The following is a 144,179-nucleotide window of genomic DNA, read 5'->3' as shown; positions in this document are numbered from 1 at the left end:
GCTTGAACGAAGATCCCAGTGGCATGATGGAGCATTGTCTAACAAGCGTAAAGTGGTGTAGCACCGCTGATTTGTTGATGGAACCTTGGTTGGTTTAGGATTCACGGATCCGGACACAAGAAAGGAATCCGTTTTAGTGCGGACGTTCTTTCGTTAGTTTAAAAAACAAAAAAAATAGACCTGAGTCTAATGATAAAAATTTTGTCTATGAGCTTTCACGAAAAACAAAATTGTATTTTTTAAATACGTGAGATTTCACAAAGTGGAATAAACTCTCATTTCAAAGGTGGATGCTCGTACGAGAGAATTTTTTTTGAACAGATGTGCGTCTGTTAGTAATTTTTTTTTATGAGCTTTCATGAAATTTTTTATCTCCGAGCTTTCAGAAATCTTTGAAAATATACTTTCGCTTGAAAGACAGATGCTCGCACGAGGGAGCAAATATATATATATATATATATATATATATATATGTTATTCTTCAAATTTACGTGAGTTTCACGTTAAATATATATATTTTTGTAAAACCAGTATTTTGATTTTGAACAACTGTTGAAAGTAGAAAATTATACATGGTGAAATAATGTCTGTATGTAAGTTTTCACAATTGTAGAATGGACGTCTGTCTAATTTTTGAAAAACCAGTGGATGTTAAAATTCAGGTGGGTTGTTCACGGTTTTATGAAAATCAAGTCATGATTTTTGAATAATGAATTTTGCTCGTCTTTGCTGGTTTGATGGAACGAGCAAGTTTTCAAAATTCTGACGTTATAATCACTACAGCTAGTGAAATTGTAAATAGGTAAGAGTTGGATTGTTCTTATTTTTGTTGCGTGTTTGTTATCGATATATACATGACTCCATGTCTTTCGCCTCAGATAGTGGTGACTTCTGGTTACAACCACCATTATGGATCTTCCGGAGAACGCTCCAGAAATATCTAAGTCAAAGATGAAGACTTCTGCAGATGTTCATGCCGAGGTGAATCAACCTTTCAGAGACGTTGGAAAGCTGATACTTTGTATGTCTCTCGATCATCTGGGAGTCGTCCCTTATCATTAGAAGCACCGCCGTCTTCAGCAAATGAGACTATCGGCTGAAGATGAAGTCAGGATTTGCATTGATGGTGTAGATCCTGATTCATATGTGGATGAACGAAGAATTTCGTCATAATTCGTCATCAGAAAATTCAGAAGTCGGTCTTTCAGTAAAAACGTTGTAGAATCTTCGTCCGATGTCGGATTTTCGCAGTATACCCATGTTTTTTCATCCTAAGAAAATTTCCAAGATTTAGCACAGAAGATTTTTGAGCATGTTTAGGGGCCTAAATAGGCGAAACAGTAAACTTCGAGGAGATTTCCAGAAAATTTTCAGCTGGCATGTAGTGCAATGTTTCGACCACATGTCTTTGCTCATTCATCCAATTACTATGAATTTCTGATATGTTGTAGAGGACATCCATACGAAGAGAATGGTATAAGACCCATCCCTAGATTCTTCACCAATTTCTCCCAGCTCGCTTCTTTGTGAAGGACAATGTAAAATCATCTCAGACGAGCTTGTTTTAAAACACTCTTGTTGTGTCTTTGGACCATTCGCTTGTATCTTGAACGGTTGGTGAGGATTTCAATGTCATTGATTCATTTGAGATCAGGACCCCTTGATTCATACATGAGCATGGTGCTTGTAGCCATTTTGTTTCTGTCAGTCATAGAAACATCACTTCTGGAACCCTGGTCACGAGACCATAATTGAGGTTTCTCTCAAGAGGGGTTGGTGTAATGACCATGGTTTCATGTATCGGTGGTAGCATTATTTTTATGATGAATGATTAGCACATGAGAGTCTGGTGCCACGGGTCTTGTACTGTGAAACTGATCGTCATGATCAGTGGACCATCAGTCCCCAGTATTTTGTTAAATTTCTCCTTTTAGTTTTCTCTTCTTCTGGCAAGACTTGGATAGAGGACCCAGGTACAAAAATTAATGTAAAGACCTAGGTGGTCGAAGTTGGAGGTACCTTGATGAAGTACTTAGTGGAAATACCTGGTGGACACCGATCGACTGTGGAAGTTACGAATCCCGATGCTTGACCCCAACCTTTGAAACTAAGAGACTGAGTTATCACATGAGAAAAGAATCACTCAATTTGGAGTTGTAGAGGTCATCCAACGAAGCGTGCACATTTGTAATTTGTAATCCCGTACAGATTTTTCAGATTTCGTAGACCTGACGGTAAAGGCCATATCTTTCAGATCGTATGTCCGATTGATGCTCCCTTTTGGTATGTTGTAGAAGAGATGCAGGAGAAAATATTTTGTTGAGGAAGCATTTTCCCATTACTCACCCATTGGCACGTTTTTTGTAAACCCATGGCCTGAAGTGTGTTGTATCTCACTTGTAGAGGTGATGAGAACATCTTGTAGAAGACTTTGGAATGTTCCCACCAGTCGTGCAAGCTTTGGGAAGACTTTCATGTGAACTTATTTCATGTATAAATAACTTGATATGAATCATTAGTGCTTGTATAAGTACGCTTCGTCGATCAATACTTCAGAGAATGGTTAATTTATGAAGCCCTGTCATGTGGATTTTGCTCTCGAGACCGTTGATGCTAGCTCACGATTGAAATTTCTCCAAAAAAATTTGTTCATGCTGAGACCGTGAAAGGAGCTCCTCCACATATACTTGCTGATGCCGATACTATGTTTGGAGTTGTTCCAGGGACCGAAAAAGGATAGAACCATGATTATCGGTATAGCCTTTTCTCCTTCATCCAGTGAGCCTTTCACATTCACGAACTAGTTGTTGAGTTGAGCATTCATAAGATGAAGATGTTCTAGGATTTCATCCCAAATTCTCCTGAATATGACTTTACTGTGAAGTGGCTTCGTCGGGGAATCGATGTTGTTGTGGCAGATAACAGCGGCAGTCTCCATTCTGGATGTGAGGAGAAAAAGTTCCTTGGTCGTGCAAGGCTTGTAATGTAGAGAGGTTTCGTTGATGAAGTTTGATGGAATTACATCAGATTGCAAATTCCAAAAATATCAAGTCCCCAGTGTATATTGAAGGAGTTTGTGCCATCCATGGATGAATGATGGTTCATCTGCTTCAGAAGTCTTATCATGGGATAATGAAGAATTAGCGATTGTAATTTAGTTACACTTTGATTGTGCTGGTGTTGAATCATTGTGTCATCGTCGAGATATTTGTGCTGAAGCCAGAAGCGTCATTATCGAAGGTGTACTCTTTGATTGGAAGTACAATTTGAAGGTTTCTTAGATGCTTGAGCGTTCAAGCGTACATTCCTTAAGTATCGGATGTCTTAGGGGTTTGATCATCTCGGCCCTGGAGTATCTTATGTTGATTCAGCATACCTTTCGTTGCGGTAGTGGATTCTTCACTTGTGCAGACATCAGAGCTTTCTGATTTTGTGGAACACATGGATTTGCAAAACAAACGCCCAAAGTGTTCTTTTCCATGTTTGGACATCTTTTCAATAATGAATGTTTCAGTGCTTGATTCGGAGAAATGTTAGATTCAACCACTTGGTAAAATACTAATGCGGTGATGCTACCATTCATAACGTCTTGCAGAGTTGCTAGCAGAATTGAGTCCCCATGTAGGATATCATGTGAGGAAATAAATGACATAGACATGGAATGAGACTTGCCTGAGTGAGGAACTTCTTGATGAATGTCTATGCATCTTTTGCAGGTTCTTTCTTCAACTTCGTCAAAGTTTGAAATTCCTCCAAGTACTCTGATGATGGAATGTCCGTCAAATCTTCTGGATCAGAAATTTCTTCGTTAGAGAGATGTGAAACCAAAGGCGCTTTCTCAATAGCCATCTTCTCAGCATGGATCCAAGCTCGTCTGAAGAATATGTCATATCCTGGATCTTCCTGATTATGTGAAACTTGGTTTCTTCCCAGGTTGAACTTATGTTCACTTTGAGAGTGATGTAGCCATAAGTATTTCCGAGCGTTCCTTCAAGGTCTCTGATAGAGATGGGATCATGAGTAACTTCTTGTCGAGTGATGCATGCGACTCTGAAGGTTTTCAGTGGAATGATGTTAATGGTGGCGTCAGCATCGATCAACATTCTTCTGAATTCATTTCCTTTGAGATGGACTGTGGTAAGCAGTCCCCAGTCGTGCATCTACTTGTCTGTGGATGAAGGTTTAAAGAGTATTTCTGGGATGGACAGGTGTCTGAAACAATTTAATTCAGTGTTGAACATGTCTTTCCTTTGTACCTTAGACAGATAGAGCAATTCACAGATATGCTCGATCAAAAATTGAAATGCTTCTTTGACTAGTTTTTCGGCCTGCCGGTGAGGCCAGTCCCTCAGCGCCTTTGCCAATTATTATTTTTTTATTATTATTCATCCTATTTTGCATAGGTTCATCGTTCCTTCGTGTTTTGGAATGCTCGTTTGTGCATTCAGGTGCTCGTTTGTGCATTATTGCTGAATACACTTGCACCATTTTAGTCGGGGCTTACTCGATAGCTGCTCAGATGCCCGTACGTTGAATATTTATCACTAACCCATAGAATTCTGCTGGGAAGAACCACGAATTGAAGTAACGAAATATTATTGAATATTCAGTTAATGAATTTAAGGATTAGAGATAATTAATTGATGGTTCTATACTAGCAGACATGCTGTCTAGGAGCATTAATTATCTGAGAATTGAGTAATATGAGCTTGTTGAAGTGTCATGTTTATTATGTATAGTCAGGGAAAACGTTGTTGCATCCTGAAGACGTTATCGCTCTATACTAGCAAGCAATCTGTCTAGGAGCCGTCCAATCATAATGATTCTATACACATGTCTTTTATATAGTCAGGGAAAATATTGTTACATCCTGAAGACGTTATCGCTCTATACTAGCAGGCAAGCTATCTAGGAGCCGTCCAATCGTTCGATTCTATATAAAGTAATTACTGAAATTGCTCAGTATGCATGAGATATGCCGTTGTCTCAGTTGAGAGACTGCACATCTACATATTCTCTGAGAGACAATATTCTCAGTCAGAGGTTCTTGCGGCATGAACTTTCATGCTTCGATGAGAGACACGAGCCTCAATACTCATCTGATTGCCGGATCAGGAGTATGTACAATTATAGTTTTACGATTTTAGCCTTTGTCGAAAATCCACCATCTACAAGCTTGAATCTAATCAGGTTTTCATCCAACGGTGAATATTGAATGCTTTGTTACCAAGTTAACTTAGATTGCAAAACCTGATTTGAATACTATAAAAGGGAGAACTCTAACAACTGGGAAACCTAATACCCACACCTCCTGTATGATACTAGTTGTATAAGCTAGAGTTGATTCTCCTTTAACCTTAGGTTTCTACCAAGATCCTGTAGGTTAACGACTTGAAGACTTCATTTGGATTGTAAAGCCAGGCCCAACTATTTTCTCTGTGGTTGTGTGATCTGATCTTGCTGTTTCTATCGTGATTGAGTGCAATCGTAATATTGGCTTGAGATTAATTTCTCGGATAGGCAAGATACAAAAGTAGTCACAAACATCTTCGTCTCATCGTTTGTGATTCCATAATATCTTGTTTCGCTAGTCGATTAAAATTATTGTGAGGGGATTGATATTTCTAGGTTGTTCTTCGGGAATATAAGTCCGGTATATCAATTGGTTCGTGTTCACCTTGACTTTTCTGTGGGAGACAAATTTATCTATTCCCGTAGACTTTTCTGTGTGATATATATTTGTTTATTAAAGTCTTCGACTTTGGGTTGTAGCAACTCTTAGTTGTGGGTGAGATCAGCTAAGGGAATCAAGTGCGTAGTATCCTGCTGGGATCAGAGACGTAAGGAGCGCAACTATACCTTGGATCAGTGTGAGATTGAGTGGGGTTCAACTACAGTCCAGACCGAAGTTAGTTTGTAGTAGGCTAGTGGATGTAGCGGCTTAATACAGTGTGTGTTCAATCTAGACTAGGTCCCGAGGTTTTTCTGCATTTTCGGTTTCCTCGTAGCAAAACTTCTGGTGTTTGTGTTATTTCTTTTCTATATTTTGTTATATAATTGAAATATCACAGGTAGTGTGTTGAGTAGATCAATTTATAAATCCAACCTTTGGTTGTTGATTGAAATTGATTGATCCCTGAACATTGATCTTTGGTACCGTTCAAGTTAATTTCTCTTGTATTCAATTAGACTCGCAGATTGCTATTTGCTTGAGTAAGTATTGAATCGAGAAATTGAGATATAACTTTTTGATATACTTTCCTTAAGATTGAGTCTGACTGTCTAGTTGATTCTCTTAAAAGTATATTAGAGTTAGTCCATACATATTGCTAAGCGAAATATTGGGTGAGGTTGTTGTACCCCCACTTTTTCAATTGGTATCAGAGCAGGCAAATACGTTTAAAAACCTTATAAGTCTGTGTTTGTAGCGATCTGACTCTATGGACATAAATTCTATCTCCATAAACATACCGCCAGTCTTGGACAGCTCAAACTACTTGTGGTGGAAAATTTCTATGCGTGATTTTCTTCAAGCTCTTGATTTTCAAACATGGGTACGTGTTGTTAATGGTTATACACCTCCGGTTGATACAGAAGGCGATGTGTCTAGACCTAAGGATATTGGTAGATAGACTCCAGAAGAAATCCTGCTGCAAAGCAAAATTCAGACGGCTTAAATGCTATCATACATGCCATTGCCCCAGATCTTCAGCATCACGTGACTACGTTCTTAAAGTCTAAAGATGCCTGGGATATCTTAGAAACCGTATTTGAAGGGAATACCCTTGAAAAAGAAGCTAGGCTTCAAAACCCAAATTCTTATTTGGAAAACCTTCGTATGGAAGATGAATAATCATTTGATGAGTTTAATCACAAAGTGTCTAAAATTATTAATGCATCCTTTCCATTGGTTAAGACTATTCCTGAAAAGGACATTGTGATGAAGATTCTCAGATCTCTGCCATCCAGATACGATTCTAAGAATCATGCCATCGTTCAAGGAAACAACCTTGATACTTTTTCCAGAAATACTCTAGTTGGGAAATTAAAGATCTTTGATCATGAGCATACATCCAAATCTAGAAAGGATGTTGCGTTCAAAGCACAAAAGAACACTAAATTACTTGATAAAAGTAAAAGTATTTGTATCTCTGAAGATGATCTTTCTGAGGCTGATTCATCAGATGCATATCTTGACAAGTCAGTCTCGTTGATAACAATCCAGAGATAAATCCAGGTCATCAGATAAACCCCATAACCGCGTTCCTCCTAAAAATAGGGATAATGATAAAACTGATGACGAGGATATGCCTCAGTGCTTTAAGTGTAAAGGCTTTGGTCATTTTCCAAATGAGTGTCCAAATCGAAAGAGTTACACTGGGAACAAAGGTCTTGCTGCAACTCTTGATAAAATATCTGACAACTATGATTCTAATGAAGACGAAAAATCAAGTGTTTCACTTCTTTGCGAAAATATTGATTTTGATAATTGTAGAAATACATACATCAATCTTGATATTCTTTCAGAAGATAACTCAACCAATCTGGAAGAAAAAATTGACCTTTCTGTTGGAAACTCTCTGTCTAATTTTTCAGGTTCTACTATGTGTCTAGCATCTTGCACATCTCGGATACCTGAATCATATTCCAGGTTGACATGCTTATATTGGTCGCTCAAGGGTCATGAACTATCATAGTGTTACAAGTACAAACACAAATTGAGACATGTCAACAAACTTCAACGAAGAGCAAATCGATTAGCAAACAAGCTTAAACTTGTTCAAAAGACCGCACGGGTATGTAAGATTTTATCTTCGTCAAAGAAGTTAGTTTCCAAGAGTAAGACAAGACCATTGGAAAGAAAGTTATGGTCTTAAAACTATGAGAAACAGGGTTCTATGAATTCCGATTGAAAAGGATGTGGTGAAAAGATTATTGTTCATCCCAGCACAACTTAAATTGTGTTGGTTAGTGCATCTTGTCTCGGTCAAACTCGCAAGCGTTGCTATCTCAAGATTGTTTGTCAATGTTAGTGATCAAAACTATAAGTCTTGATTTCTAGTCTACTTATAGTGATGTCTCAGACTAGGATTGATTGTGTAGTTGAGCATTAGACTTCACGACGTTCATCATTTGAAGACGAAGAACTACTAAGGAGAGATTGTGGAACTTCATCAACAAAAGGTATGTGGAGACTAAATCTCATCTATCACTTGGAAAGTCTATTTCCACTTTATCTTCTATATTGAGACAAATCTCGTATTACTATATAGTATTCGATTATGCACATTTGAGATTTCGAGCTGATTTTAACTCGCTTACATATTTCTTGAAATATGTGTTGGTAAGCTTTCTCTTCAACCAAGTTCATCTTATATTCTTGAAGAAAGTCAAAAGATGATCATGTGAAAATCGCCGAGTAATATCTGTTTTGGGGTAAAAACTGATTCTGCTGTTTTTGGTAATTTTGGGTGTGTTGATGAGAAACGAGTTCAAACCCTAAACAAATGCACTGCACGGGAATGCTTTTAGGTTCGAGAGATCAATCTGTAAGACTCTGGCCTAAACCAAGAAATGGCCGTTCCAGATTCAATTCGGTCACAAGGTGAAGGAGAAGGGTTGATCTTAGGGAGGGAAGCAGAGAAGGTGTTTGAGATCAAAGTGTTTAATTATGAAAGTGTGGTTTTTTATGATTTATGTATTAGAAAATGGTTTCTGGTTACTTGTGTTGATCACACTCGTGTTCTGTTGTCGAAATAGGTTGAAAACTTATTTATAGAAGTCATTTGAGCGCAACCTTGATCTCGTAGGAACTGGAGGAAGTTAAGTAGTGGAGTAGTGGAGACGTACAAGAGTGGTGATCATCACGTGTTGATATCTTCTTCCACTACTATCATCGTCGTTAATCGTCCATCTTTTCCTGACACGTTCTCATAATGGGCGCGTTGCACGCCGCATTGCCGTAAACCGCCAGACCAATACCCCAGTAAGTATCCCCCAATTTGTGACATGTCTGATTGTCTCGACTAGGTGGGTCAAGTTGTGGTCATGCCGCAAAGAATAACACATGGCGTTATTAGGTTAAATAATTAAGTTATTTATAAAGCCGATATAAAATATCGTATGTATTCGATGCATGTGAAGCATCGCTTTTAAGCAAGCAACTCAAAATAATCGATGTGCATGATGCATCGTTGTTTTGAGCTTGATCGAATCAGTCACGGATTGAGTGTCTTAAAAGGGTAGCGTGATCGACCTCTTTTGGGTGATCGTTCGAGTGTCCTATGGGCGAACTACCTCCTGGTCGATCACTCCCTACGAAGGAGTGATGGCCGATGGTAGTAATGCTACTCTGTTGGTTTTCTGAAAATAGATCTACACCGTCCAACTAGGCTGGCGAAGTTGGATGGTCGTGATCGATTTGCGACAGTTGTTCAATGCTGTTGACGCAATTTTTAGGGTTTAGAGGCCGATCGGCCAACCTTCTTTTGAGCGATCGATTCGAGGCGCCGCGTGTTGGTTTGAGCAGGTCGATCGACCTCGTGCAAAGACGAGTTGTTCGTGAGCGCGCTGACATCTCCTGGGCCATCTAGAATTATATCTAAGCCACTCGATTCGGCTGGCGAAGATGGAAGGTTGTGATCGATTTGCGGCAGTAGTGTGTTGCCGCAAACGTATTTTTAGGTTTTTCAAAGAAGCGCGTTTAAGCTACTTTGGGAAAACGATTTGGTATGATATGTTTTTTCCATGGAGAGGTCGATCGACCAAGGGATGATTTGGGCCGCCAATGTGCATGTTAGCGCCTCTTTGATCATTCCAGGGAAGATCTCGATCATCCAACAAGGCTGGCAAAGCTGGACGAACACGATCGATTTGCGATAGTTGTAAACTGCTGCAACCCAAATTTAGGGTTTGGAATACAACGTTCCTTCTCAAGTTTGGGTGAGCAATTGAGCACTCTATCAGCTTTCCGCAGGCAAGTCGATCGACTAGGGTACTAGTGGGCCCGCCGATGATCATGCTGGCACTTCCTTAATTATTTCTAGGAGGATCAGATCCGTTCAACCAAGCTGGCAAAGTTGGACGTTAGTGATGCTTCTAAGACCGTTTTGAAAGGTCTAGCTCGTTTGAGCTTTCTTTCGACAGTGTGATCACTCACGCTTGGGTGTGGCGTTTGACGGCGTCGGGGTATGCTAAACAGATTTCGACCGGCTAGGGCACTAGTGGGCCTACCATCGGTCGATATGATGATTGCCTAGTCCTATCAGGAATGGTCTAGGCTTGCTGAAACATGCGGCCAAATTGTGTGGTTGTGATCGTTTCTGAGACTGATATTAACAGTCTAGCTTTTTCTTTAAGAATAAATATGCGTTCGATCATGCTAACTTTAATTAAAAAGTGGGTGAACGCGTTGATCCCTTTGTGAGAGAGATGTACCCTGTATGAGTATTTTGTGCAGATCCCAATACTAGCACTTCGGGAGATTCATGGTACTCTGCTGAGAGTGAGTATTGATCGCCATGTCATGTCAGTATCGAGAGTTCAGCTGGGAAAATAGCACGGAAAAATACCAGGCGAGTCATGCATTAGTTAGTAATGCTAGCATAAAATAGAATTCACAGAATATTTGGGATTGCTACTATGCGCACATTCTGAATGAATTTCATATATATATATATATATATATATACTGAGTTGTTCAATACATGTGTAAGTAAAGAGGTTTGAGCACTCGTTACTTTCAAGTGGCCTTTATTCCTTCACAGGATCACAGCGCTAAATATAGGGTTTTACGATTTTGACCCTGAACTAAAAACCACCATCAACATTAAGTTCCCTGCTTAGCACGTAACGGTGACATTGTTGCGGGGTAAGCATTAGATGATGACAAACAAATAAATTCACAAGAGGAGTTCGATGCACATTACCAGGATAAAGGTTGGCTTGGTTCTTTGAGTAGGGCACGTTTCCTTTGTACATCGGTTATCGTACTTGATCTTTATCCCGTATATGGAGCCTTTTATACACGACAAGTAGAGACTCCTTTTCTTCCCAGGGTCTAGATGATTTGAGGAATATAAAGAAGATGCTGAGCCTTTCTCCCATCGCAGAATTGTTTTCTTCTTTGTTCCAGGTATTGCTCCATGCTCATCATACGGTTTGATTTTTGATTGGTGATGACGATTTTTTTATATAATATACACCAGCTGTTGGTATGATCATAACGTACCTTTTTGCAGTGTATGATGGAACTGCTGGTGATGATTACTCTTTTACTTCTCCAGAGAAGAGTTTTGAAGTCGACAAACCGAAGGCTAGTGCGTTCGAGGAGGTGATGGCCAAAATAGATCCTCCGTTTCGTGAAGCTGGTCGTTCCATACAGGGTATGTCTCTTCTGCATCTATGTCTCGTTCGGGAGCGTGTCCAGGATTTCTTGGCTTCATTCGGCATGGAGGAAGAGTGGAGGCGCTACGAAGCGTCTCAGCCGCCAAGTGCGAGAGCTGAAAGGTTTGCAGCTCGGCTAAAGCGACGAAGAATCGAGAATGAGCGACCTTCCGGTGAAAACAAGCTTGATTACCCTATCCGGAACGAAATCATAATTTTAGATTCTGATGTGGATGAACAGGAGCATCCTCACAAAGCTGTTGGGGCAGTTCTTGAGGAGGAGGTTGAAGTAGTTTCCGTGGAGAAACAATCCGAGGGAACACTGAAGTAGCTGCAGAGGAGATCATGGTAGTAGCATCTGGAGAAGATGTTGAAAAGGCTTCCAAAGATGATGTCAGCGCATCTCCTGGAGGGAATATTGAAGCAGCTGTTGAGGTAGGCGTTGAAACGGCATTAGGAAAGGAAGTCAATGCGGACTCCATAGAGGATGCAGTGGCTTGCGATTAAGGTGTTCAGGAAATTTCCAATGATGGCTCCGGTGAAGACACTGCTGATCTCACTGATGATTAGACTTTCCTTTCGTTATCCTCTTTTTTTTGTAGATGAACGCTCCTTCGCAGTTTGTAGGCATTTATTTTTATACTCAATGGTTCTTTTATTCATGTTATCTTGAGACACCAACTGTGACGCTCTCCAGTAGGGTGATAATAGAATCTCTCCATTTCATCTTCATGCATATAATCAATGATGCATTTTTATGTGTATTATCTTCGTGATGATTGCTCATATTCCCAAACAATGAAGGAGGATGCCATAATGGAAACCAGAGGTTAACCACGAACCTGTTTTCCAGTTGACAACTTTTTGAAATCCTGGTAATGCCGCTTCATTGCTGGAGTAGACCGTTCTCCCAAATGCTTACCCTAATAATCATGCGAATCCCTTTTTCCCTTTTCTTCCTGCACGTGGGCCTTCACTGTTTCTCGAAAGTCATAAGATGTTCCTCTTTAGGGTTTCGTTTTTTCTGGTTTGCGCTGATGGGGTAATGATGAAGGTTTAAACTCGTTCAAGACTTTGTTTCATGATTAGGGGGTAAAGGGATTTCTAAAAAAGGAAATAATATTTCGATTAATTGACAAATTGGAAACCTTAATTATGATTGTAAGCAGTGCAATCATTTTGGTGGAATTACAAAGATTGCATGAAAGGGAAAATTATTGGAAGAAATACTATGGAGAATTCTGGGGGAAAAGGTAACACATCGTTTTAGGTATGGAGAACGCTGGAGGAAATGGTAGCACAGTGTTTTAGGTATTGTAGGGCTTGAGCCATCGTGAGTGAATCGCCACGCCTTCCAGTTTGTCAGCATTGATGATCTTGCAGTAACCTCCTAAGATAACATCTTCCACCAGGTATGGCTCGTCTTCCTTTTCTACGGGAAAATTAGTTTGAGCGGTCATCTTTACCGTCATGTCTCCAACTCGAAACGTGGTTGTATTCACTACCAAATTTCCAATTTGAAATGGGTTTTGGAATTGTACATTTACTTGATTCTGAGACTCGTTTCCGTTGACCTAGGCAGCTTCTAAATTTTTGATAAAGCTTTTGAAAGGACCAGCATCCCATTCACATCTGCTAGTGGCGGCAAGGTTGTTGATCGAAGCGAGTCCCCGAGATTTAGCGGAAGAGGAAGTGACCGAACGCAAAATGGGTTGTTCGATAAGACTTACTTGGGCTCGGAACCTTCGGAGGTATGCTGACGGGCTCTCTCCAAGAAGTTGTGTCACATTTGTGAGTGCTTGATACGACAGCAAGTAGTCCTCGGGATTGGATGGCTTATTGGAGATCCTCTCAGGTATAGACACCGTAAAAGGACACACCCCTAACTTTGCTCTGTTGTTATGCACCCACGATCGCCCCAGAATCATGTCATAGCTCGGGTAATCTTTCACAATATGAAACTTACCGCGTGTTAGAGCGTCTCCTATCTTGACTTCGAGGTCGATGTACCCATAAGCGTCTCTGGACTCCCCTTCGGAATTTTTAATTATGGTCGGGAAATGAACAACTTCATGCTTCGAAATATTTGTAGCTTTTAGGGCCTTGACAATAACAATTTGAATTCAGATGCTACATCAATCAGCGCGTTGTCGAATTCGATATCTTTCAAGTGAGTGATGGTTAGGAGTCCCCAGTTACATATCGCGTTTCCTAGGAAGGATTGGGGTTCAGGAGCAACTTCCTTAACCGAAAACAGACGCTTGCCTGATACGACGTGGTTAAGAGCTCCAAACATGTCTTGACGCTGTGTCTTAGAGAAATACAAAATTTCACATAAATGTTCCATCATAGACTGTACAGTCTTGTGAACAGAGTCCCCAGAAATCATGCAGCTCCTGGCAGGAAGAGGGTCTCTGTTGACTCCTTCATTTCCTAGTTGAAGTTATCCTGCATCCACCTTTTCTTTGAAAAATGCGCTTCAACTTGTTGCAGTTACTGGTTGGGTGATTGACGAACCTGTGATAATGACAGTATTTGGGATTCACCATCTCTTCTTCAGTTGGCGGACGTTTAAGAGGAGGTAGCTTGATTGCATCATCTTGAATCCATGCTTCCAGGAGTTCAATGACTTCATCTATTGGAAATGGGAAATCTGGAGCAGCATCTCCAGCTTCAGGATTCTTAGTCGTGGTTTTCCGGGATGGAGTCGTCTGCGCTGATGCTGCGGGTTTGGGTTGTTTCTCCGTTGTTGGAGCTTTCCTTTTTCCTCCTTCACCTACCACGCTTACAGAAGGACCGGTGTTGTATTTTTTGTTGATAAGACGCCTGTTTCCTCGAGTTTCGCGCGCATCCTCACCCTTGGTCGGTCTGGATCTTTCTAGAAGTGTTGGTGCGGTCGTAGATGATCGTTTAGCATTTTCATGGAGTTCAGAGAATGTCTGGAAGCGCAGGTTTTCCAATAAAGCACGATAGATGGGAACCATACCGTTAATGCAATGTTAGAGCATTGCTCGGTCGAACTCGCATGCGTTGCTATCTCAAGCATGTTTGTCAATGTTAGTGATCAAAATTATAAGTCTTGATTTCTAGTCTACTATAGCTAAGTCTCGAACTAGGATAAAAAGTGTAGTTGAGATCAAGGACTTCATGGCGATTCATCATACAAGAAAAAGAACTACTCAAGGAACCGGTGGAACTTCTCGACAAAAAGGTATGTGAAGACTTGAACTTATCTGTCACTCAAAAGTCTAAATACTCTATCTCTTACTTCTTGAAACAAAAAGTCGTATGCTATATATATAGACTTAGATTATACACATTTGGTATTTCGAGCCGAGTATACCTCGCCTATCTATATCTCGAAATATGTGTTGGTAAGCGTTTCGCTTCGACCATGTTTATCTTTACCTGGTAACGAAAGTCATGATATGTTTCAATCACTTTGAAAATAGCTTTGACGAGAAATGGTGCAACAACTATATAACGTCCTCTAAGAATGTTTCAATGGTTGGAATGAGAGTTTAGATTATATAACCAATGATGGACATAAGTATTGTTGTGGAAACACATATTTGCATAAGTCCTATCCCTTGAACCAAAGTTTGCGAACTTTGTTGATCAAGAGAAACCGGAAGAATAGCTTGTTGCCAAGTCCGCGAACTCAGTCCGCGAACTGCCGAACTTCTCATCCCGAGAAACTCTGCTGGAGTTGACAAACTAGTTGCATGAGTACCAGTCCGCGAACCCAGTCCACGAACCGGCGGAAAGTCTTTTGCCGAGATTTTCTGCTGGAGTTTGTAAACTCTGAGTGGTTATTTAAGTCCGCGAACCTAGTGTGCGAACTTAATATGGTTATATATCTGAAGATGATTTCTGAACTTAAACTTATAAAGACTAAGGAATGCAATTTTCAAACCGTGGCTATAAAGTTCATAAACCGATTCGAGTAAATCAAATCATTTTTGCTTCAATTGTGTCTTGTGTGGCATACAATATTTCCTTGCAATTGAACAACTCTCTAACTAGTTAATTTGAAGTCATTTGAACTAGTTATGGTGAAGAAGAATATGGTTGGTATGAAATGCTCATATGACTAACCTTTTGGTTAACTATTGTTGAACCAACAATATACATGTTTGGGTACGGTTAACAAACCTAGAAGCGTGCATTTCATTTGTGTATAACAAGATAAGTTTTCGATCTGACGCTTGATAAATATAGCTTGAATCTAAATCAGGTTTTCATCTAACGGTGGATATTGTTTTCTTTGTGACCAACGCGAAACCCTGATTTGAAATACTATATAAGGGGACATCTAGCAACTCTGCAAAACTAATCCCCACACCTCACGTGTGATACTAGTTTTCGTTCTAGAGTCGTTTCTCCTTTAACCTTTGGTTTTCTTCATCTAAAACCAGGTTAACGACTTAAAGACTTCATTGGGATTGTGAAGCCAGACCGATACTACTTTTATCGTAGTTGTGTGATCTGATCTTCCATATTCTATCGTACGAGTACAATTAGATTGATTGGCTTGAGATTGATATCTCCGATAGGCAAGATATAAAAAGTAGTCACAAACATCTTCGTCTCATTATTTGTGATTCTGCAACATCTTGTTTCGCTACCATAGGATCAATATTATTGTAAGGTGATTGATTTATCTAGGCTGTTCTTCGGGAATATAAGACTGGATTATCAATTGGTTCCTGTTCACCTTGATTATTATCAAAAGACGGAACAAAAACTTTAGGATTTTTCTGTGGGATACAGATTGATCCTTTGATAGACTTGTTGATGAGTGCTAAAAAGTGCATATTTCTATATATTTTTGTTGGCATTTAACTCATCTTTTGTGCATTAATTCTACATTTTATCCCATATTCTGTATTTTCATTGTTTTCAAGAATAAATATTTTTATTAATTAATTTTGCATTTTTAGGTAATAAATAAAGTTAGATGAATTGCGGAGCGGAAAAGAGCAGAAAAGTAGTGAAAAGCCGGAAGAAATTACGCAAGGAAGCCGCAAAGAATGGAGCGCACGTCCAAAAAGCTAGGAATGGGCTCAAGAAGGAAGAATTGTTCTTAAAGAAGATATGGGCTTGGCATACCCAAGGCCCAAAACCCTTACCCAAACCCATTTTCTATATCCATACCCGCCTCCATTCTCAACCGTTAGATCGGATCCATCTCATCATCCAATGGTCGATCCTTCGTAGATCATCAAAATCTGAAGTCTCTGCAAAACACCATAGTACCTAAATTCCAAGCCTTCAGATTAGATCACATTTAGATCCTACGGTCGCTTCTTTGCCTGCGCATCAAATAGCGATACTTCCGCTAAACACTACAGCACCTAACCTCGATCTTCGCCGTAAACTTCGTTGTATCAAGACATCCGACGGTCGCTACCAGACTCTTCAGGGGTAGCCATCCGATTCACCTACCAGCTTCGCATCCAGTGACTCAGATTCGCCAACATCGAATCTTGATATCCCGGCTAACACCCAAGTATCGAACACCTATACCCTTCAGCCAAACGCACCTTACCCAAATTCTCATCTTCCTCCTTCGAGCAGTCGAGCTCTGCTCCTGCCAACTCCACCACCATCACCCTGCCACAACCACCCTGCCACCACCACTTCCACCAATGCCAACAACATCATCATCATCACTCACAAATCCCTCTAACGTGCCCATCATTTCCTATTCACTGATTTCCCCTAGTCTAGGGTTTTGAAAATTAGGGAAAAAGAATTAATGGACATGGAAGAGAAATTAGGTGAAGCTAGAGACAAACTGACACATGGGAATGGAGTAGGAGAACAAGAGGAAGGATGGGTCAGTGTGGATTGAAGAGAAATCGCATCAAAGAAGGTAAAATCCGAAACCCTAATTTCTCTGCCAAATTAGGTATTTGGGAAATTGTCCCCAATTTTCAATTGAAAAAAGCATGGAGAAGAACAGAGATGATAGAGGTATGGTTGAATTAAATGAATTAGGTGAGAAACCCTAATTATGTACTGTTTGATTTTTGGGGATTTTTGGGAAAGAACCCTAATTTTGTAATTTGGGGGAAAACCCAAATTGGGTCTGTGGGTATAAATAGAAGGGACTGGTGTGATGTAAAGGCTTATGCCTGGGTTAGCCAGTGTGTCACCCAAGAGCACTGGAATAGCCAGTGTCTCAAGGGTTAGTGTTTAATTTTCAACTATTTTTATGTTTATTCCATTACTCTTATTCAGTTTCAATTCAGTTGCTGTTTTTGTGTTTCAATTCAGTTCATGTTTTTGTTTTATGTCTTCTGTGTTTGTTTATGTTCAGTTCAATGCTCTGTTTAGTAATTGTTTTGTTGTTGTTGCTGTTATGTGAGTTCTCATGTGTATGTGTATAGCTAGGCTGAGATGATGCCTTAAGTCACTGTTAGTGGTGGAATGCTAGGTTATAATTCATGTACATTGATTTGATTGAGCAATGGGAGAAATTAGTGCTCATAGCAAGCTTATTCTCTTTCCATTCCATTTGTATGCTTAGGATCATAAGTTGACCTTAGCTGTCACTTAGTTCCATTAGGAATTCAACCTAGAATTACATTGTCTGGCTAGGTCACAAGGTGGATTCATAACCTAGTTGTGATGTTTACTGTTTTGTGTGAATGTTAGGCTAAAGCCTTTGAAGCATTGGATTGATTGAGCAGTGGGGAGAAACTAGTGCTCACTAGTGACTGTGAGCAAACTGGTTCTCTTCCCACTCTAGATGTATGCCTAGGCTCCCAACTTTGCCTTTCATTTTTTGTATCTTGTTCTTTCTTCACTCTTTGCCTTAGGCTAACTGCCTTTGTGCCTTGTTCTCCCACTGCCCTTGGCTAACAGCCTTGGTTTATTTGGTTTTGTTTCCTGTTAACTGCCACTGTTACCATTTTGTTTCATTGCTGCTCCCTTGCCTTTGGCTAACTGCCTTTGTGCCTCATTGCCACTGATTTTTGCTTCTTTCCCATGATCATTGTTAGTTTGTTTCACTACCATCTCTTCATTGTCATTGTAAATGCCATCCTTGGCCCTGTGTGATTTTGTTTCCTGTCTGCCTTTGCTTCTGCTGCCTTGTTCTCCCCCTTATGCTGCTGCTGAAGCCACTGCTGCTGCTGCAACTGAGCTTGCCTCAGCTAAGACCACAGTTCAGGTTAAGGCCTAAGGCCCAGTTCATTGTTACCAAGCCCAGTACACATCAAAAGAACCCAAGCCCAAATTCAAAACCAAAGCCTAGTTCACTACCAAGCCCAGTTCACAAGTGAACTGTTAAGCCCAGTCCACAGTTCTCTCCAAAAGCCTAGTGTACTGATAGGCTAAAGCTAAAGCCCAGTTCATTCCCAAAGAACTCAAAGGCCCAAAGCACAATCATAACCCATTGGTTACCAAAATCCATTGGTACCCAAAGCCCAACAATAGCAACTAGAACCCAAAATAGCTAAACACTACAAAACACCCCCAGTCTCTGTGGATCGACCCGTACTTGCACGAGCTACAACTGACGACCGTGCACTTGCGGTATTACTGTAGGCCCGTTTCATTTCGCTTAAATTTTATACGCTTTCCCGGGCACACCAAGTTTTTGGCGCCGCTGCCGGGGATTGGTGGTGTGTTTTTCTTGTAGTTTTATTAGCTATTTTTGCATTTCACTGCATAGCATTTGCATCTGCATCTGCTTCACTTCATTTGCTGTTGGACCTGCTGTTCTGAACCAGTTTTTCCTCTGCTGGGACGCCACCAAGGAAAAGAACCAAAGCCCAACTGGGTTTTTGCAACAATATCAGAGCAGCTGGGCTGTGCTTAAAAGGTAACCCATTTAAGAGAACCCGAATTGTGGGCTTCCAATTTTTAATTGTGGGCTTGTAATATTAAAGCCAATTTTTGGGCTTTTTATTTTCTGTTGGGTTTGTAATAATTTATTTGTGGGCTTGTTTAAATTGGACTTGTATCTTGTATTCTGGGTTTTTAAACCCAGCTGAGCTTGTGACCAATCACGCTAGGTTAACTCGTTAGTGGGCCGAGTACCCAAATTCTAGGCCGAGATTTTGGACTCAGTTTCACCAAACGTTTTCAAACCAGCTGAGCCAAAGCAAACATAAAACCAACAGTGGGCTTGCTCCCATTCAAAAACCAAATTTTATTTTCTTTTTTAAAAAAAAAAAAAAAAAACCAAAATTTTTCTTTTTCCCATCAAAACCAAATGTCTCCCGACAAAACCAAATTTTTCCCAAAAAGTCCAATCCCATTAAAAACCTAATTTTCTTGTAGATAATGTGTTAGTTAAATTTCCTTTTGTATATATTTTGTGCTCATCCATTGGACTCCGAATATGTTGGAGTTTTGCCTTGAATAACGGAGTTCTAATATTGCTTTCGCCGAAATCGGGTATTCTCTTTCCTTTTTCTCTACTCAACATGATCCTCTTCATATATTGTTTTATAATTCTTTCCATATTTTGAAACATTGAGGACAATGTTTAGTTTAGGTTTGGGGGTATAGAGTAGATACCACGATAATATGCTATAATTGAAAACGAACTCCTTCTTCTTTTGAAAAAATCGAAAAAATTATAAAAAAATTAAAAAATTGAAAAAAACATAAAAATGGAGCTCATTTACCTTGAAATGTTGACTCTTGTGCAAATATGTTTATTAGGAGTCTTAGTCTAGATATTTAGGCACCCTGATTCTAGCACAATTCACATAGTGATAAGAAATTTGCACGCGCACGATCTACCAATACATGTATGGCCTCGATCTTCAAGGTGTTTGATAGGAAGTTACGATTGCCAATCACTTTAGAATACTGAACGAAACTTGACTAGCTTGTTCTTTGGTTGGTTGGGATAGAAGGTGGAGGTTACATTAAGAAAGACAACCATCGAATTTAACTGGGTGCATCAAAAAGGGCTACCTCTTGCAAAGTGTCATGTAATCTTTTGTTTACTTTTGTATATGTATCAAAAGTGTTTCTGTCCAAATCAAAAAATCAATGTTAAAAAAAAAAAAAAAAAAAAAAAAAAAAAAAAAAAAATCAAAAAAATAAAAAAAAAATCAAGTATTTATCAATTCCATCATCTTGTTCCAAAAATAAAAGAGATAGTCAATGTAAATAAGAGTCATGTAAAGAGTCATTTGTTGTTTTATTGTAATAAGCAAGGAGGGTGTATGCCATTGATGTACAACGCGAGTAATTGTGAAATACCTCCAACTCATTCACAATTCTCGTAAAGTCCGGACAGCTAGCTAGATTTCGACCTTGGTTCTTAGCCTGAGAAACTATCTCTTGGTGATTAGTAGTCATAACTTCAGATCTTTCTTTACACATGTGTAGATACACTTTACACTCTTATCACATGTCTTTTTTTTATCAGTGCTAGGATTGTGCCTTTGATAGCTAGATTGACATCTCCATTTTGCTGTGAGCTTAAACTGACTTGCACATGTCACATTTTATGGAATCTGAGCTTATATTTTGACCTAGAACTTTGTAGGTACGTTCTAAGCAAACCTTCACGAGACTTCAACTCGTCCACTAGGGACACTTAGTGGTTTAAAAGGCTTAGTGCATACGCTAAATGCATTCGAGAGACCAGCGACAGTGGTATAGGTAGGATTTCCTTAGTTTTGTTTTACTTGAGGACAAGTAAAATTCAGGTTTGGGGGTATTTGATGAGTGCTAAAAAGTGCATATTTCTATATATTTTTGTTGGCATTTAACTCATCTTTTGTGCATTAATTCTACATTTTATCCCATATTCTGTATTTTTATTGTTTTCAAGAATAAATATTTTTATTAATTAATTTTGCATTTTTTGGTAATAAATAAAGTTAGATGAATTGCGGAGCGGAAAAGAGCAGAAAAGTAGTGAAAAGCCGGAAGAAATTACGCAAGGAAGCCGCAAAGAATGGAGCGCACGTCCAAAAAGCTAGGAATGGGCTCAAGAAGGAAGAATTGTTCTTAAAGAAGATATGGGCTTGGCATACCCAAGGCCCAAAACCCTTACCCAAACCCATTTTCTATATCCATACCCGCCTCCATTCTCAACCGTTAGATCGGATCCATCTCATCATCCAATGGTCGATCCTTCGTAGATCATCAAAATCTGAAGTCTCTGCAAAACACCATAGTACCTAAATTCCAAGCCTTCAGATTAGATCACATTTAGATCCTACGGTCGCTTCTTTGCCTGCGCATCAAATAGCGATACTTCCGCTAAACACTACAGCACCTAACCTCGATCTTCGCCGTAAACTTCGTTGTATCAAGACATCCGACGGTCGCTACCAGACTCTTCAGGGGTAGCCATCCGATTCACCTACCAGCTTCGCATCCAGTGACTCAGATTCGCCAACATCGAATCTTGATATCCCGGCTAACACCCAAGTATCGAACACCTATACCCTTCAGCCAAACGCACCTTACCCAAATTCTCATCTTCCTCCTTCGAGCAGTCGAGCTCTGCTCCTGCCAACTCCACCACCATCACCCTGCCACAACCACCACTTCCACCAACTGCCAACAAACATCATCATCATCACTCACAAATCCCTCTAACGTGCCCATCATTTCCTATTCACTGATTTCCCCTAGTCTAGGGTTTTGAAAATTAGGGAAAAAGAATTAATGGACATGGAAGAGAAATTAGGTGAAGCTAGAGACAAACTGACACATGGGAATGGAGTAGGAGAACAAGAGGAAGGATGGGTCAGTGTGGATTGAAGAGAAATCGCATCAAAGAAGGTAAAATCCGAAACCCTAATTTCTCTGCCAAATTAGGTATTTGGGAAATTGTCCCCAATTTTCAATTGAAAAAAGCATGGAGAAGAACAGAGATGATAGGGGTATGGTTGAATTAAATGAATTAGGTGAGAAACCCTAATTATGTACTGTTTGATTTTGGGGATTTTTGGGAAAGAACCCTAATTTTGTAATTTGGGGGAAAACCCAAATTGGGTCTGTGGGTATAAATAGAAGGGACTGGTGTGATGTAAAGGCTTATGCCTGGGTTAGCCAGTGTGTCACCCAAGAGCACTGGAATAGCCAGTGTCTCAAGGGTTAGTGTTTAATTTTCAACTATTTTTATGTTTATTCCATTACTCTTATTCAGTTTCAATTCAGTTGTTGTTTTTGTGTTTCAATTCAGTTCATGTTTTTGTTTTATGTCTTCTGTGTTTGTTTATGTTCAGTTCAATGCTCTGTTTAGTAATTGTTTTGTTGTTGTTGCTGTTATGTGAGTTCTCATGTGTATGTGTATAGCTAGGCTGAGATGATGCCTTAAGTCACTGTTAGTGGTGGAATGCTAGGTTATAATTCATGTACATTGTTTTGATTGAGCAATGGGAGAAATTAGTGCTCATAGCAAGCTTATTCTCTTTCCATTCCATTTGTATGCTTAGGATCATAAGTTGACCTTAGCTGTCACTTAGTTCCATTAGGAATTCAACCTAGAATTACATTGTCTGGCTAGGTCACAAGGTGGATTCATAACCTAGTTGTGATGTTTACTGTTTTGTGTGAATGTTAGGCTAAAGCCTTTGAAGCATTGGATTGATTGAGCAGTGGGGAGAAACTAGTGCTCACTAGTGACTGTGAGCAAACTGGTTCTCTTCCCACTCTAGATGTATGCCTAGCCTCCCAACTTTGCCTTTCATTTTTTGTATCTTGTTCTTTCTTCACTCTTTGCCTTAGGCTAACTGCCTTTGTGCCTTGTTCTCCCACTGCCCTTGGCTAACAACCTTGGTTTATTTGGTTTTGTTTCCTGTTAACTGCCACTGTTACCATTTTGTTTCATTGCTGCTCCCTTGCCTTAGGCTAACTGCCTTTGTGCCTCATTGCCACTGATTTTTGCTTCTTTCCCATGATCATTGTTAGTTTGTTTCACTACCATCTTCATTGTCATTGTAAATGCCATCCTTGGCCCTGTGTGATTTTGTTTCCTGTCTGCCTTTGCTTCTGCTGCCTTGTTCTCCCCCTTATGCTGCTGCTGAAGCCACTGCTGCTGCTGCAACTGAGCTTGCCTCAGCTAAGACCACAGTTCAGGTTAAGGCCTAAGGCCCAGTTCATTGTTACCAAGCCCAGTACACATCAAAAGAACCCAAGCCCAAATTCAAAACCAAAGCCTAGTTCACTACCAAGCCCAGTTCACAAGTGAACTGTTAAGCCCAGTCCACAGTTCTCTCCAAAAGCCTAGTGTACTGATAGGCTAAAGCTAAGGCCCAGTTCATTCCCAAAGAACTCAAAGGCCCAAAGAACAATCATAACCCATTGGTTACCAAAATCCATTGGTACCCAAAGCCCAACAATAGCAACTAGAACCCAAAATAGCTAAACACTACAAAACACCCCTAGTCTCTGTGGATCGACCCGTACTTGCACGAGCTACAACTGACGACCGTGCACTTGCGGTATTACTGTAGGCCCGTTTTATTTCGCTTAAATTTTACACGCATCTTCGGGTCCACCACTTGTCTGTGTGAAACAGATTTGTTTATTGTCAAAGCTTGCGATTTTGGGTCGTAGCAATTCTTAGTTGTGGGTTGGACCAGCTAAGGGAATCAAGTGCGCAGTATCCTGCTGGGATCATAGGTGTAGGGAGTACAACTGTACCTTGGATCAGTGGAAGACTGATTGGGGTTCAACTACAGTCCAGTCCAAAGTTAGCTTGGAGTAGTCTATTGTATGTAGCGGTTTAATACAACGTGTGTTCAATCTGGACTAGGTCGCAGAGTTTTTATGCATTTGCGGTTTCCTCGTTAACAAAATTTCTGGTGTCTGTGTTATTTCTATTTCCGCATTATATTGTTTTATCTTTATAATTGAAATAACACAGGTTGTGCATTAGATCATCAATTAGAGTAATCCAACCTTTGGTTGTTGATTGTCATTGATTGATCCTTGGATATTGGTCTTTGGTATCATCCAAGTTATTCCTTGTGTTTGATTAAAGACTCGCTGATTTCTATTAGCTCGAGTAAATCAAAACAAGAGAGAGATATTAACTCCTTGAGATGCTTTTACCTAGATTGAGTCTGACTATCTAGTTGATTCTCTAGAAAGTATTTCGGAGTTAGTCCATACAGATTGCTAAGCGACATATTGGGTGGTGTTGTTAGACCCCCGTTTTTTCAATTGGTATCAGAGCAATCAAATACTGTAAACCTAATAAGTTTGTGTTTGTTCGTTCCTTATAATTTTTCCTATGGGAAATTTCTTTGGAAAACTTGCTCTTGGCATCTATAACGCACGCCAGAAATCCTTAAAGATTGTTCAAAGATTATTATGGCTAAAACCTCTGGTTTCTCATGATAATCTTACTTCATCTAAAAGGGGATATTTAGACGTTAAGAATCAATCAGAAGAAAAAAATAAAAAGAAAGAAAGATTGAGAAAACGCTCAATACGCTCAAGGATATGGAACCTCACTAGATTAACTCTTGATCTCTTTGAGGAATACTATCGTAATGGATCAATTGATAAAAATATGTTCAAAGCGTTCGAGGGCGTTTTTAAATTCTTATAAAAACTTTAATCTTTTAAGTCTAAGAATCATTCCGAAAAGGGTTATGTATGTGTTAAATCTGTTAATACTGTGCAGCCCAGAAATCGGAGGTATCCTTCTTCTAACCAGAACAAATGAAGGATAGAAAGCTCTAACTTCCCTGACTATCATCATTACTTTGATTATACTACATGGACTGTTCACACATATCAACCAGAAATGTCGCATGAGATTTCCTCTGCGCATTATGCCTCTTGGTAACAAGGCTGGCATTTCCCCATTTGTATATATCTTGGAATGAGGCAAGAAATGGTTTGAGTTGTGTATGGTTTTGTTATTCGTTATTTGAATATCAATTTTAGATTTCTATTGCATCCTTTGTTGTTCACATGTGTGTTTTCCCTGAATGCATAACCTTTAATGTGCAAATGGCTAAGAAATCCCATCTTTCTTATGTGGGTCGCGGTTCATAAACAGGTCCAAGCCCATGTGTGGTATTATAAAGAAGAAGTTCGTGCACCCTAGTCTTCTTCTTTACCCGTCCGCGTACGTGAACCTAGGGTTTTGTGTATTTCCTCCATTGAAGCCTCCTTGGAGAAACTGAAAGAAAGGGTGTTCAAATCTCACTCCAAGTAAGTAAAATCCTCTTGCTCCTTTCAATTTCTTAGACCTATGATGAATTCTAAAGGGACAAAAAGGAGTTCTAAGAACTGAAAATCATCTAGCTTGAATAATCCTTGTAACCAAAACTGTAAGGACCCTCAAGCACGTCAACGCTATTAGACTAGTCAAGAGACGATTTGGCCGCTAATAACTCGATTAGTTTAACAAGGACGTTAATTAATAGAAATTAATTTAACAACGATTTAGTTATGAAACTAGTACCGTTGTATAGATCTCGGAAAGTTATGCAGAATGGACTGCTCGAACGTGTCATCTGGATACCAAACGAAAAAGATATCATCGAAATTATGAGAAGGGAAAAATAGTCATTTGGTAGTTTCGCCGACATGGGCTCCCCATATCATTTTGTAGAGTACCTCTATCACTTGTCCTTGGCCTTATCAGAACTGATGAGAAGATAAGCTTATTCAACATTTTTATTTCTTCCTTCTCTTCTTCTCTTCTGCTTTTCTTTTCTTTCTCTCGTTCCTCTGTTCAATTTCTGTGGAAGTTAGGGTGTTGATTTCGGGAGTGAGTTAGAGAGAGTTTGATTCATGAAACTGATCTTATATTGAAAGAGATGATGTGGTTGTTAGAGCATAGCTCGGTCAACCTCGCATGCGTTCCTATATCAAGCATGTTTGTCACTGTTAATGATCAAAACTATGAGTCTTGATTTCTAGTCTATTATAGCTAAGTCTCGGACTAGGATATAAAAGTGTAGTTGAGCTCAAGGACTTCATGACGATTCATCATACAACGACGAAGATCTACTCAAGGAACCGTGGAACTTCATCAACAAAAAGGTATGTGGAGACTTGAACTTATCTATCACTCAAAAGTCTATCTATTCTATCTCATACTTCTTATGAGACGAAAGTCGTATGCTATATAGACTGGATCATACACATTTGATATTTCGAGCTGGGTATACTCTACTTATCTTTTTCTCGAAATCGTGTGTTGGTAAAGCGTTTCCCTTTGATCGAGTTTATCTTCACCTAGTGACGAAAGTCATGAAAAGTTTTAATTACTTTGGAAATTGCTCTGACGATAAAGGTCTGTGAATAACGACTGAATAACGTCCTTTGAGAATGTTTCAATGGTTGGAATGAGAGTTTAGGTCTATATAACCAATGATGGATATAAGCATTGTGTGGTAACACATATGTGCATAAGTCATATTCCTTGAACCAAAGTTTGCGAACTTTGTTGATCAAGAGAAACCGGAGGAATCGGCTTTGCCAAGTCTGCGAACCAGTTTGCAGACGCACTGTCGAGAGGTTCTCATACCGAGAATTTCTGCTGGGATTTCCTATAAATAGTTTGTGTGCTAAGTCCGTGAACTCAGTCCGCGAACCAAGTCCGCGAACTGGCGGAAGTTCTCTTACCGATAATTTCTGTTGAGTTTTGGAAAACTCTGCCGGTTATCTTAAGTCCGCGAACTTGTTTGTGTACTTAAGTGGTTATGATCTAAAGATGTGTTCTGAACATGAAACTTAAATTACTAAGGAATGCTTTATGCAAAACATGGCTAAAGTTCATGATCTGATTCATTGAATCGAATCATCTTTGTTTCAATTGTGTGTTGTGTAGTTACATAAGATATCATAGCAATTGAACAACTCTCTAACTAGTTCATCTTGAAGTCAATTGAACTAGTTATGGTGAAGAAGAACAAGGTTAATATGAAATGCTCATATGGTTAACCTTTTGGGTTACTATGTTGAACCAACATACACATACACGTTTGGGCATGGTTTCCACGAACCCAGTAAACGTATACCTCAAGTGTGTGTGACAAGCTAAGTTTTCGATCTAACTGTTGAGAAATCTTAGCTTGAATCTAAATCAGGTTTTCATCTAACGGTGAATATGGATCGCTTTGTAACTAAGGTAAAACCATGATTTTAAGACTATATAAAGGAGACATCTAGCATTGGGAAAAACTAATCCCCACACGTCTATGTGATACTAGTGCGCTCGCTAGAGTCGATTCTTCTTTAACCTTTGGTTTTCTTCTCTAAACCAGGTTAACGACTTAAAGACTTCATTTGGATTGTGAAGCCATACCGATACTAATTTTATCGTAGTTGTGTGATCTGATCTTGCATTTTCTATCATACGAGTACAATCTTTAATTGGATTGAGATCGTGAGAGTTCTCCGATAGGAAAGATAAAGAAGTCACAAACATCTTCGTCTCACTGTTTGTGATTCCTCGACAAACCGCATGTGTAGTCAGGAAGGATTGTAGAGAGGTGATTGATTAATCTAGGCTGCTCTTCGGGAATATAAGACCGGATTATTAATTGGTTCCTGTTCACCTTGATTTTCATATCTTAAGATGGAACAAAAACTAGGGTTTTTCTGTGGGAGACAAATTTATCCTTTGATAGACTTTTCTGTATGAGACAGATTTTTTTATTGTCAAAGCCTGCGATTTTGGGTCGTAGCAACTCTTAGTTGTGGGTGAGATCATCTAAGGGACTCAAGTGCATAGTATCCTTCTGGGATCAGAGGCGTAGGGAGTATGACTGTACCTTTGATCGGTGGGATACTGATTTGGGTTCAACTACAGTCCAGTCCGAAGTTATCTTGTAATAGGATAGTGTCTGTCGCGGCTTAATACAGTGTGTATTCAATATGGACTAGGTCCCGTGGTTTTTCTGCATTTGCGGTTTCCTCGTTAACAAAACTTCTGGTGTCTGTGTTATTTCTTTTCCGCATTATATTTTATATAATTGAAATAATACAGGTTGTGCGTTAAGATCATCAATTGGAAATCCAACCTTTGGTAACCTTTGGTTGTTGATTGATATCGATTGATCCTTGGACATTGGTCTTTGGTACCATCCAAGTTATTCCTTGTGTTTGATTAAAGACTCTCTATTGTTTTAGCTTGAGTAAATCAAAACAAGTGAGAGATATTAACTCCTTGAGATACTTTAATCTAGATTGAGTCTGACAGTCTAGTTGATTCTGTAGCAAAGTATTTCGGAGTTAGTCCATACAGATTGCTAATCGAATTATTGGGTGGTGTTGTTAGACCCCCGCTTTTTCAGTGGTTGTGATTCAGGAAAGAGAAAGGTTAGAGATTGTTAGGGTTTTGAAGTTAGGGTTTTCTGAAGGATGAAGTTGATGGAGATTTCGTGGAATTGATTAGCGTATTGGTTTCCTGATTGATGAAGATTGAACGGGTTGACGTTTAATTGTAGTTTTGAAGATGAGTTAGTGATGAATCAAGAGTTAGGGTTTTATAAGAAGTTCAAAGAAGAGCCAGAAGATGAAGTTGTTGGTTAGGGGATTGAATTAGAAGATGGGTTTGCTTAGTTTGAATATTGAATTGATGTTGTGTGGTTGTTTCGATGAAGCATCAATGAATTAAAGAATTGGGTGGATTCTGAATTGAGATAAGGTGTTGAATCAGATCAAGCCAAAGAAGAGGTTAATTCAATTGCTTGAGTGAAATATTCTTGAGGTAATTGTTTTCTCTAACAACTTAGTAAATCTATGAATTTCAGTTAATGATTTTATGGATTATGGATGTTGTTAAGTATGAATTGAAGCTAAAGATTATAGTTGAAGTATGTTGAAGATTGGTTATGTGTTTAGTCTCAACTGAAATTGCTGAAAGATATGAGTATGAATGTTACAGATTATAGTGATGATTGTTTTAGAATGGCTAATTGAAATGCAGAGTTACTTGGGCTGAAGTTATGTGTATCTGAGTTGAGAAATTGTGTTTAAGGAAGGTGGTGCTACTATTGTTGTTATGGTTTGTATGAATTAGTGATTTCAAGAGATGGGTATGAGTAGTTGTGGTTATTGGATTGAGTATGATCTTAATTAAAGTGGAAGTATGATTGAATTACAGGTCCGGTGGACTGGATTGTGTATGATTGAACTGGTGGTGGTTTGTTGAGTTTCAGGTGGGGTGTGCAGAGGGTCACTGGAATGAGTGCATGTAGTTTTCATTGCAAATGATTTGGTAGTTTTGAATGAGATGTTGTGACTGAAATTATAAAAGAGGATTGGATAAATGTGTTGAGTTGAATCTTTAAAGGAAAGCTTGTAGCTTATGCAATTGCAGTTAATCTATATTAACAACGATCGATTCAACGATGAACCATTAGATCATGGATCTCGAGGTAGGCGAGGCTTGTTATCTAAAGAGGTGGGAATCGATAACGAACTCTCTTGTATTCATTATTTTTTTACAAATCAATCTTTGTGTTGTGAAATTCATGCATATCTTTGTGTGCTCTGTGTGGTATGAGATGTGTGCCGACACAATATCAGTATTCTATGGCTAGGGCGATACACCGCAATATTACACGGCTAGGGCGATACACCGCAATATTATTCTTCCTATATATATATTCAGTATTCTATGGGTATAGCGATACACTGCAGTATTACCTATTCAGTGTGGAATTGGCATCAATATTACTCGTCCCTTATGTGCGGCAACACACATCTCATACATGGATGTTTACTGTTATTTATGGATGTCTATGAAGATGTTTCTACTTTGTGTTTTACTGTTTTTCCGTGTATTATCGACTTTCGATATAACCTGCATTTTTTTCGAATCATATTAATGTTTACTTGAAAGCTAGTTGTTATTCCTACGGGGCACCCCTTTTAGGGATGATGTGCTCATCCATTCCCACTTTCAGTTTCAGAGACAGATCAAGATGTGCATGTGACGATGAAAGCTTCGAAGAATTATTTACGTTAGTTAGTTAGCTTCCGCTGTGTTTATTCTGTGTTTGTATTATATTTGTAAATCAATGTATTGAATATGTATCATTTGAGAGGAGTTATTTTATATATATTTCAGAGCTGGGCTAGTTTTTGGGTTTAGTTTTTGTAGAAGATTTCTTAATTGAATGTTTAAGTAAATGACTTAGATTCGTAGTTCCTCTTTGTTTAGTTAATCTCTTGGATTAGTCAGCTGCTAGCTTTGCGGGCGCTACAGTGTTGGTATCAGAGCTCACTGTTAGATCTTATATGGGAAACGATAGGAATAGCAAGTGCCAGTTTGTGAACTAGATTAGCTTAGAACTGGGTTGGGTTGTGAGATAAATCTTAATCACTAAAAACAATCAATAACTAAAATATTTTTGTACTGAATTGATTTGATTGATTGTATAACATGTTGATTGCTTGTTCTTTGTTTTGTGTAGGTATGTTAGTTTGTAGTATATGAAGTAAAAATTGTAGGCTGAAACCAATTGTGGTATAAGTTAGAAATTTTAATAGATAACTAGAAATTAGTTAGTCTCAATTGAATGATACTTAAATAATCTAGCACTGGAGAATAATGAGGTTTGGAGTTCTGGTGTGTTTGTGTTGTCTTTGTTCGTAGGAAACCATCGCCGGGTCTTGCTAGCCTGGACATGCCAACTACAAGCATGGATTACCATTCATATTATGAAGACTTGCTTCTATTAGTGAACTGATAAATCCCAAATTTTATTTAGAAACTAATAGAGTACCTTTCTCCTAATTAGAACCATTAGTCTACTTTTATTTTAGTAGGAATGAAGTTAAGTTGTAAAAGTAGATAAGATGATAGTTCGACCATTAAAATTAGTTATAATAGATGATAATAAGATCACTAATAATCATAACGATAAAAATAATAATTTGGATCAAGTAGCTATGCAACATTATTAGTAATTATCCACGGTCAGATTTTATAGACTAATTAAAATTAGAAATACATTCTTTTGCTTTGAAACCAGATAGATAATACAGGGCTTATGATTAGACCTAAGAATGTGCGGATAGTTTGCATAAAATAGAATGACCAAATTTCTTAATAATCTTATACTTAAATTATTTTTAGCTCAATAACTGATTTAGTAAATCATTAGAAATTAAACAAATACGCATGAAGTAGTAATGATATTTGGATGTTTAGTACAACAATAGACTTGAAAGAAAATAAATTCCTATATTAATAAGATATTTTAGATTACAGACTATTAGAATACATTATAATTTTATGCAAATTCAAATTCAAATTGAAAAAAAATAATATTAAGTTACCAACGTTAATATCTAATAAGATATATATAGTATATAGACTCGATATGATTAGGTAAAATCAATTATAGTAATCTTTACGTGAATGTAAAATCATACTTAGGAAATTAAGATTTAGTGTACCAACGGGACTATAAACAAACCTATAAAGATAATAATAAATATATGGAAAATTGTAACACTGCCGATAATAGTATTTCAATAGCTATTCTAATAGCAAATGTAAAGTAGATAATATTTGGAAACTTATAGATGGTATACTAGTAATGTTAAAATATCAGATATTATGGATTTACGTGGAATCAAATTTGGAATTAGTTATATGGATAAATTACATCAAATTAATAAATTATTAAATACTAGATTGTAAATTTTAGCGCAGAGAACTTAGACATACTTATCTGTTAAAATCAATTTACCGTAGTGAACTTAGAGACAATCCTTATGAAATAGGAAAGTTAGTATTTTAAACGTAGAGCCACAAATTTTTAGTTGTAGAATGCTTTTTAGGTTTGTGCCTTGTTTTATGTTGTTTGCGCTTAGAAAAGAAATAAGATTATTCTTTAAGGTGGGGAGTTTTGAAGACTAGAAGGGTGGTTCGATTTTCGAGGAAGAAAATGTATAAGGTGGGGAGAATGTAAGGACCCTCAAGCACGTCAACGCTATTACACTAGTCAAGATACGATTTGACCGCGAATAAATCGATTAGTTTAACAAGGACGTTAATTAATATAAATTAATTTAACAACGATTTAGTTAAGAAACTAGTACCGCTGTATAGATCTCGGAAAGTTATGCAGAATGGACTGCTCGAACGTGTCATTCGGATACCGTACGAAGAAGATATCATCGAAATTATGAGAAGGGCAAAATAGTCATTTGGTAGTTTCACCGACATGGGCTCCCCATATCATTTTGAAGAGTACCTCTATAACTAGTCCTTGGCCTTATCAGAACTGATCGAGCAGATAAGCTCATTCAACATTTTTATTTCTCTTTCTTCCCTCTCTTCTTCTCTTCTGATTTTCTTTTCTTTCTCTCGTTCCTCTGTTCGATCTCTGTGGAAGTTAAGGTGTTGATTTCGGGAGAGAGTTAGAGAGAGTTTGATTCATGAAACTGATCTTATATTGAAGGAGGTGATGTGGTCGTGATTCAGGAAAGAGAAAGGTTAGAGATTGTTAGGGTTCTGAAGTTAGGGTTTTCTGAAGGATGAAGTTGATGGAGATTTCGTGGAATTGATTAGCGTATTGGGTTCCTTATTGATGAAGATTGAATGGTTTGACGTTTAATTGTAGTTTTGAAGATGATTCAGTTATGAATCAAAGAGTTATGGTTTTATAAGAAGTTCAAAGAAGATCCAGAAGATGAAGTTGTTGGTTAGGGGATTGAATTAGAAGATGGGTTTGCTTAGTTTGAAGATTGAATTGAAGTTGTGTGGTTGTTTCGATGAACAATCGGTGAATTAAAGAATTGGGTGGATTCTGAATTGATATGAGGTGTTGAATCAGATCAAGCCAAAGAAGAGGTTAATTCAATTGCTTGAGCGAAATCTTCTTGAGGTAATTGTTTTCTCTAACAACTTAGTAAATCTATGAATTTCAGTTAATGATTTTATGAATTATGGATGTTGTTAAGTATGAATTGAAGATAAAGATTATAGTTGAAGTATGTTATAGATTGGTTCTGTGTTTAGTCTCAACTGAAATTGCTGAAAGATAGGAGTATGAATGTTAAAGATTATAGTGATGATTGTTTTAGAATGGCTAATTGAAATGCAGAGTTACTTGGGCTGAAGTTATGTGTATCTGAGTTCAGGAATTGAGTTTAAGGAAGGTGGTGCTGCTATTGTTGTTATGGTTTGTATGAATTAAGGATTTCAAGAGATGGGTATGAGTAGTTTTGGTTATTGGATTGAGTATGATCTCAATTGAAGTGGCAATATGATTGAATTACAGGTCTGGTGGACTGGATTGTGTATGATTGAACTGGTGCTGGTTTGTTGAGTTTCAGGTGGGGTATGCAGAATGTTTTTATTTTGGTAGTGGTGATGCGGATCAGTTCTTGGAGTTGGAAGTGTCACTGGAATGAGTGCATGTAGTTTTCATTACAAATGATTTGGTAGTTTTGAATGAGATGTTGTGACTGAAATTATAAAGAGGATTGGATAAATATGTTGAGTTGAATCTTTAAAGGAAAGCTGGTAGCTTCTGCAATTGCAGTTAATCTATATTAACAACGATCGATTCAAGGATGAACCATTAGATCATGGATCTCGAGGTAGGCGAGGCTTGTCATCTAAAGAGGTGGGAATCGATAACAAACTCTCTTGTATTCATTATTGTTTTACAAATCAATCTTTGTGTTGTGAAATTCATGCATATCTTTGTGTGCTCTTTGTGGCATGAGATGTGTGCCGACACAATATCAGTATTCTATGGCTAGGGCGATACACCGCAATATTACACGGCTAGGGTGATACACCGCAATATTATTCTTCCTATATATATATTCAGTATTCTATGGCTATAGCGATACACTGCAGTATTACCTATTCAGTGTGGAATTGGCATCAATATTACTCGTCCCTTATGTGCGGCAACACACATCTCATAAATGGATGTTTACTGTTATTTATGGATGTCTATGAAGATGTTTCTACTTTGTGTTTTACTGTTTTTCCGTGTATTATCGACTTTCAATATAACCTGCATTGTTTTCGAATCATATTAATGTTTACTTGAAAGCTAGTTGTTATTCCTACGGGGCACCCCTTTTAGGGATGATGTGCTCATCCATTCCCACTTTCAGTTTCATAGATAGATCAAGATGTGCATGTGACGATGAAAGCTTCGAAGAATTATTTACGTTAGTTAGTTAGTTAGCTTCCGCTGTGTTTATTCTGTGTTTGTATTCTATTTGTAAATCAATGTATTGAATATGTATCATTTGAGAGGAGTTCTTGTATATATATTTGAGAGTGGGGCTTGTTTTTGGGTTTAGTATTTGTAGAAGATTTCTTAATTGAATGTTTAAGTAAATGATTTAGATTCGTAGTGCCTCTTTATTTAGTTAATCTCTTGGATTAGTCAGCTACTATATTTACGGGCGCTACAGTGTTGGTATCAGAGCTCACTATTAGATCTTATCTGGGAAACGATAGGAATAGCCAGTGCCAGTTGGTGAACTAGATTAGCTTAGAACTAGGTTGGGTTGTGAGATAAATCTTAATCCCTAAAAACAATCAATAACTAAAAGATTTTTGTACTGAATTGATTTGATTGATTGTATAACATGTTGATTGCTTGTTCTTTGTTTTGTGTATGTATGTTAGTTTGTAGTATATGAAGTAAAAATTGTAGGTTGAAACCAATTGTGGTATAAGTTAGAAATTTTAATAGATAACTAGAAATTAGTTAGTCTCAATTGAATGATACTTAAATAATCTAGCACTGGAGAATAGTGAGGTTTGGAGTTCTGGTGTGTTTGTGTTGTCTTTGTTCGTAGGAAACCATCGCCGGGTCTTGCTAGCCTGGACATGCCAACTACAAGCATGGATTACCATTCATATTAGGAAGACTTGCTTCTATTAGTGAACTGATAAATCCCAAATTTTATTTAGAAACTAATAGAGTACCTTTCTCCTAATTAGAACCATTAGTCTACTTTTATTTTAGTAGGAATGAAGTTAAGTTGTAAAAGTAGATAAGATGATAGTTCGACCATCAAAATTAGTTATAATAAATGATAATAAGATCACTAATAATCATAACGGTAAAAATAATTTGGATCAAGTAGCTACGCAAAATTATTAGTAATTATCCACGATCAGATTTTGTAGACTAATAAAAATTAGAAATACATTCTTTTGCTTTGAAACCAGATAGATAATACAGGGCTTATTATTAGACCTAAGAATGTGCGGATAGTTTGCATAAAATAGAATGACCAAATTTCTTAATAATCTTATACTTAAAATTATTTTTAGTTCAATAATTTATATAGTAAATCATTAGAAATTAAACAAATACGCATGAAGTAGTAATGATATTTGGATGTTTAGTACAACAATAGACTTGAAAGAAAATAAATTCCTATATTAATAAGATATTTTAGATTACAGACTATTAGAATACATTATAATTTTATGTAGATTCAAATTGAAAAAAAAAAATTAAGTTACCACCGTTAATATCTAATAAGATATATATAATATATAGACTCGATATGATTAGGTAAAATCAATTATATTAATCTTAACGTGAATGTAAAATCATACTTAGGAAATTAAGATTTCGTTTACCAACGGGACTATAAACAATCCTATAAAGATAATAATAAATATATGGAAAATAGTAACACTGTCGATAGTAGTATTTCAATAGCTATGCTAATAGCAAATTTAAAGTAGATAATATTTGGAAACTTATAGATTGTATATTAGTAAATTTAAAATATCAGATATTATGGATTTACGTGAAATCAAATTTAGAATTAGTTATATGGATAAATTACATCAAATTAATAAATTATTAAATACTAGATTGTAAACTTTAGCGCAGAGAACTTAGACATACTTATCTGTTAGAATAAATTTACCGTAGTGAACTTAGAGACAGTCCTTATGAAATAGGAAAGTTAGAATTTTAAACGTAGAGCCACAAATTTTTAGTTGTAGAATGCTATTTAGGTTTGTGCCTTGTTTTATGTTGTTTGTGCTTAGACAAGAAATAAGATTATTCTTTAAGGTGGGGAGTTTTGAAGACTAGAAGGGTGGTTCGATTTTCGAGGAAGAAAATGTATAAGGTGGGGAGAATGTAAGGACCCTCAAGCACGTCAACGCTATTACACTAGTCAAGAGACGATTTGACCGCTAATAACTCGATTAGTTTAACAAGGATGTTAATTAATATAAATTAATTTAACAACGATTTAGTTAAGAAACTAGTACCGCTGTATATATCTCGGAAAGTTATGCAGAATGGACTGCTCGAACGTGTCATTCGGATACCGTACGAAGAAGATATCATCGAAATTATGAGAAGGGCAAAATAATCATTTGGTAGTTTCACCGACATGGGCTCCCCATATCATTTTGAAGAGTACATATATCATTTTTCCTTGGCCTTATCAGAAATGATCGAGCAGATAAGCTCATTCAACATTTTTATTTCTCTTTCTTCCTTCTCTTCTTCTCTTCTGCTTTTCTTTTCTTTCTCTCGTTCCTCTGTTCGATCTCTGTGGAAGTTAAGGTGTTTATTTCGGGAGAGAGTTAGAGAGAGTTTGATTCATGAAACTGATCTTATATTGAAGGAGGTGATGTGGTCGTGATTCAGGAAAGAGAAAGGTTTGAGATTGTTAGGGTTCTGAAGTTAGGGTTTTCTAAAGGATGAAGTTGATGGAGATTTCGTGGAATTGATTAGCGTATTGGGTTCCTAATTGATGAATATTGAATGAGTTGACGTTTAATTGTAGTTTTGAAGATGGGTCAGTTATGAATCAAGTTCAAAGAAGATCCAGAAGATAAAGCTGTTGGTTAATGATTTTATGGATTATGGATGTTGTTAAGTATGAATTGAAGCTAAATATTATAGTTGAAGTATGTTAAAGATTGGTTCTGTGTTTAGTATCAACTGAAATTGCTGAAAGATAGGAGTATAAATGTTACAGATTATAGTGATGATTGTTTTACAATTGCTAATTGAAATGCAGAGTTACTTGGGCTGAAATTATGTGTATCTGAGTTGAGGAATTGAGTTTCAGGAAGGTGGTGATGCTATTGTTGTTATGGTTTGTATGAATTAAGGATTTCAAGAGATGGGTATGAGTAGTGTGGTTATTGGATTGAGTATGATCTCAATTGAAGTGGCAGTATGATTGAATTACAGGTCCGGTGGACTGGATTGTATATGATTGAACTGGTGGTGGTTTGTTGAGTTTCAGGTGGGGTGTGCAGAGTGTTCTTGTTTTGGTAGTGGTGATGCTGATCATTTCTTGGAGTTGGAAGTGTCACTGGAATGAGTGCATGTAGTTTTCATCGCAAATGATTTGGTAGTTTTGAATGAGATGTTGTGACTGAAATTATAAAAGAGGATTGGATATATGTGTTAAGTTGAATCTCTAAAGGAAAGCTTGTAGCTTCTGCAATTGCAGTTAATCTATATTAACAACGATCGATTCAAGGATGAACCAGTAGATCATGGATCTCGAGGTAGGCGAGGCTTGTCATCAAAAGAGGTGGGAATCGATAACGAACTCTCTTGTATTCATTATTGTTTTACAAATCAATCTTTGTGTTGTGAAATTCATGCATATCTTTGTGTGCTCTGTGTGGTATGAGATGTGTGCTGACACAATATCAGTATTCTATGGCTAGGGAGATACACCGCAATATTACACGGCTAGGGCGATACACCGCAATATTATTCTTCCTATATATATATATATTCAGTATTCTATGGCTAGAGCGATACACTGCAGTATTACCTATTCGGTATGGAATTGGCATCAATATTACTCTTCCCTTATGTACGGCAACACACATCTCATACATGGATGTTTACTGTTATTTATGGATGTCTATGAAGAAGTTTCTACTTTGTGTTTTACTGTCTTTCCGTGTATTATCGACTTTCGATATAACCTGCATTGTTTTCGAATCACATTAATGTTTACTTGAAAGCTAGTTGTTATTCCTACGGGGTACCCCTTTTAGGGATGATGTGCTCACCCATTCTCACTTTCAGTTCAGAGACAGATCAGATGTGCATGTGACGATGAAAGCTTCGAAGAATTATTTGCGTTAGTTAGTTAGCTTCTGTTGTGTTTATTCTGTGTGTGTATTCTATTTGTAAATCAATGTATTGAATATGTATCATTTGAGAGGAGTTCTTGTATATATATTTCAGAGCGGGGCTAGTTTTTGGTTTAAGTTTTTTTAGCATATTTCTTAATTGAATGTTTAAGTAAATGATTTAGATTCGTAGTGCCTCTTTATTTAGTTAATCTCTTGGATTAGTCAGCTTCTAGCTTTGGGTGCGCTACAAAAACTCTCTTAGAATTAGGTTTGTGGATGATTCTTGTGCTAGAATATTTGATAAGATTGCTTCAAAAGGGTTCATTCTAGAAAAGAGGTTGGATTTTTCTAGTGGGGATGAAGAGGATTTGGTATGCTTTACAAAATTCAAGCTTGGAAATATCTTTGATGGTCTTTGTCAAGGATTTGATTCTCTTACAAGGATTTTCTATGCCAATATTCATGATTTTGATTACAACAAGATGGAATTCAAATCCATGATTGGTAGAGAAAGGTTCCTTGTTGATAGAGATTTAATTTCAAGCATTACCAAAATCTCGTTGGGGAACGTACATCTCCCTAGACCATGTGATGAACGTCCATCTTGTGATGATATTTCGGTTGGGATTTGTGGCAAGAAGGTCGTTTGGAGTCAAGGAAAGTTCCCTACTAATGATCTTAGTATTGATGGCTTTTGGAAAACTTGGTATCCCCAATCTTTGTCCCTCCACAATTGAAAATTCTTGGTGGAGTCACGAGTTTGCATAATTGGTCTATTTCCTTGATTTGGGTATTTCAAGTATCGATATTTTTGGTTTCATTATCTTTCAAATGATTTCGATGACTTCACCCGTCAAAATGTTGGGTTACCCTTTCTTAATTAGTCAAATTTGCCGTGATCGTGGGTGTGACTCAATTGGCAACTCTCTTGGGGTCCCCAAACCGGTTCGTCCGTGTACCTTTAGGCGCATAAGGGAAAATGCTTGCAAGCGACAAAGAATTGCTTCTCTTGATTTCAGTGACCCTACTACCATAATCCTTCTTCAAAAAATTCATAAAGGTGTGTGTAAGGTTGATTTAAGAGTAAAGTGTGTTCAAGAACAATTGTCCTTGGTTGCAACAAATTTTCCCGAGCTCAAGGAAGATTTGAACGCAATTCAAGCATCTTGGAGTATCTCTGATGAGAAAGAAGATGAGTAATTCATGTTCTTATTGTTGCCTAGTATGTCTTATTTTTGGTTTAGATGGAAGAATAACTAGTGCTTGGAATAACAATGATTGTGACTACACATAGCTATCATTTTCATCTTCTTGTTCTATTTTTTAGGTTTATTGGTATTAAATTCTAAAAATATTTGGAGGATGATGTGTTTGAAGTATTTAATATTTATGATTTGTTATATTGCAATTTGTTATAGGATATTGGTGTTTACATCCGTGAACTATGTTGTCCCATATTTTTTCAAAAGTAAAGTCTTCCGTGTTTCGTATTCACGTACTGGTAAAAGAATGAATGGACTTTTGACATATACAAAAGTTAAGCCTGTATTGTCAATTCTTTGATGGAAGATAGGTTAAAATCTTTTGTGTTCAAGGATTATGTCTATTAAATATCGTTATGCAAATAGTGATGGAAGATAGAATGAATCCTTGTGTATTCCACAGTATTGATCTTCATTGATCCATATTTTATGTAATACTGTAAGGCTCCGTAATGTATCTTATGTTGAGCACGATACAACCAAGTTGATTATTTTTTGATTAGCTTTGTTGGTTGTTCCTTAAGGTACTTTATGTTGAGCATTTTTGAACTAAATTAATCATCTTGTTTGGTTATTTAGTTATTGCTTCATAAGTCTTTTTATGTCGAGCAAAACAAATGACAATTAAATTGATTACTTTTGTAATTAGTTTGGTTGTGTATTCCAATTAGATTAATTATGGGTTCTCTTGTAATTAATCTAGTTGAGTATTTTCATACTCCGTAAGATTCATCTTATGTTGAGTATATGAACGACTATCCTACTCATTTTCTAATGGTTATGTTAGTCGTATGCTCCGTAAGTTCTCTTATGTCGAGCATAATCAATTAAGTTTATCACTTTTGTGTTTAATTTGATTGTGTATTCCGATTAAATTAATCATGGGTTTACTTATGATTAAACTGACTGAGTTTTTGGATATAGAAAATCATTCACATGGTTTTTGGTGTCCAATAAAAATCCTTCTTTTCTTTTGAAATTAAGGTCGCTCTTATTGTTCCCTTGGGAATGACATCAAATGGGGGAGAGTTATTTTGAACTTGTGCTTAATGGTCATATCTTGAGGGGTATGCGGCTGTGGAATTTTATAGGGGTTATCTTGTATCTTTAAACTCCTTGATGAATGCTATTAGCTTCGGCTATATGATTGCATCTAAATTAAATGGTATGTATTCTTTTTCTTTTAGTCATGAAATGTTTCTTACGGAAATTTCATTATGATCCCATTCTTGTACCTTTTCCAATTTTATTGAAAAAAAGGGGAGAATTAATATGTAGTTCACACTACAAATACATATGGTTTTCGGATCATTGTGTAAGGGGGAGCGGTTTCCATGTGAGATGGAGTATTGACTAAGGGGGAGTGATACATATCACCATAGTATTATTGTTGAAGTTGGGATACAATTGGACTTTGACACTGTGTAATAATATTATGACGTTGTATAACAATGATCGAGACCGATGCTTTCTCATTGCTATAGCTAATGATCTTCAACAACGGTGATGCTAAACTTATAACCATTGGGATCATTGGAGTACTTTGAAGTCACAAAGATTTCGAGGAATATTGAAGATTAGACATGTGGAATATGAGCTACTAAAGTTTCTTTATCTTTTTTGTATTCCATATGTATTGATAGTTTTGTCACTAAAATTGACAAAGGGGGAGATTGTTAGAGCATTTCTCGGTCGAACTCGCATGCGTTGCTATCTCAAGCATGTTTGTCAATGTTAGAGATCAAAACTATAAGTCTTGATTTATAGTCTACTATAGCTAAGTCTCGGACTAGGATAAAGTGTAGTTGAGCTCAAGGACTTCATGGAGATTCATCATACAAGAAGAAGAACTACTCAAGGAACCGGTGGAACTTCTCGACAAAAAGGTATGTGAAGACTTGAACTTATCTGTCACTCAAAAGTCTATATACTCTATCTCCTACTTCATGAGACAAAAAGTCGTATGCTATATATATAGACTTAGATTATACACATTTGATATTTCAATCCGAGTATACCTCGCCTATCTATATATCGAAATATGTGTTGTTAAGAGTTTCGCTTCGACCATGTTTATCTTTACCTAGTGACGAAAGTCATGATATGTTTCAATCACTTTGAAAATTGCTTTGACGAGAAATGGTGTAACAACTATGTAACGTCCTCTAAGAATGTTTCAATGGTTGGAATGAGACTTTAGATTATATAACCAATGATGGATATAAGTATCGTTGTGGAAACACATATGTGCATAAGTCCTATCCCTTAAACCAAAGTTTGCGAACTTTGTTGATCAAGAGAAACCGGAAGAATGGCTTGTTTCCAAGTCCGCGAACTGCCGAACTTATCATCCCGAGAAATTCTGCTGGAGATGACAAATTAATTGCGTGAGTACCAGTCCGCGAACCGGTGGAAAGTCTTTTGCCGAGATTTTCTGTTGGAGTTTGTAAACTCTTCCCGGTTGCTTAAGTCCGCGAACCTAGTGTGCGAACTTAAGAAGGTTATATATCTGAAGATGATTTCTGAACTTAAACTTATAAAGACTAAGGAATGCAATTTTCAAACCGTGGCTATAAATTTCATGAACCAATTCGAGTGAATTAAATCATCTTTGCTTCAATTGTGTCTTGTGTAGTACATAAGATTTCCTTGCAGTTGAACAACTCTCTAACTAGTTCATTTGAAGTCATTTGAACTAGTTATGGTGAAGAAGAATATGGTTGGTATGAAATACTCATATGGCTAACCTTTTGGTTAACTATTGTTGAACCAACAACGTACACGTTTGGGTACGGTTAACAAACATAGAAGAGTGCATTTCATTTTTGTATAACAAGCTAAGTTTTCGATCTAACGGTTGAGAAATATTAATTTGAATCTAAATCAGGTTTTCATCTAACGGTGGATATTGTTTGCTTTGTGACCAAGGAGAAACCCTGATTTGAAAGACTATATAAGGGGACATCTAGCAACTCTGCAAAACTAATCCCCACACCTCACGTATGATACTAGTTTGCGAGCTAGAGTCGTTTCTCCTTTAACCTTTGGTTTTCTTCTTCTAAAACCAGGTTAACGACTTAAAGACTTCATTGGGATTGTGAAGCCAGACCGATACTACTTTTATCGTAGTTGTGTGATCTGATCTTGCATCTTCTATCGTACGAGTACGATCAGATTGATTGGCTTGATATTGATATCTCCGATAGGCAAGATATAAAAAGTAATCACCAACATCTTCGTCTTATTGTTTGCGATTCCGCAAGATCTTGTTTCGCTACCATACGATTAAGATTGTTGTGAGGTGATTGATTTCTCTAGGCTGTTCTTCGGGAATATAAGACCGGATTATCAATTGGTTCCTATTCACCTTGATTATTATCAAAAGACGGAAAAAAAACTAGGGTTTATCCGTGGGAGACAGATTTATCCTTTGATAGACTTTTCTGTGTGAGACAGATTTGTTTATTGTCAAAGCCTGCGATTTTGGGTCGTAGCAACTCTTAGTTGTTGGTGAGATCAACTAAGGGAATCAAGTGTGCAGTATCCTGCTGGGATCAGAGGCGTAGGGAGTATAACTGTACCTTGGATCAGTGGGATACTGATTGGGGTTCAACTACTGTCCAGTCCGAAGTTAGCTTGGAGTAGGCTAGTGTCTGTAGCGGCTTAATACAGTGTGTGTTCAATCTGGACTAGGTCCCAGGGTTTTTCTGCATTTGCGGTTTCCTCGTAAACAAATTTTTTGGTGTCTGTGTTATTTCTATTTCTTCATTATATTGTTTTATCTTTATAATTGAAATAATACAGGTTGTGCGTTAGATCATCAATTAGAGTAATCCAACCTTTGGTTGTTGATTGTCATTGATTGATCCTTGGATATTGGTCTCTGGTACCATCCAAGTTATTCCTTGTGTTTGATTAAAGACTCGTTGATTTATATTATCTCGGGTAAATCAAAACAAGAGAGAGATATTAACTCCTTGAGATAATTTTACCTAGATTGTGTCTGACTGTCTAGTTGATTCTCTAGAAAGTATTTCGGAGTTAGTCCATACAGATTGCTAAGCGAAATATTGGGTGGTGTTATTAGACCCCCGTTTTTTCATGCACGACTTCACCAATTACTGTTCGGTCACATTTGGGTCGTGACGGTCCAAAGCTTGAATTCTGAACCGCTTGACGTAATCGTTCGGATGCTCGTTGTTTCGCTGAAACATTCTTCCCAAGTCCGAGAAAGTGATTTGTTCGGACACGAAGAAATAATTCTTGTAAAAAGCGGTGACCATCTCACACCAGTTTGATATGTTGTTTGGTGCAATGTTGTTGTACCAGGTGTATGCTCTTCCAGTAAGCGACTTTGAGAACTCTTTCAGGTGGAGGACGTGATTGTATTCGTGTTCTCCCAAAGATTCCAGAAAACGAGAAACGTGTTCACGAGCGTTACCAGTATCATCATAAAGGGAAAAATGAGAAGAGGAATATCCTCTCGGTAGGGGAACTCTCTGCACATCGGGAGGATACGGAGGTTGGTGCTGGTGCAAGTCCACCGGGTTTTCCTTGCCTCGATTTTAGAGAAGTCGTTCCAGATCCTCACGAGTGATGAAGTTGGATGATTGGTTCCTTTCCCATGTGCGTTCAGGAGAAATACAGGCTTCTTCATCTAGATAGGCACGTCTTGCTGAAACGCTCATGCCAGGCGTGTTGAAAATACTCCTTGTTGGTTCCAGGGGCTGTCATGACTCTTGTGGCAACCGTTCTGTTAGTGTCTTGAGAATACTAAGCACCTCTTTCTGAGTTGTAGCCATTTCCGTTTGAGCCTTAGCAAGAACTTCTTTCCTCTCCATCAAATCAACAATGGTAATAGGGGTTGGCCTCCTCCGATTCCTCCAGCCCCTCGTCCTGACGGGGGAGTAGCAGCTGCTCTGGTGACGATTGGAGGTGTTACACTTAAAGTAATGTTGGGGTTTACGGTTGCTCTGTCTCTGGTGATAGGAGGTGTCACTCCACGAGATGCATTGATCGTATTGATAGGATGCATGGTAGCGCCACTGACAAGGACATCAATGCCAAGAGTGTTGTCAATGCTAGTTCCATCGGAATTGGTCGCCGATCCAGACCTAAGATCCACCATTTTTAATTTGAGAAAATTGTAATGTAATTGAAAATTTATCTTGCAACAGAGAGATTAATCTCCCACTGTGGTCACCAGTTGTTTTGGGGTAAAAACTGATTCTGCTGTTTTTGGTAATTTGGGGTGTGTTGATGAGAAACGAGTTCAAACCCTAAAAAAATGCACTGCACGGGAATGCTTTTAGGTTCGAGAGATCAATCTATAAGACCCTGGCTTAAACCAATAAATGTCCGTTCCAGATTCCATTCGGTCACAAGGTGAAGGAGAAGGGTTGATATTAGGGAGGGAAGCAAAGAAGGTGTTTGAGATCAAAGTGTTGAATTATGAAGGTATGGATGTTTATTACTTATGTATGAAAATGGTTTCCGGTTACTTGTGTTGATCACACTCGTGTTCTGTTGTCGAAATAGGTTGAAACCTATTTATACGAGTCATTTGAGCGCAACCCTGATCTCGTAGGAAGTGGAGGAAGTTAAGTAGTGGGGCCGTGTAAGAGTGTTGATCATCACGTGTTCACATCTTCGTCCACTACTCTCATCGTCGTTAACGGTCCATCTTTTCCTGACACGTTCTCATAATGGGCGCGTTGCACGCCGCACGCCGTAAACCGCCAGACCAATACCCCAGCAAGTATCCCCCAGTTTGTGACATGTTTGATTGTCTCGAGTAGGTGGGCCAAGTCGTGGGACTTGCCGCAAAGAATAACACATGGCGTTATTAGGTTAAATAACTAAGTTATTTATGAAGTCGATATAAAATATCGTATGTATTCGATGCATGTGAAGCATCGCTTTTAATCAAGCAACTCAAAATAATCGATGTGCATGATGCATCGTTGTTTTTGAGCTCGATCGAATCAGTCGCAGATTGAGTGTCTTAAAAGGGTAGCGTGATCGACCTCTTTTGGGTGATCATTCGAGTGCCCTATGGGCGAACTACCTCCTGGTCGATCACTCCCTATGAAGGAGTGATGGCCGATGGTAGTAATGCTACTCTGTTGGTTTTCTGAAAATAGATCTACACCATCTAACTAGGCTGGAGAAGTTGGATGGTCGTGATCGATTTGCAACAGTTGTTCAATGCCGTTGATACAATTTTTAGGGTCTAGAGGCCGATCGGCCAACCCTATTTTGAGCGAGCAATTCGAGGCTCTACGTGTTGGTTTGAGCAGGTCGATCGACCTCGTGCAAAGACGAGTTGTTGGTGAGCGTGCTGACATCTCCTGGGCCATCTAGAATTAGATCTAAGCCACTCGATTCGGTTGGCGAAGATGGAAGGTTATGGTCGATTTGCGGCAATAGTGTGTTGCCGCAAACGTATTTTTAGGTTTTTCAAAGCAGCGCGTTTAAGCTACTTTGGGAAAACGATTTGGTATACTCTGGTTTTTCCATGGAGAGGTCGATTGACCAAAGGAGGAGTTGGGCCGCCAATGTGCATGCTAGCGCCTCTTTGATCATTCCAGGGAAATTTTCGGTCGTCCAACAAGGATGGCAAAGTTGAACGAACACGATCTATTTGCGACAGTTGTAAACTGCCGCAACCCAAATATAGGGTTTTGAATACAGCGTGCCTGCTCAAGTTTGGGTGACCGATTGAGCACTCTATAAGCTTGCCGCAGGCAATTCGATCGACTAGGGCACTAGTGGGCCCGCCGATGATCATGCTGGCACTTTCTTAATTGTTCTTAGGAGGATCAGAGCCGTTCAACCAAGCTGGCAAATTTTGACGTTCGTGATGCTCCTAAGACCGTTTTGAACGGTCTAGCTCGTTTGAGCTTTCTTTCGTCAGCGTGATCACTCACGCTTGGGTGTGGCATTTGACGGCGCCAGGGTATGCTAAATAGATTTCGACCGACTAGGGCGTTAGTGGGCCTACCGTCGGTTGATATGATGATTGCCTAGTCCTATCAGGAATGGTATAGGCTTGCTGAAACATGCGGCCAAATTGTGTGGCTGTGATCGTTTCTGAGACTGATATTAACAGTCTATATTTTTATTTAAGAATAAATATGCGTTCGATCATGCTAACTTTAATTAAAAATTGTGTGAACGCGTTGATCCCTTTGTGTGAGAGAGATGTAGCATGTATGAGTATTTTGTGCAAATTCCAATACTAGCACTTTGGGATATTCATGCTACTATGCTGAGAGTGAGAATTGATCGTCATGTCATGTCAGTATCGAGAGTTCGGCTGGGAACATATCATGGAAAAATACCAGGCGAGTCATGCATTAGTTAGTAATGCTAGCATAAAATAGGATTCACAGAATATTTGGGATTGCTACTATGCTCACCATTCTGAATAAATTTCATTTCTATATACTGAGTTGTTCAATACATGTGTAAATAAAGAGGTTTGAGCACTCGTTACTTTCAAGTGGCCTTTATTCCTTCACAGGATCACAACGCTAAATATAGGGTTTTACGATTTTGACCCTGAACTAAAAACCACCATCAATGGCTTGTGTGATACAATCATTTGGTGTAGACTTGGAATGTTTCGTAATGATTATTTCAATAACTTGAAAATTGCTTTGATGCTAATAGTTCGTGAAAACATCTATTGTTATCCTCTAACAATGTTTCAACGATTGAAATAGAGTTTAGAAAACTTAACCATCATTGGATTATAAAAATAGTATGTGTTCTTGCATATATGTGATCCATGACCAGAACTATAGTATGCATACCCGTATGTGTACCTGTTAGTTGTGAAATTTCGGAACCCTAAGTACACATACCCGTACGCGTACTGGCGAAGGGTTTGGGTCCGTGGTTCTGTTGTGTTTGGAGGTATGCGTATCCGATCGCATATCGGAGAACCCAAACTAAGTCCAACTACTTAGGTATGCATACCCGTTTGCATACTTGAGTGGTTAAAGTTCTAAAATCGGTTTGTTCATGAACTAATACATTTATATATCAAGGAATGCATTCTATGCAAACTGTGGCTATAATGTTCATGAATTGATTCGAGTGAATCAAACCGATTTTGCTTCAATTGCGTTCTTATATACTTCAGAGAGAATATAAATATTGAACAACTCTATAATTAGTTTCATTTGAGTCATTTGAACTAGTTGTGGTTAAGATGAATAAGGTTGATATGAAAGTGTTCATATAGCTAACTTTGGTTAACTATTATTGAGCCAACCTAGTGTACACGTTTAGGTACGGTTACTCAAACCTAAATGAAGGTACATTTCATTTGTGTATAACAAGCTAAGTTCGATCTAACAATTGAAAGATATTATCTTGAATCTAATCAGGTTTTCATCTAACAATGAATATTGAATGCTTTGTTGCCAACGTAACTTAGATTGCAAACCCTGATTTGAAAACTATATAAGGGAGAACTCTAGTAACTGGGAAACCTAATCCCCACACTTCCTGTGTGATACTAGTTGTATAAGCTAGAGTCAATTATCCTTTAACCTTAGGTTTCTACCGAGATCCTGTAGGTTAACGACTTGAAGACTTCATTGGGATTGTGAAGCCAGACCCAACTATTTTCTCTGTAGTTGCATGATCTGATCTTGCTGTTTCTATCGTGATTGAGTGAAATCGTAAGATTGGCTTGAGAATAATTTCTCGGATAGGCAAGATACAAAAGTAGTCACAAACATCTTCGTCTCATCGTTTGTGATTCCATAATATCTTGGTTCGCTAGTCGATTAAGATTATTGTGAGGTGATTGATATTTCTAGGCTGTTCTTCGGGAATATAAGTAAGATCAGATTTGTTTATTAAAGTCTTTGACTTTGGGTCGTATCAACTCTTAGTAGTAGGTAAGATCAGCTAAGGGAATCAAGTGCGTAGTATCCTGCTGGAATCAGAGACGTAAGGAAAGCAACTGTACCTTGGATCAGTGTGAGATTGATTTGGGTTCAACTACAGTCCAGACCGAAGTTAGTTTGTAGTAGGATAGTGTCTGTAGCGGCTTAATACAGTGTGTGTTCAATCTGGACTAGGTCCCGGGGTTTTTCTGCATGTTTCTTCGTTAACAAAACTTCTGGTGTCTGTGTTATTTCTTTCCCGCATTATATTTTGTTATATAATTGAAATATCACAGTTTGTCTGTTAAATCGATCAAGTGGTAAATCCAACATTTGGTTGTTGATTGAAATTGATTGATCCTTGAACATTAGTACTTGGTACCGTTCAAGTTAATTTCTCTTGTATTCAATTAGACTCGCAGATTGCTATTTTCTTGAGTAAGTATTGAATCGAGAAATTGAGATGTAACTTTTCGATATACTTTTCTTAAGATTGAGTCTGACTGTCTAGTTGATTCTCTTAAAAGTATATTGGAGTTAGTCCATACATATTGCTAAGCGAAATATTGGGTGAGGTTGTTGTACCCCCACTTTTTCAATTGGTATCAGAGAAGGAAAACATGTTTAAAGACCTTATAAGTCCGTGTTTGTAGCGATCTGTCTCTATGGACATAAATTCTATCTCCATAAACGTAGTGCCAGTCTTCGATGGATCAAACTACTGGTGGTGGAAAATTTCTATGCGTGCTTTTCTTCAAGCTCGTGATTTTCAAACATGAGTACGTGTTGTTAATGTCTATACTCCTCCGGTTGATACAGAAGGCGATGTGTCTAGACCTAAGGATATTGGTAGATATACTCCAGAAGAAATCCTGCTGCAAAGCAAAATTATGACGGCTTAAATGCTGTCATACATGCCATTACCCCAGATCTTCAACATCACGTAACTATGTGCTTAAAGTCTAAAGATTCCTGGGATATCTTAGAAACCGTATTTGAAGGTAATACCTGTGAAAAAGAAGCTAGGCTTCAAAACCCAAATTCTTATTGGGAAAACCTTTGTATGGCAGATGAATAATCATTTGATGAGTTTAATCACAAAGTGTCTGAAATTGTTAATGCATCCTTTGCATTGGGTAAGACTATTCCTAAAAAGGACATTGTGATGAAGATTCTCAGATCTCTGCCATCCAGATACGATTATAAGAAGCATGCCATCGTTGAAGGAAACAACCTTGATACTCTTTCCAGAAATACTCTGGTTGGGAAATTAAAGATCTTTGATTATGAAAATACATCCAAATCTAGAAAGGATGTTGCATTCAAAGCACAAAAGAACACTAAATTACTTGATAAAATTAAAAGTGTTTGCATCTCTGGAGATGATCTTTCTGAGGCTGATTCATCAGATGAAGATCTTGACAAGTCAGTCTCGTTGATCACAAGACATTTTAGGGATCTTCTTTTGAAGAGACGTAAACGGTTCTCCAAAGATAAATCCAGGTCATCAGATAAACCCATAACCGTGTTCCTCCTAAAAATAGGGATAATGATAAAACTGATGACGAGGACATGCCTCAGTGCTTTGAGTGTAAAGGCTTTGGTGATTTTGCAAATGAGTGTCCAAATCGAAAGAATTACACTGGGAACAAAGGTCTTGCTGCAACTCTTGATGAGATGTCTGACAACTATGATTCTAATGAAGACGAAAAATCAAGTGTTGCACTTCTTTGTGAAAATATTGATTTTGGTAATTGTAGCAATACATACATCAATCTTGATATTCTTTCAGAAGAGAACTCAACCAATCTGGAAGAAAAAATTGACCTCTCTGTTGGAAACTCTCTGTCTAATTTTTCAGGTTCTACTATGTGTCTAGCAGCTTGCACATCTCGGATACCTGAATCACATTCCAGGTTGACATGCTCATATTGTTCGCTCAAGGGTCATGAACTATCAGAGTGTTACAAGTACAGACAAAAATTGAGACATGTCAACAAACTTCAAAGAAGAGCAAATCGATTAGCAAACAAGCTTAAACTTGTTCAAAAGGCCGCATATGTATGTAAGATTTTATATTCGTCAAAGAAGTTAGTTTCCAAGAATAAACAAGACCATTGGAAAGAAAGTTATGGTCTTAAAACTATGAGAAACTATGAATTCCGATCGAAAAAGATGTGGTGGACAGATTATTGTTCATCCCGGCACAACTTAAATTATGTTGGTTAGTGCATCTTGTCTCGGTCAAACTCGCAAGCGTTGCTATCTCAAGCTTGTTTATCAATGTTAATGATCAAAACTATAAGTATTGATTTCTAGACTACTGATAGTGATGTCTCAGACTAGGATAGATTGTGTAGTGGAGCATTAGACTTCACGGCGTTCATCATTTGAAGAAGAAGAACTACTAGTGAGAAGGATTAAGGAGATGGTGGTGATGATTGGAAGAACAAAATTATGGCTTTGTCGGTTGCGTTTGGGGATAAGGAAGATATAGATGCAGATGCTGCTCCAGTGGTGTTGGTTGCCAGAAAAATTATAAAGAAGACATGTTTTTGTTGCTAGAATTGATGAAAACGGAAGATGGGTTAAGTTGAGTTCGATCTCAAATAGGTTTTGAGTGGAGAAACTCGAAGTATGAGATGATGGTATTAGCAAATTGAGTTGCAGACGAGTTTGAATGAGTTTTTGTGTTTGAAGTGCTGTAAATATTACCAGAAAAGAAGACGGGTTTGCTGATTTGAATCTATTTGAAGACAAGAAGAGTGTATTGAGTTATCATGTGTAACGGATGATAAAATTTCCCTTCTAAATATGTTGAGTTTAGATCCGTCCAGCAAGGTTATCCTCCCGTTCCGCTACTCGAAATATAAAATGATACGAAAAATGCAATTTTCAATAGAGTTTAAAAAATCAGGTCTTCTAAGATAATATCTTACCTCCTCATTAGGAAGAATACACCCTCTTTTTGCCATCTTATCAGCAGCAAAATTAGCCTCTCTATAGGTGTGATCAAAACAAATAACTTCATAATTAGAAGAAACTTCCCTCCGATGTTGTCGAACAAACCAGGGAAGATTAGAAGTAGTAAAATCCTGAACAACACTCAACGAATCTGAACGAATATAAACCTTCGTGTATCCCCACTGAAACGCCCATTCCATACCAATAATAATACCAAAAATCTCCGTAATGTAATTCGTCATTACTCCCAAACCCACACTCATAACACCAAGTACATTAGCTTCATGAAAATAGAGCATCCATAGTTGAAATAAAATGATACAAATTTATATGATGCCATATGTAAATGGAGTACACATAAAAATTCAAGAGTACTGTTTGAAACTCAACTAAATATGATCTCCGAGAAAAATTTAGTTAAACACAATAGTTAAAAGCAATAGAATTAAAGAAATCAAATTTAATTCCACAAAGCAACATTTCGTAAGAAGTGATTAAACAACAAGGTGTAAAAATGTACACTAAAATTCTAGGGGGACCATTTAGTCCAAGACTCCAATCGTAGACCAATAGCATTTTTTGAGAATCAAAGGGAACCCACTTGGCCAATAATTTTGAATACCATTTGAAGTCACATCAAAGCTTGAGAAAACAAAAGAAGGACTCCTAACTTGAACAGACTACCTTGATACTAAATCAATACAGACATGTTAGATAGTGGTTCAAATTTACATAATTGCTAGGTATACAATTAAGAATGAGCCAAAGAATTTACAACATAGATGATTTAGGAGGAGTCTATTAGTTGAAAATAAATAAAATGGACCACTTAACAGTATCAGTACTACTCATTTAAAAAATGTGAACATGTAAATGTAAGGAAATGCAAATTATTAGCATGTAACATCTAGACTTCAGGGTAGTCAAAAGAGTAAAATAAGAAACATTTATGTAAAAAATTCAATATTTCTTTTGGCTATCAATGGGGTTTTAAATTCATAAGCTCATTTTTTCATTTTAACACACAGTTGGCAGGCTACTTTGGAAATTCATTAGGAGACTTGGTTATCGATGGAAATCAAACTTGATGGTTGTGTACACTTTTAAAACTTAGTAAAATAATCTGTGACATTTCGAAATTATTCACACTTTGCATGCAAAGATTTAAACCGGAAAGCATAGGGTTTAAACCAAAAAACTAGTTGTGAAAAATTCAACCAATACCAACAAAGACAATTTGAAAAAATTTTATGAACTAAAGTTAAATTTTTTCAAAAATCTCAAATACTCATTTGTTAATCCATATAAATCATTGTAAACATGGAAGCATTAATCAAGTTCGGTAATTTAAAATGAAGAAAACATCAAATGAAGTATTCGGAGAAAATCCCCTACATGTACGATACTTGAACTTGTAATATAGGTTGGGTCGAAAAATATTGAATCCGCAGTCAGAGCCCTTTCTACTTGTGTTGGTCAGAGAAAAACATTGATGGACTTTGACGAAGAGAATGTCCGAAATAACAAGGGAAAGAAGGTTTGTCTCCTTAAATCAAGTTTAAAAATAAAAAGGCTCAAAATACCCTTATCTAATCGCATGTTAGTCACATGTCATACATGCTCATAATTCCTGCTTTTACTAAACAAGCACCCTAATGTTTCTAAGGCACAACCTACTTAGTTAAAAGAAAACACTAACATTGGATTAAGGCATTCATCAGGGATATACACGCCCTATATTCGGATTGTGTGCGCACACTATGCAGTTCTAACTTTCCACTAAAATAGGTCCAGTTCAGGTTTGGATACGAACGGATATTTTAGTGGTGTTACACCATCAATCCTTAGAAAAATGAATTTCTCCCGAAATTCAAAATTAAGTTAAGAGGAATGAATATTACCTTCAACCACAGGTTTATTCGCTTTACCTTTAGTCTCGACGAAGTGGTTCAACTTCCCTTGAACAATTTCTTGTGTATTGGGTTGATGTTGTCTTGGATGGAATGGAGTAGCATTTCCTCGTGGATAATGTTGCTTCCTCCGAAAAGGCGAGGGTACCCAAATATACCTCAAGCTAAAAAATTTCCTACATATAGGTCCTTTCTCTTAAAGTGATTGTCTATGGACTGAGTCGAGACAATAAAACTAATCGGTTCACACTTCGTGTGATCATCTATGGATACGAGATCGAGACAATACAACAACGAAGTATGTTTACTTGATACAAAGGTTCGGACTTAACCAAACACAATAGGATTGCTTATCAAGTAAATAGGAATTAAAGTTTGTGTAATTTACTTTAATTATAATAAAATTATAATGCGGAAAATAAAAGTAAATGATACAACAAGATTTTCTTAACGAGAAAACCGCAAATGCAGAACAACCCCGGGACCTAGTCCAGAATTGAATACTCTCAGGATTAAGCCGCTACAAAAAATTACACCTCACTTCGTATAGTTGAGACCAAGTAACTAACCATATAGTTCACCTAGTTCTGTCTGTATTCCCACGCCTCCAACTTATAAATAAGTCACGTACTTGGAACAATTCCTTTGGTTCGTATTCCAAACAGTAAAGGAACAACAAATCTGTTTGGTATCAACTCTATTCAACCAAGTAATATGAGTCGGCCAAAGGCTTTTCTGTTTATCTTAACATAAACTCCTTCGCCAGGTCCTTAGATATATCTTATGTTCAATTACCGATGTAGTCGTTTAAGATTAAGCCAACGACATCTTTAATCCGAAGAACTGTGTTGATGCCGATCTACTCAATTAATCAATCCAATCTACCACAAGGATAAACCGATTATTAATTGGATCCTCTTTTACCGAAACAAGTATTGTGCACACCAAACATTATAAAACCCAAGTCAGATCTTCAATATCTTCTTTTTCTTCAAATCTTCTTAAATCTTCAATAAAAACCTGTACACAATCACTTGAATCTCTTGTGATCAATCATGCACAAAATGAAGTTTGTTAACAATGGATTATTACAAGATCGTCTTTAGAACTAACAACAGTCTAAAGATCCATGTTGAAACTCTGAACTAGTTTGAGTGAATCTTATGTCAGAATAGAAGATTCTAAAGAATAAACAAACTAGGTGCAATCAGATTTCAACCACCGTTAGTCAATCAAATCAATCGAAAACAAAAGATAAACCGCAATTATCTAGTTTCCCACCAACAGTACACGCTAGAGCTTCTCAATCCCAAAGAAGACTTTAAGTGAATGGTCGTAAGAGATTTCGCCTAATTAGGTTACTCTCGTCTCCAAATAGGCGGCTACACCAGTAACAACAACAAAAGAGGAAGTTTGTTGTTACGAAGGATTAGTTTGCTAGAAATGAAAACTTCAAGTATTTATATACAAGGAAGTTTGGACACTAATGAATTTCCAAAACCGAAAATATTTTCAAGATACTCATTAAAACACAGATTCGGTTTTCATAATTCCTGGAAATGCTCTGTCCAAAAATAACGATCGAAATATCTCGAAAAATCTAATTAGTAAATGCACATTACTAATTCTAGAATTTCCCTACAAAATGAAATTAATAACCTTAATTAAAAGATTCTTAACTTACTTATGTTTCGATCCTGGGATTCTCTTTCCTTAGACATTAAGGAATATCTTTTAACAATTAAATAAATAAACATTCACAGCAGGTGTTCAAAGTTTTTCCACATCTTTACTTTGTAAGTTCTCTTTCACACTTACAACCTTGAAACCGATTTTCCACACTTCCAAACAAGTTTAAAATTGGTTCATCTGATTTTCAAGAACTATGTGATTGATCAAACCAACATTCAATCACAATCATGGGTTTAACGGTTCTACCAAAACAAGTTCCGGTTCTACCTCCATGTGAGTATTGTGCATAGTCACACTAGCTTTCCAAAATTCGGTTGACTAGGTACTAGGATCGGTTCCCCACATATATATGGTATCTAACTTATATGTGTTGCACATGTCTATGGGATCGGTTCCTCTTTGCCTAAAAATGTGTTGCACATGTCCATAGGATCGGTTCCCCTTTCTACTATAAACCTTGTTGCACCCCATACAAGGATCGGTTCCCCTTGTGATGTACTGCACCCTTACAAGGATCGGTTCCCCTTTCCTTTTAATTGGTCAGACATACAAACCCGATCATACCACAGGTGATTACTTAAGATCGGTTTTACTAATAAAAGTTATACCAATACATAAGTCAGGCCTTTGTGAGTAGTTCTACCAAGAACACAAACAAGTTGTGAGCGGTTATACTCAATCACACATATTGGTTTTTCATAAGATATGCAATGAATAACAAAACCAATAACACCTGGAAATTTCCTTTTCGGTCCACAAACAATTTTATGAACTTACTTCCTTAGAACACATGTAAACATTGTTTCCTAGGATGAAATCCTCACCTCATACCCATACATAATCACAATAGCATTCAAATGATTATGGCGATGTTTTATATACAAAGTTTAATGGTTAAGCAATAAACCTCGTATTGTATTCCTTAATACTATGTCTATATAGAGTTCAAATATGCTTCGCAGTTATGTTTTCAATATGGACGACTTGAAAGATACGTTAGGGAATGAAACAGTTCAAGTCAAATATCACTAACCTCAAGTGGAAGGATGATTGTTGTCGTTGTATCTCCTTGCTTCTTCACATCTTCAAGAATTTGCAATACTTGTAATGTCTCATATCCTAATAATTTCAAGCTAACCTATACAAAGTTGACTCTAGTACATAATCAAGCGACTCTTAACATGAGTTTTGATTCACTAAAATATGACAACCAAACTTGACATACCAACGCTTGGTGGGTTCAACCGAGCTATGCTCTAACAATCTCCCCCTTTGTCAATTTTAGTGACAAAACTCTTACATCATATGGATAAACAAACTACAAGAATTCATTACACATCCGGTTGATTCCCGATTCAACAACACATTAAAACTGTTTACATTCAATCCTTGAAAATGTCGTTTTTGACATTATAATAACAAAGCTAATACTCCCCCTAAGGAAGATAGGTAGATATTCAATCCGCACATCTTTATCATACCACTTCATATGACATGTTACTCCCTCTTAGTCTGTGCTTTCACTCTTTCGTTATATAAACATTCAAGCGCCAATGTTCTTTTCTCTAGCGATGCCAATCAATATAAAATCAATGCCAACATCACCTGTTTACTCCATATATTTCTTCCCCATTTTGTCACAAAAATCACAAAGAAGCGAAAGAAATAAAGGACAACACGAAAAGAATCTTACAAATCTTAGAATAGACTTGCAAACTTGTAGAGTTAGGAACGAGGGTTCCACACATCATGTTCTGATAACCAATATTAAAACCGAAACTACAAGTAATTTTATTTTGATATGTTACCAAGGAAACAATTGTCCGAAACAATTTTTCCAATTTAGTTTAGAAAACCAAAAACAATTAAACACTTTAGTCTCTTTGCTAAACCGATTGTTTAAAAACAACCGCTTAATTCGATAAGACCAAAATAAAGATAAACTTTATTTTTCTCATCAGGTTCTAATTATCCATAAACTTAGAACTTTCAATTTTAAACAAGACAAGTACTAGGTTGGTTAACTAGCATTTCTTATTAAGGCATTCGATTAGACTTGAATAACTGAAACCTCACTTCGATAAGTCTAACTAAGATCAGAATTAACTTAGTTTCTCTTATCCGGAATCGAATTGGGCTAAACAACTCATCCCGTACACAATTTATTTCGTTAAGCCATAAATAATTCATACAAAACAAAATAAATCAACTTGCATAATTATTCACCTCAACCGGAAGCAATTGAAACAACATAGACATTAAAAGCACCGCAATTGCACCGAAATTTTGTAAGCCTAAACAATTGATACCATACAAAACCAAGATAACAATAGTTTTTCTTAACCGGAACCAACTGAATCACACATCCACACACACATCATGGAATAAACATCAATTGTACCGAAATTTTGTTAAGCAAGAGCAATAAATATATATAATATAAACTCAGGCTTTTCTTAAACAGGAAAACAATTAACTAACAAGATTGTTACCTCAAATTAGAAGTCATGGTTTTGTGGGTACACCTCTGGTAAACCCTCCCGAGATTATATCTCGGTCACTAGGGACACCTAGTGAGTTAGGCTTTTATTTTTATTAGTTTTGCTCGAGGACTAGCAAATAATAGGTTTGGGGGTATTTGATAGACACATTTTTGTGTCTGAATTATCCTCAGTGTCTCTATTGCTAGTGTTTGATTCTGTACTTATTATGGTGTTTTTATGTTTGTGTAGGTGTTTTTGGAGAAATACACATGTGTGGAAAAAGTTACTCAAAAAGTGCTATTTGGACCTCTGGAGGACATTTGCTATACGGACCCCATATTTGGCTAAGGGGCACCCAAGGTTATGCGTAGCCCAAATTCATCCTCAACACCCAAATTTGTCCTCAGCACCCATCTGCTATTCTCACTCCCGGATTGGATAAGAGGCAGTCATCTTCTTCGTTTGAATTTTGAATTTTGGCGGGAAAATGATTGCAGATTTAGGGTTTGATAATTGAAGTGGCTTCATCGAGACTAAAGCGCTGAAATTGAATAGGCATCTTCCTTAAGCCTAAACAGGTCTGGTATGATCGATAGATTGGATCAACATTGTCTAGAATGGTGATTTGAAGCAAACAGATTGAAAGGGAAAGTGGCGGGAAACTGGTTCTTGAACTGGCAGAATTAGGGTTCGAATTTTAACCATGTTCTAGGGAGATTCAAGGGCCTAAACTCATTGGGTTTGTTTCTTTTGGATTAACAGAGCTGGTAATGGTCGTATTTTGGACCAGAATTGGCCAGAATGGTGGATTTAATGCTTGAACAGGTTCTCGAGTTTTCTTCCTGCGGAAACTCTTTTAGGAATTTTGACAAGTTTCAGTGAGACTCGACCCCTGGTTTTGGTTGTTTCAGGCCTGTTTGGACCAAAAAGGAATGGTATGGTCCCTGGAATCGATCCAGTTAGGCTGGATAATCATTTGGAAGCAAAACAGGGAGTGAAGAAAAACTCGTGTTTTCCTGCATTTAATCTGTGAAGATTGATGAAGATATTTGGCGAGATTCTTGGCTTGAACTGGATTGGTATTGATATGTTACGCTAAAACAGGGGTGATCACTGCATTTGATTCAGAAAAGGAAGGTCTATTCTCTCATTTGAAGAAAACATGACCCATATATTTTTTGTGAAATATTCTCGGGACTTCTCGTTATTTTGGGAAGTTATCTTGTGGTAGAGGCGTGTTTGATATTATCTGGTGCGTGTAGAATCTTTTTGGAGTGTGTTACATATCTGCAGACGCATGAGAAGGCAAATAAGGGAAGAAAATATTCCCGAGAACATTTTTCTTCACTGCCGTATAATGGGAGATTTCGTAGAGTAATGAGGGGTTATTCTTGGCCCTGTTGAGTATAAATACGATTCTGGGGTAGCATAGAGGGGTACGGAGATGTGGGGAAGGCTTTGGAACATCACAGAGGCGAAACACGATCACTAGAGAAAACTGCTGCTGCTGCTGCCATTGAAGAACACGAAGAACATTGACCCACAGAAGCAGTCGTTTTCCTACAGTATTTGCGACTACTCAGCGGCAGTATTAAAGCTACATTAATAGTGGCACATCCCCTGTATCGTTCTTTCCAGTTTGTAACACTTATAACTGTTGCAAACCCGGTTATCATTGTTTCTCCCATTTCATCATTTGTACACCACCTTTGTGCAATAAGAAATGAATTTTGAGCGTGTTTTCCTAATGATGAGCTAAACCCCATCCTCTGGGGCGCAGGAGGAAGCTAATTCACCAATGAAAAGTGGTAATCTCTAATTTATGTAATTATTATATGATTATTTTCCTAGATAATAAATTGATAAAATGGTTTTTGTTAAACAATTGTCATTTCAATTGATGGAGCATGCTAGACTAGGGTTTTGATGTCCCATACTTTCAATCTACAGTTGTTATTTCTAAAAAATCAACTATTGTAATATTAAGAATCAATTTGAATGCATGATTTGCATGATTATAATTAGAGGATATAAATCACTTTGATTTTGGTAAATAGTGGATTCCATAGCCCCAGTCTTCTCCATATTTTTCATATCACTTTTATTTAAGTTTGTTATATTCTTAGTCTTAAAAATTAAATCTAAAATTTGTTGCTTTCACAAGTCTCAACGAACTTTTTACTACAACTCAATTTGAAATCACATCATTTTGGCGCCGCCGACGCGGATTTGTTTTTAGGCTAGAGTTTTTAGATTTTTTTTTAGGTTTTTATTTGTTTTTCATTTTTATTTTATTTGTTCTTCTTTACGCTTTTTAGTTTTTGTCTTTTCCTTACAGATTTTGGAATTTAGAGCGAAAGAAAAATTTGCCAAAGCTTTTGGTGAATACTTAAAGATTTGGAGTAAAAGAAAAGTGAAAGGAGCGAAAGAAAAGGAGAATAAAAATTAATTAAAAAAATAGAGAGAGAGAGAGAGATAATTATTTTATTTATTTTATTTAGAATTTGTTTTAGATTATCTTTTTCTTTTTCACTTTATTTTTGGACTTACTGTGGACTTTGGGACTTTTTTTTTTTAAACCCTATGGAAGGGTAGTTTAAATATAAATTGTTTGCAGAGAAGGACGACGATTACGATATCGCCTCGCCCTCGGGTTCGTACATGATAGGAGTCGTGGCCGAGTCGACTTCAACGGTTCATCCCCCGTCTGGTACGGGAGTAAGTTTGTCGAAACACTCGCGAATCTCCTGTCAGCGAGTTACTGTATTCCTTCGTTTGCATATATGCTGAGGATTTGAAAACGGCTGCTTTAATTTCCTAGTAAAGGGCAAGGACTGGCCATACAAGATAAGGGTTCGGATTTCATCACCGTTCCCTTCTTGCCCGCCTTAGGAAAACGAAACCAACGCGAACCTAAGCCTAAAATTTGACTAGAACGAGACCTATAGGGTAACGAGCTTAATAGGAAAGTCATTCGAAAAATATTGGTTACTCTTTTAAGCATGCTTCAAAGTTCATGATGGTTTCTGTGAGTTGAATACGCCGCCTTGTAACACCGTGAGGCCTTGGGTATCAAAGATCCATTGAGCTTCCCTCGTCTCGATTCAACTTACTTAAACTCGATTGATTCCAGAGGGGTTTTCTTAAATTGTAACGAATTCCCTTTCGAAGGATTATAAGCTGGTCTAGAAACAATCTAAGTGGAGCCATCATGCTTTTGTTTGCTAGAAATCAGTAGGTTTGCTGTGGTGGAGTCAGCCTTGTTTGTGTTTGCATAGAACTTCCCTTCCTTTTAGGATTTCTTTCTTTTCTTTTGTTTTTCTAGTGTATGCCCAAGGTTATTAAAGAGCGGGCTTGGAAAAGAAACTCTAGGTCGTTTGATTAGTGATAAACCTAGTAGTTCTTCTTGTGAAGGGGGAGCTCGAAGACTCTTCTTTTGAGAGCCCTGTTTTTGGAAACTTCAGTTTTGAGAATCTGTCTCTTCGTGAGGAAAATACCCCTAGTACTTCAGTTGTGCCAGGATGGCAACTTTGAAAGATTACATGTTCCCAACTAGGTCCACCCGAGCTTCGTGCATTAATTGCCAGCCACTACGGCTAATTTCGAGATAAAACCTAGTATTCTTCAGATGATCCCTATATTCTTAGGGAAAGACGATGAGAACCCTTATTTTCATATTAGGGACTTTGAGGAAATTTGTGGGACAATTAGAATAAAAGACCTTACTGATGAAGTCTTGAAACTTAAGATGTTTCCCTTTTCCTTGAGAGATAAAGCCAAGACCTGGCTGAACAACCTACCATCTGAATCCATTGAAACATGGCAGGAACTTATTGCTGCTTTCTATATGAAATTCTACCCTAAGCATAAAACTGCGTCTGTTAGGCAGAAAATTAGTGCTAGTGTGCAACAAGAGGGAGAGTCTCTTTATAGGTTTTAGAGAGATTCAATGATCTCCTATCCCAGTGTCCTCACCATGGATTTGATAAGATGAAACTCGTAGAGATTATTTATGATGGTTTAACTATTCAACCAAAGCCATGGTTGAGTCTATGTGCGCTGTGAGTTCACTAGTAAAAGTGTTGATGATGCTTTCACCTTCTTAGGAGCTGTCGCTGAAAAATCCCAACAGTGGGAGTCTTGTGTTGAACCCCCAAAAGACTTTGGTCAATAGAAGTAGCACCAATGTGGTAGATACAAGTTTCGGGTCTGCTAAGTTTCTGCTTTGTCTAGAAGGTTAGAATCTTTGGAATTGAATCATCCTAAACATAGGTCTCTTGTTGAACCTGATGATAGGTTTAGATCTCAAGTGTCTAGTTGTGGAGTAGAACCCAATAACTCGTTTTGGGAAGGTCAGGTTAGTGAAGAGCAAGCCATGCTGTCTATAACAATGCTAGGTTTGAGAACCGTCATAAGTTTGACCCATACTCAGAGACTTACAATCCTGGTTGGAGAAACCATCCTAATTTTTCCTGGTCTAAGGGTCAGAATCAAGGACAGCCTAGTAATTCTCAGCCTCCCCCAGGTTTTGGTTATGCTAAGAACTCTTCAGGTCAACCCCAGTTTCATAATGAGAAAAAGATGTCCACCTTAGAAGAAACCCTTACTATGTTAGCAAAGAACCATGAGATGTTATCAAAGAACCACTGTGGTTTTCAAGAAGAAACCAGGTAGAATTTTAAGAATAATTCCCAGTCTCTTGCTAACTTAGAACTTCAAGTCGGCCAAATAGCTAAGTTTCTTAGTGAAAGAGAAGATGGAAGATTCCCTAGTCAAACTGATCCTAACCCTAAAGGAGAAAAATCGTACAATCATGTGAATTCTATAACAACCCTTAGGAGTGGAAAGAAAGTTGACAATAAGGTTGCCATGCCTGATAGTGAACATGTTGTAGTTCACCCTTCTGAGCCAGAAAATGAGGAGACTGATAGAGTCTCCAAAGAGACCAATGAGGGTCATGCTGAGCCCGGCTTTGTTCCCAGAGCCCGTTCCCCCAACTGCTAGTTCCAACTAAGAGGGAGTCCAACTTTAATGATATATTGGAGGTTTTTAAGCAGGTTACTATCAACCTCCCATTGTTAGATGCGATTAAGCAGATTCCCGCTTATGCCAAGTTTCTTAAGGATATGTGTACGCGAAAGCGAAAACTAGTGTCCAGAAGAAAGCCTTCCTAGCTAGTCATGTGAGTTCTATTATTCAGAATACCACTACTCCTAAGTATAAAGACCCAGGGTCCCCTACTATTTCTTGCACAATAGGTAAATACCGTGTCGAGAAAGCTTTGCTTGACTTAGGAGCCAGTGTGAACTTACTTCCATACCATGTGTACCTTAAGCTAGGACTTGGTGAGATGAAACCTACCCAGATGACACTTCAGTTAGTGATAGGTCCGTTAAAATTCCTCGTGGTGTGATCGGGACGTTCTTATTGAGGTCGACAAGTTTATTTACAGTGGATTTTGTTATCCTAGATACCCAACCTGTCCCTGACCCAGAGAACCAAATACCAGTGATTTTAGGTCGCCCGTTTTTAGCTACATCCAATGCGATCATTAACTGTCGAAATGGTATTATGAATTTTTCTTTTGGTAATATGACTATTGAGCTGAACATTTTTAATATTAGTAAGCTACCCTCTGAACTAGATGAACATAGAAGAAGTGAACATGATAGGAACATTAGTCGAGGAGTCATTACCAAACACTTTGTTAGAAGATCCATTAGAAAAATGCCTAGCCCACTTTGGGATTGATTTTGATGATGACGATGTGATTAATGAGGTGAATGCTTTGTTAGATTCAACCCCTTTGATAGACACTAGTAATGGCTGGAAACCTAAGTTCGAACCTCTACCCGTTTCTGAGTCTACCCTAGTTCCTTCGTTAGAAAAGCCTCCTAAGTTGGACCTTAAACCATTACCAGATTCCCTGAAGTATGTGTTTTTAGGCCCATCTGAAACTTTACCTGCGATTATAGCATCCGACTTGGATAGTGATCAGGAAAGTAGGCTAGTAACCGTCCTTCAGAACAACAAGGAAGCTTTAAGGTGGACCATAGCAGACATTAAGGGTATAAGTCCTACTGATTGTATGCATCATATCTATTTAGAGAGTGACACCAAACCTTCTAGGGAGATGCAACGTCGACTGAACCCTAATATGAAAGAAGTTGTTCGAACCGAGGTTCTTAAGCTGTAAGAAACAGGCATTATCTACCCCATTTCAGACAGTAAGTGGGTCAGCCCCGTTCAGGTTGTTCCGAAGAAATCCGGTATCACTGTAGTCCAGAATGATAACAATGAGTTAATCCCAACCCGGGTGATCACGAATTGGCGTGTCTGTATTGACTATAGGTAATTGAACAAGGTCACTAGTAAGGACCACTTTCCCCTTCCCTTCATCGACCAAATGCTAGAGAGATTAGCTGGACGTAGCCATCATTGCTTTTTATATGGATACTGCGGTTATAATCAGGTTGTTATTTCCCCAGAAGACCAAGAGAAAACCACTTTTACCTGTCCCTTTGGTACCTTTGCGTATAGACGCATGCCTTTCGGGCTATGTAATGTCCATGCAACCTTTCAGCGTTGTATGTTGAGCATATTTTCTGACATGGTAGAACGGTTCTTAGAGGTCTTTATGGATTATTTTTCAGTGTTTGGTTCGTCTTTCGATGAGTGCTTGCATCATTTGTCATTAATTTTGATTAGGTGTAAGGAAAAGAATTTAGTGCTTAATTGGGAGAAATGTCACTTCATGGTTCGCTCAGGAATTGTTCTATGGCATATCGTATCTTCGAAGGGTATAGAGGTAGATAAAGCCAAAGTTGATTTTATTAAAACTTTACAGGTCCCAAAAACTGTAAGAGATATTAGGTCATTCTTAGGGCATGCAGGTTTTTATCGTCGATTCATTAAGGATTTTATCTTAATTCCTAGACCTCTTTGCAATTTGCTTGCAAATGACGTTAAGTTTGTCTTTGATGATGCTTGTTTAGAGGCTTTTGAGAAGCTCAAGAATTTACTTACTACCGGCCCCATAGTCTAGGCACCCAACTGAAACCTACCCTTTGAGATCATGTGTGATGCTTCAGATTATGCTATTGGTGTTGTGCTAGGTCAGCGAGAAAATAAGTTACTTCATGTGATTTACTATGCTAGCAAAACTCTGAATGATTCCCAGTTGAACTATACCACTACAGAGAAGGAAATATTAGCTATTGTGTTTGCCTTAGACAAGTTTAGATCCTACCTCTTAGGTTCTAAGGTCATAATCTTTACTGATCATGCTGCTTTGAAGTATCTTCTTTCCAAGAAGGATACTAAACCTAGATTGATTAGATGGATCCTATTGTTGCAGGAATTTTCCTTAGACATTAGAGATAAAAAAAGGTGCAGAAAATTTAGTAGCAGACCACTTGTCTAGGCTTGTTGTGGATACCCTTAATGATTCTCCTCCTGTTAGGGATAGTTTTCCTGACGAACAACTGTTCTTTGTTACCCAAGCACCTTGGTATGCGAATATAGCGCATTATCTTGTTACTGGTCGAACTCCCCAACATTGGGGTAAACAAGATCGTTCTAGTTTTTTAGCCGAGGTGAAGCACTTCTTTTAGGATGATCCTTATTTGTTTAAGTATTGTCCATACCAGATTATTAGGAGATGTATACCTGAGAATGACCAGTCCAGTATTATTTCCTTTTGTCATGATCATGCTTGTGGGGGTCACTTTAGTACTAAGAAGACTGCTGCTAAGATATTGCAGTGTGGATTCTATTGGCCTTCATTGTTTAAAGACCCCCATAGTCACTGTGTTACTTGTGAGCGTTGCCAGAAGTTAGGAGCCATTTCTCGTAGGAACATGATGCCCTTGAACCCTATTTTAGTTGTTGAGGTATTTGATGTGTGGGGTATTGATTTCATGGGTCTGTTTCCTAATTATTTTGGTAACATTTACATCCTTGTCGCTGTAGACTATGTATCTAAGTGGACTGAGGCGGTTGCGTGTAAAACCAATGACCATAGGGTTGTGATTGAGTTCTTGAAAAATAGTATACTTACACGTTTTGGTACACCGCGAGCTATAATTAGTGATGGAGGGTCGCACTTTTGTAATGGACCTTTTAGGCTTTTGATGAAGAAATATGGTATTACACATAATATAGCTACCCCATATCATCCACAGACTAGTGGTGAGGTAGAGGTTTTCAATAGGGAGATAAAGTGTATATTAGAGAAAACAGTTAATCCTAATCGGAAAGACTGGTCGTCTAGGCTTACTGATGCCTTATGGGCTTGTCGTACTACGTTTAAGACCCCCATTGGAATGTCGCCTTATCGTCTTGTGTATGCCAAGGCATGTCATTTACCTGTTGAGTTAGAACATAGAGCTTATTGGGCTGTTAAGCAACTAAAATTTTCACTTGACAAGGCAGGAGCCCATAGGAAACTCCAACTCAATGAGTTGGAAGAGATTCGTATAGATGCTTACGATAGTGCGAAGGAGTATAAGAACAAAATGAAACTTGTGCATGATATAAATATTTTAAGGAAGTCATTTTCTCCAGGTCAAAAAGTTCTTCTATATGATACCCGCTTGCATCTTTTCCCTGGGAAGTTACGTTCTCGGTGGATGGGTCCTTTTATTGTTCACACTGTCTTTCCTCATGGAGCTGTTGAGATTGAGACACCGGATGGTAGTAGTTCTTCGAAGGTTAACGGTCAGAGATTGAAACCCTTTTTAGAGCCCTTTCCTACAGTTGATATTGAGGAGGTCCCTCTGGAGGACCCTGTTTACCCTTGATTGACCATCGAGGCGATTGTATGTTATATATTAGTTTTTGATTTCTCTCTTCACCCAGGTACTATCTTTCCAACTTCTCCTCGTGTTATTTTACTTTTGGTATTGTTCTTTCATTAGAAACATTGAGGACAATGTTAGATTTAAATTTGGGGGTGGGGAAGAACTTTTTAGTTTCATTTTTGAAACTTCTAGCGTCACATAGTATCTGGTTATCTAAGTTTACATACGGTTTCTCACTGAAAAGATGGAAATTGGAATTGCAAGGGATAACATTCTTCTGAGACATTAGAGAAAAAGACATTGAGATCTTTGACATTCAGGAGAGAACTTGTTCTTTTTAGAGGGTAACTGTGATGGACCTAACCATCCATGATGGAAATGCAAGTAGGTCAGAAGAAAATGCCAAAAATACAAAGCAACCTCACAATGTAGTCTTAGTTACTGGATTACGACTCTCTCTTAGTAGAAACTTATCATCATCAACAAGCGGAGCGACATAAAAATCTATGAAGAAAGTTGAAGACGTTTAAGGTTTAGAAGCAACAATTAAAAAAAAAAGTTGAAGATTGAGTTACAAGATCAAAGAAAATAAAACGATATACGTTGTTGAAGTTCATGATACCAAGACATTACAAGTTCTGAAGATCCAAGTTCTAAAGTCCTTCTCTAATGGCCATGTAAATTGTTGTCTTTGTTTTTCAAAAAAAAAAAGTACATTTAAATTTTGTTTAATAAGGCTATAGGGAAGTAGAAATCTATAAGGAAGTTTCAAGCAAGAAATCGAAGAGAATAATTAATTGTCAAGGTTCTACGAAGTTCGAGAGTTTATTATCAACATTTGAAGACCGAAGAAGACGTTGTTTCTACTGAGCACTATGAGAGAGTCGAGGAAAGATGCATATTGGTTGCTTTGTTAGTCCGCTTTCCATCTGGCACAAGATCTTTCTAGCACTGGTTCAACTCATCACACGTAATTAGTCCAGCTATGTAGCAGATGTCCCTCTCATTTTTATCTCTCCTAATCATATCCAGCTGTAAAGCGGACGCATCTTACAATGTTTATCTAGCTGTGTAGCGGATATCACTTTATCTAGCAGTGTTGCAGATGTGTCTCCCCTACTCTTTGTTCATCTTTAGAGCTGGCACTTTTAATTTCTTTGGCATTCTAGTTACTTGGAGATAGGTTGAGAATCTGTATGTCCTCATAGCTCTTTGGATACTTGTGACCAATTAGAAGTCATGGTTTTGTGGGTACACCTCTGGTAAACCCTCCCAAGACTATATCTCGGTCACTAGGGCCACCTAGTAAGTTAGGCTTTTATTTATATTAGTTTTGCTCGAGGACTAGCAAATAATAGGTTTGGGGGTATTTGATAGACACATTTTTGTGTCTGAATTGTCCTCAGTGTCTCTATTGCTAGTGCTTGACTCTGTACTTATTATGGTGTTTTTATGTTTGTGAAGGTGTTTTTGGAGAAATACACTTGTGTGGAAAAAGTTGCTCAAAAAGTGCTATTTGGACCCCTGGAGGACATTTGCTATACAGACCCCAGATTTGGCTAAGGGGCACCTAAGGTGATGCGTAGCCCAAATTCATCCTCAACACCCATTTGCTATTCGCACTCCCGGATTGGATAAGGGGAAATCATCTTCTTCGTTTGAATTTTGAATTTTGGCGGGAAAATGGTTGCAGATTTGAGTTTGATAATTGAAGTGGCTTCATCGAGACTAAAGCGCTGAAATTGAATAGGCATCTTCCTTAAGCCTAAACAAGCCTGGTATGATCGATAGATTGGATCAACATTGTCTAGAATGGTGATTTGAAGCAAACAGATTGAAATGGAAATTGGCGGGAAACTGGTTCTTGAACTGGCAGAATTAGGGTTCGAATTTTAATCATGTTCTAGGGAGATTCAAGGGCCTAAACTCATTGGTTTGTTTCTTTTGGATTAACAGAGCTGGTAATTGTCGTATTTTGGACCAGAATTGGCCAGAATGGTGGATTTAATGCTTGAACAAGTTCTCGAGTTTTCTTCCTGCGGAAACTATGTTAGGAATTTTGACAAGTTTCAGTGAGACTCGACCACTGGTTTTGGTTGATTCGGGCCTGTTTGGACCAAAAAGGAATGGTATGGTCGCTGGAATCGATCCAGTTGGGCTGGATAATCATTTGGAAGCAAAACAGGGAGTGAGGAAAAACTCGTGTTTTACTCTGCATTTAATCTGTGAAGATTGATGAAGATATTTGGCGAGATTCTTGGCTTGAACTGGATTGGTATTGATCTGTTACACTAAAACAGGGGTGATCACTGCATTTGATTCAGAAAAGGAAGGTCGATTCTCTCATTTGAAGAAAACAGGGCCCATATATTCTTTGTGAAATATTCTCGGGACTTCTCGTTATTTTGGGAAGTTATCTTGTGGTAGAGGCGTGTTTGATGTTATCTGGTGCGTGTAGAATCTTTTTGGAGTGTGTTACATATCTGCAGACTCATGAGAAGGCAAATCAGGGAAGAAAATATTCCCGAGAACATTTTTCTTCACTGTCGTATAATGGGAGATTTCGTGGAGTAATGAGGGGTTATTCTTGGCCCTGTTGAGTATAAATACGACTTCGGGGTAGCATAGAGGGGTACGGAGATGTGGGTAATTCTTTGGAACATCACAGAGGCGAAACACGATCACCAGAGAAAATTGTTGCTGCCGCTGCCATTGAAGAACACGAAGAACATTGACCCACAGAAGCAGTCGTTTTTCCTACAGTATTTGCGACTGCTCAGCGATAGTCTTAGATTTACAGTAAAAGTGACAGATCCTCTGTATCGTTCTTTCCAGTTTGTAACACTTATAACTGTTACAAACCCGGTTATCATTGTTTCTCCCATTTCATCATTTGTACAACACCTTTGAGCAATAAGAAATGAATTTTGAGCATTTTTTCCTAATGATGAGATAAACCTCATCCTCTGGGACGAAGGAGGAATCTAATTCACCAATGAAAAGTGGTAATCTCTAATTTATGTAATTATTATATGATTATTTTCCTAGATAATAAATTGATAAAATGGTTTTTGTTAAACAATTGTCATTTCAATTGATGGAGCATGCTAGACTAGGGTTTTGATGTCCCATACTTTCAATCTACAGTTGTTATTTCTAAAAAATCAACTATTGTAATATTAAGAATCAATTTGAATGCATGATTTGCATGATTATAATTAGAGGATATAAATCACTTTGATTTTGGTAAATAGTGGATTCCATAGCCCCAGTCTTCTCCATATTTTTCATATCACTTTTATTTAAGTTTGTTATATTCTTAGTCTTAAAAATTAAATCTAAAATTTGTTGCTTTCACAAGTCTCAACGAACTTTTTACTACAACTCAATTTGAAATCACATCATTTTGGCGCCGCCGACGCGGATTTGTTTTTAGGCTAGAGTTTTTAGATTTTTTTTTAGGTTTTTATTTGTTTTTCATTTTTATTTTATTTGTTCTTCTTTACGCTTTTTAGTTTTTGTCTTTTCCTTACAGATTTTGGAATTTAGAGCGAAAGAAAAATTTGCCAAAGCTTTTGGTGAATACTTAAAGATTTGGAGTAAAAGAAAAGTGAAAGGAGCGAAAGAAAAGGAGAATAAAAATTAATTAAAAAAATAGAGAGAGAGAGAGAGATAATTATTTTATTTATTTTATTTAGAATTTGTTTTAGATTATCTTTTTCTTTTTCACTTTATTTTTGGACTTAGGACTGTGGACTTTGGGATTTTTTTTTTTTAAACCCTATGGAAGGGTAGTTTAAATATAAATTGTTTGCAGAGAAGGACGACGATTACGATATCGCCTCAGCCCTTCGGGTTCGTACATGATATAGGAGTCGTGGACCGAGTCGACTTCAACGGTTCATCCCCCGTCTGGTACGGGACGTAAGTTTGTCGAAACACTCGCGAATCTCCTGTCAGCGAGTTAGTGTATTCCTTCGTTTGCATATATGCTGAGGATTTGAAAACGGCTGCTTTAATTTCCTAGTAAAGGGCAAGGACTGGCCATACAAGATAAGGGTTCGTATTTCATCACCGTTCCCTTCTTGCCCGCCTTAGGAAAACCAAACCAACGCGAACCTAAGCCTAAAATTTGACTAGAACGAGACCTATAGGGTAACGAGCTTAATAGGAAAGTCATTCGAAAAATATTGGTTACTCTTTTAAGCATGCTTCAAAGTTCATGATGGTTTCTGTGAGTTGAATACGCCGCCTTGTAACACCGTTGAGGCCTTGGGTATCAAAGATCCATTGAGCTTCCCTCGTCTCGATTAAACTTACTTAAACTCTGATTGATTCCAGAGGGGTTTTCTTAAATTGTACCGAATTCCCTTTCGAAGGATTATAAGCTGGTCTAGAAACAATCTAAGTGGAGCCATCATGCATTTTGTTTGCTAGAAATCAGTAGGTTTGCTGTGGTGGAGTCAGCCTTGTTTGTGTTTGCATAGAACTTCCCTTCCTTTTAGGATTTCTTTCTTTATCTTTTGTTTTTATAGTGTATGCCCAAGGTTATTAAAGAGCGGGCTTGGAAAAGAAATACTCTAGGTCGTTTGTTTAGTGATAAACCTATCAGTTCTTCTTGTGAAGGAGGGGAGCTCGAAGACTCTTCTTTTGAGAGCCCTGTTTTTGGAAACTTCAGTTTTGAGAAACTGTCTCTTCGTGAGGAAAATACCCCTAGTACTTCAGTTGTGCCAGGAATGGCAACTTTGAAAGATTACATGTTCCCAACTAGGTCCACCCGAGCTTCGTGCATTAATTGCCAGCCACTACGGCTAATTTCGAGATAAAACCTAGTATTCTTCATATGATCCCTATGTTCTTAGGGAAAGACGACGAGAACCCTTATTTTCATATTAGGGACTTTGAGGAAATTTGTGGGACAATTAGAATAAAAGACCTTACTGATGAAGTCTTGAAACTTAAGATGTTTCCCTTTTCCTTGAGAGATAAAGCCAAGACCTGGCTGAACAACCTACCATCTGAATCCATTGAAACATGGCAGGAACTTATTGATGCTTTCTATATGAAATTCTACCCTAAGCATAAAACTGCGTCTGTTAGGCAGAAAATTAGTGCTAGTGTGCAACAAGAGGGAGAGTCTCTTTATAGGTTGTTAGAGAGATTCAATGATCTCCTATCCCAGTGTCCTCACCATGGATTTGATAAGATGAAACTCGTAGAGATTATTTATGATGGTTTAAACTATTCAACCAAAGCCATGGTTGAGTCTATGTGCGCTTGTGAGTTCACTAGTAAAAGTGTTGATGATGCTTTCACCTTCTTAGGAGCTGTCGCTGAAAAATCCCAACAGTGGGAGTCTTGTGTTGAAACCCCCAAAAGACTTTTGGTCAATAGAAGTAGCACCAATATGGTAGATACAAGTTTCGGGTATGATGCTAAGTTTTCTGCTTTGTCTAGAAGGTTAGAATCTTTGGAATTGAATCATCATAAACATAGGTCTCTTGTTGGACCTGATGATAGGTTTAGATATTCTCAAGTGTCTAGTTGTGTAGTAGAACCCAATAACTCATTTTGGGAAGGTCAGGTTAGTGAAGAGCAAGACCATGCTGTCTATAACAATGCTAGGTTTGAGAACCGTCATAAGTTTGACCCATACTCAGAGACTTACAATCCTGGTTGGAGAAACCATCCTAATTTTTCCTGGTCTAAGGGTCAGAATCAAGGACAGCCTAGTAATTCTCAGCCTCCCCCAGGTTTTGGTTATGCTAAGAACTCTTCAGGTCAACCCCAGTTTCATAATGAGAAAAAGATGTCCACCTTAGAAGAAACCCTTACTATGTTAGCAAAGAACCATGAGATGTTATCAAAGAACCACTGTGGTTTTCAAGAAGAAACCAGGTAGAATTTTAAGAATAATTCCCAGTCTCTTGCTAACTTAGAACTTCAAGTCGGCCAAATAGCTAAGTTTCTTAGTGAAAGAGAAGATGGAAGATTCCCTAGTCAAACTGATCCTAACCCTAAAGGAGAAAAATCGTACAATCATGTGAATTCTATAACAACCCTTAGGAGTGGAAAGAAAGTTGACAATAAGGTTGCCATGCCTGATAGTGAACATGTTGTAGTTCACCCTTCTGAGCCAGAAAATGAGGAGACTGATAGAGTCTCCAAAGAGACCAATGAGGGTCATGCTGAGCCCGACTTTGTTCCCAGAGCCTCGTTCCCCCAACTGCTAGTTCCAACTAAGAGGGAGTCCAACTTTAATGATATATTGGAGGTTTTTAAGCAGGTTACTATCAACCTCCCATTGTTAGATACGATTAAGCAGATTCCCGCTTATGCCAAGTTTCTTAAGGATATGTGTACGCGAAAGCGAAAACGTAGTGTCCAGAAGAAAGCCTTCCTAGCTAGTCATGTGAGTTCTATTATTCAGAATACCACTACTCCTAAGTATAAAGACCCAGGGTCCCCTACTATTTCTTGCACAATAGGTAAATACCGTGTCGAGAAAGCTTTGCTTGACTTAGGAGCCAGTGTGAACTTACTTCCATACCATGTGTACCTTAAGCTAGGACTTGGTGAGATGAAACCTACCCGATGACACTTCAGTTAGTTGATAGGTCCGTCAAAATTCCTCGTGGTGTGATTGAGGACGTTCTTATTGAGGTCGACAAGTTTATTGATACAATGGATTTTGTTATCATAGATACCCAACCTGTCCCTGACCCAGAGAACCAAATACCAGTGATTTTACGTCGCCCGTTTTTAGCTACATCCAATGCGATCATTAACTGTCGAAATGGTATTATGAATTTGTATTTTGGTAATATGACTATTGAGATGAACATTTTTAATATTAGTAAGCTACCCTCTGAACTAGATGACTCGAACATAGAAGAGGTGAACATGATAGGAACATTAGTCGAGGAGTCATTACCAAACACTTTGTTAGAAGATCCATTAGAGAAATGCCTATCCCACTTTGGGATTGATTTTGATGATGACGATGTGATTAATGAGGTGAATGCTTTGTTAGATTCAACCCCTTTGATATACACTAGTAATGGATGGAAACCTAAGTTCGAACCTCTACCCGTTTCTGAGTCTACCCTAGTTCCTTCGTTAGAAAAGCCTCCTAAGTTGGACCTTAAACCATTACCAGATTCCCTGAAGTATGTGTTTTTAGGCCCATCTGAAACTTTACCTGCGATTATAGCATCCGACTTGGATAGTGATCAGGAAAGTAGGCTAGTAACCGTCCTTCAGAACAACAAGGAAGCTTTAAGGTGGACCATAGCAGACATTAAGGGTATAAGTCCTACTGATTGTATGCATCATATCTATTTAGAGAGTGACACCAAACCTTCTAGGGAGATGCAACGTCGACTGAACCCTAATATGAAAGAAGTTGTTCGAACCGAGGTTCTTAAGCTGTAAGAAACAGGCATTATCTACCCCATTTCAGACAGTAAGTGGGTCAGCCCCGTTCAGGTTGTTCCGAAGAAATCCGGTATCACTGTAGTCCAGAATGATAACAATGAGTTAATCCCAACCCGGGTGATCACGAATTGGCGTGTCTGTATTGACTATAGGTAATTGAACAAGGTCACTAGTAAGGACCACTTTCCCCTTCCCTTCATCGACCAAATGCTAGAGAGATTAGCTGGACGTAGCCATCATTGCTTTTTATATGGATACTGCGGTTATAATCAGGTTGTTATTCCCCAGAAGACCAAGAGAAAACCACTTTTACCTGTCCCTTTGGTACCTTTGCGTATAGACGCATGCCTTTCGGGCTATGTAATGCCGCACCTTTCAGCGTTGTATGTTGAGCATATTTTCTGACATGGTAGAACGGTTCTTAGAGGTCTTTATGGATGATTTTCAGTGTTTGGTTCGTCTTTCGATGAGTGCTTGCATCATTTGTCATTAGTTTTGACTAGGTGTAAGGAAAAGAATTTAGTGCTTAATTGGGAGAAATGTCACTTCATGGTTCGTTCAGGAATTGTTCTAGGGCATATCGTATCTTCGAAGGGTATAGAGGTAGATAAGCCAAAGTTGATTATTAAAACTTTACAGGTCCCAAAAACTAAGAGATATTAGGTCATTCTTAGGGCATGCAGGTTTTTCGTCGATTCATTAAGGATTTTAGCTTAATTCTAGACCTCTTTGCAATTTGCTTGCAAAAGACGTTAAGTTTGTCTTTGATGATGCTTGTTTAGAGGCTTTTGAGAAGCTTAAGAATTTACTCACTACCGCCCCATAGTCCAGGCACCCAACTGGAACCTACCCTTTGAGATCATGTGTGATGCTTCAGATTATGCTATTGGTGTTGTGCTAGGTCAGCGAGAAAATAAGTTACTTCATGTGATTTACTATGCTAGCAAAACTCTGAATGATGCCCAGTTGAACTATACCACTACGAGAAGGAAATTAGCTATTGTGTTTGCCTTAGACAAGTTTAGATCCTACCTCTTAGGTTCTAAGGTCATAATCTTTACTGATCATGCTGCTTTGAAGTATCTTCTTTCCAAGAAGGATACTAAACCTAGATTGATTAGATGGATCCTATTGTTGCAGGAATTTTCCTTAGACATTAGAGATAAAAAAGGTGCAGAAAATGTAGTAGCAGACCACTTGTCTAGGCTTGTTGTGGATACCCTTAATGATTCTCCTCCTGTTAGGGATAGTTTTCCTGACGAACAACTGTTCTTTGTTACCCAAGCACCTTGGTATGCGAATATAGCGAATTATCTTGTTACTGGTCGAATCCCCAACATTGGGGTAAACAAGATCGTTCTAGGTTTTTAGCCGAGGTGAAGCACTTCTTTTGGATGATCCTTATTTGTTTAAGTATTGTCCACCAGATTATTAGGAGATGTATACCTGAGAGTGACCAGTCCAGTATTATTTCCTTTTGTCATGATCATGCTTGTGGGGGTCACTTTAGTGCTAAGAAGACTGCTGCTAAGATATTGCAGTGTGGATTCTATTGGCCTTCATTGTTTAAAGACCCCATAGTCACTGTGTTACTTGTGAGCGTTGCCAGAAGTTAGGAACCATTTCCGTAGGAACATGATGCCCTTGAACCCTATTTTAGTTGTTGAGGTCTTTGATGTGTGGGGTATTGATTTATGGGTCCGTTTCCTAATTATTTTGGTAACCTTTACATCCTTGTCGCTGTAGACTATGTATCTAAGTGGATTGAGGCGGTTGCGTGTAAAACCAATGACCATAGGGTTGTGATTGAGTTCTTGAAAAATATATACTTACACGTTTTGGTACACCGCGAGCTATAATTAGTGATGGAGGGTCGCACTTTTGTAATGGACCTTTTAGGCTTTTGATGAAGAAATATGGTATTACACATAATAGCTACCCCATATCATCCACAGACTAGTGGTCAGGTAGAGGTTTCCAATAGGGAGATAAAGCGTATATTAGAGAAAACAGTTAATCCTAATCGGAAAGACTGGTCGTCTAGGCTTACTGATGCCTTATGGGCTTACGTACTGCGTTTAAGACCCCCATTGGAATGTCGCCTTATCGGCTTGTGTATGGAAGGCATGTCATTTACCTGTTGAGTTAGAACATAGAGCTTATTGGGCTGTTAAGCAGCTAAATTTTCACTTGACAAGGCAGGAGCCCATAGGAAACTCCAACTCAATGAGTTGGAAGAGATTCGTATAGATGCTTACGATAGTGCGAAGGAGTATAAGAACAAAATGAAACTTGTGCATGATAAATATTTTAAGGAAGTCATTTTCTCCAGGTCAAAAAGTTCTTCTATATGATACCCGCTTGCATCTTTTCCCTGGGAAGTTACGTTCTCGGTGGACGGGTCCTTTTATTGTTCGCACTGTCTTTCCTCATGGAGCTGTTGAGATTGAGACACCGGATGGTAGTAGTTCTTCGAAGGTTAACGGTCAGAGATTGAAACCCTTTTTAGAGCCCTTTCCTACAGTGATGTTGAGGAGGTCCCTCTGGAGGACCCTGTTTACCCTTGATTGACCATCGAGGCGATTGTATGTTGTATATTAGTTTTTGATTTCTCTCTTCACCCAGGTACTATCTTTCCAACTTCTCCTCGTGTTATTTTACTTTTGGTATGTCTTTCATTAGAAACATTGAGGACAATGTTAGATTTAAGTTTGGGGGTGGGGAAGAACTTTTTAGTTGCATTTTTGAAACTTCTAGCGTCACATAGTATCTGGTTAGCTAAGTTTACATACGGTTTCTCACTGAAAAGATGGAAATTGGAATTGCAAGGGATAACATTCTTCTGAGACATTAGAGAAAAAGACATTGAGATCTTTGACATTCAGGAGAGAACTTGTTCTTTTAGAGGGTAACTGATGGACCTAACCATCCATGATGGAAAGCAAGTAGGTCAGAAGGAAAATGCCAAAAATACAAAGCAACCTCACAATGTAGTCTTAGTTACTGGATTACGACTCTCTCTAGTAGAAACTTATCATCATCAACAAGCGGAGCGACATAAAATCTATGAAGAAAGTTGAAGACGTTTAAGGTTTAGAAGCAACAATTAAAAAAAAAAGTTGAAGATTGAGTTACAAGATCAAAGAAAATAAACGATATACGTTGTTGAAGTTCATGATACCAAGACATTACAAGTTCTGAAGATCCAAGTTCTAAAGTCCTTCTCTAATGGCCATGTAAATTGTTGTCTTTGTTTTTCAAAAAAAAAAAGTACATTTAAATTTTGTTTAATAAGGCTAGGGAAGTAGAAATCTATAAGGAAGTTTCACAAGAAAATCGAAGAGAATAATTAATTGTCAAGGTTCTACGAAGTTCGAGAGTTTATCATCAACATTTGAAGACCGAAGAAGACGTTGTTTCTACTGAGCACTATGAGAGAGTCGAGGAAGATGCATATTGGTTGCTTTGTTAGTCCGCTTTCCATCTGGCACAAGATCTTTCTAGCACTGGTTCAACTCATCACACGTAATTAGTCCAGCTATGTAGCAGATGTCCCTCTCATTTTTATCTCTCCTAATCATATCCAGCTGTAAAGCGGACGCATCTTACAATGTTTATCTAGCTGTGTAGCGGATATCACTTTATCTAGCAGTGTTGCAGATGTGTCTCCCCTATCTTTGTTCATCTTTAGAGCTGGCACTTTAATTTCTTGGCATTCTAGTTACTTGGAGATAGGTTGAGAATCTGTATGTCCTCATAGCTCTTTGGATACTTGTGACCAATTAGAAGTCATGGTTTTGTGGGTACACCTCTGGTAAACCCTCCCAAGACTATATCTCGGTCACTAGGGCCACCTAGTAGTTAGGCTTTTATTTTATTAGTTTTGCTCGAGGACTAGCAAATAATAGGTTTGGGGGTATTTGATAGACACATTTTGTGTCTGAATTGTCCTCAGTGTCTCTATTGCTAGTGCTTGATCTGTACTTATTATGGTGTTTTTATGTTTGTGAGGTGTTTTTGGAGAAATACACTTGTGTGGAAAAAGTTGCTCAAAAAGTGCTATTTGGACCCCTGGAGGACATTTGCTATACACCCCAGATTTGGCTAAGGGGCACCTAAGGTGATGCGTAGCCCAAATTCATCCTCAACACCCATTTGCTATTCGCACTCCCGGATTGGATAAGGGGAAATCATCTTCTTCGTTTGAATTTTGAATTTTGGCGGGAAAATGGTTGCAGATTTGAGTTTGATAATTGAAGTGGCTTCATCGAGACTAAAGCGCTGAAATTGAATAGGCATCTTCCTTAAGCCTAAACAAGCCTGGTATGATCGATAGATTGGATCAACATTGTCTAGAATGGTGATTTGAAGCAAACAGATTGAAATGGAAATTGGCGGGAAACTGGTTCTTGAACTGGCAGAATTAGGGTTCGAATTTTAATCATGTTCTAGGGAGATTCAAGGGCCTAAACTCATTGGTTTGTTTCTTTTGGATTAACAGAGCTGGTAATTGTCGTATTTTGGACCAGAATTGGCCAGAATGGTGGATTTAATGCTTGAACAAGTTCTCGAGTTTTCTTCCTGCGGAAACTATGTTAGGAATTTTGACAAGTTTCAGTGAGACTCGACCACTGGTTTTGGTTGATTCGGGCCTGTTTGGACCAAAAAGGAATGGTATGGTCGCTGGAATCGATCCAGTTGGGCTGGATAATCATTTGGAAGCAAAACAGGGAGTGAGGAAAAACTCGTGTTTTACTGCATTTAATCTGTGAAGATTGATGAAGATATTTGGCGAGATTCTTGGCTTGAACTGGATTGGTATTGATCTGTTACACTAAAACAGGGGTGATCACTGCATTTGATTCAGAAAAGGAAGGTCGATTCTCTCATTTGAAGAAAACAGGGCCCATATATTCTTTGTGAAATATTCTCGGGACTTCTCGTTATTTTGGGAAGTTATCTTGTGGTAGAGGCGTGTTTGATGTTATCTGGTGCGTGTAGAATCTTTTTGGAGTGTGTTACATATCTGCAGACTCATGAGAAGGCAAATCAGGGAAGAAAATATTCCCGAGAACATTTTTCTTCACTGTCGTATAATGGGAGATTTCGTGGAGTAATGAAGGGTTATTCTTGGCCCTGTTGAGTATAAATACGACTTCGGGGTAGCATAGAGGGGTACGGAGATGTGGGTAATTCTTTGGAACATCACAGAGGCGAAACACGATCACCAGAGAAAATTGTTGCTGCCGCTGCCATTGAAGAACACGAAGAACATTGACCCACAGAAGCAGTCGTTTTTCCTACAGTATTTGCGACTGCTCAGCGATAGTCTTAGATTTACAGTAAAAGTGACAGATCCTCTGTATCGTTCTTTCCAGTTTGTAACACTTATAACTGTTACAAACCCGGTTATCATTGTTTCTCCCATTTCATCATTTGTACAACACCTTTGAGCAATAAGAAATGAATTTTGAGCATTTTTTCCTAATGATGAGATAAACCTCATCCTCTGGGACGAAGGAGGAATCTAATTCACCAATGAAAAGTGGTAATCTCTAATTTATGTAATTATTATATGATTATTTTCCTAGATAATAAATTGATAAAATGGTTTTTGTTAAACAATTGTCATTTCAATTGATGGAGCATGCTAGCCTAGGGTTTTGATGTCCCATACTTTCGATCTACAATTGTTATTTCAAAAAAAAATCAACTATTGCAATATTAAGATTCAATTTGAATGCATGATTTGCATGATTATAATTAGAGAATATAAATCACTTTGATTTTGGTAAATAGTGGATTCCATAGCCCCAGTCTTCTCCATATTTTTCATATCACTTTTATTTAAGTTTGCTATATTTTTAGTCTTAAAAATTAAATCTAAAATCTGTTGCTTTCACAAGTCTCACCGAACTTTTTACTACAACTCAATTTGAAATCACATCATTTTGGCGCCGCCGACGCGGACTTGTCTTTAGGCTAGAGTTTTTAGATTTTTATTTGTTTTTCATTTTTATTTTATTTGTTCTTCTTTACGTTTTTGGTTTTTTTATTTTTCTTACAGATTTTGGAATTTGGAGCGAAAAAAAATTTGCCAAAGCTTTTGGTGAATACTTAAAGATTTGGAGTAAAAGCAAAGTGAAAGGAGCGAAAGAAAAGGAGAAAAAAAATTAATTAAAAAAGAGAGAGAGAGACAATTTTTTTATTTTATTTTTTTTAGATTATCTTTTTCTTTTGCACTTTATTTTTGGACTTTGGACTGTGGACCTTGGGACTTTATTTTTTTTAAACCCTACGGAAGGGTAGTTTAAATAAAAAAAATTTGCAGAGAAGGATGGAGATTACGATATCTCCTCGGCACCTCGGGTTTGTACTTGACATAGGAGTCGCGGCCCGAGTCGACTTCAGCGGTTCATCCCGCATCTGGTACGGGAGGTAAGTTTGTCGAAACACTCGCGAATCTCCTGTCAGCGAGTTACTGTATTCCTTCGTTTGCATATATGCTGAGGATTTGAAAACGGCTGCTTTAATTTCCTAGTAAAGGGAAAGGACTGGCCATACAAGATAAGGGTTCGGATTTCATCACCGTTCCCTTCTTGCCCGCCTTAGGAAAACGAAACCAAACGCGAAACTAAGCCTAATATTTGACTAGAACGAGACATATAGGGTAACGAGCTTAATAGGAAAGTCATTCGAAAAATATTGGTTACTCTTTTAAGCATGCTTCAAAGTTCATGATGGTTTCTGTGAGTTGAATACGCCTCCTTGTAACACCGGTGAGGCCTTGGGTATCAAAGCTCCATTGAGATTCCCTCGTCTCGATTCAACTTACTTAAACTCGGATTGATTCCAGAGGGGTTTGCTTAAATTGTAACGAATTCCCTTTCCAAGGATTAGAAGCTGGTCTAGAAACAATCTAAGTGGAGCCATCATACTTTTTGTTTGCGAGAAATCAACAGGTTTTCTGTGGTGGAGTCAGCCTTGTTTGTGTTTGCATAGAACTTCCCTTCCGATGATTAATGCAGGCTTCATCATTTATTGAAATATTGTTGGATTCAGCATTAGGTGATAAAACCTAGGTATGAGAGATGGGGACCGACCAAGAGAGCATGGGACCGGCTCTTGGTGGTCACGGGACCAGTTGTTGGTCATTTGGAGAATGCCCCAGTTGGTTGGAGAGAGTTCGGGCCCAGTATGAGCAATTGAGCAAATTAAGTCAGAATTATGAAAACCTCTGAGATCGGCTTTGTGAAAGACCTAGGAATGACTCTGGTCGGTCATGAAGGTATGCACATGTTTCCGTGGTGTCCGTGTTTCCATACTAAAGTTTCAGTATTTTCTGATGCGCGTTCGAGCAACATAGTGAATTTTCAGAAGAGTTTCATCTTGACTGAGAATTCTCGATTTTTGTTGGAATGAGCATGTATGCTCAATTCATCAATATTTTGAGAACATTAAAATAAAAGTGTTTTAATATTTAAAATTGTCGCGAGAGGCTAGCTAGTTGTGTGACTATGTTGGCTTTTGGTTTTTCGTGATTTGAGCAATATTCGAGAAAATATGGAGAAATCATGAATTTTGCTCCAACCACAGGAGTTTCACGAATTAAGGAAAATAATAATTATGAAATATTAAGGATTGCAAGGTGTGGGACCGGCCATGGCTAGGGCATGGCTGGCCGGCTAGGTTGCCCGGTCCCGTACACCTTTCCCTATTTTATTATTTTTCATGAATCCTTGAAGTTATGGAGAATCCACGATTTTTTGTTGAAACGGATGAGTTTCGTGAGATTAGGGAATAATAATTATAAAAAGCTAAGGATTGTGAGGTGTGGGACCGGCCACGGCTTAGGCATGGCCGGCCGGTTAGGTTGCCTGGTCCCGTACACCTCTCTTTATTTTATAATATTATTTCGTGAATCCACCAAGTTATGGAGAATTCACGAGTTTTGCAAAAACAAGGAAAGTTGCTAAAACCAAGGAGTTTTCGTGAGTTCACCGGCTGGTGGGCCCGACCCTGGGCGTCTCTTATTATTTTATTAATATTTATTGTTTCTCCTATTTTGCGAAGTATTCCTCATTATTTCATATTTTTGGACACTCGTTCGTGCATCCGGGTGCTCATTCGTGCATCATTGTCGAGTACACTCGCACCATTTTTGTGGGGCTTACTCAGTGATGGTCAAGATGCCCGGTTGTTGAGTATCTATCACTAATCTATGAATTCAGTGGAGAATAATCCATGAAACTGAGTAATAAAAATGAATAGTTGTTCATTATTAATTCGCAGGATCAGCTGTGGATTCGACTACGAATTCAGAATAATAAAACAAGCATTACCATCCTATGGGATCGTGGATTCGACTATATAATCGGAGTAATTAAGATTATCTATTACCATTTCATGAGATTAGTGGATTCGATCATGAAATCGAGTAATGAGATAGCACAGTTGTTTTATTGCCATTCTATGAGATCAAGCCGTGGATTCGACCATGGAATAGGAGCAATTTTTATTGCCATTCCATGGGATCAGGCCATGGATTAGACCGTGTAATAGGAGCAATTTTTATTGACATTCCATGGGATCAGGCCGTGGATTCGACCATGGAATAGGAGCAATAATAGATTATTCGGAGAATTCAGTAGTGAATGTCACGGCAGGATTAGTCTGTTGCAGAAAATATATTAGCCAGTTAAAGCGTCATATCTATTGTGAATGGTGCATAGTCAGGGAGTCACGATGTTGTTTACGACCTGAAGGCGTTAGTGTTCTCAATCTACGGAGAACCGCCTGAATCTATGCAAATTCTCTCCATATAATCAGGGAAAGGTGAGTGTCACCGACGTCCTGAAGGCGTCCGCAGCACAACTATTCTTCTATGTGGAGGTGGGTCTCTCTCCTGCAGTCAGGGAACGGTGAATATCACCGACGTCCTGAAGGTGTTAAGCTCTCAATCTACGGAGAACCTCCCAAATACTTTATTCTGCATAGAGGTCACGACGAAATGCCAGGGATCGAACGCTCAGCTGGTGGAGGCTTTTCGAAAACATATTCATCATGGCTTCGTAAAATAGGAATCGTCGCATGCCTGAAAGCCGTGTCAAAAACATGCCTCATGATTTTACGATTTTTGCCCTTTGTTGAAAATCCACCATCTACATTAAGTCCCCTGCTTAATGAGGAACAATCATGTTCCGCAGTAAGCATTAAATGGTGATTTTCAGTCGACGAGATCAGTGGTTGAACTCGGTCTACAAAGGTATCGTCAGAATCCTCGATTTGCTCCAATGGTGTCATGTACGTGCAAATGTTTGGGTGAGGACCCTGATGGTATGATAGAGTGTGATTCCGTGAGCACGGAGATAAAGCATCGCTGATTTGATCTGTTGAAAGTCCAGTTTTGGTCAGTTTAGCGTTTATGGGCTCGACCAAAAAAAGGAAATCCTTGTTTTAGGAACAGACGTTCGTTCGTTAGTTTAAGAAACAAACAAAATAGACCCGAGTCTAATGACATAAAATTTTGTCTATGAGCTTTCATGAAAATTTTTATTTTTGAAAATATGCTCTTGTTTCAAAGACGGATGCTCGCACAAGGGAGCAAAATATATTTTTTCAAATTTACGTGAGTTTCACGTTAAAAATATTTTCTGTAAAATCAATGTTTTGATTTTGAACAACTGTTGAAAGTAGACAATCATACATGGTGAAATAATGTCTAAGTTTTCACAATTATATAATGGACGTTTTTCCAATTTTGGAAAATCAGTGGATGTTCACACAGTAAAATTTACGTGGGTTGTTCACGGTTTTATGAAAATCAATTTATGATTTTTGAGCAATTGCTGAAAGCAAACAATTTTATATGTGATGAAATAATGTATGTATGAGTTTGGTGATTTTATAGCGTATGCACACATGTAGAAAATCAGCAAACATTCACATGGAAGGTTATGTGAACTATTCATAGTTTTGTGAAAAGTCAGTGTTGACTCTAGAATGATAAGTTTTGCTCGTCTTCGCAGGTTTGAAGGAGTGAGCAAGTTTTCGAAGTTTCGTGTCATCACTAAAGTGTAGTGAAATCATAAAATAAGTAAGAGTTGGGGATTACCATTTTTGCAGACGCTGATGTGAGCATCTCTATTCCATGATTCATTGTTTTGTTTAATCCTGCGCTCTGTATGAATGATGCCTGAATGTTATGCATCTGTCACAGCCACTTTGCAAGAATGACTGACTCCCATGATGACGCTTTCAAAGATGACGTTTCCAGGGATGACATCTCTGCGGATGAAACTTTAAGAAATGGTACTCCTGGGATCTCTGAGTGATGGTGAGAGATCCTTCATACCAAGTTGTACTTCTGGTTATTTTATTAGCTTTACCGCAGGATGATCGTATAGTGAAATCCCGGATCAATGTAGACTCCACGGAAATGGAAGAAAGTCTACGGGAGTGGAGAACCCAGAAGTAAGGACTACAAGAGGTTAACGAATGACGTGCAGTCCCCAACCGTTTCTTTGGTGAGTTGTTAGCTCTCCTTGTGTCATGAATTTGACCGTGCAATTAGGATCACGAGGCCAAGGTTTGTTATTTCTTTTCATACTTTTGTTCCATCGATTGACAGTCTTCACCTTGTTCCCGGGCAAAAAATCAGGAATCCAGCACTGATGAAGAAGTTGATGTAAGTATATTTTTTGTGCGCATCTCCTTGAATGAAATAATAATAATTGTTGTTGATGAATCCAGGAAGAAATCATTATAGATAAGCAGCATGTTGATGAAGCGTGCTCTTCTCTGGGACATGGGAATATGGAGAATTCCCGAAATCCCGAACCGAATGGAGATAACGGCGTTGCCAATGGAGATCTCGGTATTGCCGATCCTTCAAATGATTTAGAGACTCCCTTAGTAAGTATATCTCCTGTAATTTCTTCATAGAAGTATGAAGTTGTTGATTTATGAATGAATGAATGAGAATCCATGTAAATTTATGGATAACTTTGCCGAAATATGTCACCAGAAAATTTCAGACTTCAGATTTTACTAGAAACGCATTAGAATCCTCGTCCGAAGTCGTATTTTCGCGGTCTGCGTATATATCTTCAAGCCCATGAAATTTCCAAGATTTATGAAAGAATCTTTTTGAATTTTGAGCATTTTTAGGGCCTGAAAAAGGCGAAATAGTGAACTTCCAGGAAACCTTCAGTACTTTTCCAGGTTGCATGTTGTCCGATGTTTTGGCCACATCTGTTAGATCGTTCATCCAATTGCTATGAATTATGATATGTTGTATAAAACATTCATACGAAGAGAATGGTATATGACCCAACCTTAAATTCCTTACCAATTGCTCCTAGTTCGTCGTTTAATATAGGGCAGTGTAGAATCTCTTCGGATGAGCTTGTCTGAAAAATGTGTTTCGTGGCTTCTACACTATTTTCTCATGTTTTAGATGCATAGTAAATAACTTAGATGATGTTAGTTCACTTACATGCTGGATTTTATGGTTGTGTTGGGTTTCCAAGCTTGAATCATTCTAATCCCATGTAATCTTCACATTAGGTGCCAAATGCTGAAGTTGGGAATAATGGATCCAACAATGATGACTTGAGAAACCATGGAGCCGTTGATAATGAGACCTCCATCCCTGTACCTCAAGGTCATGTAACGCTTGTTTTTGATACCGTGGAGGTGACTAAAACTCCAATTGTGCGTGAGATGGTGGAACCCGAATCGAGAATGGAAGAAGCTGCTCCAACCGAAGTTGTTCCTATGATTGCTGAAGCTGCTCCAGCGACTGAGAACTGGATAATAGTGCATGAGTATCCCAACGCAGGGACTGAGTTTACTCCATTTGGTGAGATATTCCCATATCACAGGCTTGTTGGTGGATTTAGCGTTCCCATTGGATATGCTCTATGTACAAGAAACCGTGGAAGATGTATGGGCACATCGTCGTTACCAAGGATCCGGAGCATAGCTATTTCTTTACGAGGCAAGTAGAATCCATATTGCGTGTTATAAATGATATCCGCATCACAGCTAGAAATACTGTCACCCGGGATGTACTCTTTGATTGGGAGTATAACTTGAAGAAAGCTGAAGAACTTGGCTTCAATATGAAGTGTCTTCGTCAAAAGATTGATGCTATCAGGAAAGCAGTAGAAGATGACACTCCTTTCACCACCAGTGATGCCGTGTTGAAGAAGATGGATGAATTTGCTGAGCTGACCAAGAAGCTGGAGGTGGAGAAAGCTGCTTTGCAAGTCTTGGAGGATGCAGAAAAGCAGAAATCTTATTTTGTTGACTTTCTTTAGTTTTCTTTCCATGATATCTTGAACCTTGGACTTCTGAGAGATGCGAGATTTTATTTTGGTTTTGATTTCTTGATTGGTTTTGGATTGTGAAATCGATCGTCTTGTCCAGTGGACCGTCAGTCCCCAGTATTTTGTTAAGTCTCTCCCTTTCGTTTTCCCTTCTTCTGGTGAGACCTAGATAGAGGACCCAGGTAGAAAAATTAATGTAAAGACCTAGGTGGTCGAAGTTGGAGGTACCTTGATGAAGGATTTAGCGGAAGGACCTGGTGGACATCGATCGAATGTGGAGGTTATGAATCCCGTCTAAGAATTGCTGCTTGCATGTTGTATGCTCTGGAAGCTGTAGGAACCTCATACGACGTCGGAATTCGATGCTTGACCCCAAATTTTGAAGCTAAGAGACTGAGTTATTACATGAGCAAAGAATCACTCAATTTGGAGTTGTAGAGGTCATCCAAATAAGCGTGCACATTTGTAATTTGTAATCCCGTACAAATTTTTCAGTTGTCGTAGACCTGATGGTAAAGGCCATATCTTTCATATCGTATGCACGATTGATGCGCCCTTTTGGTATGTTGTAGAAGAAACATAGACGAACATCTTTCCTTGAGGAAGTATTGTCCCGTTCCTCCCCCATTGGTACGTTTTTGTAAACCCATGGCCTGGAGCATGTCATATCTCACTTGTAGAGGCGATGAGAACATCTTATAGAAGATTTTGGTTTTGTGCCCGTCTGCCAGGAAAGCTTTGGGAAGACGTTCATGTTAGAATGTTTTCATGTTTACACATCTTGATATGAATCATTAGGGCTTGAAGATGTATGATCCATAGATAATGGATAGTTGATGAAGCCGGATGTTGCGCCCGAGAGTGATGTTGAGATTACAACTGGAAGTTCTCCATAAATTCTTGTTGATGCTGAGACCATGAATAGAGTTCCTCCACATGATGATGTCGATACTATGATTGGAGTTGATATAGAGACCGAAGATGATAGTTTTTGCTCTTCCGTCCAGTGAGTATGCACGAACTAATTGGTGAGTTGAGCATTCCTAAGATGAAGGTGTGTTAGGATTTCAACCCAAATCCTCTTTTTACGACTTTACTATGAAGTGGCTTCGTCACGGAATCGATGTTGTTGCATGGTAGATAACAGCAGCAGTCTTCATTCTGGATATGATTGGTGAAGAGAGGAAGTTCCCCAGCCGTGCAGGGGCTTTTGATGTAGAGAGGTTCTGTTTGACGACGTTTCATGGAATCACATTAGGTTGCAATGACTTGTTATGTGGGTAACATTTTTTGAAATATATTGAATTGATATTTCCAATAAAATCAAGTCCCCAGTGCATCCCTCATTCACTTAGCAGAGTTGAAGGAGTTTGTAGCATCCATTGATGAACGGTGTTGCATCTACTTCAGAAGTCTTATCATGGGATAGTGAAGGCTTATCGATTGTAATTCAGCTATACTTTGATCGTGTCGGTGTTGAACCGGTGTGTCACGTCGAGATATTGTGCTGAAGCTAGAGGCGTTATTATTGAAGGTGTACTCTTTGATTGGGAGTACAATTCGAAGGCTTCTTATGTGCTTGAGCGCTGAAGCGTCGAATGTCTTATGCTTGATCGTCTCGGCTCCATGTATCTTCTGTCGATTCAACATTCCGCTGCTGATTCAACACTTGTGCAGACATCATAGATTTCTGATTTTGTGGCACTGGTGGGCATTCCTGCAAGTCTATGGAGAAATTCCCAAAGTTTTCTTTGCCATGCTTCCGTCATCTCTCAGTGGTGAATGTCACGGTGAGATGCTCGATTCGAAGCGGTGTCAGGTTCAACCACTTGGTAAAATATTGCTGGAGTGCGATTACCCACTCATAGCGTCTTGTAATAGCAGAGATGCTAGCTGAATTGAATCCCCATGCTAGAATAACATGTGATGGAATGAAACTTGCCTGAATGCGAAACCTCTTGATGAATTTCTATGTATCTTTTGCAGGTTATTATTTCAACCTAGCCAGAGTTCGAATTTCCTCCAAGTGCTCTGACGATGGAACGTCCGCCAAATCTTTTGGATCAGAACTTTCTTTGTTAGAGAGATGTGCAACAAAAGACGCTTTGTTTGTAGTCATGTTTTCAATATGGGTCCATGCTATCGCGTCATATCTTGGATTTTCCTTCATGGTCTCTGATTGGGATGGGTGCATGAATAGCTTCTTGTCGACTGATGCCTATGACTCTGAGGGATTTCAGTGGAATGATGTTGATGGCGATGTCAGTATTGATCAACATTCTTCTGAATTCATTTCCTCTAAGATGGACTGTGGTAAGCAGTCCCTAGTCATGCATCTCCTATCTGTGGAGGGAGGTTCTGGAGGCACTTCTAGAATATGGTTCAAAGCCGTGAACATGTCTCCCTTTTGAGCCTTTGAAAGATAAAGCAATTCTCATACATACCTGACTGAACTGCTTCTTTGACTGGTTGTTCGGAGATTGTGAAAGTTCTGACTGGAAGAGGGTCTCTGCGTACTCTTTCAGTCCTCAAGTTAAGTTCCCCGGATCCGACTTTTTCCATGAATATGCGCTTCAAGATCCTGCAGTCGCTGGTGGGATGATTGACGAACCCATGGAAACGACAGTAGCGAGGGTTCTCCATTTATTCTTCAGTTGGTTCTTTTCTGACATATGGCATCTTGATTGCACTATCCTGGATCCATACATCCAGTATTTCGATCACCTCTTCGATGGAGAAAGGAAATCAGGTTCTGCTGGATCTGCATTTTGAGTTGGAGCTTGTGCATACCGGATTTGACTACCTCTTTTTTGGTGATTTCGGAGGAGCTAGAGAAGCGTGCTTGCGCTGTGATTCGACTTTCTGTTTGCTCCTTTCTGCAACAACATTTTTGAAAGGTGGAGATTGTACTGATTGTTGACTAGGCGTCGGATGCTTCGAGATTCCTCGACCTTGCAGACTTTACTCTTTCTAGTAAAGCATTGCTGATCGCTTGGCTGCTCCATGGAGTTCTGAGAAAGTATGGAATCGCAGATTCTCCAACAAGGCTCTGTATATTAGTATCATTCCGATGTGTTCATGCTATCCTGGTGCCTCCATGAATCACGTGTTCTCGAGCGTTCCCTGTTCCGTTGTATAGTGTGGACGTTGGGTAAGTGTAGCTCTTTGGTAGAGGAATTATTTGAGTAGCAGCAGAATATGGAGGTTGATGACGGTGGACAGATGGTGTCTTGTCTTTTCCTCGATCCTCCATGAAGCGTTTCATGCCCTCACGAGTGATGAAGCCTGCAGGTTTCTTTGTTGGCGGGTTATCTGCAGCCTTGTGGACTTCATCATCATGTACTACATGATCAGAATGACTTCAGGACCAGCGGCCGGAGATGTTTCTTTGGATTTTCCTTTCTCCTGAGATTTCCCTGACATCTTGTCAGTGGGAGTTTTGATATAATTGCACAGCTCTTTCTGAATGGTGGCCATGTCAATCTGATTTTTAGCAAGAGTCCCTTGCACCTTCATGAGATCAGCTACGGTAAGTGGATTCTCCCTGACTTCCTCAGGACGTCGTCCGAAGAGAGGTTGATCTTCATTGTTGGTGTGAAGAGGAGTATTATCACCACTATTGTTGTAAGCATGAATGGTTTCTTAAATACCACCGTTGTTTCTAGTGCTAGCGATGTTCGCGTTAGGATTTGTAACTGAACCTGACCTAAGATCAACCATTTTGTGAAAATGTGAGATTGCAACCGAGAGATTAATGTCCTACTGTGGTCGCCAATCTGTAGATGCGGAAAAACGGTTTGCTGGTTTTCTAGGAAAGTGGAGAATCGAGCGTGCTGTCGAGACTCCTCAACCGAGCGAACTGCTGAACCTCACACAGATGCACCGCTGCAAAGGGGATGCTTAGATTCGGGAAATCAATCTGTATGACTCCGGCCTAAACCAAGACAATGGCCGTTCCAGATTCAATAAGGTCGCAAAGAGGGAGATGGGTTGATATGTAGGAGGGAAGATGAGATTTGTGTGGGATCAGTGATGATCAAGGATTGTGGGTGTGTTGAAGGTTTCTGCAATATTGCTGAACTGCTGAAGCTGAGTTCTGTGAATAAATTTATATCGAGTTGTTGACGGATAATGATGATAATAGATGATTGATGATATCCTGATGTCCTCGATTTATACTTATTTATATTTCCAGAATGATGTACCACTGATCCATGTAAGTGTGACGGTTTCTTGAGTGAAAGAGTGGGAAAGTGGGAGATCGTGGTAAAGCCAGTTCCATGTCGTGCGGAGACTTGACTGATCTTGCACCCACTACTTTGCTAACTTCTTCAACCGTTTACACGACTTATGCACATTTATGGTTGTGGATGATTCCACGTGCCGTAGACCGCCAGACCAAAACCCTAAGTGATATCCCCCCATTTGTGACGTGATTGACATTTCACGAATCGTGGAATCTGCAAGGCAGACGTGTATTAGTTAGTCAGTTGTTGACTGATTTAGACTGTGAGTCTAGTTTTTTTAAATCGAGCATAAGTGGTGAATGCTCAGTGATTCATGGATTGAACATGTAGTTCTCTAAGATGTCAATGAATTACTGACTAGAGCGACTGAGCAAGTATTGCTCAACTCGACGAATTGCTGAATATTGAGAGTTTGTCGAGCAATTGAGAAAGTATTGCTCAATTAGACGAATTTGATAATTTTTGCGTGCAACTGAGCAAGTGTTGCTCAATTCAACAAACTACTGATGAATTACTGAACATTGATGGTCGGATCAATATTCGAGCAACTGAGCAAGTATTTCTTATTTCGACGAATTATTTACTGGTGCCGTGACCCAATAAAATATTAATCAAAAATATTGGTGAATTACCGAATATTATTAATTTCGATGTTGATTGCTGAATTAACATTATTTTGTGTTTGAACTTGCTCAGAATGGTGATTCGTTGAGCGTTTGTTTGAAACCCTAATTTTTATCAATCCTTTATCAATTGGTGAATTGCTTAAAATTGGTCATGAATGAGGAGGGACCGACCACATGGGATGATGAGTGTCCATGGGTTCCCAGTGCTCGAGTGAGCACACACCAGGGTTCTCAGTTTGAGAGTTGGTGAAAGAACGATGATTAAATGCAGGTTTCATCATTTATTGAAATATTGCTGGATTCAGCATTAGGTGATGAAACCTAGGTATGAGAGATGAGGACCGACCAAGAGAGCATGGGACTGGCTCTTGGTGGTCACGGGACCAGTTTTTGGTCATTTGGAGAATCCCCCAGTTGGTTGGAGGGAGTTCGGGCCCAGTATGAGCAATTGAGCAAAGTAAGTCAGAATTATGAAAACCTGTGAGACCGGATTTGTGAAAGACCTAGGAATGACTCTGGTCGGTCATGAAGGTATGCACATGTTTCCGTGGTGTCCGTGTTTCCATACTGAGAGTTTCAGTATATTCTGATGCGCGTTCGAGCAACATAGTGAATTTTCAGAAGAGTTTCATCTTGACTGAGAATTTTCGATTTTTATTGGAATGAGCATGTGTGCTCAATTCATCAATATTTTGAGAATATTAAAATAAAAGTGTTTTAATATTTAAAATTTCCGTGAGAGGCTAGCCAGTCGTGTGACTATGTTGGCTTTTGGTTTTTCGTGATTTGAGCAATATTCGAGAAAATATGGAGAAATCATGAATTTTGCTCAAACCACAGGAGTTTCATGAATTAAGGAAAATAATAATTATGAAAGATTAGGGATTGCAAGGTGTCGGACCGGACATGGCTAGGGCATGGCCGGCCGGGTAGGTTGCTCGGTCCCGCACACCTTTCCCTATTTTATTATTTTTTATGAATCCTTGAAGTTATGGAGAATCCATGAGTTTTTGTTGAAACGGATGAGTTTCGTGAGATTAGGGAATAATAATTATAAAAAGCTAAGGATTGTGAGGTGTGGGACCGGCCATGTCTTAGGCATGGCCGGCCGGTTAGGTTGCCCGGTCCCGCACACCACTCCTTATTTTATAATATTATTTCGTGAATCCACCGAGTTATGGAGAATTCACGAGTTTTGCAAAAACAAGGAAAGTTGCTAAAACCAAGGAGTTTTCGTGAGTTCACGAAATAACAAAAAAATAAGGAAAATAATGGGTGAGGCACGGACCGACCATGGCTAGGGCACGGCTGGCTGGTGGGCCCGGCCCTGGGCGTCTCTTATTATTTTATTAATATATATTGTTTTCTCCTGTTTTGCGAAGGATTCCTCATTATTTCATATTTTTTGGACACTCGTTCGTGCATCCGGGTGCTCAGTCGTGCATCATTGTCGAGTACACTCGCACCATTTTTGTGGGGCTTACTCAGTGATGGTCCAGATGCACGGTTGTTGAGTATCTATCACTAATCTATGAATTCAGCGGAGAATAATCCATGAAACTAAGTAATAAAAATGAATAGTTGTTCATTATTAATTCGCAGGATCAGCTGTGGATTCGACTACGAATTCAGAATAATAAAACAAGCATTACCATCCTAAGGGATCGTGGATTCGACCATAGAATCAGAGTAATTAAGATTATCTGTTACCATTTCATGAGATCAGTGGATTCGATCATGAAATCGGAGTAATGAGATAGCACAATTATTTTATTTCCATTCTATGAGATCAAGCCGTGGATTCGACCATGGAATAGGAGAAATTGTTATTGCCATTCCATGGGATCGGGTCGTGGATTCGACCATGGAATAAGAGCAATTGTTATTGCCATTCCATGGGATCAGGCTGTGGATTCGACCATGGAATAGGAGCAATAATAGATTATTCTGGGAATTCAGTAGTGAATGTCACGGCAGGATTAATCTATTGCAAAAAAGATATTAGCCTGTTAAAGCGTCACATCTAATATGACTGGTGCATAGTCAGGGAGTCACGATGTTGTTTACCACCTGAAGGCGTTAGTGTTCTCAATCTACGGAGAACCGCCTGAATCTATGCACATTCTCTCCATATAATCAGGGAACGGTGAGTGTCACCGACGTCCCTAAGGCGTCCGCCGCCCAAAATTCTTTTATGTGGAGATGGGTCTCTCTCCTGCAGTCAGGGAATAATGAGTATCACCGACATCCTGAAGGCGTTAATCTCTCAATCTACGGAGAACCGCCCAAATACTTTATTCTGCACAGAGGTCACGACGAAATGCCAGGGATCGAACGCTCAGTTGGTGGAGGATTTTCGAAAACATATTCAGCATGGCTTCGTGAAATATGAATAGTTGCATGCCTGAAAGCCGTGTAAGAAACATGCCTCATGATTCTAAGGTTTTTTCCCTTTGTTGAAAATCCACCATCTACAAGGAGCATTGGAATTCAAAGAGATATATCCACCAGATTTTATTGTACCTAAAGGAAAAGTTCGAAAAGCCTTAGTCTTGTTGGATGTTAGAAATCCTCTTCGTAGAGGTTTCTGGGTTAAAAACGCTGCTGGTGAGGAAGTATGGATTAGGTTGTTCTATGAGAAGCAGCCTTTTAATCTTTGTGATTTATGCTACACAATAGATCACAAAGATTTAGAGTGTGAAACCATAGATTCTTTTCTTCTTCAACAACAACGAGGATATCTATCATCAAACTCCATTACTTATCCACCATCCTGGACAAACCCGGATACAAGAGGAATTAAATAAACAAATCAACATGCAAACGTAGTGGTGGCTAATCAAAGTTCGGAGCAAGGAAATCAAAGTGATTCCACTCAAAAGCAAGATAGTCATACTATTGTGGATGAACCAATGTGCATGCATGCAGTCTCTGCAGATCAAAATCCAACGCAATTTATTGTTGAAGTATCTAAGGATACAGTTAATCTGAATGAGCAGGATAAAGACAATACTATCATAAGTATTCCTTTGTCTTCTTCCTCTCCAGTTACAATAGTTGGTTGTGTCTCTCAAGGTATGATACAAGTACATGTAAATAAAAATGCAAATTCTGATATGGTGGTCCATAGGAAAGGAAAGAGAATACTGTTTGAAGATGGTGGCCCTAGTAATTCAAAAAATATGAGTAGCAATGTCAATAAAAATCTAGAAAGAATTAATACGTTAGAAAACATGTCTGAAGAGAATGTGGAACACCAGTTGAAGGCCTTTAATATGTCTATGGGTCAGAAGGGTGGATATGGGTCGAATATGGATCTTCTAAAATCATATATTGCACTAGGAGATTTGGATGTTACTTTTGATGATTTTAATGTCATTAATTTAGATCCAGATAGTTCCTATATAGAACAAGCTTTCAAGGAGCCACTGCAAGAACTTATTAATCAAGTGGAGGATAATTATCAAGCTTTAAGTCTACTGATTACAATATAGATCTGTCAGGAAATGAGCATGTGAGTCTAAATGAACATTCACCCTCTAAAAATTCTTACACATCCTTCCATGGAACAGTTTCAGAGAAAAACCAATCCAAAAGACGTAAAGCAACCTCCTCGAGCACTGATACCCAGGTAATCATCTATTTCTTCTCTTTTTCCAATCCTAATTTTGTGTTTATGAATGTCAAGTTTAATCTGCAATTTCAATCTGTTATCTCCTGGGTTTTCTCTTATAATTATTATCTGGAGTTTTATCTCAAATATTTCTCTGATTTCAAAAATTATCATTTGGGTATTCTTAGTTACTTACACTGCACTCACAATATAATGAAGGTGTTATCATGGAATGTTCAAGGATTAGCTTCTAAAGATACTAGAGATTATTTAGCACATATTATACAGAAGCATAATGCAGAAATTGTGTTTTTAATGGAAACTAAAGTGTCAGAGTCTAGAGCAAAAATCTTAACTCAAGAATATTGTTATCCTAATTCCCGATTTGTGAGTACAATTGGACTCTCTGGTGGACTAGTTTTACTTTGGAAAGGAAGATTTCCTTGTGATGTCGCTTGTAGCAAAGACAACATGATTCACCTTATTATTTCATCTAATGCCTCTAAACAGGAGTGGCTCCTCTCATGTGTTTATGGCTCAACTTATTATGATTTGAAACAAAAGCAATGGGAATTTCTCAGAGATTTGAGTGACAATGTGTTTCAACCATGGATAGTTATAGGGGATCTCAATATCCATCTCAATAATCGAGAGGCTTCTACAAGCAGAACTTCTTTAGATAATTGGGTTTGTAGTGTAATTGATAGTGTCGTCTAATTGGATATGGGATACACAGGCTCCAAACACACTTGGTCAAATAGAATAAATGGAAAGGGGTATATAAGAGCTAGGATAGATTTGGCTTTACAAAATTCAAATTGGGTCAAAGATTATCCTGACTCAAAAGTTTTACATCTTCCTTTTTTAGGCTCAGATCATTGTCCCTTACTTCTTATAACTGAGCCTACTTTAGTTCAACCAAAAAAGGTGTGGAAATTCTATAGATGTTGGTTAAGAGACTCAACATGTTCTGAATTAATTTAAAATACATAGGAATCTTCACTGGCAAATGTAGATATTCACACTAAGATTGCGACAACTAGAAGGAATTTATCAAGATAACATTTTGGTAGTATTCATTTTCAAATCCAACAGCTTCACCAATATCTTTCTCAGTTACAAGATCTACCGTATAGTGATAAAATTTCTAATGAGATATGTCGCACTATTCAAGAACTTGACTATTGGAAAAGATTGAAGCAGACTTTTGAAACCAAAAATCAGGAGACCATTAGATAAAAGATATGGATAATAACACAACTTACTTCCACACTAGGGCAAATAGGATAAGGTCTAGAAATCATATATATGCTTTGAAAGATAGTAATGGACAGTGGTGTCATTCTCCGATTGATCAAGAAAATTTTATTACTTCTCATTTTGCAACAATTGCTACCACTACTAATCTAGAGTTGAAGTCTGATTCTTTTGAGATAATTCAACCAATTATTACAACAGAGGAAAATCAGGCTTTAATCTCTATTCCATCTGAAGATGAAATTTATAATGTCTTGAAAACCATCCCTAGTTGGAATGCTCCAGGACCGGATGATTTTCCGGCAGGCTTCTTTCAAACTCAGTGGTCAACAGTTGGTGCAGATATTATTATACTGGTACAACATTTCTTTCGTACTAAAAATTTGCCACCACATATAAATCAAACTACAACCTGCTTAAATCCCAAAAACTCATCATCCATCGACACCTAGTGACTACAGGTCTATTGGGTTGTGTAATATCACCTACAAAATAATTTCAAAACTACTAGTCACTAGAATGAAACCACTCATGAGAGGATCATCTACCCCACACAAGCAGCTTATGTACCAAAGAGATACATAAATGACAATATTGTGGTGGCACATGAACTGATTCATTCTATGAAAAAATCCAAAAAGAAACAAGGACTACTAGCTCTTAAGTTAGATATGTCGAAGGCATTCAACAAAGTGGAATGGTCCTTCATTGATAAAATGTTGTTATCATTGGGATTCTACGATGATTGGAGAATGATTATCCAACAGTGCATCTCAACAACTTCAGTTTCTGTTCGTCTTAATGGTAGTATGTGTAGACCTTATTGTTTGAGGGTGAAAACGGTTTCTGCTGATTTCGGTAATTTCGTGTGTGTGTGGGTGAGAAACGAGTCTAAACCCTAAACAATGTACTCCAAGGGAGTACTTTGATTCGAGAGATCAATCTGTACAAATCCGACCTAAACCAAGAAATGGCCGTTCCAGACTTGCTTCGGTCACAAAGTGAAGGAGAAGGGTTGGTCTAAGGGAGGGAGGCGAAGAGAGTGTTGAGACCAGAATAGTTGATTCTGGAAGAGTGGTTGTTCGACGACTTGTATCAGAAAGTGAAACACTAGCAGATTGGGAAGCTAACAAGTGATTTTTGAGTGTTGTATTCTCCTGACCAAAACTTGTCCTTTGGTGGAAATAGGTGAGACCTATTTATACAAGTCGCAACTAAACGTACCCTGGTCTCGTAAGAAGTGGAAACGGTTGAGTAAATCGAAGAAAGCGGTAACGGGTAATGATTGGAATTGATGTTTCCATAATAAAGGAAATATTTCACCATTACTCGTATTTACTAACCGCCTCACTCTTATGACACTTTTTTGTAATGGGCGTAGTGTACGCCGCACGTTGTAAACCGCCAGACCAATACCTTGATGAGCATCCCCCAGTTTGTGACATGTTTTGATATCTCGAGCGTTTTTGTGGAAAACGTGTAGCATGTTGATATTGTTTGGCATTGAGAGGCTTGCCGGTTCGGTGGTGACCTTCGACGGCCGAGATTTTGCATCTTGAGAGGAAGGTTAGTCATTGATTGTTGCAACCTTCCATTTGGCAGCCAGCGACATGGCTGGCATGGCTTTGGCGTGGCCAAATTAAGGATTTGGCACCGTGTCCAAATTAGGGTTTTGGCACCGTGGCCAAGAGATTTCCACAAGTTGTTTGGTGCCATGTTTGTACGACTGAGATCTGCATCTCAAGATGAAGGATAGTCGTTGATTGTTGCAACCTTCCTTTTGGCAGCCAGCGGCATAGAGGCATGGCTTTGGCAGGTTTTAGGCGGGTAAGCTAGGATTTTGGCATGGTTTAGGCGCGGCCAAAATTAGGGTTTTGGCATAGGGCCAGAAGTTTCCACGCGTTTGGTGGCGAACTTGTACGGCTGAGATTTGCATCTCAGAAAGAAGGGTGGTCGTTGATTGTTGCAACCCTTCGTTTTGGCAGCCAGTGGCATAGAGGCATGGCCGGCATGGATTTGGAAGGTTTTAGGCGCGGCCAAGCTAGGATTTTGGCATGGTTTAGGCGCGGCCAAAATTAGGGTTTTGGCATAGTTTAGGCGCGACCAAAATTAGGGCTTGGCATTGGGCCAGAAGTTGCCACGCGTTTGGTAGCGAACTTGTACGGCTGAGATTTGCATCTCAGAAGGAAGGGTGGACGTTGATTGTTGCAACCCTTCGTTTTGGAAGCCAGCGGCATAGAGGCATGGCCGGCATGGCTTTGGCAGGTTTTAGGCGCGACCAAGCTAGGATTTTGGCATGGTTTAGGCGCGGCCAAAATTAGGGTTTTGGTATAGTTTGGGGGGGGGGGGGCAAAAGTAGGGCTTGGCATTGGGCCAGAAGTTGCCACGCGTTTGGTGGCGAACTTGTACGGCTGAGATTTGCATCTCAGAAGGAAGGGTGGCCGTTGATTGTTGCAACCCTTCGTTTTGGCAGCCAGCGGCATTGAATGCCTTTCGAACAGTGGTGCGGCTGGCACGGTTAGCATGCCTTGGCGAGGAGATATGGCTGGAATTAAATGCCTTTGGCACAGTGGTGCGGCTGGCATGGTTGGCCTTCCTTGGCGCGGAGATGTGGCTGGCATGGTTGGCATGCCTTGGCGCGGAGATGTGGCTAGCATGGTTTGGCGTGCTTTGGCGCGGAGATGTGGCTGACATGGAATGCCTTTGGCACAGTGGTACGGCTGGCATGGTTGGCGTGCCTTGGCGCCAAGATGTGGATGGCATGGAATTCCTTTGGCACAGTGGTGCGGCTGGCATGGTTGGCATGCCTTGTCGCGGATATGTGGATGGCATGGAATGCCTTTGGCACAATGGTACGGCAGGCATGGTCGGCGTGCCTTGGCGCGGAGATGTGGCTGGCATGGAATGCCTTTGGCACAATGGTGAGGCTGTCATGGTTGGCATGCCTTGGCGCGGAGATGTGGCTGGCATGGAATGCCTTTGGCACAGTGGTGCGGCTGGCATGGTTGGAATGCCTTGACGCGGAGACGTGGCTGGCATGGAATGCCTTTGGCACAGTGGTGCGGCTGACATGGTTGGCATGCCTTTGGTGCAGAAAATTGGCAATTAGGGTTTAGCGTGTCGAAACCCTAGTTGAAAATATGCGGCCGGTATGTGCAGAGATGATGCCAGTCAGTAACGAGGCATCTTGCCGTGGAACATGGAATATACATAAAAAAAAGGTACCCCGGTAATTTTACGTAGACGGGTTGAATGATTCAATAAATGTGCCAGTGATGGGAATGACGTCATGTCAGATGCAAGGTTTTACGATTTTAACCCTAAGCTAAAAACCACCATCAACATTGAGTCCCCTGCTTAGCTCGGAACAGGGGCATTGTTGCGAGGTAAGCATAAGATGGTGACAGACAAGGACAAAATCGAAACGGAAAGTCATGAAAATATGGTCAGGAAGATCCGGCTAACCTTTTTCGAGAGGTAAAGAGAATCCACGACTCTTGCGTTGGCGGCTTTGCGCAAATTCGGATCGGCCATGGTATGTTGGCATCAATGCTGTGTCTTTGGATACTGGTCGACAGAGGCGGCATTGCAATTTGGTCCGTGAGACGGTGCTTTGGTTATCCATATAAAGGTGAACAGTGGTGCTGGCTAGGGCGCGGAGTGGCTGAGATGGCCGCTGGCTGGGACACATGCAGTTGGTGTCAGCTTGGCTTGGAGTCGTTGGCATCGTGTAGCTTGGAATGGATCCGCTGGCATTGGTCGGCTTGGAATGGAGCTGCTAGCATCGATCGGCTTGGAATGGAGCCGTTAGCGTTGGTCGGCTTGAAATGGAGCCGCTAGCATCGGTTAGCTTGGAATGAAGCCGTTAGCGTTGGTCAGCTTGGAATGGAGCCGTTGGCATTGGTTGGCTTCGGTTCCGTGGGAGGATGACGATTGGCTTCAGTTCCGTGGAAGGGTGGTGACTTTGTATAGATTAGGGTTTGGCATGGCGAAACCCTAATTAGCGCTCTTTACTAGAATCGTTGTAGAATTCTCGTACGAACTCGTATTTCGGCGGTCCGCCCCTCCATTTTGATCGGAAAAGAATTTCCTATCTTCCTTCGCGGGAATGTTTAGGTTTTGACCTCTTTAGGAGGTGAAAACGGCCCGACAGTGAAACTCAGGAAGAATTCAAGAGGGATGTTGTGGGCCCGAGGTAACATAGTCGCGCCCAGTCGTATATTCCCGTTCTTGGAGTAAGAAGGAAACCTTATTCTGTGCAAACTCTGGAAACTTCGTCCGCATGGGAAGAGGTATTGACTCTCTTTTGTTTTATGTTGCTCGTCCAGATCCATGTTTTTGTCTGCAGTGTCTCTCCAGTGGATTCCAAAATTTACCAAACTCCATTGCATTCTTGGGACGGATGAATATGGTCGCGTTGTCGGTCCATCCTTGGTTTTAGGTTGTTCAGTGCCCGGACCTTCTGATCGCGATGACAATATGTTGTGGATGCTTGTATGGTCGAAATATTCTGGAGCCACTGGATGAAATAGATGAGTTGGGAAACGTTTCGTTGCCGATGTGTTGCTATCAAGCCTTCAAGGACTTTGTTCCAAGTGACATCCTTCAAACCAGTTATACTTCTGTTAGATCTGATGGCATGCCGAATATGTGAATGTATCTTTGCGGCATGCTTTTGGAGTCTTCAATGCACATGTACGGCTTCATGTTGAGAAATTCTCGTAGATCGTAAAACTTCAACAATGATGATGTTGAAATCAGAAATAACCTGGTTGAGGGGAGTGAAAGCGTACCATGCTATTAGTACCCATGTGTAGCCTACTTTCATTGCATCGTCTTGATTCCACGTCCACAGGATTTGATACAAGCTTATTGTACTCTTCTGGATGTGACGCTTGGACGCCCAGAATATCACATGGACGAAATATTTTGGATAGCGAAGAGGTAGAAATGAGAGAGTTATGTTGTTTATCGTGGCTTCCTCTTTTTCTTCAAGAAGATGTTTCAGCCGCGTCTCTGGAGTTATCTCATGAATCTTTGATGGTCGTTGGACTGCGATGAGCAGTCCCCAGTCGCACTTTTCTTTAGTTTCTGAAGTTATTTCCTATGAGCAGGCTTGGGATCCACCGCGGCCTTGTAAAGTGTTGCAGGCGTCTTCTAGACAGAGAAGTGATGATATTCTTACGCTACACCCTTGAAGAGTAGATGACCTCGTCGTGGCTATGACCTTTGGTTTACCGTGTCCTCTGAGCTTTGACAGTGAAGGGATTCCGTGCAGATCCTCATTCCCCAAAATGTGGTTTACATGTTTCTATCTTTGTAGTGATCGTTGCTATGGTAAAGCTCTGGCTGGTATCAATCAAACGAGCGACACCAGTTCTTGGCAGCAGATGTGATCGGAAGAGACTAAATTGTCGTGGGAACAAAGTAGGTAGGCTGGAATTGTATGGGCGTCCATGGAAGTAAAGGGTTTGGCTGGATGCGTAGGTGTAGATGGCGTATTTTCGACAAGGGTAAAAATTGTAAAACCATACTCCGGATTCGGAAATCGGATGAGTATTGAGACTCACATCTCTCATTAAAGCGTGAAATCTCATGCCATAAAATCTATGACTGAGAAGGTTGTCTCTCAAAGTATGTGTAGATGTGTAGTCTCCTAGCTGAGACCACGACACATCTCATGAATACTGAGCAATTTCAGTAATTATACATACTCCTGATACGGCAATCGGATGAGTATTGAGACGCATGTCTCTCATTAAAAGCGTGAAAGCTCATGCCATAAACCTCTGATTGAGAAGGCTGTCTCTCAGAGTATATGTAGATGTGTAGTCTCTTAGCTGAGACCACGTCACACCTCATGAATACTGAGCAATTTCAGTAATTATTTCTGTATAGAATCGAAAGATTGGATGGCTCCTAGACATCATGCCTGCTAGTATAGAGCAACAACGTTTTCAAGATGCAACAAGGTTTTCCCTGACTATATAGGAGAAATATGACACTCCAGCAAGTTCATATTTCTCAATTCTCAGATATTTAATGCTCCTAGACAGCATGCCTGCTAGTATAGAGCCATCAATTAATTATCTCTAATCTTCTGAATATTCAGCAATATTCCACGATTCTTCGTTATATTTCGTCACTTCAATTTGTGGTTCTTCCCAGCAGAATTCCACGGGTTAGTGATAAATATTCAACGCACGAGAATCTGAGCATCGAATAATCCCTGACCGAAATGGTGCAAGTGTACTTAGCAACAATGCACAGACCGGCATCTGAATGCGCGAACGAACTTTCCAAAACACGAAGGATCGAGGAATCTATGTAATAATAAAATATTAGCAAAGACGCCAGGGGACTGGGCTCACCAGCCAGCTAGTCACGCCGTGACCAGCCTGCGCCCAATTTCATATTTTATCATTTTTCTCTGATCTCATGAAAATTCTCTCGTTTGAGCAAATCTCCTTCGTTTCAAGGAAACTCCCAGTCCCATGGTGTTTCCACACGTCAAGCAAATAATAAAATTAGGAAAAGGTGTCGCGGGACCAAGCCCACTAGCCGGTCGGCCATGCCCTAGCCGTGGCCGGTCCCACATCTCACGGTTCCTTATTATTTTATTATTTCCCTCATCCCATGAAAATTCCCTGATTTCATGAATTTACCCTAAACCCATAAAAAATATTATAAAATTAGGAAAACCGTGGGACCGGGCCCTAGCCGGTCCCACACGCCCCTTATTTTGTTATTATTATTTGATTTGCTTTCCTCATTTCATGAAAACTCCCTGATTTCAACAAAATACCTTGGTTTCAACAAACCTCTTTGATTTTATGAAAATTATCTAAAATCATGAAAATTACATAAAATTGAGAAGAGTGCCCTGGGACCGTGCCCGTTGGTCGGACGGCCATGCCCTGGCCATTTCCGGTCCCACACTCCATCATTAATTATTTTATTATTATTTTATTTCCCTAATCTCATGGAAGTTCCCTAATTTCATGAACTTCTTCAGTTTTATGGAATTTCCCTCAAATCATAGAAAAAATACATAAAATTGGGAAAAGTGTTATGGGAACGAGCTTGCTAGCTGGCCGGCCATGCCCTAGCCGTGGTCGGTCCCATACTTTGCAATTCCCTGTTTTATTAATTATTTTTCATCATCTCATGAATTTTTTCCTCGTTTTAGCAAAACCCTGGATTCTGCATATTTTCTCAAAATGTTGCTCAAACGCGCATTGGAAAGTATTGAAACTTTCAGGAATGAGACACGGAAACTATGGTGACACGGGCGTATCCCCTTGACCGACCAAGGGTGGCCCTAAGGCTTGTAAACACCCGGTCCCACACGTTTTAATGATTTTAATCTAATTTCCTCAATTGCTCATATTAGGTTCAAACTATTTTCAAACAATTAGGAGTTTGCTAAGATGACCATAAGATGGTCCCATGACCACCAAGGGTCGGTTTCATGCCCTCTTGGTCGGTCCCTCATCTCTCCATAACTAGGTTTTGCTACCTGCCGCTCACACAATCATTATTTCAATAAATGATTAAACCAGCATTTAATCATTCTTTCACTAACTGGTCCTCAAGAGACTTTGGTATTTTGCTCATTCGAGCATCTGGGCGTTACATGGTGGACTCATCATCCCATGTATCCGGTCCCTGCTTCGCTCTTGATTTTCAATAAATCATCAATTCATTAAAATTAGGGTTTTGAATCCAGAGCTCTGTAAAACATAATTCTGAGCAGATTCAAATGCTGATAATTTTATGTTGATCCCGCGATCAACACTTTTGTTTATTATACTCGACCCAGCAGTTAGTATCTTAAATTGATATTTTATTTGGTCCTGCTATATTTGCTCAGACTAACAATATTTGCTCAAACCGGCAATATTTGCTCAAACCGGCAATATTTGCTCAAACTAGCAATATTTGCTCAGATTAAAGAATATTGGTTCAACTATCATTATTCAACAATTCAGAAAATATGGTTTTCTCAGGTTCATCACGATATGACAGTGATATTTTGCCTTAGCAGGCATGTTCAATCCATGAGTCTCAGAACATTTGCAAATTATGTTCAACTCAGCAATACAAGGACTCATCGTCCCATAAAGTCAGCAACTGACTCCACAATCACGAGACATCAATCGTGTCACATGGGGGGATATTAACTAGGGTTTTGGTCCGGAGGTCTACGGCACGTGTGTTCATACACACGACGATAATGTGAGCAAGTCGTGCAATCAGTTGGAAGAGTCAGCAAAGTAGTGGGTGGAAAATTAACCAAGTCTCCGCACGATGAGCAACTGGTTTTGAAATGATTTCCCACTTCCCCACTCTCTGATTCCAGCAACTGTCACACTTCATGGGATCATGGTGTTTTCAACATGGCAATATAAAAGACCTCTGAATTATGATTGAAAAGGGGACAAGGAATTTCTCGGCAAGTTCATACAGACAATCTTTTGTCTACACGAACTCATTGTCTGAGCAATCACTCTCAATTGAGTAAAATTCAATCATTCAAAGCGTTCTTACGCTGAATTCATAACACTCCTACAATCTCAGATCATTGATCCCGCACATTCCTCAGCTTCCCTTCTACAGATCAACCCATCCTCTCTTGTGACCGAATTGACTCTAGAACGGACATTGTTCTTGGTTTAGGACGGAGTCCTACATATTGATCTCTCGAACTTAAAGCACTCCCTTCTTGCAGTGCATCTGTGTGAGGTTCAACATTTCGCTCGGTTCAAGGAGTCTCCAAACAGACGTCTTCTCAATTCCGTAAAAACAAGCAAATCATTTTTCCCTATCTACAGATTGGCGACCACAGTGGGAGATTAATCTCTCGGTTGCAATCTCACATTTTCACAAGATGGCTGGTCTTAGGTCTGGGTTAGTTACAGGTTACAACACAAATGACGCTAGCACTAGCAACAATAACAATGAGGATATCCCGGAAACCATTCTAGTCTCCAACGCTGACGGTGGTGATGTTATTCCTCCTCATGCTAACATGGAAGGTCACCCCCTGTTCGGCCTACATTCTGAGGAAATCAGGGGGAATCCACCACCTACCATGGATGATCTCATCAAGGTGCAAGAGACTCTTGCAAAGAATCAAACTGACATGGATGCAACACAGGAGGAGCTGTTTGATTATCTCAAGACTCTCACTGAAAAGATGTCAGAGAAGACTCAAGGAAAAGGAAAAGAAAAGGAAACATCCTCAGATGCTGATCCCGAAGTAGTTCCAATTCATACAGTGGATGACAGCGAAGTCCGCAAAGGAATCATCGAATTTCATTACTCGGGAAGATTTGGAATGCCTCTTGGAGAACCGCAGAAAAGACAAGACATCACATGTCCATCGTCACCAGCCTCCATACCCTGGTGCTACGCAAAGGATTCCTCTTCCAAAAGGTTATACCTCTCCAACCTTCACTTTATATGACGGAACATGCAATGCTCGGGAGCATGTTTCTCGGTTCCTAGAAGCCTTGGGCAAACATAAGCATAACCATGTTGTTCGCCTCGAATAATTTTCAAATTCCTTGAAAGGCAAGGCATACACCTGGTACAACAACATCACACCAGGAACTATCAACAATTGGGGAGAAATGCTTAACGCCTTCTACACAAAGTGATTCTTTGTGTCAGAGCAAGTTACTCTCTCTGATCTTGGAAGAATGTTTCAGAAGAACAATGAACATCCCAATGACTACGAAAAGATTTATAGTCCATACCATGGAATGTCATGATCCAAACGTCACAGAGAAACAACTTGTAGACTTGTGTATCAATGGCATTGATAGACACATTTTTGTGTCTGAATTGTCCTCACTGCCTCTATTGCTAGTGCTTGATTTTGTACTTATTATGGTGTTTTTATGTTTGTGTAGGTGTTTTTGGAGAAATACACTTGTGTGGAAAAAGTTGCTCAAAAAGTGCTATTTGGACCCCTGGAGGATATTTGCTACACAGACCCCATATTTGGCTAAGGGGCACCCAAGGTTATGCATATCCCAAATTCATCCTCAGCACTCAAATTTGTCCTCAGCACCCATCTGCTATTCGCACCCCAGAAAAGGATAGGGGCACTTCATCTTCAACATTTCAAAAATAAAAATGGCGGGAAAATATTCACACTACTGACATTTTTCAGTTCGTGATTTGGAGGGATTATAGTGTGATTCAATGGCTAAAACTTCATGGGAAGACTTGATTGAGCGTAACAGGCGTGGTATTATTGGTGGTTTCGATTAAATTTGGCTAGATTTTCCGAAAGATAAAATATGGCAGTTCGTACACCGGAAGGAGATTTTCACGAGATTACAACAAGTTAGACGTGCACTGCTCATGTTTGGATGGCACTCGGTCTCTGCAGAAGCGTGGAGAAGTTAAATAAGGGAGATTCTTAAGCTGTAAACGCGTGAAGTTTTAAAACAGGGAATAAAATTTCTGTATCTTGCATGGTGTAGATGGTGGATTTTCAACAAAGGTCAAAACCGTAAAATCATGATACTGCATGTTTCTGACACGGCTTCAGAGATCCAAGTGACGATTCGTGTTTTACGAAGTATGATGCATATGTCGCTCGAAAGGCCTCTCCGGAGCGCTCGACACCAGGCATTTCATCATAGCCTCTATGTAGAATAACGTAGTTGGGCGGTTCTCCGTAAAATTGAGAGCTTAACGCCTTCAGGATACCGGTGACACTCACTGTTCCCTGACTACATAGAGGAATTTGCCTCTACATAGAAGAACAATTGGGCTGTTCTCCGTAAGATTGAGAGCAATAACGTCTTCAGGACGGTGATACTCACTGTTCCTGACTATGTAGAGAGACCCGTGTATAGACTCAGGCGGTCCTCCATACATGAAATGTTGAGAGGGAAAAACGTCTTCGGGACATTAGCAACACTCGCTGATTTACTGACTATACGCAAGAGATTAAATTCTAGGTCATATTCACCACTGAATTCCTACAAGATAATCTATCTTATCTCATTACTCCTATTTCATGATCGAAATGGTAGTAGATAAATGTATTACTCCGATTTCATGATCGAATCCACGGCTGATCTCATGAAACGGTAATAGATGTTACTCCGATTTCATGGTCGAATCCACAGATGATCTCATGAAATGGTAATATCAACACTTATTTTATTACTCAGATTTCATGGTCAAATCTGCGATTCCATGAGATGGCGATGAAATTATCAATTTATTATTCTGAATCCATAGTCCAGTCCGCTGCTGATTTTATGGATTGGTAATAAAATAACTACTCATCTTATTACTCAGTTTCATGAATTATTCTCCACTTAGTTTCATAAATCATTAATAAATACCCAACAACCGAGCATCTGGACCATCACTGAGTAAGCCCCACAAAAATGGTGCCAGTGTACTCGACAATGATGCACGACTGAGCACCCGGATGCACGAACGAGTGTCCAAAAAATTATGAAATAATGAGGAATCCTTCGCAAAACAAGAGAAAACAATGAATATTAATAAAATAATAAGAGGCGCCAAGGCCAGGCCCACCATCCGGCCGGCCGTGCCTTAGCCATGGTCAGCCCGTGCCTCTCCCATTATTTTCCTTATTTTTTGTTGTTTCGTGAACTCACGAAAACTCCCTGGTTTTAGAAACTTTCCTTGTTTTTGCAAAACTCGTGAATTCTCCATAACTTGGTGGATTCACGAAATAATATTATTATAAAATAAGGAGAGGTGTGTGGGACCGGGCAACCTAACCGGCTGACCATGCCTAAGCCGTGGCCGGTCCCACACCTCACAATCCTTAGCCTTTTATAATTATTATTCCCTAATCTCACGAAACTCCTCCGTTTCAACAAAAACTCGTGAATTCTCCATAACTTCAAGGATTCACGAAAAATAATAAAATAGGGAAAGGTGTGCGGGATCGGGCAACCTAGCCGGCCGGCCATGCCCTAGCCATGGTCGGTCTCACACCTTGCAATCTCTAATATTGCATAATTATTATTTTCCTCAATTCATGAAATTCCTGGGTTTGAGCAAAATTCATGATTTTTCCATATTTTCTCAAATATTGCTCAAATCACGAAAAACCAAAAGCCAACATAGTCGCACGACTGGCTAGCCTCTCACGGAAATTTTAAATATTAAAACACTTATATTTTAATATTTTAAAAATATTGATGAATTGAGCAAACATGCTCATTCCAACAAAAATCGAGAATTCTCAGTCAAGATGAAACTCTTCTGAAAATTCACTATGTTGCTCAAACGCGCATCAGAAAATACTGAAAGTCTCAGTATGGAAACACGGACACCACAGCAACATGTGCATGCCTCCATGATCGACCAGAGTCATTCCTAGGGCTTTCACAAAGCCGGTCCCACATGTTTTCATAATTCTGACCTAATTTGTTCAATTGCTCATACTGGGCCCGAACTCTCTCCAACCAACTGGAGAACCCTTCAAATGACCAACAACTGGTCCCGTGACCACCAAGAGCCGGTCCCATGCTCTCTTGGTCGGTCTTCATCTCTCATACCTAGGTTTGTCACCTAACGCTGAATCCAGCAATATTTCAATAAATGATGAAACCTGCATTTAATCATCGTTCTTTCACCAACTCTCAAACTGAGAACCCTAGTGCGTTCTCACTCGAGCACTGAGCATCACCTGGATGCTCATCATCCCATGTGGTCGGTCCCTCTTCACTCATGACCAATTTTCAGCAATTCACCAATTATTGAAGGATTGATCAAAAAAATTAGGGTTTCGAACAAATGCTCCACGAATCACCATTATGAGAAAATTCAAACACAAAATTATGTTGATTCAGCAATCAACATCCAAATTAATAATATTCGGTAATTCACCAATATTTTTGATTAATATTTTATTGGGTCACGACACCAGTAAATAATTCTTTGAATTGAGCAATACTTGCTCAGTTGCTCGAATATTGATCCAACCATCAATATTCGGTAATTCATCAGTAGTTTGTCGAATTGATCAACACTTGCTCAATTGCACGTCAAATTATCAATATTCAGTGTTTTGGTGAATTGAGCAACACTTGCTCAGTTGCACACCAAAATTATCAAATTCGTCGAATTGAGCAATACTTTCTCAGTTGCTCGACAAACTCTTAATATTCGGCAATTCGTCGAGTTGAACAATACTTGATCAGTCTCTAGTCAGTAACTCATTGACATCTCAGAGAACTACATGTTCAATCCATGAATCGCCGCGCATTCACCACTTATGCTCGATTCAATAAAATTAGACTCACAATCTAAATCAGTCAACAACTGACCAACTAATACACGTATGCCTTGCAGACTCCACGATTCGTGAAATCTCAATCACGTCACAAATGGGGGATATCACTCAAGGTTTTGGTCTGGTGGTCTACGGCACGTGGATTCATCCACAATGAGAAATGTGTGTAAGTCGTGTAAACGGTGGAAGGAGTTAGAAAAGTAGAGGGTGCACGATCAGTCAAGTCTCCGCACGACATGGAACTGACTTTACCACGATCTCCCACTTTCCCACTCTTTCACTCAAGAAACCGTCACACTTACAGGGATCAGTGGTACATCATTATTGGAATCTAAATAATTCTGAATCGAGGACATCAGGGGGGATCAATCGAATATCATCATTATCCGTCAACAACTCGATATAAACTTATTCACAGAACTCAACTTCAGCAGTTCAGCAATATTGCAGAAACCTTCAACACACCCACAATCCTTGATCATCACTGATCCCACACAACTCTCAGCTTCCCTCCATTTATCAACCCATCTCCCTCTTTCCGACCGAATTGACTCTGGAACAGCCATTGTCTTGGTTTAATCCGGAGTCATACAAATTGATTTCCCGAATCTAAGCACCCCCTTTGCAGCGGTGCATCTATGTGAGGATTAACATTTTTCCCGGCTGAGGAGTCTCGACAGCACGCTCGACTCTCCACTTTCCCAAAAAACCGGCGGCTCGTTTTTCCCCATCCACACATGGGAATATTTTTTCATTGACTGCCGGATTATTTGGAGTTATGAGGGCTTCTTTTCAGCCCAATTGAGTATTTAAGGGTCTACGGAAGCCAGTAAGAGATGACGGAGAGTTTGGAGGAGATTACAGAGCTGTGAAAGTCGAGTTGCAGAAGAATCACCATTTCTGCTGCTGTGAAGAACACCAAGAACATTAGGCGCGCAACAACAGTCGTTTCTCAACAGTGGAAACGACACAAAGGCGAGGGTCGAGAATCAGCGACAGTACTCTGTTCTATCGTTCTTTTCAGTTTGTAACACTTATAACTGTTGCAAACCCGGTTTTTAATAGTTTTTCTCCATTTCATCTTTGTAAACACCCTTTGAGCAATAAATGAGTGTGTTTCCAACATGATGATGAGCTAATTCTCCCACAACCAAGGCAATGAGGAAGCTATTCACGCATGAATAATGGGTAACTATTTCATTTTCTCTAATTTTTAATTATAATTCACTCAATCACTGCTCTTGCAGAGTTTTTAAATGTTTACATAATTTTCTTAATTATTTGTGATTCAATTTGATAGATTATACTTTATTTAATCAACTGATAGTCTATGCTTGGGGAATACAATTAATATTTGAGAATATGTTTGATTAATTGTGAATTAAGAAATAAGGGACTTAAAAGATAATTAGAATTTTGGATTATTTTCCATAATTTATTCATGTGTAATAGTGGAATCAGTGTCTTGGTTATTCCTAATAATCTTGAATTAAGTTTTGTTTGTTTTTAAATTTCATTAAATCTAAAATCTTTGCTTTCACAAGTCTCAATGAACTTTTTACTACAACTCAATTTGAAATCACATCAGGCATGATCCCGATCTACAGAGCTTTGTTGGAAAATCTTTGTTTCCATACCTTCTCAGAGCTTCATGAAGCGACAAAGAGATCGGCAACTACTGCACCCGCTTCACTGGAAAGAACAAAAGATACAAAGGCTGAAGAACCGCGAGACGCTGGAGGTAGCAGACGTCTGATCAACAAGCAGTACAACCTCCAACCTTCCACAAATGTTGTCGCAGAAAGGAGCAAATGGAAAGCCGAACCACCGCGCAACCATACCTCAGCTCCTTCAAAAGCACAAAGGAAGGATAAGCAAGATGCACAAGCCCCTGACCAGCGCACAGTGGCTCCTGATCAAGAAGCACCTGACTTTCCCCTTTCCATTGAAGAGGCGATCGAACTCCTGGATGCTTGGATCCAAGATGGTGCTATTAGGTTGCCATATATTAAGAAAGAACCGACTGAAGAAGACATGGAAAGTCCTCGTTACTGCCGCTTTCACAGGTTCGTCAATCATCCAACAAGTGACTGTAGAGTCTTAATGCGCATATTCAAGGAAAAGGTTTAATCGGGAGAGCTTAACCTTGGGACTGAAGGAGTACACAGAGATCCTCTCCCAATCAGGACTTTCTCCATCTCTGAAAAATCTATCAAAGAGGCAGTTCAATCCTTCGTCGAACGTGAATTGCTCTATCTGTCGAAGACACAAAGAAGAGACATGTTCACAGCACTGAACCACATCGTGTCAAGAAGTTCATTCTGGAAATACTTCTTGAGCCTCCAGCTACATACCAAGAGATGTACGACTGGGGACTGCTTACCACAGTCAATCTCAGAAGAAACGAATTTGGAAGAACGTTGATCGATGCTGGCACCGCCATCAACAACATTCCACTGAAAACCATCGGATCCACATGCATCACTCGACAAGAAGCTACTCATGCTCCCATCTCAATCAGAGATCTTGAAGGAACGCTCGGAAATACTTATGGCCACATCACTCTCAAAGTGAAGATAAGTTCAACCTGGACAGAAACCAAGTTTCACATAATCAGGAAGATCCAGGATATGACATGTCCTTCAGACGAGCGTGGATCCACGCTAAAAAGGTGGGTACTGAAGAAGCGCCTTTGGTTGCACATCTCTCCAACGAAGAAAGTTCTGATCCAGAAGATTTGACGGACATTCCATCATCAGATTACTTGGAGGAATTATAAACTTTGACGAGGTTGAAGCAAGAACCTGCAAAAGATACATAGACATTCATCAAAAGGTCATGTACTCGGGAAAGTCTCATTCCTCCCATGTATATGTCATTTATTTCCTCACATGCTATTCTAGCATGGGGACTCAAGTCTGCTAGCATCTCTGCTATTGCAAGACGCTATAAGTGGGTAATCTCACTTCAACAATATTTTACCAAATGGTTGAATCTAACATTTCTACGAATCGAGCATATCACTGAGACATTCATTACTGAGATGATGTTCAAACATGGCAAAGAACACTTTGGGCGTTTCTCCTGCAAGTCCATGTGTTCCACAAAATCAGAAGGATCCGTTGTCTGCACAAGTGTTGAATCCCACTACCGCGACTAAAGGAATGCTGGATCAACAGAAGATACTCGGAGTCGAGACAATCAATCCTAAGATATTCAACACTCAAGGGATATGACGCTTCAACGCTCAAGCATCTAAGAATCCTTCAAATTGTACTCCCAATCAAAGAGTACACCTTGCGCCTCTAGCCTCAGCACAATTATCTCGAAGATAATACACTGATTCAACACCAGCACGATCAAAGTGTAACTGAACTACAATCGTTGAGTCTTCACTATCTCCATGACAAGACTTCTGAAGCAGATGCAACATTATTCATCTATGGATGGCACAAACTCCTTCAACATACACTGGGGACTTGATCTTATTGGAATTTACAACCTGATGTGATTCCATGAAACTTCATCAACGGAACCTCTCTACATCACAAGCCTTGCATGACCAAGGAACTTTTTCTCCTCACCTCCAGAATGGAGACTGCCGTTGTTATCTGTCACAACAACATCGATTCCCTGACGAAGCCACTTCACAATAAATTCATATTCAAGAGAATTTGGGATTAAATCCTAGAACATCTTCATCTTATGAATTCTCAACTCACCAACTAGTTCGTGAATGTAAAACGCTCACTGGATGAAGGAGCAAAGGCTATATCGATAATCATGGTCCTATCCTTTTTCGGTCTCTGGAGCAACTCCAACCATAGTATCATCAACAAGGATATGTGGAGGAACTTATTTCATGGTCTTAGCATCAACAAGAATTTCTGGAGAAATTTCAATCGTTATCTAGCATCAACAACGGTCTTAAGAGAAACATCCTCATGACAGGGCTTCATCAATTAACCATTCTCTGAAGTATTGCTCGACGAAGCGTACTTCTCCAAGCACTAATGATTCATATCAAGATGTATAGACCTGATAACATGCTCACATGAAAGTCTTCCCAAAGCTTGCACGACTGGTGGGCACAATCCAAAGTCTTCTACAAGATGTTCTCATTACCTCTACAAATGAGATACAACACGCTTCAGTCCATGGGTTTACAAAAACGTACCAATGGGTGAAGAATAGGACAATGCTTCCTCAACAAAAGATGTTCGTCTAGGTCTCTGCTACAACATATCAAAAGGGAGGATCAATCGGACGTACGAGCTGAAAGATACGGCCTTTACCTTCAGGTCTACGAAATCTGAAAATGTTTGTACGGGATTACAAATTACAAATGTGCACGTTTCTTTGGCTGACCTATACAACTCCAAATCGAGTGATTCTTTTCTCATGTGATAACTCAGGCTCTTAGCTTCAAAAATTGGGGTCAATCATCGAATTCCGATGTCGTATGAGGTTCCCACAGTTTCCAGAGCATACAACATGCAAGCAGCAATTCTTAGAGGGATTCATGACTTCCACAGTCGATCGGTGTCCACCAGGTCATTCCGCTAAGTCCTTCATCAAGTTACCTCCAAATTCGACCACTTAGGTCTTTACATCAATTTTTATACTGGGGTCCTCTATCTAGGTCTTGCCAGAAGAAGGGAAAACAAAAAGAGAGATTCAACAAGATACCGGGGACTGACGGTCCACTGATCATGGCCATCAGTTTCACAGTCCAAGACTCGTGACACCAGACTCTCATGTGCTGATCATTCATCATAAAATTAATGCTACCATCAGGACATGCAACCATGGTCATTACATCACCTCCCTCCCCTCCACAACCCCCCCCCCCCCGTCACACACACACACACATACACACCCTCTCCCTGAGAGCAACCTCAGTTATGGTCCCGTGACCAGGGTTTCAGAAGTGATGTTTCTACGACTGACAGAAACAAGATGGCACTGCAAGCACCATGCTCATGTATCAATCAAGGGGTCCTGATCAAATGAATCAATGACATTAAAATCCTTCACCAACCGTTCCAGACACAAGTGTTTTACAACAAGCTCGCTTAAGATGATTTTGCACTATCACGCACAAAGAAGCGAGCTGGGAGAAATTGATGAAGTATCTAGGGATGGGTCGTATACCATTCTCTTCGTATGGATGTCCTCTACAACATATCCAAAATTCATAGCAATTGGAGAAACGAGCAAAATGATGTGGCCAAAACATTGGACTACATACCAACTGACAAATTTTTGGAAGTCTCCTAGAAGTTTAATGTTTCGTCAATTTCGGCCCTTAAACATGCTCAAAATCCGAAAATATATTTAGCTAAATCTTGGAAATTTTCTGAGGATGAAGAAACATGGGTAGATCACAAAAATCCGACATCGGACGAAGATTCTACAGCATTTTCAATGAAGACCTGACTTCTGAATTTTCTGATGACGAATTATGACGAAATTCTTCATTCATCTACATCTGAATCAGAAGTTACGCCTCCCGCGCGAGATCAAACTTCATCTTCAGCCGCTAGTCTCATTTTCTGAAGCCGGCGACGTTTTTCTGCTAAGCTGCAAGCCTTTCATCTTCAGCTTTCCTTTTCAGTAATAACTCATCTCGTCCATGATTCTCTTCAGCATCCGCTAAGGATAAGAAAGCGTTGAATCCACCACGGACGACTCCCAGATGATAGAGAGACATACAATGCATCAGCTTTCCAGCGTCTCTGAAAGGTTGACTCACCCCGGCATGAACATCTGCAGAAGTCTTCATCTTTGACTTGATATTTCTGGAGCGTTCCCCGGAAGGGCCAGAAGAGTGGTTGTAACCAGAAGTCACCCTATCTGAGGCGAAAGAGATGGAGTCATGGATGTACCAATAACAAACGCGTAACAAAATGGTAACAATCCAACTCTTACCTATTTACAATTTCCCTAGCTGTAGTGATTATAACGTCAGAATTTCGAAAACTTGCTCATTCCTTTAAACCTGCAAAGACGAGAAAAATTCATTATTCAAAATCATGACTTGATTTTCATAAAACTGTGAACAACCCACACAAACTTTTACTGTGTGAATATTCACTGGTTTTTCAAAAATTGGACAGACGTCCATTCTACAATTGTGAAAATTACATACAGACATTATTTCACCATATATAATTGTCTACTTCCAGCAGTTGTTCAAAATCAAAACATTGGTTTTACAAAAAAATATATATTTAAACGTGAAACTCACGTAAGTTTGAAAAATAACATATATATTTGCTCCCTAGCGCGAGCATCTGTCTTTGAAGCGAGAGCATAATTTCAAAGATTTCTGAAAGCTCGAAAATAAAAAATTTCATGAAAGATCATAAACAAATTTTATTACTAACAGACGCACGTCTATTCAAAAAAAAAATCCTCTCGTACGAGCATCCACCTTTGAAACGAGAGTTTATTCCACTTTGTGAAATCTCACATGTTTAAAAAATGAAATTATGTTTTTCGTGAAAGATCATAGACAAAATTTTTATCATTAGACTCAGGTCTATTTTGTTTTTTTCTTAAACTACCGAACGAACGAGTGACCGCGCTAAAACGGATTCCTTTCTTGGACCCGGATCCTTGAATCCTAAACCGACCAAGGTTCTACCATCAAATCAGCGGTTCTACACCAATTTATGCTCGCTGGATGACGCTCCATTATACCACTGGGGTTTGCGCTCAAACTATGGTTCGCTCATTCAGTCTAAATCCGGTAACATCTTATTTTATAAGTTCAATTACTTATTTTTGTCTGTACCTGGAAAATCACCATTCAATACTGACTGAGGAACATGACTGTCCCTCACTAAGAAGGGGACTAAATATAGATGGTGGATTTTCGACAAGGGTAAAATTGTAAAACCATACTCCGGATCCGGCAATCGGATGAGTATTGAGACTCACGTCTCTCATTAAAGCGTGAAAGCTCATGCCATAAAATCTCTGACTAAGAAGGCTGTCTCTCAAAGTATGTGTAGATGTGTAGTCTCCCAGCTGAGACCACAACACGTCTCATGAATACTGAGCAATTTCAGTAATTATACATACTCCTGATCCGGCAATCGGATGAGTATTGAGACACATGTCTCTCATTAAAAGCGTGAAATCTCATACCATAAACCTCTGACTGAGAAGGCTGTCTCTCAGAGTATATGTAGATGTGTAGTCTCTCAGCTGATACCACGGCACATCTCATGAATACTGAGCAATTTCAGTAATTATTTCTGTATAGAATCGAAAGATTGGACGGCTCCTAGACAGCATGCCTGCTAGTACATAGCAACAACGTCTTCAGGATGCAACAAGGTTTTCCCTGACTATATAGGAGAAATATGACACTCCAGCAAGTTCATATTGCTCAATTCTCAGATAATTAGTGCTCCAAGACAGCATGCCTGCTAGTATAGAGCCATCAATTAATTATCTCTAATCGTCTGAATATCCAACAATATTCTACGATTCTTCGTTATATTTCGTCACTTCAATTCGTGGTACTTCCCAGCAAAATTGCACGGGTTAGTGATAAATATTCAACGCATGAGCATCGAATAAGCCCTGACTGAAATGGTGCAAGTGTACTTGGCAATAATGCACAGACCGGCATCTGAATGCGCGGACGAGCATTCCAAAACACGAAGGATCGAGGAACCTATGCAAAATAGGAAGGAAAATAATAATAATAAAATATTAGCAAAGGCGCCAGGGGACTGGGCTCACCAGCCGGCTAGTCACACCGTGACCAGTCCCGCACCCAATTTCATATTTTATTATTTTTACCCGATCTCATGAAAATTCTCTCATTTGAGCAAATCTCCTTCGTGTCAAGGAAACTCCCAGTCCCATGGTGTTTCCACACGTCAAGGAAATAATAAAATTAAGAAAAGGTGTCGCGGGACCAAGCCCACTAGCCGGCCATGCCCTAGACGTGTCCGGTCCCACACCTCACGGTTCCTTATTATTTCCCTCATCCCATGAAAATTCCCTGATTTCATGAATTTTCCCTAACCCCATAAAAATATTATAAAATTAGGGAAACCGTGGGACCGGGCCCCAGCCGGCCGGTCATGCCCTAGCCGGTCCCACACGCCCCTTATTTTGTTATTATTCTTTTTTTTGCTTTCCTCATTCCATGAAAACTCCCTGATTTCAACAAAATACCTTGGTTTCAACAAACCTCTTTGATTTTATGAAAATTCTCTAAAATCATGAAAATTACATAAAATTGGGAAGAATGCCCTGGGACCGTGCCCGTTGGTTGGCCGGCCATGCCCTGGCCGTTGCCGGTCCCACACTCCATCATTCCCTATTTTAGTATTATTTTATTTCCCTAATCTCATGGAAGTTCCCTAATTTCATGAAATTCTTCAGTTTTATGGAATTTCCCTCAAATCAGAGAAAAAATACAAAAAATTGGGAAAAGTGTTGCGGGACCGAGCTTGCTAGATGGACGGTCGTGCTCTATCCATGGTCGGTCCCACATTTTGCAATTCCCTGTTTTATTAATTATTTTTCACCATCTCATGAATTTTTCCTAGTTTCAGCAAAACCCTGGATTCTGCATATTTTCTCAAAATGTTGCTCAAACGCGCATTGGAAAATATTGAAACTTTCAGGACTGAGACACGGACACTATGGTGACACGGGCGCATCCCCTTGACCGACCAAGGGTGGCTCTAAGGTTTGCAAACAGCCAGTCCCACACGTTTTAATGATTTTAATCTAATTTTCTCAATTGCTCATATTAGGTTCAAACTCTTTTCAAACAATTAGGAGTTTGCTCAAATGACCATCAGCTGGTCCCATAACCACCAAGGGCCGGTTTCATGCCCTCTTGGTCGGTCCCTCATCTCTCCATAACTAGGTTTTGCTACCTGTTGCTCACACGAGAATTATTTCAATAAATGATTAAACCAGCATTTAATCATTCTTTCACCAACTGGTCCTCAAGAGACTTTGGTACTTTGCTCATTCGAGCATCTGAGCGTTACATGGTGGACTCATCATCCTTTGTAGCCGGTCCCTGCTTCACTCTTGATTTTAAATAAATCATCAATTCATTAAAATTAGGGTTTTGAATCCATAGCTCTGCAAAACATAATTCTGAGCAGATTCAAATGCTGATAATTTTATGTTGATCCTGCGATCAACACTTTTGTTTATTATACTCGACCCAGCAGTCAGTATCTTAAATTAATATTTTATTTGGTCTTGTTACCAACAATTCATCAAACGAGCAATATTTGCTCAGACTAGCAATATTTGCTCAGACTAGCAATATTTGCTCAGACCGGCAATATTTGCTCAGATTAAAGAATATTTGTTCAACTATCAGTATTCAACAATTCAGCGAATATGGTTTGCTCAGGTTCATCACGATATGACAATGATATTTTTCCTCAGAAGGCATGTTCAATCCATGAGTCTCAGAACATTTGCAAATTATGTTCAACTCAGCAATACAAGGACTCATCGTCCCATAAAGTCAGCAACTGACTCCACAATCACGAGACATCAATCGTGTCACATGGGGGGATATTAACTAGGGTTTTGGTCTGGCGGTCTATGGCACGTGTGTTCATACACACGACGAGAATGTGAGCAAGTAGTGCAATCAGTTGGAAGAGTCAACAAAGTAGTTGGTGGAAAATTAACCAAGTCTCTGCATGATGAGCAACTGGTTTTGACATGATTTCCCACTTCCCCACTCTCTGATTCCAGAAACTGTCACACTTCATGGGATTATGGTGTTTTCAACTTGGCAATATAAAAGACCTCTGATCATGATTGAAAAGGGTACAAGGAATTTCTCGGCAAGTTCATACAGACAATCTTTCGTCTACACGAACTCATCGACTGAGCAATCACTCTCAATTGAGTAAAATTCAATCATTCAGAGTTTTCTTATGCTGAATTCACAACACACATAAAATCTCATATCACAATTCAATCATTCCTACAGATCAATCCATCCTCTCTTGTGACCGAATTGACTCTGGAACGACCATTGTTCTTGGTTTATGCCGGTGTCCTACAGATTGATCTCTCGAACTTAAAGCACTCCCTTCTTTCAGTGCATCTGTGTGAGGTTCAACATTTCGCTCGGCTCAAGGAGTCTCCACACGGACGTCTCCTCAATTCCGTAAAACCTGAAAATCGTTTTTCCCAATCTACAATAGGCGAGTAAACTTAGCAGGAAGGAGTGGCGGCTACGGCACGATCCTCGGCAAGAAAGAGCGGCGTCTATGACACGATCCTTAGAAAGAAGGAGTGGCGGCTACGACAGGGTCCTTGGTAGGAAGGAGGCGTTGAAGCGTCTTCGGTTCTTGGAGAGGACGTTGAAACTTATGGAGCAAAACGCTGAAGCTTCGTCTTCGGATCCTGGAGCATCTTATGGAGAGAACGCTGAAGCGGAGCGGCTGTTGGAGAGAACGTTGAAGCGGAGCCGCTGCTGGAGGTTGTTGAAACGAAGCCGCTGCTAAAGGACGTTGAAATAGAGCGGATGCGTCAATCAGTGTGCTGTCAAACTGGACACCCTTCAAGCGAACAATGGTTAGGAGTCCCCAATTCCATCTATCAATCGTGATTTTCAGGAGAGGTTGGGGTTGGGGAACGACTTCCTGGCTGGAAACAGCTGCTTTCCTATGCAATGTGGTTGAGGGCTGGACATATGTCTTGACGCTGCGCCTTGGGGAAATATAGAATCTCCCATAAATGTTTCATCATAGACTGCACGATTTTGTGGGCGAAGTCCCCAAAAATCATGCATCTCCTGACAGGAAGAGAGTCTTCGTGAACTCAGGGGGGGTTGCTGATTTTCTTTGCCTTGATTTTGGAGAAGACGTTACTGGTCTTCACGTGTGATGAAATTGGATTGCTGATTTTCGTTTACTGGCGTTCGAGAGTAACGCGAGCCTCTTCATCTATAAACGTGCGTCCTGCTGAAGTGCATGCACCGATGTTAAGAGTATTCCTTGTCAGCTCCATCCGGAGTTGACGTGACTCTTGTGGCGGCCGCTCTTTTAGTGTCTTGAGGAAAATAGGTATCTCTTTCTGAGTTGTATCCATGTCTGTCTGAGCCTTACGAGAACCTTTTGTCTTTCCATCAAATCAACAGTGGTAAAAGGAGGTCGGCTTCTTCTGGCTCCTCCAATCTCTCTTCTAGATGATGGAGTAACGGCGGCTCTGGTGACGGTTGGAGCTTTCATACTTAAAGAAACGTTGGGGATGGTGGAAGCGAGTCTAGTTCTGGTGATCGTAGGTGTATCGTGCAGAGATGGCGCGGTTTTGATCACGGAGTCCTGGAGCCATGGCGCTGTTTCGAAGGGCGAGGATGGCGCTGCTTTGGCTGGTTGTGGAGCAGAGAAGATGGCGCTGGACTTTGGATGGCTGTGGGGTGAAAAGATGGCGTTGGAAGGGTGCAAGCTGTTAGCGCTGGAAAGGATGCAAGTTGCTGGCGCTGGAAAGATGCAAGTTGTTAGCGCCGGAAGGATGAAAGCTGCTGGCGCTGGGAAGATGCAAGTTGTTAGCGTTGGAAGGATGCAAGCTGCTGGCGCTGGAAAGATGCAAGTTGTTAGTGCTGGAAGGATGCAAGATGTTGGCGCTGGCTAGGAGTGGAGGGGACGCGGAGATGGCGCCGGCTAGGATGCGGAGATGGTGCCGGCTGGAGCGTGGAGGTGGTGCTGGCGGGCTCTTGGCGCTAGCTTGGCCACGGTCTGTTGGCGCCATGGAGCGTTGCTAGCGGGCTCGGTTGCCTCTTCCCATGTGTAACCAAAAATATGAAACCTTCCTCCATTCGAGCTCCAAAAACATCATGCCTATAAATGGCGCTACCCATCTTCTTTATCCCTTATCATCAGTTTTATTCCCTCGTCTTGGAGCTAGTAGAAACACAACGAGCATACTCCAGGTATGTATTCCAGCGTTCCTCCTTTAGCTTGTTCTTCCATCTTGGTGAAAACCCTAGCCATAGGCATGTCCGCCGTAGTTTTATGGGTGACGCCGTCCTGACCGCGATAAGTTCCCAGTCGCTCCTCGTCGTGTGATAACTGATAACTGAGACATTGATTCCCGAGCAGATTATTTGCTTCTACCATCTTGAGATCGGAATTGAAAGATGAAACTGGAAATTGGAAATCGATATTGCAACCGAGAGATTGACCTCCCACTGTGGTCGCCAATTGTTTGAGGGTGAAAACGGTTCCTGCTGATTTCGATAATTTCGTGTGTGTGGGTGAGAAACGAGTCTAAACCCTAAACAATATACTGCAAGGGAGTACTTCGATTCAAGAGATCATCTGTACAAATCCGGTCTAAACCAAGAAATGGTCGTTCTAGACTTGCTTCGGTCACAAAGTGAAGGAGAAGGGTTGGTCTTAGGAAGTGAAGCGAAGAGAGTGTTGAGACCATAATAGTTTATTCTGGAAGAGTGGTTGTTCGACGACTTGTATCAGAAAGTGAAACACTAGCAGATTGGGAAGCTAACAAGTGATTTCTGAGTGTTGTATTCTCATGACCAAAACTTGTCCTTTGGTGGAAATAGGTGAGACCTATTTATACAAGTCGCAATGAAACGTACCATGGTCTTGTAAGAAGTGGAAATGGTTGAGTAAATGGAAGAAAGCGGTTCATTTTTTCGCCCATTAGTTTTGGATAGCGATTGAGGTAGGCGCAACACAATCAAAACTCTTTTCTATTTAGGTTTTCTTTAATTAATTTCAGTTTTACAAGTTTTTATTATTATATGGATGATAAATGATTTTATTGATGATGATGTGAGATGATTATGATTGTCGGGATGCGGTCCATAGGTTGTGATCCTTAAAAATATTTTTGATGGGATACGAGATATCCATGGGAACGGTTTTGGTTCCCTAAACCCACGTGGGGCTAATTTATTGTTGTTGATGGATGAGGTGTTTCCATGTGTTTGAGGTGTCGTCAATCATGCTAGTTGTTTGTAAAAGGAAATGAAAAATATGACATTAAATGTTTTTTTGATTCTTTTATTAATGGGTGTCACAACTCACGTCGTTTCATGACAAAAAATTCCAGATTTTATGGCACCACAATGAGCTAATGGCGGATAAGCGTAGAGATCAGTTTTGGTGCTATTATTAGTAGTTTGCATAGGATTTATGATTGGAAATTATAATAAAATATCATCAAACTATTTTAGATGATTTAATGAGTATTTAATTGATTATTAATACTTTAGATATTATTGTGTTAATGTATAACCAATGAAACAATGCTTTATTAAGAAAATTTTATTAATTAGACAATGAAAATTTCTGAGTTCATGCTGGTTTGACCGTTAATTATAACTATTTTATAATATATTTTTACTTCATTCTTTTTTTAAACTGTGAAATACACATCCAAGATATGTTGATAAAAATCTCAGAATTTTCCGAGTTCCTGAAGCATTTTTAAAACAATTGCTTCTAATTGTAAGAAATTCAGACGTTCTCTGACAGATTTAACTATATTGAAGTTTTCCTATTTAAAACCTATTCTATGGCATGTTTTAGGATTTGGTTTCTTTTGTAACTTGAAGATCTTTCTTTTTCATTTTCAAAATGGTAAACTAATCCTGATTTACGGTCGTGAGAGATTTGATGTGATTTTTGTAAAATAGGCTATCACTGTTTTTCTTTTCTTCAGTTCTGGTCAACTATGCGTTTGACTGAGGTCAAAAGGTCTTTAAAATAAACTAAAAATTATAGAAAATTTATGAATGTAACTATAATCAGTTAGGATTCATAATATATAATCATAATAATTTTGGATTTGAATTGGGTTCTGTATAATTCTTGGAGTGAATTGATATCTGTTTCGGTTTCATGATTCTTCTTTAAACACGAGACTCCTTTGGATTAAATTTGGAACATTTAACAGTGAAATTAATTTTTTTGGTAAATTATAGTTCTTTAGGGTTCATGTGGGTTAAAAATCACATCAAGTTAATGGTTAGATGTTCCTAAAAGAAGTTTTATGTATCCACTGCGATAGAGTTTCTGAATTGAACATAAATAAAGATTAGACAAAGAATTAGTCGTTTGGACTTGGGCCAAGTGTATATGTCTAAGCTTGATATTAAAAGTAGCATTTCGGATTTTGGGTTTGGATTTGGGTCAGAGTCGACCCGAAATTTGGGGTGTTACAATCCTGGTGCTTGTAGAAGACCCGGGTAGAAAAATTGATGTAAAGACCTAGGTGGTCGAAGTTGGAGGTACCTTGATGAAGGACTTAGTGGAAAGACCTGGTGGACACGATCGACTGTGGAGGTTATGAATCCCGTCTAAGAAATGCTGCTTGCATGTTGTATGCTCTGGAAGGTGTAGGAACCTCATACGACGTCGAAATTCGGTGCTTGGCCCAAACTTTTGAAGCTAAGAGACTGAGTTATCATATGAGAAAAGAATAACTCAATTTGGAGTTGTGTAGGTCACCCAACTAAGCGTGCACATTTGTAATCTGTAGTCCTGTACAAAATTTTCAGATTTCATAGACCTGACGGTAAAGGCCATATCTTTCAGCTCGTATGTCCAATTGATGCGCCCTTTTGGTATTTTGTTGAAGATACATAGAATAACATCTTTTGTCGAGGAAGCATTGTCCCATTCCTCACCCATTGGTACGTTTTTGTAAACCCATGACCTGAAGTGTGTTGTATCTCATTTGTAGAGGTGATGAGAACATCTTGTAGAAGACTTTGATTTGTGCCCGCCCGTCGTGCAAGATTTGGGAAGATTTTCATGTGAGCATGTTTTCATCTCTGCACTACTTGATATGAATCATTAGTACTTGAAGAAGTCCGCTTCATCGAGTAACGCCTCATAGAATGGTTAGTTGATGGATCCCTGTCATGAGGATGTTGCTCCTGAGACCGTTGTTGATGCCGAGGTCACAATTGAATTTTCTCCATACATTCTTGTTGAGGCTGACACCATGGACGGAGTTCCTCCAGACATCCTTGTTGATGTCGATACTATGGTCAGAGTTACTCCAGAGACCGAAAAGGCTATAACCATGATTATCGACATAGTCTTTGCTCATCCATCCAGTGAGCCTTTACATTTACGAACTAGTTGGTGGGTTGGGCATTCTTAAGATAAAGGTGTACTGGGAGTTCAACCCGAATTATCCTGAACAATATGACTTTACTGTGAACTGGCTTCGTCGGTGAATCGACTTGCAGCAACGGTCTTCATTATGGATGTGATCAGTGAAGAGAGGAAGTTCCCCAGTCATGCAGGGGTTTATGATGTAGAGAGGTCTCGTTTGATGACGTTTCATGGAATCACATCAGGTTGCAATGACTTGTTGTGTGGATAACATTTGCTGAAATATATTGAGTTGACCTTTCCAATAAGATTAAGTCCCCAGTGCATCCCTCATTCACTTAGCAGAGTTGAAGGAGTTTATAGCATCAATGATGTTGCATATGCTTCAAAATTCTTATCATGGGATAGTGAAGACTTATCGATTGTAGTTCAGTTACACTTTGATCGTGATGGTGTTGAATCAGTGTGTTATCGTTGAGATATTTGTGTTGAAGCTAGAGGAGTCATTATTGAAGGTGTACTCTTTGATTGGGAGTACATTTTGAAGGCTTCTGAAGAATGTAGCATTCAAAGATGAGAGGTTTTTTACTTTCAGTTGGCCTTGGAGAAGTAGATGAGTAACAGTTATATGGATTTTTCTTTTGGTTTGATAGATTTAATTACTTAATCCAAGGAGGAATTGAAAATAACGGATAAGTTAAGAAAATCCTAATTAAATGCTTCAAACCTTAGATGCTTGAGCGTTAAAGCCTCACATCCCTTAAGCGTTGAATGTCTTAGGCTTGACCGTCTCGATCTCGAGTATATTTGGTTGATTCATTATTCCTTTCGTTGCGATAGTGGGATTCAACACTTGTGTAGACTTTATGATTTGTGGAACACATGGACACTCCTGAAAGGCTATGGAGAAACGCCCAAAGTATTCTTTGCCAAGCTTGGACATCATCTCAGTAATGAATGTCTCAGTGAGATGCTCGATTCAGAAAGGTGTCAAATTCAACCTTTTGGTAAAATACTGATGTGGTGAAGCTACCCATTCATAACGTCTTGCAATAGCAGAATTGCTAGATAATTGAGTCTTCATGCTAGAATAACATGTGAAGAAATAAATGACATAGGTATGGGAGGAATGAGACTTGCCTGAGTGCGGAACCTCTTGATGAATGTCTATGCATCTTTTGAAGGCTCTTGTTTCAACCTCGTCAAAGTTCGAAATTCCTCCAAGCTCTAATGATAGAATGTCCACCAAATCTTCTGGATCAGAACTTTCTTCGTTGGACTGATGTGCAACAAAAGACGCTTTCTCAGTAGTCATCATTTCAGCATGGATCCACGCTCGTCCGAGGATCGTGTCATATCTTGGATCTTCCATGATTATGTGAAACTTGGTTTCTGTCCAGGTTGAACCTATTTTCACTTTGAGAGTGATATAGCCATAAGCATATCTGAGCGTTCCTTCGTGGTCTTTGATTGAGATGGGAGCATGAGTAGCTTCTTGTCGAGTGATGCCGGTGGATATGATAGTTTTCAATGGAATGTTGTTGATGGAGGTGTCAGCATCGATCAACATTCTTCCAAATTTGTTTCTCTGAGATTGAATGTGGTAAGAAGTCCCTAGTCGTACATCTCTTTGTCTGTGGCTGGAGGATCAGGAAGTATTTCCGGAATGGACTTGCTGACACGATGTGATTCAGTGCTGTGAGCATGTCTCTCCTTTGTGCCTTCAACAGATAGAGTAATTCACATATATGATCGAAAAAATATCGAACTTCCTTTTTGATATGTTGTTCAAAGAGAGTGAAGGTCTTGATTGGGAGAGCGTTCTGTGTACTCATTCAGTCCCAGTTAAAGCTATAATGGCTCAACCTTCTTTTTGAAGATGCGCTTCAAAATATTGCAATCACTTGTTCGATGATTGATGAACCTATAAAGGAGACAATACCTGGGATTCTCCATTTCTTCTTCAGTTGGCTCTCTCCTGATGAACGACAATTTGATAGCACCATCTTGAACATAGACTTCCAGTAACTCGATCACTCCTTCATGAGAAGAGAGAAGTTTGAGTTTGTTTGATCATTTCCCCGTTTGTTGATGCCGGGTCGAGGTTTGGGCATTTCAGGATTGGTTATCTTTTATTTGCGCCTTCAGAGGAGCCTGGGATGTTGGAGAAGCGCTCTGATGCTGTGTCTCGGCTTTCCTTTCATTCCTTTCAGCAACAACGTTTGTTGAAGGTTGGAGATTGTTGACCAGGCATCGGCTGCTACGAGGTTTCTCGACCTTTGCAGACTTTTCTATTTCCAGTAAAGCAGGTGCAGTAGTCGCTGATCGTTTGGATGCTTCATGAAGTTCTGAGAAGGTATGGAATCAGATATTTTCTAGTAAAGCTCTGCAGACCAGGGTCATTCCATTAATGCAAAAGTCTACGAGTTGTTGTTCAGTGACATTCAGATCATGAAAAATCTTGGACTCTGAACCTTTTCACGTAATCATTGGGATGTTCATTGTTCCTCTGAAACATTCTTCTCAGGTCTGAGAGGGTGACCTGTTCTGAAACGAAGAAGTACTTTCTGCGGAAAGCATTAATGAATTCTCCCCAATTAGTGATGCTTCCTGGTGCGATGTTGTTGTACCATGTGTATGCTTTATCAGTTAAGGATTTTGAAAACTCCTTCAAGTGGAAAACATGGTTGTACTCATGCTCTCCCAATGATTCCAAGAACCGAGAGACATGTTCTCGTGTATTACCTGTTCCATCATAAAGTGTGAACGTTGGAGAAGTATAACCTTTCGGGAGAGGAACTCTCTGTATAATAGAAGGGTATGGAGGTTGGTGACGATGGACAGATGATGTCTTGTCTTTTCCACAGTCCTATAGAAAGCGATCAAAATCTTCTCGAGTGATGAAACTTTCTTATTCCCTTGTTGTTGGGTCATTGCAGACTTCATCATCTTCCACGATGTGGATTGGGGAGATTTCAGGATCAAGATGTTTCCTTAGATCTTCCTTTGTCTGAATGGCGTTGGGGCTGAGTTTACTTAGACGAAATCTTTTCTGTCAGAGTCTTGAGATAGGTGCACAATTCTTTCTATGTTACCGCCATGTCTGTCTGATTCTTGGAAAGAATTTCTTGAACATTCATGAGATCGACAATGGTAGGTGGATCTTCTCTGATTTCTTCAGTAGCTCGGCCAAAAAGTGGATTGCTTCTAATGTTGGTTTGAGGAGTTGTGTTATCACCAACACCATTGTTGGAAGCGGAAGTATTTTCTGGAGTACCACCACTATTGCTAGTGCTCATTGTTTGGGTTAGGATTTGTAACTGAACCTAGCCTAAGATCAACCATTTTATGAAAGTTTGAGATTGCAACCGAGAGATTAATATCCCACTGTAGTCACCAATTTGTTGATGGGGAGAACGATTTGCTGGTTTTTCAGAGAATGGAGAGACGACCGTGCGGACGGAGGCTCCTCAACCGAGCAAACTGCCTAGCCTCAAACAGATGCACTTCACGTGAGTGCTTTGAGTTGGAGAGATCAATCTGTAGGACTCCGTCCTAAACCAAGAAATGGTTGTTCCAGAGTCAATTCGATCACAAAGAGGGAATAGGGTTAATCTGTAGGAGGGAAGCTGAGAAGTGTGTGAGATTAATGGTCATCAAGGATTGTGAATGTGTTAGTGGGTTTCTGCAAATGAAGAATAAGTTTGAATTCTGCTCAATTGAGAGAGATAGCTGCTCACACGATGATTCTTGGTTAGACGATGGATGTTGTCTATTCGACCAGTGTTGTCCTCAATCGTGGATTAAGAAACTTATTTATATTGCTATAATGTAGAAACATTGATCAATAGTAAGTGTGACGGTTGTTCGAGTGAAAGAGTGCAAAAGTGGAAATCGTGGTTAAACCAGTTCCAGGTCGTGCGTATACTTGGTTGATTATCCATCCACTACTTTGCTAAATCTCTCAACTGCTTGCACGACTTACTCACATTTTCATCGTGGATGAACACACGAGTCGTGGGCCGCCAGAACAAAACCCTAATTAATATCCCCTATGTGATGTGATTGATGTCTCACGAACACGGAGTCTGCAAGGAAGACATGTATTTGATTAGTCAATGACTTTGTTAGACGATGTGTCTAAGTATTGTTCAGTCGAGCATGATTGCCGAATGTTCTATGATTCATGGATCGAACATGTCTGCTGGAACGTATAATATTCAAATGAATGATGTTGATAATTGAATCAACATAATGAATATTGATAGTCTGAGCAAATATTGCTCGTATGATGAATTGTTGAATATTGATAGTTGAATCAATATTCGAGCATCTGAGCAAATATTGCTCATTCGATGAATTAATGAATATTGATAGTTGAACCAATATTAGAGCATCTGAGAAAATATTGCTCATTCGGTGAATTACTGAATATTGATAGTTGAATCAACATTCGAGCATCTGAGCAAATATTGCTCATTCGATGAATTATTGGTAGCATGACCAAATAAAATATTAATTAAAATTTTGGTAGCTGAACCGAATTTTATATAACTAATCTGGATGTTGATTGCTGGATCAACATAAATTTATTAGTGTCTCGCTCAGAATTATGATTTGCAAAGAATTCGTTCGAAACCCTAATTTTGATCAATTGCTGATCAATTGATGATTTACTGAAAATAAGTCACTAAGTGAAGGAGGTACCGGCTACATGGGATGATGGTCGACCATGTAGCGCCTAAGTTCTCGAGTGAGTATGCACCAAAGTCCTTTGTTGACCAGTTGGTGAAAGGATGATCAAATGCTGGTTTAATCACTTATTAAAATAGTGCTCGTGCGAGCGTTAGGTAATAAAACCTAATTATGGAGAGATGGGGGACCGACCAAGAGGTCATGGGACCGGCCCTTGGTGGTCGTCGGACCAGCTAGTGGTCGATTGAGCAAATTCCAAGTTGGTTGGAAAGAGTTTGGACCCAATATGAACTGTTGAGAGATAATTAGGTCAAAATTATGAAAGAGTGTGGGACCGGCTCCCTGCAAGCCTAAGGGCCAACCTGGGTCGGTCAAGGTGGCATGCCCGTGTCACCATACTTCCCATGTCTCAGTCCTGAGAGTTTTGGTATTTTCTGGTTGAGCAATATTTTGGATTTTCATAAGAGTTTGATCTTGACTGAAACTCTCGATTTTGCTCGAATGAACTTTGCTCGTGCGACCAATATTTTGAGAATATTAAAATAATAATATTTTAATTATGAAGTGAGAAGCCTAGTCGGTCATGTGACCATTTGACTTTTTGGCTTTTTCTTGGTTTGGGCAATATTTGAGAAAATATTGAAAAACTAGGATTTCCGCTCAAATGATGGAGTTTCATGAGATGAAGGAAATAATAATATGAGAAAATAAGGCATTGAAAGGTGTGGGATCGGCCACAGCTAGGGCATGGCCGGCCGGCTAGGTGGCCCGTCCCGTGATAGCTTTCCTTATTTTTTACTATTTTTTCATCGTTTGATGGAAAGTATGGAGAAACTAAGAGTTTTTCTCAAACAAGGGACCTTGCTCAAATGAAGGAGTCTTCATGAGATGAGGGAAAAATAATAAAATAATTTAAAAAGGTGCGGGACCGGCCACGGCGGTATGACCGGTCGGCCGGTGGGCCATGGTCTCCTTAGGCGCCTCTTTATTATTTTATTATTATTATTTTCCTCTCATTTTGCACAGGTTTCCTCGTTTTTCTATATTTTCGAATGATCGACCGTGCATTCAGGTGCTCGTTTGTGCATTATTTGCTAAGTACACTCGTACCATTTTTTCGGGGCTTACTCAGCGGTGGCCCTAATGCCCGACCGGTGAATACTTATTACTAATTCATGAAATTCAGCTGAGAATAATTCATGAAACAGAGTAATAAAATGAGTTGAGTATCTATTACTAATCCATAAAATCCAGCTGAGGATCAGCCATGAAACAAAGTAATGTGATAGAAAGGTTATCTATTACTAATCCATGGAATCCAGCTGAGGATCATCCATGAAACGGTGTAATGAGATAAAATAGATTATTTTCTAGGAATTCAGTTGATGAATGACACGCTAGAATTAATCTATTTGTAGAATCGAGATATGAGATAATTGAAGCATCATATTCATTCTGAGGGGTGTATAGTCAGGGAACAACGAGTATCGCGACGTCCTGAAGGAGTTAAGATCTCTAACAAGCATTATGTCTAGGAACCGCCCAATCATTAAGAGATTGTATACACGGTCTTCTTGCAACATTATGTCTACTTTATCTTTTTGCAATATAAATAAGTTTCTGAATCAACGAATGAACGAAAATAATTTTTGAGCAATAAGAAATTATCACTCAAACGATCAGAACTTATCTCATCCGAACTCAATAGTTCACCAACTTGCACATACTTCTCAGCTTCCCTCCTACAGATCGACCCTCATCCCTCTTTGTGACCGAATTGACTTTGGAACGACCATTTTTTCTTGGTTTAGGACAGATTCCTACAGATTGATCTCTCGAAATTAAAAAAAATCCCGCGCAGTGCATCTGGTTGAAAAAGGTTTAAGCAATTTGCTCGGTCGAGGAGTCTCCGCCCACACGCTCGAGTCTCCACTTTCCTAAAATACCAGTAAATCCTTCACCCATCAACAGATTGGTGACCATAGTGGGAGATTATTCTCTCGGTTTCAATATCAATTCCTAAAAAATGGTTGATCATAGGTCAGGCTCAGTTATAAATCCTAACCCAAACAATGCTAGCACTAGAAACAGTGGTGGTGCTCCAGTCACACCTCCCATTTCCAACAGTGGCACTAATGATATCACCCCTCCTCGAACTAACATCGGAAATAACCCTCTCTTCGGCCGATATCCTGAAGAAATCATAGAAAATCCACCTACCATAACTGATCTCATGAAGATTCAGGAAATTCTCGTCAAGAATCAAATAGACATGGCCACAACAGAAAAAGATTTATGCATTCATCTCAAGAATCTCATAGAAAAGTTGTCGCCTGAACAAGCTCAACCCCGATGTCAGGCGAAAAAAGAAAAGGCCAAGGAAGCATCCTCAGCTGCTGATCCTGAAATATCCCCAATCCATATCCTAGAGGATGATGAAGTCCGCGCTGCAGACAATCCACCAGCGAAAGAGCCATCAAGTTTCATCACTCGTAAATATTTGGATCACCTCTTGGAGAATCGCGTGAAAAATAAGACATCATATGTCCATCGTTGCCAACCTCCATACCCCGCTGCTAGACAAAGAATTCCTCTTCCGAAGGTTTATACTTCTCCAACGTTCACGCTCTATGAAGGAACATGCAATGCTCGAGAACATGTTTCTCGATTTTTGGAATCATTGGGAGAACATGAGCACAACGATGTTGTACGTCTGAAGGAATTTTCAAAGTCTCTGATAGGAAGAGCATACACCAGGTACAAAATTATCGCACCAGGAAGCATCGACAGTTGGGGAGAAGTGATTAATGCTTTCTACCGTAAATACTTTTTCATCTCGAAACAAGTTACTCTCTCTGATCTGAGAAGGATGTTTCAGAAGAACAATAAGCACCCGAACGATTATGTGAAAAGATTCAAAATCCAAGCCTTGGATTGTCATGACCTAAATGTCATTGAATAACAACTGATAGACTTGTGTATTAATGGAATGATGCCGGTCTACATATCTTTACTGGAAAATCTTTGATTCCAGACTTTCTCAAAGCTTCATGAAGTACCCAAGTGGTCAGCAACTACTGCTCCAGCCTTACAAAAGCTACAAAATTCGAGGAACCACGGGAAACTCGAGGCAACAACAGACGCCTGATCAATACACAATAGAACCTTCAACCTTCCACGAATGTTGCTGCTGAAGGAAGAAAGAGAAAATCCGAAACACAATATCATAAGAATGCCTCTCCAACATCCCAGGCTCCTCCAAAAGCATTAAGGAAGGATAACCAAACTAGAAATGCACAAGCACCGACTCAATGTCATCAAAACGACCAGGTAGACCCAGACTTTCCTGATCAAGCATATATGTGAATTTCTTTATCTGTCAAAGTATCAAAGGAAAGACATGTTCACGGCTCTGAATCACATAGTGTCAGGGAAACGTCTGTCCACTCCAGAAACGCTCCCTGAACCTTCATCCATAGATAATAAAATGTACGACTAGGGACTTCTCACCACAGTTAATCTCAAGGGAAATGAACTCAAGAGAGCATTGGTTGATGTTGGCACTGATGTAAATATTATCCATTTGAAGACCCTCAGAGATGCAGGTATCACTCGACAAGAATCTACTCATGTTCCCATCTCAATCAGGGTTCATGAAGGAATACCCAGAGATACGTGCGACTACATCATTCTCAAAATGAAGATTGGTTCAACCTGGACAGAAACCAAGTTTCACATAATTAGGGAAGATCCAGGATATGACATGATCCTAGGACGGACGTGGAATCATGCTGAAAAGGTAACTATTCATGAAGCGCTTTCGGTTGCAAACTTCTCTGGAGAGAAAAATTCCGAAGATTTGGTGGACATTCCATCAAGGCACCTGGAAGAATTTTGAGCTCTGATGAAAGTGAAGCAAGAACCTGGAGAATATGTATTGACATTCCTCAAGAGATTCCATGCTCAGGCAAGTCTTACTCCTCTTATATCTATGTCATCTATTCTCCCACATGCTCTCCTAGCATGGGGACTTAATCCTGCTATCAACTCCGTTGTTGTGAAGCGCTATGAATGGATATCTTCGCTAAATCAATATGCTTTGTGGTCCCCTGCGCCTACAAAGTCATTTCATTTACATCTGTGGGCTAACTTCCTGGATGTTAGAAAAAGTGAACGAAAAGAGTAATAAGAAGCGAAAAGGACAAAAAACATCAACTTGTATATGGGTATAGACGGTCCCTCATAGAAGTGCATTCATAGCATTTCCTATTGATTCCTGGACTTGGATATAATCTATTCTTAATTAGACGTCGCTACGCTCTTCCCAAGGACTCGCAGAATCGAAATAGCGAAATTTTTCCAAGTGGTTGAATATGGAACCTCTCCAAATCAAGTATATCACTGGGAAATTCATTGTTGAAAAGATGTCCAAATGCAGCAAAGAGTATCTTGGGTATTTTCCCTTTGCATGAGTGTCCATATGTGCCACGAGATCGGAAGGTTTTTATGATTGAATGATCAATAGTAAGAATGCCGAACCAGCATAAGATATTCAGAGTAAGAACAATCAAGCCTAACAAATTTCACAAAGGAAATTTGGTTCTCAAAGCAACTAAACGCAATCATCATTCTGCAAATAATTCCTATTGTGAAGGACCTTTCATGATTACCAAATCTATTGTTGGTGGATACTACAAGTTAGCTTATATGGATGACAAGGCGAGCGTGTCAGTGATACAAGAAAATTGGCTCAAAGCATCTGATGTCTGAGACATTCGACATTTTAGGTGTTAGATGTTCAAGGCACGAAGGCCCAAAGCATCTAAAATTTGCTTTTACGATTTTCTTTCACCTGTATTTCCAATTCCTCCAAAACGTATGTAATACTTGCATCCAATATCAACAATTAATTAAAGTTCATTTTACTTAAATAAAATCCCTATCAAACCCAAAAGAAAATCCTCAATCATTCACTTGTCCAAACTAATAAAAAATCAAAACCAAATATATCTGCTTCCCTCTCTAAGATGTAGATAATATTGAATTTGAGTTGAAAAGATGTAGAGAAGATTAGATTTGAGTTGATATTATGTAGAGAAGAAAAAAAGTTGTTGTGAGTAGAGAATATTGAAGTTGAGTTGAATTTATAGGGAATTGGAAATGTGTCCGTTTATTGGTTGTTGGAAATTTACCGTCGTCGAGCCACATTGGTCCGAGACTCGTCTCAACTTGGACCGAGGCTCGTCTGAGTTGGAGCCGAGTATCGATTCAATTAGAGCCATTCGGTTCAAAATTCAACGACCGAATTTATTTCTCTCAATAAACCCATTATCCACTACTCAAAATTAACTTTGACCATCCACCTGGCCTGCCAAACACTCTAATAGATGTGTCTCATTGGACTTGCTCTAACTAATCATTTTTCTTGTAATTAAAAGTGTATGATGAGTCTGCACTACATCAACTTGTTACCATTTGCACCCAAGAAATAATAAATCTGGTATCTAGATTCCCATCTTTCATAGTAGCTCGCATTGTAGCAGGCCAAGTAGCAGGACCTCTTTATGGAAGGTGCGAAGGTAAGGTTCCCTTCCATCTGTCCAAAAATTGATTCCACGAAAAAATGGACCCAAATGGATGATGTCACTGCCCATATAAGGTTTGCGCAAAGCATGACATCACCTTATCCTAGTAACTAAAGTGCTCTACTTGCTGTAATCCTTATATTGAGACAAAAGTCGTATTACTATATAATATTCGATTATGCACATTTGAGATTTCGAGATGAGTTTAACTAGCTTACATATTTCTCGAAATATGTGTTGGTAAGCTTTTGATTCAACCAAGTTCATTTTATATTCTTGACGAAAGTCAAAAGATGATCATGTGAAAATCACCGAGTAACATCTTACATGGTTTGTGTGATACAATCATTTGGTGTAGACTTGGAATGTTTCGTAATGATTATTTCAATAACTTGAAAATTGCTTTGATGCTAATAGTTCGTGAAAACAACTATTGTCATCCTCTAAGAATGTTTCAATGATTGAAATAGAGTTTAGAACACTTAACCATCATAGGATTATAAACATAGTATGTGTTCTTTCATATACGTGATCCATGACCGGAACTATAGTATGCATACCCGTATGTGTACCTGTTAGTTGTGAAATTCCAGAAGCCTAAGTACACATACCCTTACGGGTATTGGCGAAGGGTTTGAGTCCGGGAACTTCTGTTGTGTTTGGAGGTATGCGTACCCGTCCGCATACTGGTGAACCCAAACTCGGTCCGGCTACTTAAGTATGCGTACCCGTTTGCATACTTGAGTGGTTAAAGGTCTAAAATCGGTTTGTTCATGAACTAATACATTTGTATATCAAGGAATGCATTTTATGCAAATTTTGGCCATAAAGTTCATGAATTGATTCGAGTGAATCAAATTGATTTTTCTTCAATTGCGTTCTTATATACTTCAGAGAGAATATAACAATTTAACAACTCTATAACTAGTTTCATTTGAGTCATTTGAACTAGTTGTGGTTGAGATGAATAAGGTTTATATGAGAGTGTTCATCTAGCTAACTTTGGTTAACTACTGTTGAGCAACCCTAGTGTACACATTTAGGTACGGTTACTCAAACCTAAATGAAGGTACATTTGATTTGTGTATAACAAGCTAAGTTCGATCTAACGGTTGAAAGATATTAGCTTCAATCTAATTAGGTTTTCATCTAATGGTGAATATTGAATGCTTTGTTACCAAGATAACTTAGATTGCAAACCCTGATTTGAAAACTATATAAGGGAGAACTCTAGCAACTAGGAAACCTAATCCCACACCTTCTGTGTGATACTAGTTGCGAATAGAGTCGATTCTCCTTTAACCTTAGGTTTTTCACGAAACCCTGTAGTTTAACGACTTAAAGATTTCATTGGGATTGTGAAGCCAGACCCAACTATTTTCTCTGTAGTTGTGTGTTCTGATCTTACTTCTACTATCGTGATTGAGTATTATCTTTGCTAAGATTTGCTTGAGATTTATCTCTGATAGGTAAGATTAAAAGTAGTCACAAACATCTTCGTCTTATCGTCTGTGATTCCACAATATATTGTTTCGCTTACATACGATTAATATTATTGTGAGGTGATTGATAATACTAGTCTGTTCTTCGGGTATATAAGTCATGTTTATCAATTGGTTCCTGTGCACCTTGATTTATCAAAAGACGGAACAAAACTCATAGGTATTTCTATGGGAGACAGATTTATCTATTCCAATAGACTTTTCTGTGTGACACATATTTGTTTATCAAGTCTGTGACGTTAGGTCGTAGAAACTCTTGGTTGTGGGTGAGATCAGCCAAGTGAATCAAGTGCGTCGAATCTTGCTGGGTTTCAGAGACATAAGGAGCGCAACTGTACCTTGATCAGTGTGAGATTGATTAGGGCTCAACTATATTCCAGTATGAAGTTCATTGGTAGTTGGCTAGTGTCTGTAGTGGCTTAATACAGTGTGGTGTTCAAAGCTGGACTAGGTCCCGGGGTTTTTCTGCATTTACGGTTTCCTCGTTAACAAAATTTCTAGTGTCTGTGTTATTTATTTTCCGCATTATATTTTGTTATATAATAGAAATATCACAGGTTGTGCGTTAAGTTCAATCAGTTTTTGCATCCGACCTTTGGGTTGTTGATTGAATTGATTGACACTTGGATATTGGTTTTTGATACCGTCCAAGTTATTTCTCTTATTCAATCGGGCTCGCAAATTCCTAGTTGTTTGATTGCAGATTGAATTGAGAAATTGAGATATAACTCTTTGATATACTTTTTTATAGATTGAGTCTGACTGTCTAGTTGATTCTCTTGAAATTATATGGGAGTTTGTCTATTCAGATTGCCGAACGAAATATTGGGTGTGGTTGTCAGACCCCCACTTTTTCAATTGGTATCAGAGCAGGAAAAAACTATAAACCTAATAAGTTTGTGTTTGACTGATCCTTAAATTTTGTCCTTATGGGAAATTACTTTGGGATACTTGTTCTAGGAATCTGTAACGCACTCCAGAAGTTCTTAAAGATTGTTCAAAGCTTATTATCTACTAGACTTCTAGTCTTCCTAGATAATTCTTCTTCATCTAAGACATTGTAAATCCTAGATGATGAAAAACGGTCTAAAGGAAAAATTAAAAGTTCTTCTAAGAAAAATCGCTCGAGAAAACGAAGTCAAAGATCAAAGGTATGGAATCTCACTAGATTGCTTCTTAATCTTTATGAAGAATACCATCATGATGGATCTATTGACAAAGATCTATTTAAAGCTTTTGAAGGGGTTTTCAAATTCTTAGAAAAACTCAATTTGATTGAGGAAAAGGATTGTTCTGATAAAAGTTCTGTATCTGTAAAATCATGCAAACATGATGTACGAACTAAACACGCTATCAACCCATATGAATTCAATAAACTGGATTCTTGGTGGGTTGGTGCAGGGTCTAAATGTCAGAAAACATTTCTTCCTAATCATAAGAAAAAGGAGTTAGAAAGCTCTATTAACCCTGATTATAATCATTATTATGATTATATCACTGGTATTATTCACAAATATCAACCGGAAACTGTGCGTGAGATTGACTTTGCACATACTGCCTCTTGGTAAAAAGATTGGCTCTACCCCATTTGTATATAACTTGAGATGGGGAAAGTAACAGTGTGATTTGTTTTGAACTTGGGTTAATTTATTTTATTTTGAGAAAAACTCGTTGACTGATTTTTTTTTATATTAGTCTGTTCACCCAGGGATAAAAGTATGTAGTTTTTCTACTATCTTTTTCGCACTATGCTGTGTCCTTACAGGTTGCGATCCTTGGTACTGAACACTTAAGAAATCCTACACTCCTTTTTTGTGGATCGCGGTTCAGGAACGGGTTCAATCCCATCTCTGGGTCTATAAAAGTAGTGGTACGCGTACCCTTCTTCTACCTCCCTTCTTGTCCACGTACGTGAACTTCTCTAGGGTTCATGTATTTTCTCCATTAAATCACCTTTGGAGATCAAAAAGTGAAAGGGTTTTCAAAGGACATATCAAGTCTTCTCTTCCTCTAATCTCTCTCAATTTCTAGATCTCATGAGGAATTTCAAGGTTTCAAAAAACTTGGGTTCTTCATCTTCTTCTAGCATGAACTTACCTATAGATCAAAGTTCTATTAGGATTATATTTGTCAATGATTCTTGTGGAAAGGTGTTTGAAAGGATTTCATCTAATGGGTTTATTCTAGAAAAGAAATTGGATTTTGTTAGTGGACATAAAGAAGATTTGGTATGTTTTGAAAAATTTAATCTTGGGAATATCTTTGATGGTCTTGGTGAAGGTTTTGACACTCTTACAAGAATCTTTTATGCTAACATCCATGATGTTAATGATGAAAACATGGAATTCAAGACCATGATAAATAGAGAAAGGATTCTTGTTAATAGAGAGATGATTTCAAGAATTACCAAAATTCCCTTAGGGAGTTTTCACCTTCCAAGACCTAGTCGTGAAAGACCATCTTATGAAACCATTTCTAATGGTCTTTGTGGTAAGAGTGTTGATTGGAATGAAGGAAAATTTCCTACTAATTATCTTAGTCTTGCCTTGCTGTCTTTTGGAAAACTTGGTATATCTAATCTTTGTCCCTCCACGGTTGAGAATTCTCGTTGGAGTCGTGATTTTGCGGAGTTGGTCTATTTCCTTGAGATGGGAACTCAAAGTCTCGACATTTGTGGATTTATCATTTATCAAATGTTGTCGATGACGTCTTCCAACAAGAAGTTAGGCTATCCTTTCTTGATTGAGCAAATTTGTCGCACCTTCTCCATTGCTCCCATTGGCAACTCTATTGGAACTACCAAGCTTGTTCACCCTTATACTTTCAAACGTATGAAGGAGAATGCTTGCAAGAGACAAAGATGTGACACTCTTGTTTCCTCGTGTGATTCTTCCTCCATGAAGCTTCTTCACCACAAGAGTGTTTGTAAAATTGATGCCAAGGTAAAGTGTGTGCAAGAACAATTATACGTGATTTCTACTAAGTTTCCTGAGATCAAGGAGGACATGGATGAGATTCGTTCCACATTTATGGTCTCCAATGATGAAGATAATGATTAGATTTTCTTGTTTATCCATCTTGTCTATCTTTTTATGAGAATTTATTCTTTTGTTTTTAAGAAGGATAACTATGGTTTGTAATAGATATTGCCAATGTTTTCATCTTGCAATGATTTTAGATTTATTTATTTAAATTCTAAGTTATTTGGAAAATGATTTTTTGCAGTATTAAACTTTATGGTTTTATATATTGCAAATTGTTATGGGATATGTTGTTTACGTCCGTGAACCTTGACTGTCCCATATATGCTCAAAAGTTAACTCTATTATATGTTGGTATGAAAATATTGATAAAAGATAGAATGAACTTTTGACTACAAAAGTTAAGCCTATTATGTCATTATGGAAATATTGATGGAAGATAGGATGAACTTTTGTTCACAAAGATTAAGTCTATTATATGTCATTGTGCAAATAGTGATGAAAAATAAAATGAATCTTTGATTATTCTGTAGCATTGGTCTTTCCCTGATCCACATCTTTGTATATGTACTGTGTGGCTCCATAAGTTCTCTTATGTTGAGCATGGCCAATTGAACTGATCATTTTCCTTGTGGTTAATTTAATTGAGATTTTTGGATACAGATTCATGTATCACATGATTTGTTAATGTCCAAAGAAATCCTTCTTTTCTTGTAAAAGTAAGGTCGCTCTTGTTGTTCTTTCGGGAATGACATTTTATGGGGCAAAGTTCTTTTTTGAACTTGTGCCTAATTGCCAAATCTTTGTGGGGGAGTGCGGCTGTGGAATATTATAGGAGTTTTCTTGTATCTTTATAAACTCCTTAATGAATACACTAAGTTTAGACTATGTGAAATCATAGAAACAAGTTGATATGTTGTTCTCTTTTGGTCATGAAGTATCTCTATGAAAATTTCATGAGGATCTCACTAGTTTTCGTACCTTTGCCAATTTATATTGACAAAAAGAGGGAGAATTAATGTGTAGTTCACACTACAAATACATATGGTTACGGATCATTATGTAAGGGGAAGTGGTTTTCTTTGTGAGATGAAGTATTGACTAAGGGGAAGTGATACATATCACCATAGTATTGTTGTCAAAGTTGTGATGCAATTGGACTTTGATGTTGTGTAATAATACTATGACACTGTATAACAATGATTAAGAGCAACTGTTTTCTCATTGTTATAGCTACAGATCTTCAACAACAATGATGCTGAGTTCAACACATTTAGAATCATTGGAGTACTTGGAAGTGACGAAGATTTCGAGTAATGTTGAAGAACCAAGGAGATCAAGCATTTGGATCAGAAGCTACAAAGTTTATTTATTTTGTAATCCATATGTATTGATAGTTTTGTCACTAAAATTGACAAAGGGGGAGATTGTTAGAGCACTGCTCGGTCAAACTAGAAAGCGTTGTTATCTCAAGCTTGTTTGTCAATGTTAGTGATCAAAACTATAAGTCTTGATTTCTAGTCTACTTATAGTGATGTCTCGGACTAGGATATATTGTGTAGTTGAGCATTAGACTTCACGACCTTCATCATTTGAAGACGAAGAACTACTAAGGAGAGCTTGTGGAACTTCATCAACAAAAGGTATGTGGAGACTAAAACTCATCTATCACTTGGAAAGTCTATATCTACTCTATCTCCTATGTTGAGACAAAAGTCGTATTACTATATAGTATTCGATTATGCATATTTGAGATTTCAAGCTAAGTTTAACTCGATACATATTTCTCGAAATATGTGTTGATAAGCTTTCGCTTCAACCAAGTTCATCTTCTATTATTGAGGAAAGTCAAAAGATTATCATGTGAAAATCGCCGAGTAACATCTTACATGGTTTGTATGATATAATCATTTGGTTTAGACTTGGAATGTTTCGTAATGATTATTTCAATAACTTGAAAATTGCTTTGATGCTAATAGTTCGTGAAAACAGCTATTGTCATCCTCAAAGAATGTTTCAATGATTGAAATAGAGTTTAGAACACTTAACCATCATTGGATTATAAACATAGTATGTGTTCTTGCATATATGTGATCCATGACCGGAACTATAATATGCATACCCGTATGCGTACCTGTTTGTGAAATTCCGGAAGCCTGAGTACACATACCCGTACGTGTACTGGCGAAGGGTTTGGGTCCGGAAATTTTTGTTGTGTTTGGAGGTATGCGTACCCGTTCGCATACTGGTGAACCCAAACTCAGTCCGGCTACTTAAGTATGCGTACCCGTTTGCATACTTGAGTGGTTAAAGTTCTAAAATCGGCTTGTTCATGAACTAATCCAATTATATATCAAGGAATGATTTATATGCAAACCATGGCTATAATGTTCATGAATTGATTCGACCAAATCAAATCGATTTTGCTTCAATTGTGTTCTTATATACTTCTATGAGAATATAACAAATGAACAACTCTATAACTAGTTCATTTGGGTCATTTGAGCTAGTTGTGGTTAAGATGAATAAGGTTGATATGAGAGTGTTCATATAGCTAACTTTGGTTAACTATTGTTGAGCCAACCTAGTGTACACGTTTAGGTACGGTTACTCAAAACTAAATGAAGGTATATTTCACTTGTGTATTACAAGTTCGATCTAACGGTTGAAAGATATTATCTTGAATCTAATTAGGTTTTCATCTAACGGTGAATATTGAATGCTCTGTTACCAAGGTAACTTAGATTGAAAACCCTGATTTCAAAACTATATAAGGGAGAACTCTAGCATCTGGGAAGCCTAATCCCCACACCTTCTGTGTGATACTAGTTGCGACTAGAGTCGATTCTCCTTTAACCTTAGGATTTTTCACGAAACCCTGTAGGTTAACGACTTAAAGACTTCATTGGGATTGTGAAGCCAGACCCAACTATTTTCTCTGTAGTTGCGTGTTCTGATCTTACTTATACTATCGTGATTGAGTATTATCTTTGCTAAGATTTGCTTGAAATTTATCTCCGATTAGTAAGATTAAAAGTAGTCACAAACATCTTCGTCTCATCGTCTGTGATTCCATAATATCTTGTTTCGCCCATACGATTAATATTATTGTGAGTTGATTGATAACACTAGGATGTTCTTCGGGAATATAAGGCTGGTTTATCAATTTGTTCCTGTGCACCTTGATTTATCAAAAGACAGAACAAAACTCATAGGTATTTCTTTAGGAAACATATTTATCTATTCCAATAGATTTATCTATTTCTTTAGGTCGTAGAAACTCTTGGTTGTGGGTGAGATCAGCCAAGGGAATCAAGTGCGTAGAATCCTGCTGGGTTTCAAAGACGTAAGGAGCAACTGTACCTTGATTAGTGTGAGACTGATTAGGGATCAACTACATTCCAGTACGAAGTTCATTGGTAGTAGGCTAGTGTCTGTATCAGCTTAATACAGTGTGGTGTTCAAAGATGGACTAGGTCCCGGGGTTTTCTGCATTTGCGGTTTCCTCGTTAACAAAATTTCTGGTGTCTGTGTTATTTCTTTTCCGCATTATATTTTTTCATATAATAGAAATATCACAGGTTGTGCGTTAAGTTCAATCAGTTTTTGAATCCGACCTTTGGGTTGTTGATTGAATTGATTGACATTTGGATATTAGTTTGTGATACCGTCCAAGTTATTTCTCTTATTCAATCGGGCTCGCAAATTCCTATTTGTTTGATTGCAGATTGAATTGAGAAATTGAGATATAACTCTTTGATATACTTTTTTTATAGATTGAGTCTGACTGTTTAGTTGATTCTGTTGAAAGTATATTGGAGTTTGTCTATTCAGATTGCCGAACGAAATATTGGGTGTGGTTGTTAGACCCCCTCTTTTTCATCTAGTGTCTGTAGCGGCTTAATACAGTGTGGTGTTCAAATCTGGACTAGGTCCCGGGATTTTTCTGTATTTGTGGTTTCCTCGTTAACAAAATTTCTGGTGTATGTATTATTTCTTTTCTGCATTATATTTGTTTATATAATTGAAATATCACAGGTTGTACGTAGATCAATCAGTTGATAAATCTAACCTTGATTGTTGGACAGAACTTGATTGACGCCTGGCCATTGGATTTTGGTACTATCCGAGTTATTCTCATATCAATCAGTCTCACAGATTTCTATCTAGTTGATTTATTGATTGTATTGAGAAAGATATAAAGCTCTTTGATATCTTTCTTGATTGAGTTTCACTTTTAAGTTGGTGCTCTCGGAATTAAATTGGAGTTTAGTTCATATAGATTGCCGAACGAAATATTAGGTGTGGTTATTATACCCCCGCGTTTTCAAGTATGTTGAGATTATGCCGATTATTACCTAAGTTCCGCTTGAGTTTGGAATTGCAATTGTCTCACTTTTGATTGTTTAGTGAACAATTTTTAAATCAGTGATTGTCTTCTCCATATGCGGAATATCTTTGAGGTGATGGAAGCTTAGTTGGTAGTGCAATGTTTGGATTTATAGCAAGATTAAACCACTCAAATCAGCTGCAGGTGGGAGTCAAATACTTGGAGAATTTTCTTCCACTACTTTCAGATGATTTAGATCTCAATAGAGCCCTCATACCATTACAAAGTACATGTTTGCACCTTGAATAAACCCAAGAACAATTTTTAGTTTCATGATCATCTTCTATGTTACACATGATTTTGCTGCTACCACTGCTTGAAGTTGAGGTTGTTGAAATATTCACACCACCCATTTCAAATCGGAAAAAATCACCAAAAAAAAATATGGAAGATGTATATATGGAAGAAAGAAAAAATTGACAACTCATATGTGGGACCACCTATGAAATGCCACGTTGCTATATAGATATGACGTGTGCACAACAGACGTGGAGGAACAGAAACCATTCCATGTTGACAAGTGAATTTTCCGATTCAAAAGGCTTGAAAAGGTTGTTGGTAAATTCAGCAATTTAAAAGGCTACAGGGTCTTTTTAAGTGGACTTAACTTCTGACATGGAGGATAACTTTCCGTTAGCCGTTTTTTCAGAAAAAAATAAACTAT

Source organism: Papaver somniferum, chromosome 7 (genome assembly GCF_003573695.1).
Source record: "Papaver somniferum cultivar HN1 chromosome 7, ASM357369v1, whole genome shotgun sequence".
Taxonomy (NCBI): Eukaryota; Viridiplantae; Streptophyta; class Magnoliopsida; order Ranunculales; family Papaveraceae; genus Papaver; species Papaver somniferum.
The sequence above is the reverse complement of the archived record's forward strand: the minus strand, read 5'-3'. Positions refer to the sequence as shown.